At 41.7% G+C, this 144,179-nt stretch overlaps 1 protein-coding gene across 2 annotated transcripts; it reads right to left on the bottom strand.

The window, feature by feature from the left end:
• Nucleotides 1–34,355: 34,355 nt before the first annotated feature.
• ACVR1 (activin A receptor type 1) lies at nt 34,356–137,663 on the bottom strand. Of its 2 annotated transcripts, XM_067549420.1 has the most exons (11): nt 137,433–137,663; nt 133,911–134,017; nt 91,377–91,453; nt 79,303–79,566; nt 78,538–78,755; nt 71,961–72,060; nt 61,119–61,265; nt 56,385–56,660; nt 52,171–52,368; nt 36,950–37,080; nt 34,356–35,855 (listed from the first exon to the last, which is right to left on the bottom strand). In XM_067549420.1, exons 2-11 carry the CDS (start codon nt 133,940–133,942, stop codon nt 35,721–35,723), a joined length of 1,578 nt encoding a protein of 525 aa, XP_067405521.1. In that variant the 5' UTR covers nt 133,943–134,017; nt 137,433–137,663; the 3' UTR covers nt 34,356–35,720. The 2 variants fall into 2 exon arrangements, with proteins under 2 accessions (XP_067405521.1, XP_067405523.1); XM_067549422.1 differs by lacking the exon at nt 133,911–134,017.
• Between the last annotated feature and the right edge of the window lie 6,516 nt (nt 137,664–144,179).

Raw genomic sequence — 144,179 nt, 5'->3', positions numbered from 1 at the left:
AATCTTAAAGCATAGTCTGTGGACCCCAGGTTAAAAACCACTGTCCTAATCATCTGTATCCCCTTTCCACTGCAGAATTATAGCTTTATCTCCTTTTATTATGATCCTGTTTCCTTTTTAAATCTTCTTGTCTCTTAGTATTTATTTAAAAATCATTTTTGAGGCAATATAGTCTAGTAGATTAGCAAGGTGCTGGAAATCAGGAACTCATGAGTTTTACATGAAAAAGCTACTGCAAAATAAACTGTGGTGTAAATTTAAAACTCAATAGCTATTCCATGCTAGCTCCCCATTTACTCCACACCACAAGGGCCTTTTCTGCAGTTGAACTGAATCTACTTAGAAAGTAAATTCAGCTAAACAGGACAAGGACACTAAGTGCAGAAATGAATAATTGTAGTAGTCTTTCTGGGCTCTTTCCCTGCGTAGACAAGCCATAGTCCTGATTCTGCAAATGCTTTTTGCTGTGGGGCACAGGGAAAGTTACTTAACCTCTTGGTTTCTCAGTTTCTCCATTGAGAAAATAAAGGACACTTCTTTTGCAAATGCGCACGCACACACCACACACACACACGCGCACACACACACGCGCGCACACCTTCCTACTTTGTGGATTATGGAATCCATTATATAGAAGAGACAAAAATATCAGTTATCCCTATTGGCCTTCATTAATCCCACTGTTGGATTCTCTTGGGTAGGATGAGAATGAACAGAAGCAGGTACCTGTTGCTCCACTTCTGTACCTCAGAATTCCACTGGCTGGTTCTGTGGGGCTGGAAAGAAAGGAGACAACTTTTTAACATATAACAGTGAGTTATATATATAACATCTAAGCAGGGAAAAGGAAGCTGATCAACCACATTACAGGGCAATCTTTTGAGTGGCAATATATTTAAAAGCTGGTGGAAAATGTTAGAATTAAACATTTTTCCAAATTTTCCACTTAAACATCAATTTTGATGAAATGTCACTTGAAAAATCAAAAATTTCCATTCCAAAATTATCTGGACCATTTTGACATTATTGCAACACTTCGTTTTAATAATGTCAAAATGGTCTAGACATTTTCAGAATGGAAAGTTTTGATTTTTCATTTCAAAACGACTTTCAAAATTTAATTTTTAAAAATAATTTAAAAGTTTCAATTGATCCAGAACAAAAAATATTCAAAATTTTATTGTGAGAAATTAAACATTCATTTTGATTCAGAATAAAAACAATTTCAAAACAGACTTCCCTGCAAAATGGAAATTCCAGTGCACACACAACTCTACCCTCAGTCAAATTTCCTTGCCCAAGAGATATGGGATCATGATGGCATTTCAGATATATGCCTTTTAAAGAGAAAATGGTAATGGTTTTGGGGGTTTTTTTAATGGAAAATCATTCAGTCAAAACATTTTTGTCTAGCTTTCCCTTGTGAGTTATTGCCCTGTTTCAGTAGCCTAATTTGTACTCTATATCTGGGTCACTTAGGCATCCATACTTACCAACAGTCCCATTTTGGGTTGGGTGAGCCCAGACATCCCTGACCTATTCTCAAGGAGCTGGGAATGAAACAAAATGCATAATGGTAACAAACAATTATCGCAAATAATGTTTATGCTTGTATACATTTTGAAACATTTATCTTCCTACTGATCAATTTTGATTACTTATGAATGAAAATTAAAGATGGCACCAGAACAAAATTATAAGCTAACTCCTCCCCTAAATTTAGACATGTATTTTGTAGGTCTGGCTCAACTCTTACAAATCTGAGCAGGATAAAAAGAAACAATGAAGATATGAATCAACAAATCTACCCCATCCTCCTGGGCAGCCAGCAGAGAGTACAGCCCCCTTCCTCCCCCCCAACACACATATATACCACCACACCATCTAACAAATTAGATTGGATAAAAACGTCTCTCTCTCAACTTTAAGGTCTTGAATGGAAGGTAAATATAACACCACTTCAGTGTATTTTTTTATATGTGTCTCTTATGATTTTTCCTATTAGTTGTTAGTGCATATCAGTACATAATAAATGCATGATAAGATAGAGAATTCTCTGATTTGACTGTGCTGATCCTCATGAAGTAACCTTCATCAAAGTCCACCATACAGAGAGAGCTATTGAATATGCAGTTTAAAGTTAATTCAGTACTAAGAGCCACGGCTACACCAATGGGTGTTGAGGTTTTCTATCACCAAGCACATGGACTTTCAGTCGTTCTGTTGTGGGATTATACACAGTAGCTCTATTAGCAAAAGGAGTTGAGAGCACACTGCAACTTGCAGTTTAAGGCCTTAAATGCACACGCTTTCATGTGTTTTGTGTGACATTCTTTTTGCTTCTGTGATGAAAAATTTAATTATTTTCATTAAAAGCATAATATTTTTAGATGGTGAAGGTAAGTATTTAACATGTAATGATTCATTTAATCCTCAGAAAAAGAAGGGGACATATTTCAGTAGGCATGAAGAGATAAACAAGTATAATGGAAGAATCATTCTTAGATGAGTACTTTAAGGTCAGTGTGACTGTTTGTTTTTAACAATCATTGTGGATTGAAGTAATTACAGAATGTTGGATTAAACAGATCCTTATTAGAGTCAGGAATTTAAGTGGTGACCAGATTGTAAAATATTTCTTTGTTCCAGGCTGATATAGGATGAGGTTGTCATGAAGAAATCTATTTTCTTGAACAAAGTTAAATTAATTTGAGCCATGCTGGTTTAATATTTCCATATGGTTACTTTTACACAAACAAACGTTAAGAGCTAGTCAAATTAGAAAGTTAGAAACTCAGTTAATATTATAGGAGAAAAAGACTAAAATATAAACAATAAAACAACCCAAAAAGGGTTAGAATTTAGCAGTTTCTAAGTTTAAGATAGATGCCCCAACCGCTATTGTACTGTTGACTAACATGCAAATATGTGAAGCTTGCAGTCAGAGTGCTTCCATGTCAACCCCTGCATAAATTAGAAAATTAATAAGCATTACACACTTCAAAAAGTGTGTTCTTTGTTTGATAGCAAGTTCTACATGCACACAAAATATCATGCAGGCCATCTTCTAAACCCCCTCCTCCCCCTTCCCCCCCCCCCCCACAAAATTACCAAATGTGTAAAATGTAGTGTAAGTATACTGCTGCTTTGCCAATCATGGAGGGTTGAGAGGTTTGTTTTGTTTTGTTTTGGGTTTTTTTTTTTGGGGGGGGGTTGTTAAACAGGTCAAATCTTCCCCCACTCAAGGAAGTATATGTGGAAAGCTAATTAAAAACAAATGAAAACCAAATCACAGAACTGGACAGCAAGGCAACAAAATCAATTAATTATTGCAACAAGACTGCCCTGCCATTCTTAATTAACTTTGTTGTTCCCTAGAATTACTAGTCAGATGGTCCTTAATCAGGGCTTCTGAGGGCAGTTGGCCATCTTGCATGTGCTACACTACTGAGTCACAGCAAAATAAAGCTGTGGTCACTACGTTAGGCTTACCTCAGAATTCCATTTCTTTTAGTGGGGGGTTAGGTTTGACCCTTAACATTAACATAAAGCAGATTTTAAAACATTCATGTGTTGTATTTATATTGAGAAGCTAGACTGATTGATTTACTCAAGGACAGCAAAATAAAAACTGGGTCAGTGTTCAGCATTCCCCTTTACCCTTCTTGAGTACTGTGTCTCTAGCCTAGGCTAGCACAGGTCATTTAATTAATACTACAAAGGCTTAGCTGCACATGAACTATTTTTCTGTCCAAGTCTTTCCTCTGTGGATGTGTATCTGCAATAGCACAGGCTGGATGCTAGGTCAGCTGGACAATTCCACTTGGATGCTAGAGTTCCTGAAACAAAAGAAGCTCTGTAATCAGTCTCCACAAGCTGCTAACTTTCATCCCAGGGGCACAATAGGAAAATGCTTCCCGCATTCATTTCTTCAGATTCATGGTTGCCAACTATTCTCAAAGGTGTTCGTTTCATTGGAGGTCTCTGATTGTACCAACAACAGGGAACATGAAGCAACATGGCAGCCCCCCAGAAAGATCTCAGCTTTGCCAATGATGGTGAAATTGCAGACAGAAACTTTCTTCCTTGTACCTGTGTTTCCCTTGAACTATGATGATTTAGAATTAAAAATAATTCCCTTCAGTTGGTTGGTGCAAATGAGAAGATATTAGAATCTGTTTTCATACATGAAATAAAAGATATTTGAGTTTCTTCCTTTGAAACTTGAAGAACTGGTATGCAAACATTCTAATGCAAAAAGCAGGGGACCAGCCCAGATTTCAATACTTCAGCTGTCAAAGTTGGAGACTTTGAAGTTTCCATCTTTGAAGAAGTTTGAAACCTTCTTCCAGGAGTATTTTTCCACCCATCCTGATATCCATCCCTAAAATTTTGTGATGATTTTTTGGGACAGGTCATGTCAACTGGAGAATTTGTGACGAGATGCACTAATACTCGTGTTACTACTCTATAACTAGTGATTTAAAATAATAAAAATCTTGACATGAACACATAGTGGCAAATATTGACATGATATGTCTGTGTGTGTCTGGTATGGGGGCTAAATATGAGACTAAATTAATTTAAAAGGGTCTAAATCAGCATAATTTGTGGGATGAAGATGGTGTAACTTACACCAAGTTGGAGTCCTCTTTGAATTTGGCTCACAATATGTAACTATTAACAATTACTTTTGCTTTGTTGTTGTTAAGGGGGCACACAAGTATGATTTATAGATATTTTATTTATAGATTTTATTTATTTCCAGTTAAAAGAATTTTATACGATTCTTCTTATAAAATAAATACCTTATATTTATTTTATCCTGAACTCTAAATATTCATTCCTGATCTACCAATCATCTCTCAATCTTGAGAGCAGCAGCTCTTATCTCAATTTATCAATCCAGATTGGATTGATAAATCCACTTTTTTTGGTATGTTTTACCAATTAGCTTTACAGTTATACAAATGAGTGCTCAGGTGAAAAGATATAAAGTTAAGATGGCTCGGACTGGACAAGGGAGATGGACAGTACTCATAAGAATAAAAATGAGGTGGATGGGAGAATATGAGAGGCAAAGGGGATAGAGAAAAGGCAGACACAAAGAGGAAGGGACAGCATAATATGGGAGTAAGGGGTGGATAACAAAAGATGAGGTAAATATTAAAGAGAATCTATCTATCGATTTGGTCCACAGCTGCCACAATGTTGAGGAATTTCTTCTGGGTTTGGAACTAAAGAAATTATAACTTCACACGTTGTAGCCTGGAGCTCAGTAGAATTTAGAACCTTGTTAGGAAGGCTGGTTTGAAAATATTTTCAACAGAGTATTTTTCAACAAAAATTTTTCATGAATGCTTTCTGTGGAAAATTTTGATATTTTGTCCAAAAAAAATTAATGTCCAAAACCAGCAAAAGATTGGGGGGTTGGCCAAAATCCAAAACTGAAATACTTGAATTCAAAATAATATTATGGTGTCTCATGGGAGTTGTACTTTGGGTCCCTTATGTTCCCTTTCTCCTCTGTGGGCTGGGGTCTCTGGTTGCACTATATCTCTCTATGATGCACCGACGCCAGGAAAGTCCAAAATGCACTCTCTCGAAGAGGGGAGAATGTGGTGCATTATGGGAGATTCAGACCAGAGATCAGAACTACGAAGACCCACAAACGAGATAGAATCAGTTATCAGAAACAATTTGTAGAACAAGCCACTCGGATTTAACATGAGAAACCAGACAAAATTAACAGGTACAAAAATAAAAGTCCTCCTCTGTCCTCTCCACAACACCATAGATTCATTTAAAAAAAAAAATCTCCAGCACTCTAAACCAGTCTGCATTGGTTCCTCCTAACTATGCACTTGTTCTTGCTTATTCTACACTTAAACAAAAAGGTTTTGCATTTCAAAGTCAATGATAACTGCATCGTCCCCGTGCTGTACAATGGAATGACACATCCCGGTGGACTCAGGACTCAATCCATTTTTAGACTGCATTGGACATTCCAGTTGGAATTTGATTCCAGTTGGAATTTGACTGTGAAGGAGAGGGCTGAAAGGATTTTCTTGTATTAAAAAAAAGGCATATGCAAAGAGTATCCAGATACTAAGATGATGGGCACGATTTTATTTTTGAATTGTTAAATTTTCCTTGGATAATGTATGAAATTGCTGCTAAATGTAACTTCATAATTTAGGCAATTGTCCTAGAGCTGTCATTTTATTACAAAAGTGCATCTAGACTGTCAGCCTGTTCCTGTCTCAATTTTTAAAAAATGTAAACAATGAATGTTCAGTCAATTTTTTATACATCCATATTCCCCATAAGGAAGTTATTAAAATTAGTTTGCAGCATTATTTTTTCTCATGTTTTGCTTTGGAAAAATCTTTTAATTTAATATTACTCTCCCCACTTTACATCCCCAATGTTCCAATCATTACATTTCTTCTCAGATCGATATAAACATCTAAGCTGATTGAAATATTGAAATTCTCTCCCCCAAAATTCTCTCCCCTTCATCCCTGTCAGTCTTTTTCCCCAGGATCCAATCCCTTAATCACTTATGAACCATAATTTTGTTACCTCTAATTTGTAATATCAACAATAACTAACACTCTACAGACAAGAAGACAGGACCGCATAAGACTACATTTAAAGAAACAGAGCACCTTTAAAAGCTCCTTATGTGATGGAAAAATCCAGCCTTTTCAATTTATTTATACAATTATTCTTAAAACTAGAAAACTTTCAAGAAAACTTACTCAAATACTACAGTGACGAGCACCAGAGCAATATATAAAGAGAGGCCCATAAACATTCTTTAATCTGAAATATTTGCTGAGCAAATTAGATCAATCTGCTTCTTCCTTGTGTGCACATTCAATGGATAAAGATTACAGAGATGCAACTTGTTAGCTGCATTGTACTATTAAGCTTTTCTTATGCATCTTTGATGGTAATCTGGTGTCCCCAAAGGTATTTCTTTTTACACCAAAACTAACTACAAATTGTTTTGGGTGTGCAAGGATTACAAAATTGAGTCCTAAATAACATTGTTAAGAGCGTATTGCATAATTACTGTAAAGAATAAAATTGCATCATTTACCTGACATGCCATTGCTTTTTCATCAGGTCAAACAGTTGCATTCTATTGTCCAGTGTAAAATCTGAATAAAAATCTGATATTCACTGAAAACTTTGAAAATGTAGATGGGACAGACTGTACATCATCTTCACTAGCTTCCATCTGAGGAACATTCTAGGCAGAAATTCTACAGCTAATTAGTTATTAAGAATAATACTGTTTCCCTCATTCTGATAAGATTTCTTTTTCAGTGGTGGAGGAAAGACTCTGTGATTCTTTACTATTGTCAGGTGACACTCTAAGTTCAATTCAATATTATGCTGGTTTTCAACAGTCTCCCTGGTATTTTCTCTGCTAGGATCTCTGATCCAGCATCCAGAGGCCTTATTCTCCTGTCATACAATAAGATAATTCCAGTCAATTTCAATGAGGACTTATTTATATCCTTGGCATGGGAGATAAGGAGCTGCAGGTGTTTATCATAGAATTCATTATGTAAAGTTGTTTGTTTATTTTTGGCTGAAGCCTTAAAACCAAGGTTCCGTCTGTTCCACATGGACATTAGAAGTCTCACGCATGCAGTGCCTTAATTCAGACTTTCCTTCTCAGGTTGTTTTCTATATCATCTAATTTAAGCTACATCTCTCTCTCTGCTCCACCAATGACATGTGGCTCAATGGCTCTCTGTCACTTTCTTCTCTTAGGCCAGTCTCTAGGAAGAATGAGTCACTGTAAATCAGTATCTTCCTTTAGTGGTAGAAGCTAGGTCATCAGATCATCTCTTATGGCCTTTAACTCAGTGATCAGCTCCGAAATGTCTGCTTTGGTAGCAGTTTGATTTTCTTCAGCCCTGGCTTTTCTGTCTGATTTGGCTGCCATGTGTTCACTTGGAGTCTGAGAGGTCTCTCCATGCTGTGAGCAGGAAACACTCTTCTTGGTATCTTTTTACATTCAGATTTTATTTATTTATTTTTAAGAGAATTCATCCTCTGCAACTCTCTGATCCGATTTTTTTTCAGGCTTCAAACAGCCATGTTATTCTGACCTCCTACTAGTTCCCCAACATCAGAATTAAAGGACGGCCTGAAAATGCGGAAGGAGAAAAACCCAGTCTGGCATGTAAAAATTGTGGAATTGTTACATCGGAACTGTCTGGAAGAGGTAAAAGTGGGCAGAACCCATTGAATGCTGCTCCTCCTGCCAATACACCCTGAGACTTGAGTGTGAAATTTCATGATTAGCAGCAGAAAAGTTTAGCCATGAGAAAAGCTGAGAGCATTCAGCGCTCATAATCAAAGGCCACAAGCTATAGTTTTTCCATGATCTCTGCACTAATTTATAAGAGAGCAGAGGGAAATTAGAGCAGCACTCAGGAGGGCAGATATCAGCTACAGATGGTGATCCCCACTTACACTCTCATTCTGCTGTTAAAATCCATTAGTTTTTAAAATAATTATTGACCCATGAAAATATCAACTTCAGTTTAATAACTGTATTTTCAGATAAAATCCCAGTATATGTGTTAGTGTAAACATTACTAGGCTACCATAGATTAATTAAAAGAATCATGCTACCCAGAAACACATACACACATCCTTTAATAAAGGCTACTCTAGGGGCTGAGATACAATTTGAGGTAAGTTCTTTCCTTCAGCAATGACACCAATTGCAAATAATTAAGATTTTAACCTAAATAATGACCAGAGAGCTTTAACGATTAGGAGAGCCATTGAATATGGTTGGCCTACTATTCAGTAGAGAAAATTTCCTAGCTTATTTGGAGACCAAAACTATCTAATGGGTCCACTCTCCCATGGTACCAGTCCTTTCACATCAGGCATTTTACGTTTCTCAACTTTTTCTAGAAAAACTGTTTTATGCAGAAAGTTGACTTTAATAGAGGTGATGGCATCTAGTCAACTGGGAAACAAAAACAAAAGTTATATAGACTGAATAGGGACACATTTTGGAGAAATGGTGGTGTAAGAGCAAATTTTATGCATATATGGTGAACATATGCAGTCATCAAAAAGTATTGGGATGCAATCCGTAACCAAATATCACAAGATGCTGCATATTTATTACCAAATGACCCTTTCATAATCCCCCTGGGGCTTCCTAGTGGAAATGGTCACACAAATGAAAATAAAGTAATGTCTCAACTGCTGGTAGCTGTTCAGGCACTGTCTTGTTTTTTTAATATCAATATTTGATAGACATACCTGGTCTATTAAATATGTATAATCAGAAATTTCAATTTAATTAAATCACATCAGGTGGTGTTATGATGCTCATCCTGTACCATGGTAACACCTTGTTAAATAGAGAGATTGGATTACTATAATTCCTGTATAATATCGCTAAACAAAAGCTCAGTGTTGTGATTGTTTTGTTTCCAATATTTGCATGGTAAGGATTTATAAGCTTGTTACTACTATGTCAATCAATCAAGAATCCCATGCACTTTTTATAAGTGTAGAGGATCGTTAGCCTATTTTCCTTTTCTCCATTTTTGTGCAACATATTCTGCACCTGTTTCCTCTTCTTGTCTGCTCTGCATTGCTGCTCAGCAAAAGGTTTTGCTTTCTTAAGAGCCTACCAATATGTGATTTTTCACCAGAGGAGAGACCAGTGGGTGGTAATGGGTATCAAATGGCCTGTCTTTCTTGATTTTTTTGTAATAATGTGGTTTATAGGGAAAGCCTGCTGAAAGGTGATATCTTCTACCACTGAAGATAGATTAAGGTAAAATATATGTGTGTGTTCCTCTTAAGTTCAAACACTCCATCTATAATGACATTATTTACTACAAGAAAGAACATCTATCTACACAGCTGAGCAGTGGAAATTAATACTGAACTTTGAGATGTTGAATGAGAAGTGTTATGCCTCTAGCTTCCTGTTTCCTAAGACAATTCTAACAGTAGCTTTTTTCCAGCAGTTTTCTGTCATGAATTTAGTATATCACTGGTTGGGAACAGGTAATTCAAATATTACTTCTCACCTGAAGGTAGTACCTTTCATAAGGGTTTTATCTTTCTGTCTTGAGATAGAATCGAGTGGACAAATTAGTATCAGGAGCCTCCAGCATCAGGAACTGTTATGCTAAATCCTTGGAAAGTACTTGTATTCAGAAAGAAATCAGCAGAGAACACAGAGATGTAAATCCCATGAAAAGTCTTTATTGAACTACACTAAAACCAGCCAGGACTGGCTGAGCTATCCACTAATAGTCTAACTCTATTGCTATGGGAACAAACTAAACTCTGTTGCTACGGCAACCTAGGCAATAAGGCAAGACAAAATACACAACATTCCTCCCCCCTTAATGAAAACGCCCATTTAACGGAACAATCACAAAACTAGGGAATGAGGGTAGACGGCCTCATTTCCCAGCTAAACCCTGGGGATTATTCTGCCCCGTAACATGGGTTTGCCCTAGCTAAAGATCCAGCCATTGAGGAGGCCTCTCTCTAGGTCAGCGGTTCTCAACCTTTTTTTCCCCGAGTACCACTCCGGTCAGGTAGAGTCAGGTCGAGTACCGCTTCACATGACTGTACCTGGCCGGAGTACTACTGGGAAAATGAGCGCAGTAAGCACTTTCAATTAATGTTCTCCGCCGAAACCCTACAGCCATTTGCTCATTTTCGGCGGCAGCAAGGGGGCATGATTCTGCGGGGGGAGGGAAGGGCGGCGGCGGCAGCTTTTCTCAGCGGGCTGGGGGAGCAACGGTGGGAGGTTTTCTCGGCGGCGGTGAGGGGGGGAACGGCAGCGGGTGGGTTTCTCGGCCCTGGGGGGGAATCAGCAGCGGCGTTTGTCTGCGGGGGCGGGGGGGATCGGCGGCAGCGTTTCTCGGCAGCTGCGGGGAGGAAATCGGCGGCAGCGTTTGTCGGGGGCGGCGGGGATCGGCGGCAGCAGGGTTTCTCGGCGGCGGGGGGGGGGGGAATCGGCGGCGCGGTTTGCCTCGCGTACCACCGAGCCGGCTTCCGCGTACCACTAGTGGTACGCGTACCACCGGTTGAGAACCCCTGCTCTAGGTGGATTACGGCAGACATCTAGTGTTCTTGCACCAGAAGGTGTTATTGGTGTGGGTCTAACAATAGGCTCAGGACTCGTAGCTCGAACAGGTGAGGATATTATATCTGCTCAAACAGGGGAGAGGGCTGTATCTGCAGAGGTCGATTTGGAGAAAGGGAGTCAGGAACGGGTGACTCTTGACTCAAATGATATCTCATCTGTAATGGTAAGGTCAGGCAGTTCAACTGGAGATGTGTCCTTGGGACATGTATGACCTGGTGTAAGCATTCCCCAGTGTGACTGTGGGATAGTGGCCCTTCTGCACAGTCAGTCTCAGAGGGAGGCCACACCTCCCAATTGCTATGTCCTGTGGGGAGGCTTGAGCTAACAGAGGGAATTTAACAGTTTTGGTTAGGGCGGGGCAGGAGCAACCTCTAGCCCTGTGTAGGATGAACAGACAAGGCAAGGCCCTGTCCTTCAGTCAAGGCAGGGCAGGAGCAGTCTCTAGCCCTGTGTAGGGTGAGCAAATGGTTCAAGGTCCTAGCCCTCAGGCAGGGCAGAGCAGGAGCACTCTCTAGCCCTTTGTAGGGTGAACAAACAGGTCAAGGTCTGGCTCTTGTGCAGGGCAGAGCAGGCAAGGCGAATGGTCTATAGCTCCTGGCAGGGCAAACAAACAGTTTACAGCCTGGCCTCCAGGCAGGTCGGGGTTGACGAGGCAGACAGTATCTAGTACTGTGCAGGATGCTCACCACAAGGTTGGGATAGAAAGGGGGGGAAGGGGATGCAGGCCCACCCGACTCCACTGCATCCCAGCCCAGGGTCTTGGCAGTGACAGTCTCCCATCACTGAGTCAGCAGGGCTCCAGGCAAAACGCGCTGACCAGCTATAGGCTGCAACATAGCTGGACTAGTGTCTGACTTCCCTGGGTTCTTTCCTTCCCCCTTTCCCTGGCGTACCTTGTCCTCCAAGCCACCCTCAATCTCCTTGGGGTACTCTGCCAGGGGGAGGCTCCAGAACCCTTCGACCTCATCGATTGGTGGCAGGTCTGGCAGCTCCTCGTGGCTATCAGCAGATGGAAACTCCTCCAGGTCGCAAGGGGCAAGTATCTCCTCCAGCGTGCAGGAGTCCTGGATCTCTGCCAGCTCCTCCAGGTCACAGGGCTTGAGTACTTCGTCGGGTACACCGGGCTCAAGCTGCTCTGGCAGATCCTCAGAGCCCCAGGTGGAGGGCAGCTCTGGCAGCTTCTCTCTGGGGTAGCAGTCAGGCTCTGGGCCCAGCGCCCACAGAGAGACAACCTTCTCCCTTGGCCGCCTTCTCTAAACTGAGCTGGGAGGCCCGCCATTTATACTTCCCCTTCCTGTCCCACCTCTCTGCTTCTGGTCAGGTGGGGGTGGACTTCTGGGTTCCACCCCACCCCGAACGGGGGTTGGCCCTTCCTCAAAATCTGTCTTGGAGGGAAGCCACACCTCCCGGCTGCTACACCTGGAAACAACTGATCTACATGCTGCCGGGTGAGATCATCTGCAGTCTGGACAGTGTAGGAAACAGGTCCTATTTGGGTGATGACTGTAGCAGGGACCCATTTAGCTCCAGAAACATAGTTCCAACCTAGGACAGGCTGTCTAGGACTAAAGATTCGGTCTTTTACTCTGGGTGCATGTCTGATGACTTAGCTTTGCTGTTGACGTTGCACAACTTGTCGTGCTTTGGTGGGTTTCAGCAGATCAAAGCAAGTGTGCAGCTGTCATCCCATCATTAGAAAGGCTGGAGACGCTTTGGTTATAGCATAAGGTGTGTTTCTGTAGGATAGTAAAAAGATGCCCAGATGCTTTTAAATGGACGAATATCCCCTTGCAGATCTTAAAAGCTTGTTTCATGATCTGCACAAACCTTTCAGCTAATCCATTGGTGGGTGGATGGTATAGGCTGAAGTGATGTGATGTTTCCCATTTGCTTTCATAAAATTTTCAAACTCCTGAGAGATGAATTGCGGTCCATTGTTGCTCACAAGTTGTTCTGGCAGACCAAAACAACTAAAGATTTCTGGATAATACTTTCAGCAGTAGTGTATGGCATTACAGAGACTTCTGGCCATTTAGAGTGGGTGTCTACAACAACCAGGAACATGCTTCCTTCAAGTGGGCCAGCAAAATCAATGTGAATATGCTGCCATGGGTTTTTAGGCCAGTCCCATGAGTGTTGGGGCGTCAACTGAGGCACGTTACACTGTGACATGAAGTAAAAGCTCTTGCCTTCTCTTCGATGGTACTGTTCAGGTCAGGCCACCAAAAGTAGCTTCATGCAATTTCTTTCATGCACACTATTCCACAATGACCTGAATGTAGCTGTTCTAACATCTGTAATTAGTAGGTAGTGGAGTAATGATGCTATCCCACACAACAAGTAACTAAAATAAATTGATAACTCCATCCTCCTTGACATGTAGGGAAGAAGGTTGGGTGAGACCTGAGAGTCCCGTAGAGATGTTCCATGCATCACTAGGTCCATAACTTGGGACAGTACTGGGTCAACACGAGTTGCCTTCTTTACTTGAGTAGCAGCGATGGGTGTATTCTCTACCTGTTCAAAGTAGAAGATTTCTTTCTGGCCAGTATCTTGTTTAACTGGTAAAGGCAGCCTTGAGAGACCATCTGCATTGCAGTGCAGCATGGATTTCCGATATTTGATCTCATGTGTGTGCAGAAGGCAACAATGCCCATCGTTGCATACAACTAGCAGCCAATGGTGGAATGCCTGTGCATGGTCCAAAAATTGATGTTAGAGGTCAATGGCCAGTGAGAAGTGTGAACTTCCATCCAAAGAGGTACTGGTGAAGTTTCCAAATTCCAAAAACGATTCCCAGTACTTTACGTTCAATTTGGGCATAGTTAGTTTCTGCTTTGCTTAAGGTGCATGAGGAAAGAACAATGGTCTCTCCTCTCATGAAGGCATAATGTGTGACACGACCGCTCCCACTCTATAGGGAGAGGCATCGCAGGCTAACTGTAGAGGTAAGGATGGAACAAAATGCATCAGAACCTCTGAATTTAGCAATGCGTGTTTAGCCTTGCTAAATGCAACATCACAGGCTTCAGTCCACTTCCAGACCTTGTTCTGGCCAAGGAGCTCATGTAGTGGTTTTAGTGTTGCTAACTGTGGAATAAAAACTTTCCATAATAGTTCAATAGTCCTAAAAAAGAGTGAAGTTGGCTTACGTTTTGAGGAGGTGGAGCTTCCACAATAGCCTTGACTTTTGCAGGAGCCTTACGAAGGCCAGTAGCATCTAGGATATGTCCCAAATATTCAACAGAGATCTGGAAGAATTCACATTTGTCTTTGTGGACTCGTAGGCCATACTCTTCCAGTCTTTGTAGGGCAGCCTCCAAGTTCTTAAGGTGATCCTCCTCATTCTTGCCAGTGACCAGGATGTCATCAAGATAGTACTGGACTCCTGGCAAGCCACTCAAGATCTGGTCCATAGCCCTCTGGAAAAAATTGGAACAGACATTATTCCAAAGGGCAAGCGACCGTATCGGTACAGCCCTTTATGTGTCATGATAGTCAACAGCTCTTTGAACTTCTTATCGACGTGCATCTGTAAATACGCCTGTCTCAAATCAATCTTGCTGAACTTTTGGCCACCAGCCAAGCCAGAGAAGAGGTCATCGATGCAGAGAAGAGGGTATTGCTCTGCACACAACACTGGGTTAACAGTGACCTTAAAATCCCCATAAATCTGAATGGAGAGCCATCTTTCTTCGATACTGGAACAATTGGGGTTGCTCATTGGCTGTGGGTAACTAGTGCTAGGATTCCATTTTTCCAGGCGCTCCAGGTCCACTTCAACTTTTGGCCTGATGACATATGGCACAGTTCTGGCTTTCAGACATTTTGGTTGGCTGTCGGGCTTAATGTTCAGTTTTACAGTGATTTCCTTCATACTTCCCAGGTCCTCTCCAAAAACAGCAGCATGTTTCTTTAATACAACTGTCAGCCCTGCTTCTTCTTTAGCCATCCTGTGCACTTCTGCCCAGTTCAGCTGGATCTTCCTAAGCCATGACCTTCCCATTAAGGCTGGGTAATTGCCTTCCACCACAAACAGTGGCAATTTAGCAGTCTGTCCATTGAGCTCCACCTTAACATCAGTAGTGCCCAACATTGTCACAGCTTCTCCAGTGTACATCACCAGAAAAATTTTTGTTGGCTTAAGCGGGAGATGCTTTAGCTTCTGCTTATACACAGTGTCTGAGACCAGCGAAACTGCTGCACCAGTTCCAGTTCCAGTCCATACAGTCCAGTTCCACCCATACTGGTTTATCTTCCAACCGCAGGGATATCCAATATTCATGTGAGCCAACTGCCAAGGAGCGGCATTTCTTCTTCTGACTGACTGTCACTTTGATCATCCAGAGTCTGCTCTATCACGTGCAGATTTTCTTTTTTGGTCCTCCAGGCAGCAGGCTTCTTTTTCTCCAATTTGCCTGTTCTGTTTGACTCTTCTTTCGTTTTCAGGCACACTCACTAGGTCTTTACACCAGCATTCCAATGGTGACCCCGCTTTCCACAGGGGTAACATTCCCAGTTCCCCACTGTCTTGTGACACCTTATGCACTCTGGTCCATGCACTGAGCTGTTGGGCTTTCTTTCTGGCCAGCTCCATAGAGACTGCAATTTCAGTGGCCTTCTGCCAGGTGAGTTGGGCCTCTGTCAATAGGCGCTTCTGTATTGTTTCATTGTGCAGACCACACACTAACCGATCACATAGAGTGTCATTTAACACATCATTAAATTCACAGTGCTCAGCAAGCTTCTTCAGAGCTCCTACAAATTGTAGAATTGTTACACCTTCTGATTCCTTGTGTGAAACTTAAATCCCTCTGCAATTACCAGCAGTTTTGGAGAAAAAATGTGCCTCCAAGATATTCACAATGTCACTGTAAGATTTTGTCTCTGGCTTATCAGGGTGCACTATGCTGCGCAATAAAGTGTAGGTTTTAGCTCCTACAATACTTAAGAAAATGGGCACTGTCTTTGCATCTGTAATTTCATTTGCAATAAGAAAAAGCTGAAAGCGCTCAGTATATGAGTTCCAATTCTCTAGAGTCTCATCAAAAGGCCCCAGGGGCCCCGTAAATGTAGCCATTGCTGTCCTCCCATTTTCTTCCCTCTCTAGTCTTTTAGTGTCTTTTATTCATGTGTGTTGGGGTCTTTCACACACAATTGCTGGTGATTTCCATTCACTAGCACTGCTTTTCCCCGTTCCCAGTCTGTCTGCTTCACTTCGGTCAGAACAAAGCAGAGCCTGTATTAGTTTCAGTTTAAACAGCCCGGACCCAAAACAGCAAAAAGATTTTTTTCTTACATTGACTTTTACTTCTTTGCCAGTGCTGCACAGGTCAATCCCATCCTCCGTAGCCACTTTTGTTATGTTAAATCCTTGGAAAGTACTTGTATTCAGAGAGAAACCAGCATGGAACACAGAGCTACAAACCCATGAAAAGTCTTTATTGAACTACACTAAAACCAACCAGGACTGGCTGAGCTATCCCCTAATAGTCTAACTCTATTGCTATGGCAACCTAGGCAATAAGGAAAGACACAAAATACACAACAGGAACAAATGGACAACAACATCTAAAATCTGAATGGTGAAGTCATTTTGAAAAGGAATCTCATCCATGAAAGCCAACCTACAACACAGTCTGATGAAATGCAGAACTTGCTAGTGTGTAAGTATATACACTACAAGGGAGCTAAGACAACTGCTACACATGACTTAAAAAAAAGGGTACCTCTTATTATGAATTCAGCCCTTTAGATGCTGGGAATAGAGATATCCAATAAATTTATGTAGGTATTTATACCACACGTAATTGATTAAGTGTCTTACAAAAAGGGACTTAGGGATAAATGGAAGAATCCCTCCCTTTTACTCCCCTACCTCCATCATCTATCTAAGCATTAATTTGTCTGCTTGCCTTGAAATTGCCTTGCCTTGAAGAGCAGCTTTTTGATGATAGTTCCTGTGTTTCAAAATACCATTTATGATGCTAGTAGCATGAGAGCTCAGTGTAGGAGGTTACAACCCTGTTTTAAACCTCATTTAATGCAATGTTATCAGAACAGAAGTTACATGAAAAATACTGTTAAATACAGTAGAACTTCAGTTACGAATGCCTCGGGAATGTCGTTTTTTTGTAACTCTGAAATGTTCGTAACTGAACAAAATGCTTTGGTTGTTCTTTCAAAAGTTTATAACTGAACCTTGACATAACACAGCTTTGAAACTTTACTATACAAAAAAAAAATGCTGCTTTTAACCATCTTACTTTAAATGAAACAGGAACAGAGTTTCCTTACCTTGTCTATTTTTTAAAAACTTTCCCTTTATTTCTTAGTAGTGTAATTTTAACACAGTTCTGTACTATATTTGTTTTTGTTTTTTTTTTTTTTTTTTTTTTTTTTTTGGGGGGGGGGGGGGTGGAAGGGGGCTTCTCTTATGCTGCCTAATGGCATACTTGTGGTTCCAAAGGAGGTGTGTGCTTGACAGGTCAGTTTGTAACTCTGGTGTTCATAATTCTGAGGCTCTACAGTATTATATTGTCTGACTGTGCTAATCAAACGTAGACAATTTCTTTTAATTGAAGTTCAGGTAGCTGAGTGATATTGCAAGGAAGTTTCAACTAAAACACACTGGGTGAAATCCTGGCCCCACTGGGATCAAGAGCAAAACTCCTGTTGACTTCACTGAGACCAGTGAAGACTGAGGTCACTGAGACTTCACCTTTTTCTATTGTAAATGAGGTCTGTGAATGTCTACTTAATGTTTTCAACTGTTATAAATAACGAACAAAGAACATGCTATAAAATTTAGTACAGGTTAAAATTTGTAAAACTATAAAGTGTTGATGGGATTGTGTTTGTAACATATACTACAAGGAGAGAAAACAGTCATAAGCTTTCTTTCTTTACATCCTGAGGATATGCACTGTGCAATTTGTGAGTGAGGGAGTCTGTAAAGTATTTTGAGATACCACAAGATGAATTGTCCAATATAAAATGAAACATCTCAATAATATTTGAACAATTAGGAACTTCTCTGTCTGCATTCATCCACTCCATAGTGCAATGTATATATGGAGTAATAGAATGTAAATAGGTCCCTATTTTTCCCCCACTCACAATATTAATGACAGAATTTTACTTTTATATCATGCAGTTCATTACAAGTGATCTCAAAAGTGTTTTACAAGCAATGGCCAATACCTTCAAAAGTGCTTCGACTTTAATTGAGGTGCGTAAATACAAATGGTTTCCTTTTCAAATACCTTGATCAAAGACCCGGGTCCACGTGAAATCAGTGACTAGCAACTTTGAAAATACACTTTTGCACCAAACCACAGTCCCTTCTGGAATGTTAGCCCCCATGTAGAAATGGCATTAAAGACTAAAATGTGGGAGAATCTCATACATCCCCTGCAACACACTGCAGTTCAATACTGTAGTTCAATCATCTATTTGAATCCTTCCTGTTGATTTGGACAAAAGATTTGTAAGTAAGATTTTAAAGTAAATATTGACCAGTGAAAATACCAACTTTGATTTAATAACTGTATTTTCAGATAAAATCTCATGGGTATGCATGGGTGAAAAAGCACTTCCTTAGTATGTGGGCTTACAGGAGTAAATGTTCAACTTTTTTGGGGGAAGCTTTATAGAACCCCATTAAGAACAATTTACAAATCCCAAACTACTATTAGTTTGCTTATAATAAGCACTGTTTATTAGATCCCAAACCTTGTCTATTTTAATTAAGATCTGAAGATATGAGAGCAGCAACATGATGTGATTTGGACACTGACCAGCCCCCATTACATTGAATATATTGATGGGTAGCATATTTATATATATCTGACAATGCTTTTCTGAATATTTGGACCTATCCTGCCTATAAACTACATTTTATATTAACACCTTACTGTTAGGATAAATGAAGAGTGACATGTCAGCAAGTTATTTGTTAGTCAAACCTAACAGAGAAGAAGGCTTTTAACTTATCTGCTTTTAACTTATCACAGCATAATGCTGTCAAGAGTTTTATATTTTTAATTAGACTCCCATTGAATAAATTAACATTGGCGCTATCAATCACCTGTCTTTAAGGTGCACCTTTCTATATTATGTTATTCCACTTGTAGTCTATTCTAATATATGCTATTTAACAGATTCGTAACTGAACCTATCTGAATTAAGAAGAAATTGACAGGTCAGGATCCCTCCCCACACACACTTCAGTGGGTTTCATTTCAGTAAGGCAAACAGGATTTAGGCATTAGAGTATCCATGAGTAATAAAAGGTGCCTAGTTTTAAGCATATTTAAGATTTTTTTGAAGCTCGCCTACAGACATTGCTCCTACAAAATATAACTGAGTAAATCAAATCTCATCTGCATTCTCTCACTTATCCTCTCAATTCAGTTCTATTTCATTACTGGTGTGACTCCAGTCTAATCTTAGGAACTATTTGGAATGAGATCTACGTTTGTTAGAATGTGTAGTAGAATCCCTTCCCAAAGCAGTAGAATGTGTGCTTACAAGTCTTTTTACAAAGTTCGTATTATGGACATTGTACTTTGTTTTCAAAGGAGAGATTAGAACATCATTACTTGCCAAATTGCATTTTAAACTCAAGCTGCTTTTGAGCTTGAACTAACGCAGAAAATACACAGAGTTCAGAGTTTGTGATTGCATGCTATCATTATGGGAACAGCAGGGTAGTTTTTAAAATGTTTTTATTAAAGCAAAAGTAACAACTACAAATACAGACCATTCTCTTTCCCCACATGTCCCAAATCCTGCATCAGGTCCACTATCATGGACACGAACGGCCGCACAGAGTCTCAATGCAGTTAAGGGGATTCTGAATGGGAACAGAGATTCACCTTATTAGACCTTACTGTAGGAACCAGGCCATATGTTATGCATAGCAGTGCAAGAGAAAAGGATACAAAATTAAATTAAGAAAATTAGCCCACATCACCAGGAACTACTCTAGGACATGATCCTGTGGAGTAATGAGTACCCCTCAAATCCCACTATCAGCACCTTGTAGCATTAGGCTCTAGCATTAGAATGGTCCTTAATCTTGTTTCTCTGATCTTCAGCAAGCGTCTGACACACCAAGTACCAGATGTTGTGTGTTTAAAAACAAAACACAAAAAACAAAAAACCAACACTTGGAGATGATTACAACAAATTAGTTGCCAAGCTAAAAGTACGCATGGCACGATTCATATTAGGCCTAAACCAGCACATCCTGGAGATCTGAGAGACTTTGGAAACAGGAATGATGATGGAAAAGCATTTGCCCACCTTCATTTTAGAAGTTTTAGAAAATAAACATGGTTATGAATAAAAGCAAAATAGTAAAAACTATTAAATAAATCCCATCTGTTCCCAAGCAAACTCATAAAGAAGCCAGCCAAAGGCCAACCACAAACTCAGCTGAATCAAATATTCTAGTCCTGGCACACTTTGGTTTCAGGCCAAGCCACGGGCACTGACTGATGGTTTCTTTCAATGGATGGAGGACAAAAGCCTCATTTTTGTCCTCCTGGAGCTCTATGCAATATTTGATCATGTTGACCATTGGATACTGCTGTCCCACCTGAGAAAGGTAGCCACCATAGAGGGAAATGTACTAAAGTGCCCTTTCTGGAAGGAGGCTGCTTCTCAGGCATAATGGCACTTTCTACCACAAGATAAAGCTCATGTGTGTAGGAGACTGCTTTCTCGGCAGCCAGTCCCAAATGGTGGCATAAACTCAGGAATGGAAAACCATCAGAAACCTCACCACCTTCTGCTCCAAGTGTGAGATACACTTTTTGATCTTGCCTTTTCCACCCTAAACACACAGCAACATGTACATATTAAAAACCAATACACTACACTGTACATACAACACTCACCCATCCCAAGGAGGGGCAGGTAAGTAGAATGAACGAATCATGCAATGGTTGTTAGCCATGTCACTTCATGCACTATTGTAAGGTGGTCAAATACTATGATCAGGAGAGTGGCATGAAAACCTACACAGACCAGAAACAGAGTAAAATGTTAAGTAGCTGTAGAAAAAAAAAAAAGGGCAGTTCACAGGGATAAAATTTTACAGCAGATACCACGGACAGTAAAATCACCATTCAGGACTATTCATTTTTGTCAGAGCCATTTAGATGCTCTCATCCAACTTCACCTGAAAGTGCTGCTTTTAACATCTCTGTATCCTTTGCATGAATCCACTTAAAAATGGGCCCTAAGGTGACAGGGGAGGTTTCAATTTAGACTGCTAACAATGGGGACTCTATAGAAAGATTTGAACATCCTTATATCAGACACAGAAGGCATCCAAGAAGGGCAAATAATATAATTAGAAGCAAGAGAAAACTTCCATCTAAGGAGAGATTGAAAAGATAGGGACTAATAAAAGGGGACACAGAGGTATACAACACAATAGCTGGCATATGAACGTGTCTAATTGAACTTCTCTAATTCAAGAAGGGGACGTTCAATGAAACTGAAAAGCAACACAATTTAAAACAGCTAAAAGATGTAAACTCAAACAGGACCAGACATTTATTAAACAGAATTTTTAAAATTAAGTGATATAAACGCTCATTTCTGAACATAAAGCACTTAGCACACTAATTGAATGGGATTAGGAATAAATTTACCCTAGATAGTTTAATTCCATAATTGCCCACTGCAGGGTTGCCTGAGTATTCTCTTGAACCATCTAGTACTGACCACTATCAGACACAGCATATTGAACTAGATGTATCATAGAGGTGTTCTTGAAATACTGTCTCCTAATCAGGTATTGATATGCTTCTCTTTTTGTAAAGATATCTTGTGATTTGCATCTCTATCTTAGTTTGGTTTATGGGAATAACCTTGGATTTTGGAATATATTATAATAAATTAGTAGCAAAGAATATAATGAATGTAGAAAAGATAATATATTGATTGCTCTTGCTATGAGACATACTTATCAGTATATTTATTTTGGAAAGCTTCTGATGGCCATTTTACTTTTTGTGAGCACCCCTTTCCAGAAGATAGCATTTGCCAGCAACAGTAGAAGCAAAACTTCAACTGAAAAGGTAAAGGGGAGTGAGTGAAGAGGAGGGCCTGAGCAACTTGATTTTATTCCAAGAGAGACATATAAAACACAGCAGAGTAGCAGAGAACCTTCAAACAAACTTTCAGACGTCCTAGTATTTAAACAGTGTGCCATCAGAAAATGGAATGGATTCAAACAATATGATACCTTTGACCTGCTTTTTAAAGTTTTGATCCGTTATTGAATTAATTTAGACAGTAATGACTAATTTCAAGTTAATATAAAAACTTTAAACACAAGAGACATGGTGCACCATCTTCATCATAGTTTCAGAGCTTTATTTTTAAAATGATCATCTGATCTTTAGTCTAAGTATTGGTCAATATCTATATGGGTTAGGAATTATATTGTTTAAAATTTATATACAGTGACTTCAGCAGTTGGCAGGAAGTATTTAGGTTTGTGCCCCCTGCCTTCTTATATGAATGATAAACAGCTCCTAACAAGAGGACAAATATTAAACCATCTGTCTGTTTTGCAATATTAAAGATTGCAAGATCCATGTAGAGCAAATAGCATAACAAGAAAAAACAAGCAGTCTCAGTCAAAAGGCAAATTTTTTTTCTCCCCTCATTTTGCAACTTTGAACATTGTACTCTGACAGGCTTTTGGTTGTTAAATTCTCCATTTCAGAGAGGCTGCCTGTTACAGCTTTCTCTTTCTTCTTGTCTGACATTTTCTAACATAAGAAAAAAGTTACCTAATATAGGCAAAGTGAAGAAGCTCTTAGAGAGGGTTTTATTTATTCAGAGAAGGACTCCAGCTGTCCTAGTCTATTCCTTGTTCTGTACAGCATTAGAGCTATAAATGGTGTGTCTTGCATTCTGAGTAAATGTCCAACCACCAATAAAGAAGTCCCATTTAACTAAAATGAGAATGCTCTTACATTAATAATCTTCAGCCTGTTGTTCTTGAGTTCCCACCCACATGGCTTTTTGGGGACCCCTCACATACATTTGGTCAGAAGGTAGTAAGTGCCCCGGCTCACTCAGATCCAGGAAAGGAAAATAGACACATTAAGAGACCAGTTCCCATTCGGTATCTAGGAATGCGCAAGAAGCACCTAAACTCAGTGCAGGCCTCAAAGCTGTACTTTCTCCCGACATTTGAGATGGGGCAAGGCGGAGAATTAAGGCCTAATCCCAAAGACATTGAAGACCATGTGAAGTTTCCCCTGGATGTCAGTGTGCTTTGGATCCTTAAAAAGCTACGGGCATCCTGCCCTTCATTCACAACAGTGGCAAATGGTGTGGGGAGGATGAAGGGAGCCAGAGAAGATATATCTTCAGGAGAACAGAGGAAGAAGAAAACACACCCTCATTCCGAGCCACGAGCTTCTTTCCCTCCCGCTCACCAGCTCACAGTACAAAAGAACCAAAAAGTTGGTTGAATGGAGTTAATAGCGTTGCAATACGATTGTGTATTGGTGCAACATCAACACAACATCTGGGTTTAACACCATTTGGGAGTTAGGCTTTTACAAAACACAATAAATTAATCCACAGGGGAGTCAGCAGTAAGAGGTAGCCAACCTCTACTCTACTCCTCTCAAAAGACTTTAAGCTCTCTTAAATGTATTTATTTGCAGGTCATAAGTTCAACACTTCACTTTTGCAAAGTTGAGAGATTCATCAGGCTCTAGTGCCAGCGGTCTGTGACCTAGAGAAGTAAAATTCCATAATTATAAGAAGTTGCAGTTTTCAGATCTGCACAAGGGATCTGCATTTCCCTGACCCTACTTTTGGCTCAGACATACTGAATCTCTCCCCACGTGTTTATAACATGCTAAGCAGATTTCATCACTATGTCCTGTTCTTTCTATTCCTACAGCTTGGTTTTTCTGGGTATTTCTTTGGCCTGTGCGCACAATGTGTTTTTGGTTGAGGTTTTGAAAGGGTTTTTTGGCTGTGAGTGAGACAAATGCATTATTCCAAAATAAGAGTGGATATCAGGGTACAGCACATAACGATATTTTTATACCTTGTACACTTTAACCCCAACCATAATTCTAGATGTAAACTCTGCTAGTGTGCATGGATGAACATACATCGATCTAGTTTTTGTTTGGATGCGTTTTTTAAAAGATCTTTTAATCTCTTTGGTTTTCCCGGTCTCAATGAGGACTCTGAAATTTCATCTCTTTTCATATTTTGAGGGGAAAAAAAATCTACTGGTAAAATCTCTCGTCTGCATCCAAAACGGCTCTGTCCACATCCCTCAATCTTTCCAGATCAATTCACTTTTGAGCAGAGATTTAGCATAGAAAGTTGCAGCCCAAATGGACCATGAAGAAAGTTATGAGCAAGTGAAAAATGGGACTAACAGTAATGCCTTCTCAGCCCTAACTATAATGTCCATTGCCACAACACTACAATGATACTATGAACAGGGCACTGGTCTCCTTTACACAGTCATACTAAGTATTAATCTAAGACTTAAGTGAAATGTATTATGAACTAAAAATCGACTGTATTTAGAACAGAAAAAAGCATGTTATTCTCTTCCATGCTTATCCTTAATCTTTATTTTATTAACTTAAAAGGACAGATGGAACAAGAACAATTTGTTTCCATAGGTAGATAATTGAATATCTACGGTGCTACTCATGTGTACCTGGTTGTTTTTATTTATTTAAGCAGAGATGGCATTCTCCTTTCACTAAAGTTTGGTATCATGTCCTGTCTCCATGTAAATGAAGATCCCAGACGTATATCAAAGTGCAGAGCACACATTTGGCAGGGACAAAAATAATGCCACTTCAGCTATGGAGTGATTAATGCTATCTCCATAGTAATAAGAAGACAGTCTGTTGCAGTAAAGTCATAATATATTAATATTCCCAATCTGTTTAAAATGAGGTATTATGGGTGAAGTAGAAGAACACTGATTCAGTAAACACGCAGAGAACAGGATCAGCATTTATGTTTGGACCTACACCATCTAGAAACTCTAGAAGTACTTTTTATTTTTGAAAAAACCAAGAAAACCCTGAAATCTTGGAGAAAGTTATGGACTTCAGTAGACCATCTTCCATAGTCATGCAAACAGGCACCTGAAAACGTGGTTAAATAATCCAAAGAATCAAAATCCTGCACTAAGCAGGCAGATGATGTGGTGAATTAACATGGTAGGTATGTTTCTCCTTCAGTTTCTATGATTCTGTGAAACCTTGCCTCCAGCCCATGTTGCTGAATGGCATGGGCCCCCCCCCCCCACCGTTCAATTCTGATACTAGAGCAGAAAAGGAGTGATCTTCTGTTAATTACTAGAGCTGGACAAATTAATTTTGAATTTTTTTTCCCAATGAAATTTGTAAATTCAAATCAAGCAATGTCCACAAAATTGAAATAGTTTTGCGAAATGTTTAGTGAAAATCTGGACAGTGTTTCAGAATCAAAGTGTCAACTGAAAATAGCATTTTTATTCAAACATCCACACTGGGAATTTGGATATGTAGAGAGAAGCAGATGGTGATGAATACTTCCAAAAAGCCACCTGGTTAAGGGTTTACCACAGGCTGAGAGCCAGGATGCTCAGGGTTTTTTCCCTCTCTACCAATAGTTGGCTTTAATAACTGCACATACTTAGCACTTTACAATTTCATTACTATTATCCCAATTTAGAGATTGGGAAAAGTGGACTCCTAATCGCCAGCCTCAGCTAATTCCTGGCCAGATCATACCCAGTTGGGTTTTGGCCCAGTACTGTTCTTCAGCTTAAATAGCTCTTCTTGGGTAAGTCAATTAAATTTGAAGATTTCAGATCATTGAAGGAGTGAGGTTCTGGCAAAGACTTCCAATAGGAATGATTGTTAGGGGCAAACAATTTAACTAGTTTTAAAAGAGAATAAATTTATTAATGGGATTATAGGATGCAGTTGACAAACAGCAAGGAGTCTGGACTTAATAACCCTCCTGGTCTGTTGTACTGGGTTGAGGATCCTATTGTGGATAACAGAAGACTCCACATGCAACTGTTAAGTGTTTAATTATCTAAACAGACAGAGGAACTATTGTAAAATAAATTAAGCACCAACCAGAAATTAATGCCATTTTCTACGTGAATATTTTCTTGAAGATTCCATGATGAAAAGAAACACAGGATTTACTTTTGCAACCAGCACTTCCCCAGCAGGTACTAAGATACCATGATTCATCTTTGTCAATAGTTCTGAGGGAGTGGAAGTCATTGCACAAACCTGGCTACAACATGCCAGTAACAACAAAGGTGGTGTTCTTAGATATCAGGCATGGCAGCTTGTTCTCCTCCCCAATCTAACCTCTTGGTGTCTAACATTGTTTAATAAAGCCACAACAAAAGAAAATTCTATTCTACATTTATACTGAGCTCTCAGTCAATAACCTGTTCAATAGTCAGCAGTGCCAAGTCTGGCAGACCAGAAATTTGATAACATTACCTCAGAGAGAGTTGTGTCTCCAGAACTGTCCTCGCTAGGCCCACAAAATTCCATCTCTTTCTTTCAGCCTTTCACTGTCTAGAACAATAAGGAGATATGTAGCTTATTAAGTTAATAGACTAGGACCTCTCTTCCTTGAGACTGTCTCACCTGCTGAAGCCCTCCGACTGCATTCTAGTTAGTATAAACCTGTCTCTCCAACTGCATTCTACTAGGTGCTGGAGCCAGAGCATTCGTGAGATGGGGCCTTTACTGTTGAACTTTCTGCCAGAAGAAATTAGACTGAATCCAAGCCTCAGCATGTTCATAACCAAGTGTCAAAACTTCCTGATTAAGCTTTTCCCCAGGTCTGATGTAGTGAGAGGTGAGTTAGCGGAGAATGAGTGAACGTGATAGGTCCCAAAAACTCTAGAGAGTATGTCTACACTGCGGAGTGAAATTGATTTAATTTAAAATCGACCTTCACCCACTAATGCAGAATTTGGAGGAGAGTGATCATACCACACTCATTGCACCAGGGGTACTGCATCCTCACCATCCGCACTTATGTCTACAATCAAAGCAGTGCACAATGGGTAGTTATCCCACAGTGCAACTACCTGCAAGGGCGTTTGGGAAGGTTGTTGTCCTCCCATGATGCAACGTACTCCCTCCCCGCCTCCCTTCTTGTCCCAGTCCAAACAGACAGACCATCCCTTTTCATGCCATTTTTTCAAACCCTTCCCTCTCTGACACACGCATGCCATCGCCTGAGAGGAATGGAGCCCACTCAGCTCTGCACTATTATTGTGAGCATCACATAAACCTCACGACTTATTCAACAGTATTTTCAGGGGCAAGACAGGAGGCGCAGCACTGAAAATTGCAGAGGCCTCCTTGCTACAAGCCATAGAATGAAACAATTCTCGTGTGCTGCAGGCTGTCACACACCATCTGCAGTCAGTGGAGCACCACTTCTGGTCCTGGGAAACAAGCAGTGACTGGTGGGATTGCATCGTTATGAAGGTATGGGATGATGAGCAGTGGCTGCAGAACTTTCAAATGCAAAAGGCTACTTTCTTGGAACTTTGCAGAGAGCGCTCCCCAGCCCTGAAACACGAAAACTCGCTTGAGACCTACTTGTCAGTGGAGAAGGGAGTGGCCATCCCTCTGTGGAAGCTAGCAACACCAGACTGCTACAGGTCAGTTGGGAATCAATTTAGAGTCAGTAAATCCACCGTGGGAGCAGCTGTGATACAAATGTGCCAGGCCATTAACAGACTTCTACTAAGAAGGGTAGTGACTTTGGGAAACCTGGGACATAGTAGGCAGCTTTTCCCACAATAGGCTTCCCAAACTGGGGGTGGAGGGGCATAGATGGCACGCAGATCCCTATCTTAGCCCTGGACCACCTTGCCAGAGTACATACATCAAAAGGGATGGTGTTGTAGGCTCTTGTGGATCACAGGGGGATGCTTCACCGGCATCAGTGCATGACATGTGCTTCTTTAGGAACTCAGGAACTGTTCAAAAAGATGCCAGCAGGCACTTTCTTCCCTGCCCAAAAAATAAATATTGGCAATATTGAAATGCCAATAGCGATCTTGAGGGATCTTGTCTACCCCTTGTTCCCCTGGCTAATGAAACCGTACACTGGGCACCTGGACTGCGACAAGGAGCATTTTAATAATAGGCTCAGAAAGTGCAGAATGGTGGTGGAATGTGCATTTGGACATTTAAAGGCACGCTGGTGCCGTCGGCTCACTAGGTTAGATCTCAGTGGGGAAAAAAAAAAAAACCATCCCAATATTTCTCTCTGCCTGCTGTGTAGTCCATAATGTCTGAGACACAAAGGGGGAGAAGTTCCCATTGTGTTGAGTTGTGGAGGAAGATAGGCTGGCTGGAAATTTTGAGCAGCCAGATGCCATTGCAACACTGAGAGCCAATCGTGGAGTGTTGTGCCTCAGGAAAGCACTGAAAAATGTTTTTGGAACAAAACAGTAATGTGCATCGCTTATCTGTGCTGTGCTTTCAGTTTGTATCCCCTCCCCCATCACCCACTGTTCCAGTTCCCCCTCCCCACTTTCCTCCTCCCTTTATTCCCTTATCAATAAATAGTAATGAATTGTGAAGCAGTACGTTCCCCCCCCCCATCGATCCATGTCCCCCCCACAACTTCCCCCTTCCTTTATTCCCTTGTAATCAATGAACAGTAATGATTTATAAAGCAGTACTTTTATTGGTGATCCTTCACAGAGGGGGAAAGGAAGATAATTGAACGTTCCACATGCATTGTGTGGGGCCTGAGAGGGGATATGGAGCCCATTTTGGCTGTGCACATACAAAAGAATCACACAATCACACATTCCCACTCCTTAAAGGGCCCTTCAACTCTTTCTGCTTCCCTCAACTGGCAAGGAGTGCAGCACATACTGCACCCTGCTCAACTTCCTCCTAGACCACTTGGGGGTGTGGATTAGGAAAGTGCATTAGCTCCGTTTTGCACAGGTTATAGAAGGAGTCTCTCTTGCTGCTTAGCTTCCTGAAGCTCAACCAAACGCCTCAACATGTCTGACTGATCCCGCATTATACAAAGCATCTCGTGTTGAACGCTCAATACTCCTGTGCTGCCTTTCTGGTGTCCATGTTCAGCTTGTCAGATAATGAAATCCTCCATGCTGTTAGCTCTGTGTCAGCAACTGTGGAGGTGTTCATTCTCTCATTAAACACGCCATCCCAAATTTTTTTTTCCCCCTCGCCTTCTTATCTGCAACAGGCGCTCTGCAGGAATATGAGACAGCGTGTTGAAGGTCACGTTGTCCGCTAAGGAAAGCAAAGCGCAAGATACGCATTGTTAACTCGTTCCATGGCCAAAAAGCAACGTTACAATTTATAAATAACTCCCCTTTGCTTTCCCAAGGGAAGGCTAGAACTGCATACAATTGCCTAACTATTGCAGGGGTCAGAGCACCGTTCCAGCCATGGTAAGTAAGGGGCTACTGCATCTGTTAGGGAAATCCCCGGTGCCCATGCTGCACAAGTCCATACTCCCTAGAGCAGCATGGTTGGGCTCCCATTGATCAGGCTTTTAACAGGTGGTAGAAAGGTGAGGGGTGGGTACGGGTTAACTGTATCTGGAGGAAAAAATGGGAACCCATTTGCAGATGCCCAAGGCCCATAGCAACAACGTCCTACTTGGGGACTTGTGGTGTGCTGAACCAAGAAAGCATCCCCCGGCTGTGGAATAAACACACACTTAAAAAAAAAGTTCTTGGGCGGGTGCTGTAAATGAGCACCATCTTCCCTAAGTAACCATGAGTGATATCAGCCTGCTGAAGGTCACGGGCAGAAAGGGAGGATCTGCTGCGAGCTTCTGGCTACAGGCTTGACCCTTATGCTGCTATGCTGTGTTCTGTGATGCCTGCACAATTAACAACAGAGTGGTGGGGGAAGTGTCGTATTGCAGTGGAAGAAATAAGGCTGCCCTCCCAAGAAACCTTCTGCAAAAAATTGCAGAGTACCTACATGAAAGCTTCCTGGAGATATGCACGGAGGATTCTCGGAGCATCCCTGTGCACATAAATCTTTTCCAGGGTGAACCCAAGGCTTAAGCACACTAAAGTACAAGGAAACAGCCCCACCGCACCACACACCACTTTTTCCCACTGGTATAAGATTCTGGACTGGGATATAACCAAAGACATGCAATTTGCAGTACATACTCATCAGATGTGCCTTCCCCAGCATCTCGGTCAGTCATGGTTTCCTGCATCCGGCTGGGCTGGTCCTGTGTTGCAAACAGCTCCTGGCTTTCAGAGAAGGGATACCCCCCTCGCCTGCCCCCCGTTTTCCTCCTCCTCCTCTTCCTCTTCCAGACTCATTTTCATTCATCCTGGCCTCAGATTCCCCCGAGGTATCAATGCTGTGTGGTGGCATAGTGGTGAGGTCTCTGCTGAGAATCACATTCAGCTCTTCATAAAAGCAGCATGATTTTGGTGAGGAGCCAGAACGACTGCTAGCTTCCCTAGTTTTCTGATAAGCCTGCCTCAGCTCTCTGATCTTATCCGGGCACTGCTGCACATCCCTGTTGTGTCCCTTCTCCAACATGCCAGGAGATATCTTCTGAGATATCCAAATTTCTTTTGCTTGCTCAGCACTGAGTCAGAACAGACTCTTCGCCCCACAGACCGATGAGATCCAAGACCTCAGGTTGCCTCCAGGCTAGAGCGCATTTGGGACGTGCAGTCGCCATGATCAGCCGTGCTGGCAAGCTCTTCCACACTTACCAAACAGGAAATGGGAATTCAAAATTTCCCAGGGCTTGAGGGCAGGAGCTATTTCCTGTTTACATGGCCATAGTGCAACAGACTGCAAATGTGCAGAGAGGTCGCAGAGCATTACGAGATACCTCCTGGAGGCCAATGACGTCGATTTATGTTAAGCTCTGCCTACATTGACACTCATTTGACCCACAGAATTTGACTTCAGCGCTACTCCACTTGCGGAGGTGGTTTTATTAAGTTGAATTTTACTGTGATTTAGGTTGGTAGAACTGACATGCCAGTGGAGATGCATACTTTATGTGGTCAAAGGAAGCTGTGTTCCGTCGACCTATATTATTAGTGTTGATCAGGCCTAAGAGAAAAGTGCATCCAGAGTTCTCCCACTGCTGGGATCATGAGGTCCTGATACCACGGATTGTATAGTTAGGTCACCAGAAAGCAGATGGAACTGTTGCTAGCTTCTTTCGTGAGCTTTCGGAGGCTCATCACATACCAGGGAAATAGGGGAAGGAGTTGGAAGAAGGGGTGAAACCAGTTCCTTCCCTCAGTACCAGAAGCTGAAGTGAATCTGGGAAGCTCTGGAGTCAATTGACTTCAGGCAATAGTAGGGAAATTTCTCTGACCAGTTCAACACGATGGGCTAGTCTCAGTGGCAGAGCTGGATTGAACACCTGTTTGATACTTCATTTGCCTGCTGCGGACTAGAGGTGAATCCATCAGTGGGTTACTGATTGCAAGTACACTTCTCAAATGGACAACAGAAGCTGAACCTCAACAGGAGAGAACAGGAGGGGGAACAGGGAGAAGACCTGCCAGGAGACCAGATAGGAGACTGCAATCACAGTCCCACTGAAAATAGAGTGGTGCTACCACTGGAAAAGCTAGTATGTCTGGATTAGAAGGGAAGTCTTGAAGAAAGGAACTGATCAGCTCTTCGCTGGGCTGATACAAGATGGCTGGAGATCAGAGATGCTGGGACAGTTGCAGGAAAGCCCATTTCAAACCAAGCAGAGCCTCAAGGAAGGCTAGAGGCAGACAATTCTGGGTCCCTGGCTTTGGCTTCTTAATATTGGATCTCCTTGAGTTGGATATGGAGAGAATACGGTCAGAGAGCACTCCTGCTCCAAAATCAGGAGACAGAACAAACAAAAGAAGTGCGGAGGCGCTTCTATATTCACTATGTCTGACAGCTCTTGCCTTCTAGCAGGCAGAGCCATGCTGCTCTAACTACTTATTGTTTCTATTTACAGAATGGGGATGGGGAGTAGGGATATGGCAAGAAGTCTTTGGCTCACAAAAACAGATCTATTTTGATATTTCCTGAAATACTCTTTTCATGTTGACACACCAGGCCTTATGCACATGGGATGCGACCAGACAGTGGACTTGCTTGGAAATAAAGATGCAACCATACAAAACAACATTTTGTTAAGTAAGACAGAGACCAGATCAACCCATAACTGCCTTTTCTATTGAAGGGGTGCAGAGGGGGGGGGGGGGGGGGGGGGGGCGTGCAGGAGAGAAACAGATTCTTACAACTCACTGATTCTTAGTTTACTGACAATGTGGCAGCAAGGAAAAAAGCAGATTTAACTAGTTTCCTCTAGTTCAAACATGACATTTATCTCTTGTGATTACATCAGCAGGGAGGTGATGCAGGGGAAAAGCTGATCAACAGCAGTAAACTAGGGCAGTCCGTCCTCTAAGAGAGTCTTCACTAAAATACAATGTACCAGTCACACTGCAGCACCTGAATCACATACAGCAGCAAGAGTATTGTTACCAATAGTTCATTTGTATATTACTTTATCACTCATATCTCCACAGGGTTTCATTGTGGGAGATGCTAAATACAAACAAAAATATGGTCCCCTGCCCAAGTCTTAAACTTCAGTTGCTCCTGGTATTTCTGGTGCTTGCTCCAAGTAAATAGTCCGCAAAGTGAGCCTCTCTGCTCCCACATCCACAGCAAAGTAGAACAGTTAACTAGTTTAAAATATTACATTTGAGTTGATATTAATATTTCTGGGGTAATTTGTGTCAAATTATTGCATCGTGTCAAGTCATTGTAGGTCCTAAGGATCGAGAAAAGGGGAGAAATTATGATATTCTGAGCCAACAATTTTCCTATTTTTGGTGCATTAAGACTTGTGAACTTGGGCCATAATGCACAATCACCCTGCTCTGAAGACATGGAGGTGCCCAGCCACAGGAAAACCACAGCACAAGGCAAAAGTGGCTTTGCACAGGTTGCCAGCAGCCTTTATTGGGAATCAACAGCACCTATGCACCAGTGTAGTTTCTGGGGGGTTCCTAGCACTGTGGTTCTTTGAGGCAGGTCTCAAGCATGCTCTGGTCCTCTGCCACCTCCCTCCACCAAAGGTGTCACTTCTGTAAAAACAGAGCCAAACTACCTCCTCCAAATCATTTGGCCAATATGAAATGATCATGCACCAGGTATTTATAACTCCAGTCTGAGTGATACATAATATTCAACAGTTACCACTTACATTGCTACTTATCTTGTAGTACCAACAAATAATCATTGCTTCCATTTATATAGCATCTTTTGATCCTACAGGTGATTGATATGCAGAGCATATACAGGGTCCCCTTCACCAGGCACTGAAATTCAGCCATCTCTGTGGGGTGAAGTGTGACAACTAGTTAACACTGCCCAACAGTTCAGCACAGCAAGTGGATCACACCTACTCAATTTAACCAGTAGGGTGGAGTTACTGAAGGCAGCTTAGCACTAGTCTTACATGGGGAGAAAAAAAAACCTGATTCCCAGATTCTTCTCTGTTTCAGAGCAGCTTCTGGATTACTCCACTAGAGCTGCTCAGTCACCAATTCTCATTCAGTTCAAGTCTAGAAACTGGTGCTTGGCTGACTCAGTCTGCAATCTCTTAACCAAGTACAACTGCACTGCTCAAGCGTTTCTCCTTTGTCTACCCTCAGCAGTACACAATACTTCTCCTTACAGCCTTGGTTAATGTTTCTGTGGTCTACCAAAGAAAGTGCTATGCAGTTCAGGCAGAATAAGGGAGGAAATCTGAGGCTGAGGAAAGATGACTGAAGGGAAATACAAGAGGAAGGGGGTCTACAGTGTTGGATAACAGAAGGTAGAAAAGGCAATCTCAGAGAGACATAAAACAATTGTTTGACACAATGTACTTTGACATTGTGAATAGTTTCCACCCCATTCTTTAAACATTTTAGAGTTCATGAACAAAGGAGTTATTTCACATACGTCAAAAGTACTGTCACTTCTTGGTCATGTTTCCTCTGCCTCACAAATGAGAAGGGGTAAAGATATTGGGAGGTGTGGCCAGAAAAAATTCGACAAAAAAATTAGATTTTTCCAAGGATACAACGGTTAACACTCTGAACTCTTGAAAAATAAACGCCATGGAAATTTTAATGATCACACGTGGTCTTGATCAGGTTTATATCTCAGCCAAAAGATTGCACCAGTTCCCTCTAATACCATTTTCAAGCACTGGGGGAGAGTGCCAACTACAGAAATAATCAGTAACTTACATTTTAGCATCTGTATGTCCTATCCAAGTATTGACATGGACCTGTTCTACTGAGCTTGCAAGATCATTGAAGGATATCAAAAATTGGAAACTATATTATTAATAGGCATTAACTAAAAACACTCCTGTTTGACTTAAAAACATTCTATTTAATTTATACAAGTAACTACTAATAGAAAAAGTAGATTAAAAACAAAATAGTTATTTTTCTGGCAGAGTTTAAATGCACATTATGTAGAGCTTAGAAGAAAAATGCATTTTCCCACAGCATTCATCACCTAAAATTCTAACGAAGTTCTCCATTGCTTTCATGTTCTAGATCAGTAAGACACTAAGTGTGGTGTCTTATGGGTAATGGCTAAATATATGTTCCGCATTTGAACTGAAATTATGTTACAGACCACACCTATAAAAGTGAAAAGCATTTAAAATGTGACTAACAAGTTGTAATATGATAATACAGAAAGCAATTTCTGTTTCAGGTTATAGTGTGTTACAAAAACAACTGTGTAAGAAATAATGAAAGAGGCCACATAAAAATAAGCTTTAACTTTATGCACTTACTCAGTTTTTTTAAAACTGGCAAGTGCACTAGTAATAAATAATTTGCAAGTTTTGTATAAATGAGAAATTCCTAATGTTCAGCATTATTGTAAACATCAGTACACGTAAAATGCAGCTAAAAATTTGAATTACATTGTCAATTTATCAAATCAATTTCCTATTGTTCAGACACAGATCAATGGGGTACATAGCCAATCATTTTTGGCAAGTCATATCTTTAAAATTAACAGTGCAAGTAAGGAATGCAAAAAGAATTCCTAGTGCAATAAAGAGGAGAAGCACAGGCAATATTGCTGATAAAATTTACCACTTCCATGTGTTTGTCCTGGGAGTGAGACTTTTAAAAAAGCTATTCAAAAAGCCATTGTTTAATGCCCTGATTTTTTCTTAGGATTTCTGTGTCTTCCTTCAGGCCACCACCTTTTCAACAGCACATCCAGCATAAGTCTTTATAGCTTGACCGTTTGTGAAATGCTGATGCCAGCCATTGAGCAAGGTTCATATGGTTCCATTGTTTCCCAAATGCATGGCTAGGTAACAATGTCTGCCTCTAATAAGTCATTTGGGACCAGTTCTAGAACTTGTCAGGCCAGAATATTTCTGAACTGGACAAAAGCCTTCCATCTTGATAGCACCACGAACGAGAAGATCATCAACAGTCTGCTTTCAGTTTATCTAAGGAATTATCAATTTTGGTCAAAGTCTTTTTGATACGCAGGGCTGTTAGTCTTGCCGATGGATTGTGATACCAACATTCTTTCATCAGCTTGGCAAGAGAAGTTAGTGTCTGGGAAGAGAGAAAAAGATAGATGTATAAAAGCACGCAGATCACGAGCACTCTGAAGTGTCATTGGCCTTGCTGCCTTATTAAATATCCAAATCTTTACAAAATCTACAACTTGATTTACTGCTACCTAAGACAATTTCGTCCATTTTTTTTGTTTGGTTTATTGAATAAATGGGAAACAGTATTTAAAGAAAATGGGGGTGTCAAGACAATGCACTGACCAGTGCAATTAAAAAAGATAGTCAGATTAAAATTATGCTTTTTAAAAATTAAAGAACAATTTTACTATAAAACAAATCTGTAAATAGTGCTATAAAAAGTAAGTTTTCTATAAAATCAACATGGACAGCACTGAAAAAATATCTGTAATTTTAATATATCCAGGGCAGCTCTGTACATCTGGATAATACTGCTGTCTAATGTGGCAGAGCAGTTCAGGTACTACATAGCCAAAGTTTATTTTATTTGTCCAGGGTCAATGTGATTCAAATATACATAAAAAACACTAGAGATTAAATCATAATCCCACATAGTCAAACAGACACCAAAAGAGTTACTCAAATGCTGACAGTATATTTGAGGACACAAATTGATTCTGGTGAATTAAAATGAAGATTTTTACTCTTACTTTAGTCAAATATTTTAAACATATTTATTAATATGGTCCCTTATATGGGGGAGGAGGAGAATGGTCAAAATTTTGACATAAATCTGCATATTTATGATCCACATTTCCTTACATGGGTTACTTCAATCCCAACATGATTTTTCACTGAAGAGCAAGAATAAGATGCACCACAGGGGGCGTGGCCAATTTTAAAAATCAGTCTGGATTTATATCAGGGGAGAGAATTTAGGATTTGGTTGGATTTATCAGGTGAGAACTTGTCTGCTGTGGTTTCTCCTTTAAGAGCCACGTATCAGCACGTATTTGGTCATCAATCTTTGCAAGCAATGCTCTTAGCAACGAGGATCAGACCATTAACTAAAACAAGGTATTTATAGCTGAAAACCGCTTATACTAAAATATTATTGCAAAAGGAGCAGAAGGTAGGAGTTGACATCTCAAGACAAGCTCAGGTTTTCACACTTACTGGGTCGGAGAACCATCTGTTGGGAATGTTTGGCCTTTGCTGATCCACACAGACCACTTTTCTCATATCTTCAAAACTGGGATCATTTGGAACCACATCATAGAATGGAGGTTTATAGTCTTCTACAATACCTAAAGACAGGCAAAGATTGCGTTACTGTGCTGCTGGGTTTTAGTGACTTCATCAGTAAGACAACTATTCTGCATTGAGGCCGGGGCTGTATGATTTAACTACCTGCAAGGTCCGTACGAATACTAATTCTTACCACACACACAATTTTACATCTTCAATATGTTAATCAGTATGCATGACACTTCTGAGGTAGGCAAGCATTGTACCCCTTTTGCAAGTGGAGAAATTGAGGCACAGAAATTCCACAAAGGCACACAGTGATTCAGTGGCAGAGCTAGGATTAAAACTCAAGAGTTCCTTGCAACAAAGGGAACATGTTTAGGTCACTAAACCATGCTGCTTCCCAAATTAATAAAGGTACAGAGAATTAGTGAGACTCACATTTATGGCAGGTAGCTGACAGGTATAAGACATTAGTTAGCAACCAGGAAACCTCATATCTTGCATTTTAAAGGCTAGGTCACCCAAAAAGCAATAATTTATTCCAGACAAGCAACTCAAAAAGGTAAATTCAGTGCTGAACTGTACTACTAATAGAAAGTTGTGTCTATGCATGTCCTCCCACGACATATTTGCAACTGTTAATGCAAGTGTAAGGCTATATTTACTCTACCAATTTTGTTGACATAACTTATCCCTCAGGGGTGTGGAAAAAACCCACCCTCCTGAGCGACATGTTACACCAACAGAAGCACCGGTGTGGACAGTGTTATGTCAGTAGGCGAGCTACTCCTACCAACATAGCTACCACCGCTCATTGGGGATGGTTTAATTATGTTGACGGGAGAGGTCTCCAGTCCACACAGAGTGGCTATGTAAGCGTTCTTACAGCTAGTGATGCAGCTGCATCGGTACAGCTGTGCCGCTGTAAAGCTCTCTAGTGTAGACATGGCTTACATGATCAAAAAGACTTAACACACGGCAATTTATTAACTCCTTGACACAGACTCACTGACTCTCAAGAGAAATGGGATTTTGTTAGCAAAATACTAACAGAAAACTTCAAGATCTGTATGCTGGCTTTGATTGGTTGACTATAAATACCACTGATTTTCATGACTCATGGAGGAAGAGAAGTCTCTATGGGCTCTCACATAGCTTTATGGTATCATAGGACAACTGCTTTACAATATACCCTTATCAATGAAAACTAAGTGAGTGGAGAACACCAAAAGTGTAATCTCAATTTCAAAATTTTAGAAGCCTCAAGACTTGCTTGACACTGCTTAATAAAAATCTCCAAACTCAGGCACATATTGTGCATACGTACTCACATGTGGAATACACAGAGACGGTCAAAGAAGAATTACTTGTTCTACAAGAACTGACAAAAACCATGAGAGAAAAGGCAGGTGAGGTAATTTTTTTTTATTGGAGCAACTTCAGGAGGGAGAATCCTACTGACCACACAGCCTTAGTTGTCATCTACCACCCCACCCAAGGTATCAAAACAGTTACACCATATTTGATGAGAACCCACATCCTGAAATAAATCTTTCCTGAACTCCCTTTTCTAAACCCCCAACCTCATCATCAGAAGCAAGTTCCCCACAGAACAGGGCACAGCAACTCAAAGCAGCATCAGATCCTGTCACAACAGATGCAAGCCAGGTAGCCATATGTCCACGGCTCTGATGATTAATCCCCAGCACAACACACCTTCCAAGATCCGTAAGTCCTACAGGTGGCTATCACGACTTCTGGTGTACCTCATCCAGTGCATCAAATGCTCCAACAACTATGGGGGTGAAACAAGACAATCCCCCACCCTGGGGAGTTCAAAATGGTAACCAGGAAGTGTGTGTAAAGTGTATTTTTACTGGAAAGTTTTTCTAGAGCATTCCTGTTTCTTAAAAATAACCACCATACATTGCCATGTCTGTAAATAACCATGCCACGCCACTCTAACTGATCAACCGTCTATTGAGCCACTTGGAAACACCTGGGGTAGAGGGCTGGGGAAGGTGGAAATGTGTTCCATTTCCAAGTCTAGTCCATTGGAGTTAGAGGTAGTACATAGATAAAATAATTTCTCCCAAGACAGACTAGGGTTTGAAATTTTGCCCAGAAGAGTGTCAGGGAGCTAGGAGGAGCCAGGCTGTGGATTTCTGAGTGTTTGCATGCAGCCACAATGTGGTAAGCCATATTGAAACCAATGCAGCACTCTGTTGATTCTCTCATGAATTCTGAACCAATCCTGGGTTCTGATAGCTGCAAACTTTCTTGAAGCAGGAATTCTAGATAGGTAGTCACACTGTGGGGAAGAGTATATTTTCCAGGGCCACCTCAGTAGCTCATCAGCCCACTCCACTCAGATGTTCTGTTCAGTCACAAGACAATTGAATATTCTGTTGCATCATGGAATTCCAGCAGCATGGAATAACAGCTCCATTGATCAATTGGGCACCACAAGTACTGTTACTTCCTTCAGAATGTGAGGGGCCTGAAATAAGAGAGCCACTGATGGCAAGCACCGCCCCTCACCCAAGTAGTTTGGCAATTTTCTAAAATTGAAATATAGGAGCTTTGCATTCTGTTGTTACTGGTGTGTTGGTGTGGTAATGGCAGCTGGCCTGTCTGGGAATGGTTGAATGCCGTAGTTTTCTAATACATGTTTAGAAATAAAAAACTATTTCATTAAGACAGTGTTATTTTGAATACACACCATATGACATGAGATGGAGATGGTGTGTTTTTTAACTGTTTCTATCAGGGACACTTGGGAATCTGTATGCAAATACTATCTGTCAATGCAGTTATCTATAGCAATTCAGTTCAATCACTTCCTTACATCCATACACACTGTAAATAACACTCCTCCTGGCATTTCATAAATGCTCATATCATTTATAAAGTAAACTGCATGGCACTACAATGCCACAGGGCTCCTCGAGCACCTCACCTCTCCCACTATTAGTAAGCCCCCATAACATTGCCCCCCAAAATAAGACTTATAGAAAACAGTAACTCAAAAACAGCTTGGCATAGACTGGAATAGCTGGAGAACCAAAGCAGGACACACTGCATACCATCAAGGTCTTTTGTATGAAACGGTATAGAAAACAAGGAAAAGTTCAATAGGCTCTGATAAAGTGCTTTCAGGGTTTACTGTATGTATTGAATCAACTGCAAATTTCTCCTCTCCCACTTATTCACTGCAATTGACTTATTTTTGATGTACTAGTAAAACATCAGAATTTCCCTCCCCACCCACTGCCATCATCAGAAGAAATGGCAGACAATAGATTCTGCCTCAGCTGTTTTCAGCTTTTTCCTCATCCCCACCTTTCAGCCCCTCCTCCATGCAGCTGGGATTTAGCCAAGACATTCCTCACATCTAACAATATGGATGAGGCAGAGTAATTGCAACCCTGACACCTGTTGTGTTATGACCCCTGATTGATAATCCCTGCTTTGGGAGACTAAGACCTTTCTATAATAGAAACATTTTACTGTCTTTAACGATATCAGTACAGTTAATGAGGCAGTCTCCTGTCCAATGTGGGCACAGTAATACTGGTATAAAAATGTTTATACTCATATAGTTGAGGCCTGGTCTACACTTGGAATTTACAAATTGGTATAGTTGTGTGTCTCAGGGACCTGAAAAAATCCACACCCCTAACAGATGCGACTATCTTGACCTAAACCCTTGTATAGACAGCACTAGGTTGATGGACAAATTCTTCCATTGACCTAACCATTACCTCTTGGGAAGGCGGATTACTTACACTGCACAGGTAGTGTCTACACCGAAGCACCACAGCGGCACAGCTGTGGTGCTATAGCATTTTAAGTGTAGACCAGCCCTTATTCTCATTCAGGAAGAGGCTTTTACCAGAATAGTTATTTCAGTTAAAAAAGTAACTCCTCTCCATCCGAAAGTTATACCAGCAAAACTTAAAGTGTCATCCAGACCTAAAAAGGACATACAAGCAAGAAGAATTTTCATTTGGAATTGTAAAATGACAACTCAAATATACCAGGATGCAATGAAGGATACAGCTACAAGCAGCTCAATATTAAGACTGATTTACACTGGGAAAATTCTGAAAGAGTAATATCATTCAGCCAGGTACACTAAATTGTCACCCCCTAAAAGTGAAACAGATGTTTGAGGATCCTGTGAGATTAAAATAGATTCCAACTGAGTGCTCAAAATGAATTTCCTAGTTGGGAGAGAAGCTTCAACATTTAGTTTTCCATTTGGTTTACTCCATAAGCCACTTTGAGGGAGTCACAGTTTCCATGAGTAAAAGCTTGTTTATCCCTCTAAGTAAATCATATTGTAAAGTAGCTAATATAACTGTATTATTGAACAATAGATAAATGTGTAAGCTACAATAGATGGCCGAGATGGAAAAGGAAGAAACAGCCTATTTTAACCAAACTCAATTACAAGATTAACTTTGATAGGCATTCAGAAGTGCAGATTCCATTCTAGGCAATGTAAAGTAATATTAGCCTACATTTTCAGAAGTGATTAGTGATTTGGGGCACTCCAGTCACCTTGGAATGATCTGATTTTCAGAAGTGCTGAGCAACAATTTTTTTTTTTTTTTTTTAAAGCACAATATTGATATTCTCCCCCATTCCCTACATCCTCTAGGCTAAGACTTGTTCTGGAGGGACAGACTAGAGTAGTCAGTGGTGACATCCCTATGTTTCCTCTCAAGAGTCCCTATTTCTATAAGTGGCAGGTGTGAAATGTAAAACTAGAATTTTATCAGAGTTAACACAAACAAGAGGGAGACGTTTTACATCTGAATGCAGAACTACAAAGCTCAAAACTAAGGCGTGCACAAAACTAGGGCCTAGCTTTGGGAAAAGAGGGGGTGGAAATTGAATTTTTGAAGCTTGATCTAAATTTCAGCTTCATTTCCAAACCTAATACGATGTTAACAGAAACTTTCCTCCTTTAGCATCACAAACACAGCATAGATTTATTTTAAGTTACTATTTTAATTTGTTGAGTGTATAAATGGCATAATTAGTTTTAATCATAGATGACGATATTAAATCTAGAAGGAACAGGGTCTGGCCTTTAGTCTAATACTTAAGTCAAAAATATTTTAAACAACCATGCCAAACTTCATGGATCCTATGGGATTACTGTTGGCTCCACAAGAACTGCTGAACTTTGTCAGCAAGCCACCATAATCTCTAGCCCGCATTATCATAACAGAGTTGCCACTATATCCCTCTCCCTCACTTGCAAGAGAAGAAAACAAGCCTCTTAAATCAGAAAGGGCAACCCCAAACCCATGCCAGTTACCAGACAGTTCAAGGATCCCTTTCATAATTAAAAAAAAAGTGTTCCCAAATGGAAGCCAGCTTCTCAATAATTGAATCAGTGATAAACTTGCATCTAAGATGATATTTTTCATCTGATTACTCACTTGTTCTGTGTCACCTTGTCACACACGTATGTATATGATTGCATTAGACCATATTTCATACAATTACCTAGTTAACAGGCAGACTTTTGTACAAAAATTGAGTCAAAGCTGCCTGGATTGTGAAATTGGATATGTAGTCTAAGTTCTTTCTGTTACAGTATGTTATGATTAGCATCGATGGTCAGCAAGATTAGAGTATTAGAAATAAGTGAGATTGAGAAGTTATAGCAATAAGGGGTAGCGTCTCAGATACAAGATAAAGATTGCTGAGATACTGTAAACTAACTAGGTAATCTTTTCAAAAGGAAGAGAAGGATTCTGCAGTGAGCTGGTGAAGCACTGATCACCAGACTTAAAGAATCAGTTGTTAGACGAGATGTTGCAGTGTACAGATGACTCACAGGGCCACACCAGTACTCTAATTTGAGCGGGGAGGGGAGAGGAATCTGCTAATGTGTCCCTCAAACTAATCAAAACCTGAAAGGGGAATATTAACAAAATGTTGCATCACCAAAACAGTCATTAGCGGATAGAATAATCCAACCAGGCATTACAGGAGCTGATAGTCTTCGTAAATTAAGAGACTAAACCAGATCAACATTTACAGACTAGGATGCAAGATCTACCATACTGATCAGACCACTAAACCCAGCATCCTGCTAATACCCTCTATATCAGAGGAAAGCAACAAGTTCATCAAGTACACAAATGAAAATTGCTTCCTGCCACCTGACATCAGTTCATGCCCAGGCATGAGAATCAACTGCCTCTATCTTAACACTTGGCATTACATGTGCTGTCTGTCATTAAACAAGGAGCATATCTATACTTTGAGCTGAGGATGGGATTCCCAGCTCTAGGAGATGTACTCAAATAAAATGTAGCTGTGGAAGAGCAAGATGCAGCAGTGCAAACTGCAGGATGGGCTAGCCACCATGTAACGTGCTCATCTGAGACCCTAGGAACATACTCAAGGTGGCTCCCCCGTTCAGCGGTTCACACCATCACAGTTATTATTAGTGCAAGCACATCTCCTTGAACCAGGAATCTCACTCCCAGCTTGAAGCATAGATATACCCTATATAAACTTTTACAAATCCAGCTACATCATTTAACTGACCCCTTGATATAGTGATTTCCATGGTTACTATGACACATGAATAAATTTCCTTCTTGGAGTTTAACATTTAAAACAAAGGAGAGGAATTACTTATGGTGGTGTAAGTGAGAAAACTGGAAACGAACTACTGTAATACATATTCTATTTAGATTGGAAGTAACACTGTACAATAGAAAGTAATTTTTCAAATTTAAACACAAATGTTGAACATGACATTTTAAAAGATGACATTAAGGTCTATCAGCCTGCAAAATACCAGTGTGACCAATTAAACCAGGTTAGCATGAAAATGGCGAGGAAGAGTTCAAACTTCTAAGTGGTGGTTGCTTACTATAACTGGAGGTTTTTCGAGATGTGCAATCCCTATCTACATTCCACACATGGGTATGCATACGCACCACGCATCTGAGTCCAGAGATTTTAACAAGCAGGGTCCATTGGCCTGCACATCCATAGTAGATCTTCTCATGCTCCCAAGTGAAGGTATAAGCAGCACAGCAGGTTGATGCCTCTCAATTCCTTTTATTACCACAAACCTAATGACATCTGCAGCAGAGGGCGGGTAGTGAAACGGAGCTTGGGCCCTAGCTCCAGTTACAATAAGTTACCTCTGCTACTACTTCAAGTGCTGGTCCCTCTGTGTATTCCACACATGGCAGACTGATTAGCAATTGTCAGATTGGAGGTGGGGCAAGGAAGCTGGCAATGAAGATGCATGCAGCACTACAGATCCCACTGCTATATCCACAGCAGAGGCTTGGACTAGTGCATAATGTCTAGCAAACGTGTACGGAGCTCTAGGTGGCTGCTCTGCGTAGGTCTTACATAGGGACCTCTTGCAGGAATGCTACTGTGGCGGCCTGCGCTCTTGTGGAGTGGGCCATTACACTGCCAGGAGGCAGGATGCAAGCTAGTCCATAGTATTCTATAATGCAGCCAGAAACCCACTCAGAAATCCTATCTAGCCTGACCACAGGATCTCTCTGTTACCGTGACAAAGTCTTGGAGGCTTTCTGAATGGATTTTGTTCTTTGCAGGTAACAGGCCAGTGCATGCCTGATGTTGAGGGAGGGAAGTCTCTTCTCTTGAGGAGAAGCATGGGGTTTCAGAAAAAGACAGGTAAGTGAATACACTGGCTACGGCAGAATTCAGCAACGACCTTGGATAGAAATAGAGAGGGAAGACAAAGGATACGTACTTGCGTAAAGGGGCGGAGGAGTCCTGCCGTGAGGGCTCCCAGTTTGTTGATTCTCCTGGCCGAAGTGATGGCCACTAGAAATGTCACCTTCAAGGACAGGTGAGACATGGAACATGCTGCTAAAGGTTCAAACAGAGGTCTAGTAAGCTATGACAGCACAAGGTTCAGATCGCATAGCGGCGTGGGTTTAGTGACTAGTGGAAAGGCCCTGATGAAGCTTTTCACGAACAACGTCGTAGTTGGGTGGGTAAAGACAGAGCACTTAACTGCTGCTAAGTGGACTCGTAATGAGCTGTTCGAGAGATCAGACTTTAAGAGATGGGAGATAATCTAGAACCATCAAGATGCTCAAAGGAACTGGGTGAGACTTACTGTGCTGTACCCTGGTGGAGAAGCATTTCTATTTAGCCAGATAACAGATTCTGATCGATTCTTTCCTACTCTGGGTATGTATAGCCTGGACCAGGGACAAAACGCTCATCCAAATACCAGGTGGCGAGATTGAGAAAGCCCAGGTTGGGGTGTTTGACCCCAGCCCTGTCCTGCATCAGGAGTTTTGGGAAGGGGTGGATCTTGATTGGAGGGTGGACTGACATGGACAGAAGGTCTCAGAACCAAAACTGCCTGGGCCAGCAGAGTGCTAGGAGAATGACACTGGCCCTGTCATGATGTATCTTTCTCAGCACCTGTAGAAGCAGGGGGATGGGAGGAAAAGCATATCTGAAACCGTGTGTCCACAATAGCAGGAGAGCATATCCTTGGGATTGGCAATCTATGGCTCCCTTAGAACAAGAAAAGGGGAATTTCTTGTTCTTTGCATCACAAATGAGGTCCCTCACAGAGGTGTGCCCCAGCACGTGAAGATGTCCATCAGAATGGAGTTCTGGATTTTCCACTTGTGGCCTGCTGTGAAATGCCTGCTGAAGTTGTCTGCTAAGGAGTTGTGGATACACAGGAGGTATGCCGCTTGGATGGAAATGATGTGACTGATGTAACAGTTAAAAAGCCTGACTGCCTCCAGACAAAGCAGCAGAGATCTCACTCCACCCTGTTTATGTAGGCAAGGGTGATATTGTCCAACGTTATGTGGATGTGGAGGGAGCGAATGAGTGTAAGGAAGGCTTTGCATGCAAGATGAACTACCGGCAGCTCCAGAATGTTGATATGTAATCTGGCCTCCTGCATGATCCATGTGCCCTGCGCCCATTCAGGTGGGCACCGCACCACAGAAGGGATGCATCAGTTACAGTCGTGGCACTGGGGGTGGCGAAGGGAACTCCCACTCATACCTTGTTTGGGTCTGACCACCTACTGGTCAAAGGAGCTGATGATCTGGGAGTTAACGTGGTCTTTGTTGGGCAAATGGACCAAATTAAGCCAGTTAGTCAACGCAGACAAAGCCTGGCAAAGGGTGTCACAAGAACACGCTGCCATATGACCCAACAGCAACAGTTCTTGGTCTGTGGGAAATAAAAGAAATTGTGCATCAACTGAAACCTTTCTGTGAGGAGGAAGGCTCTTGAAGAAAGAGTGTCCAACGTTGCCTCAAAGTTTGTTGTCCAAATGGACGTCTCTGTTCATGCAGCCCCCAGGGCAGTGATGCTTTGAATGAGGTATTGACTAGCTGACCTGACCTCCTGTCGAGAGCAACCTACAAAGAGCTAGTCAGTCATCGAGATACAGAAAGAGATGTCAGGACCACATCTGGTCTGCCACCATGGAGATAACTTTGTAAACACTCTGGATGCTGTCACTAGTTCCATAATTGGAAGTGCTCCCAGCCCAAGATAGACCATAGGAACCTCCTGTGGGAGGGGTGAACATCTATATGAAAATATAGATCCTTCAAGTCAAGAGCGGAGAGCCGTGAACCACATCCCTTCCTGAAGAGAGGGGATTACTGATGCCAACATAACCATCCTGAATTCCAACTTCCAAATAAAGATGTTGAGCTGCTGAAGATTCAGAATGGGTCTCCGCATTTTGTCTTTTTTTTGGGGACTAGGAAATACAGACAATAGAACTCTCTTCCTTGATGCACTTTATTACCCTTGGTATAATAGGGACTCTGCTTTCTGCTGAAGAATGGTCTTGTGAGTGTGGTCCCCACCCCACAGGAAGGGGGTTTGAGGGGAAGGAAGGAAATTAACTCTATGGAGTATCCCTGATGGATGGTTGGATTTTGAAGATTTATCCATCATGATTAGCTCCTATTAGCATGATTAGTTATGGGCAAACAGTGAGAAGGCCTCCAAAAGATGACAGAAGGGGCAGGTGACATCAGAGATGGTGAGCGGGTCTGGACTTAAACATCAAAAGTGGCTCCTAGCTGCAAGCTGAGAATGGGTCACAGTAGTAGAAGGGGATGAAAAGCAGGGCTTCTGAGTCTGTCTCCTGAGGCTCAGGAGGATGTTGATAGCAGAACACACAAGGAGGTGGTGGTGGCTGTCTAGATTTATAGGTCTGCCTCTGGTGCTCTCTCCTTGAGAGAGTAAAAATCCTCAAGGAGGAAAAGGTAGACCTTGAGTTGAGTCTTAATGAGTGGAGAGTCAGTCTTCTCATTAAAGAGGAGAGACTAAAAGGGAAGATCTTGGATAGTATTCTGCACCTACCTGGGGAAGCCCAAGGATGCAACTACAAATCCCTCATCAATACCAGTGGTCAAGCTCCTGGATGCTGTAATCTGCTGCATCAACTGCAGCCTAAACAGCTGTTTTCACCATCAGCTTGCCCTCCTCTAGAAAAGGAGAAAAAATTGGGCTGTGTCCTCACAGGAAAGTTCGTCCTGAAAGGCCACCAGCCTAAAGTAGTTATTAAAATCACACCTGGCTAACAGGGCCCGGTAATTGGTAATGCACAATTGCAAGCCCGCAAAGACTACCTTTTTCCCCAGGAGGTCCAGTCTCTTGCATCCCCTGTCTGATGGGGTGGTCCTTAACTATTTGCAACCTATTACCTTTCGTAGTGACCTGTACCACCAGGGAGTTGGGAGCAGGGTGGCAGTACAGGAATTCAGCTGCCTTTGATAAAATGAAATAGTGCTTCTCAGCCCTTTCAGGTGTTGGGACCAGGATGCCAGGGAGTGTGCCAGACCAATCTCGCCAGTTTCAAGATAGCCTTGTTAACTGGGAAAGCCACCTTTCTTGGGGCTGAGGCTGCAGAATGTCCAACAGGCAGTGTATGGGTCTTGGTTCTCATATATCTCTGGAGGAAGCCCACTAGCCACTCTTCGTAGTAAGTCCTGGTATTGTTTATGGTTATCTGGTGGGGATGGGGAAGAAGAAGAGACTGCAAGGGAGAAGAGTAGAAAGACTCCTGGGTGGGTGCTAGACATCTGATATAGGAATCCCACAGTCCTCACTAGGGCCAGAAAGAGCGGCAAACTCTTTTTGAAGGGGACCCCATGGCATGGGGAACATTGATCTCTATGGAGGCAGTGTTCATAAGGCTAGCAACCACAAGTCCTGGATCGCCTGACCAGACTTGGTTCTCTCTGGAGATGAAGGATGGACCAAATCCAAAAATTACTCCTGTTGTAATGGTGGAGCAGTCAGTACCGGGGCAATCCTGCTTGGCAGTTGTAAAAAGACTATTCCGTCGACATCAAAGCAATATCACCTTCTGGTGTAGTAATGTCTCAGGAGGGCTGGGCCAGAGAAGAGGGGACACTGCAAGTATGGGAAGGAAGAAATCTTCTGGTGCATAGGTCTCTGTGCACCCTAGTGTGCAGAGAGTTGACAGCTGGCAACAATGGTACCATTACACCCCGTCATGGTGTGTTCTTTCAGCAGATGCATCAGTTCTGCAGAATCTGGAGCTGCACTTGTCGAAGGGTCTGGAGGACAACCATCCTTGTGCTTTGGAACTGGAATCACCAACAGAAGAGGAAGATCCTTCTCCCGATGCACCTTACCCTCCACCCTGGGTTGTTTTTTTTGTTTTGTTTTGCAGAGTCAGTTCGTTACGGTCTGTGTGCACGGGCTCGCCTCATATTGATGGGCTCAGGAAGAAGTGCCCAGTTCAGTGCGTCTCTAACAGACAGTCCTCCACAGGGATCTTGTGCCCATGAGAGTGTCCCTTACTCACATGGGAAGCTCTGGAGAAAAAGTCTGTGGGCTTAGATATTGAGGGCTCTGCTCCTAAGCACATGCTCGGAGGGGCACTGCTAGTTTGGTGAGGTCTATGTACAAGGGGGCCTTCCTGGCCCAGATCAGACAGGAGCTTCCTAGCCTTCTCCATTCAGTGTTTTCTACAGTGAAGCTCAGAACCCCATGATAGAAATGAGCAACAAATGCTGCACATCGCTGAAATATGTCTCACCTAGACAGTAGAGGCAGCAATGGTGTTTGTTGCTGACAGAGAAGGAACCAGGGATGGGAAGACAATTCTTGAAGACCGGGGTCTGGACATGGTCCCTAACCGTGAGGAGGGAGTCCCTGGTCTGGGGAAAACAAACCACACTAAGATTAACTGAACTAAGCTAATGAATAACTAACTATTTACAATCTTATTTACAGATTTTGCAAAAGGCTGAAGGAGAACAATGGATTCTGACTCAGACCATGCAGCAGTAAGAATGAATTGAGAGGGCATTGACCTGCATTGCTTCTTATACCTTCGCTCAGGAGAGCTACTGCGCATGTGTGGGTCAAAGGACACTGACTGTTAAAATCTGCAGACTCAGGAGCATGGAGCGCATGCATACCCACTTGTGGAATGAACTTAGGGACCCACCCACAAAGAACAAACTTCTCACAGCTAACTAAAAAGTTCCAGATCTACTTGAAAACAAGATGTCTTGAAAACTAGTATGAAAAAAAAGTTTCATTGTGCTATAAGCTGACAGCTGTGTTGAGAAAAAAATATTGTGCAATGTGAAGATAGAGGCGCCCCATTAACTACCACCAGTCCTGTAAGTCATAGCATCAGTCACTCATACTGAAGCACACATTTTGTTCTCATCTCACACGCCTATCCCTTGTGGTCTTGGGTTGTTTTACCTATTACACAACTTGTTAAATCATCACATCCAACAAAAAACTCACTAGGATGGCTGGTTATTAAGTTTCCATTCCACAGTGCTCAGAGTTAAGAAAGAAAAATATGCAATTTCAGATAAAGTTCAGAATCTAAAGCTCAGCACAAGCTCATTGTTACAGATCAAATCTCAAGGCACTCAAGTGACAAATTGCAACCCCAAGGTTTCCAAGTATTGAGAAAGCCTCTGTATCAGCGTGACTCCCTTTTTAAAAAGTTCACCAGTAAAATATTAACAGAAAACACTGATGCTAATTTTATATCCCGAGTGTTTGTTCACAACAATTTCTTTAGTAACATTTTTTCACATCTCTATTTAGCTATCACTTGTAGCAACCTCAGCTCATCTCACCTGAGAGGACTTGTAGCTTATTTCTAAAGCCACAACCACATCACTTCATGGTTCCAAAGCCAGCTGCTGAAAACACCAAAGCAATCTCTACTCTTTATATCATCTTTTTCAATCTCAATGAGAAGATGGTCCATATTCAGACAACGATAGTGTTGCTCCCAATAGAGTGAATTAAGAGATTCCAACCGACAGCCGCAGCAGCAGTTTGTACTTGGCTCCAAGATGTTATGGGGAATTGTAAGCCACAAAGCCACCCAACTAGCCCATCCTGCTTTCCGCTCTCAAAAGATAACCCATTTTAGAAATTTTTTAAATGAATTGCTCGAGTTCCAGAATGCAGGAGTTTAGCAGTGCACTTAGCTGTTACACAAGCAGTTGAACTACCTCTGCAAAAAGTAGATCTTACGGAGATACCTACCTGCCTGCAGATTGTGTTGAGCACTGGCCTGAACTGGGGAGCAATGCTTTGGGAAAGCATTATAGTCTACTTTATATCTAGGATGGCAGGAGTTCCTGTGAAAAGCAACTTTAAAAAACTTTTAACATGATCAGCTTTTCTGCTTTAAACCCTACTGCCCCTACCAATCCTACTCCTCTTGGCAAGTCTTCACTTGGACAAAAGGTGTACTCTTACCCTGTGTTAGCTAACGTATGTTAAAATCTAAGTGGAGACAAGGTATTTGGCAGTTTTCATGCCTGTTAACAGGTTGAGACAGATTATGAGGCAGTTTAGTGTTTACCTCAACCTGCTAACAGGTATGAAAACCACATGCTGCCTTGTCTTCAGAGATTTTTCCTCATGTCAGTTCCCATGTGCAACTAACATAAGGAAAGAACACAACTTTTTTTCCCAAATGAAGGCAAAGCTTCTAAGCTCAACAAAATTCTAACCAACTTCAATAGGAAAAGGATCAGGCCCAAAGCAAATCAATATGTACTTATTTCAATACACAGATTTGAGGTTATCAGAGTTAGACATATCACAAATAACTTTAATCCATAACGCCCCTGCTATTTCCCCCATGAGGATTTGGAACTCTCTTAATTTCAAGCTTCTCTCTTAATCCATACAGAAGTTTCTTCCACAGGCAAATAGTGTTAATTCAGCAGGCTACTTTGGCACATGCAAAGTTTAAGCATATATGAGTAGTCCCAATCATTCCTTAACTGGCTTGAAGGTTACTGCCAGAGTCAGTAACTTCCCCCACACCCACTCACAGGCAAAGATGATACCTCCAGAGTGCTCCCAGTTTCTTCTGACAGACGGAACAAGACCAGGTTGGGTATTTGTGCTTCAGATACATGCAGTGTAGGCCATCCCTTTAGGTCACTAGGAATCTAAGTGTTTTACATTAAAGGATCGTAGAGGTAGAGGAATCCTATCAATGCACTATTGCTCACTACAGAAAAGAATTTCACTAAGAATTCTGTTCTGCCAAAATTGTACTTGGAACCAGTATTTCTTTAAGAGTGCAACATGTTTAGCTTGTCATTTACAGCAAGCATGCCCCTGAACTTCCGTTTTCTATATATTTTCCTTTGGGTTCCCTAGAAGTTTTCATTTAAATACCTAAAGGAACTAAAACATGACTGAATGGGCTCTACAAGGCAGCAGAGTAGAGTTACCCCATAAGGAGAGGTCAAAAGACCTCTCAGCATTAAAATTTTAATAGAATAGTTTGTTTATGATTTTAACTATCTTCCATTTGGAATTCAACAAGGGCCCCTGGTTCACCTTATCCCATCCCAAGTTGGCAAAAGCATTTGGCACATCAGATATGACAACACAAGTCCTTCAAAGTGGGTGTGATGGCCAGACTAAGCATCTAGAATACAAACATTTCAGATTTTCACGTTGCCCACTTAATTCAACAGCAAAATGTGCACTAGAACGGCAGATGCTTTCCACTGAACTGTTGTTTCCTTACCTCTCTTGAAAAAGCACAGATGGGAATACCAAAAAAGAAATTCCCAAATACTCACCATTGCTAACCATGCGTCTAGCTACTTCCCAGAGGACTAGTCCAAAAGCCCAGATGTCAACCCTTTTATAAGAGTCAAAGCAGTCCACTTGGATGGTTTCATCTAAGACTTCTGGCGCCATGTAGCGCTTGGTACCCACACGGGGGTTGTTCCCCACATCCAACTGATTAGTGCTTTGGGAATGCATAACTGCAAGACCTGAAACAAAGAAAGAAGAGTTGCTGTTAGATCTTTTTTTTAAAACTATAGTAGAATGTGTAGTTATAGATTTGAACTGTATACAAAAGGTGGTACATATTCCAAGGACCACAAAGATTTCTTGAAAACAAGCAATAGACAGGGTTCAATTGTCCAAAAAGCAGCTGTGTCAGCTTCAAACTAGCTGCCAAATATCAAAAACAGCCAGTGTGGCCACAGACTTGGACCAGCTATTAAACATGTGTATTGCATGGTTATAAAATTTTATCATTCAAAGGATTAGGTGTTTAGCAGCCACTGGATGTCACCGTTACTCTCTACACGTATAACTGGAAGGCCAAGTATCTGTAATTTAAAAGAAAACAATTCTATATTGAGTTAAAAGTGTATTTATGGAACTTTTGGGTAGGTGGATACATCCGAACTGTGGGGAAAGAGCTTTCTTTGCAGAGAGAGGAAAAGACACTGCATGACCAATATGTACACTGGAGTAAAAAATAAAACTGAAAAACAGAAACACAGACGTAGGTTAGAAAGTAAACACCGATGAGATGAGTCAACCAAAACCACTCAACCTGGTTTATGCTAATCTCCAACAGTTAAGTAAAGAACATTATGTGAGAGACTGAATTATAGTAAATTTAGAAACACAAAGAACCCCTTTTAGCACAGTAAACAGGCAGTCACTCCAAAGTGACCAGTGGCAGGTACAGGACACCACTAAGCAACAAAACAGACGATACAGACTCTTCCTGACTCTTACCGAATTCTGCAAGAGCAACATCTAGTACTTGTATTTAGCAGAGGCTTAGTTAAGAGACAACTTGATAACGCTTTAACTGCAGACCCATGGAAGATTAAGCCACAGATTATGGGATTCCCAAATCATCCTTCAAAATATGATCCCTTTTCCTCAGTAAAAAGGGTTTGGAAAAAAGCCACTTTCCTGCACTTCAAATCAATTTGGAGTTGCTACAAGAACTTGCACAGAAACAAGAAATATGCAATCTACTAACCCCTTCGTTGCTAAGGAAGATAATACACTGAGTCTGCTCAGCAGCTAAAGGCACTTTCAGTCCTTAAGTATACAGCCCCCTTTCAGATTGTAAAATTTACCTTCCCTGAGCAATTTTCCTAGCAAACTTTGAACACGTCAGTACTGTGGGGGAATCTGCTGAAATGATCATAACACTCTATCCAAACTGGACAAAATCCAGGTTTCTCTTGGATAAGATTTAGTAGAATGACAGGTCAAGGCTTAACAAGACTCAAGTTAGTGTTTTTCTACACTACAAAATGAGAAAACGTTGCAAACCAGGCCCTCAACATGATGGCATCTGTACTGTTTTAAGCATACTTGCCTTTCACTTCAGGAACCCTAGGTGCAGAATCTAGGTGCAAAATCAAAATTGTGGAACCCAAGCACTACACAGGGTATCAATTACTGCAGACTACGAATTCTGACAGGAAATATTTAAAAGGAGATAGAGTTGGAACTGACACAGCTTCTTGTTTCTGAAGAAGAAAAGTCTTATTTTACTATTGGAATCATTAATGGCTTCCAGACAACTATTCCAGTGTACTAAACATTGAAATGGTTATATTAATATAATCACTCAAGCAATTTTCCTAGCATTCTTGCATCTTCCCTATGAAAGTCAGTACTTGTTACAGAAAAAAGTGACATTCACTGCACCTCTTTTGGGTCCTGTACTACGTGTAAGTCTTCTGCTCTGTTCTACAATGAATCCTATTGTAATAGCCTTGTGTATGTGGATTGCTTCTGCAGTTGTGCCAAACTGCAAATTATAATTTTCCTAAATCCAGTAACACTCAAATACAGACATTCATTCAAGTGAAGCCACCATCTATCCTTCGGTTTCTTTATAAAAAAGGGTATTACTTATACAGAAAGCATGAGGCTTTTTGCCACGATTGTAAGAAAATCTGCAAGCTAGGTGTTTCACTACCTAGTTCCAAAAACACTCAAAGCTTTAATCATAGGACTTTCCTCTCTAACCTTCTAGTTCGAATCTAGATCAGTAGCAACTGAAAGTTGTTACCCTCAGATTGTTGTTTGACAACAAAGTTATTAGTGCTCCATCCAGACCCCCAGAGGACAGGCGTACACATCAGAAAACCAGCACTCTTGCAGACACTTCTGGAGAAGACAAGGACTGAAAAACAATGAAGAAGCAATCCCTCCAGTGATGCCAACATAGGGAAAACTATGCAGGTATCGTCTGTGCTACAATTGTTCTATAGATAAATAGAGAAGCTCAGCTTTGATATGTCTGTCCAACAGTGAGTTTTTTCATTCACACTCAAAAGTGTGCGCGGACGTGCGTGAACAATTTTTCCTTTAGTTTACACAATTAAAGCATTTGTTAATTGGATGCACTGGCAGATCCAGGGCAATGACTTGGATGGTAATACAATGCATAACCACAGATGCTGAACTGCACCTCCATAGCCATCATTAAGTTCTGCACTACCGTTCTATCTATACATACTATTGCTAAAAAAAAGGTAAGCACAGCAAAACATCAGTGTTGAATGGAGAGGAATGAAAAGGGAAAAATAAAAACCCGATCAGAAGAGAATCAAATCAGGACAGCCAAGCACAGAAATATTCAATACATCCTGGAGAGGTAACAGCTGCTTTGATTAATACCCATTAGAGAAGAGTAGTCCATAAATAGATGGCCAAGATTTTCATATACGAAAAGGCCGTTTTTATTTTCACCACTGTCAAAGTTAGCAGAGCGACAAATACTTCTGTTCCTATCTGTTTAAACGCACCCCCTCCACTGTACTGTGGAGGTCTCCAGATCCACTGCAAAAAAGGTTTCATTTCACTGTTGTGCTGACTCAATAGTGAAATAAATGCTGCCCCCTTCTGGCATTAGCTTAAACATGAACTTTGCAAAACAATTCAAAAATTTTGTATTGCTTATTTCACTGAATAAAATACCCATTTCCTGTTTGAGATTCCCCCTGTGGATTCGGAGGAGCTGTCCCTCAGAGACCCAGCTAGGTTATTTATTATGGGAGCATCTGTATTTATGCTGGACACTGTTCATGTGTGATAAGGCAGGATCTAAATGTGTGTCACAGGCCTAAGACCCAATGAAGTTACTGGGAATTATGCACAAAGAATGGATCTCAAAATCAAGTACCCCAATGTTTTTAATCAAATCCAATTATTCCCTTGCATTTAATGTGCCATATTTAGTCTAATCTGTCCCCTTTTCTTCCCTTTGTACAGACAACAGAAGTATTTAGCCATACTGTTTTGTATGTTAACCAGTCTTGTTGCTTTAATCATCCCTCTGCATCCCACTGGCCTAGAAATTGCTTTTTACATTTAAAATACAGGTAACTCAATAAAGGCTTGGTTCTGTGCTCACTAAAGTCAATGGCAAAACTCCCACAGATTTCAATGAATGCCAGATGAGGCTATAGACACCAGGGAATTAAGTGTTATATTTTGTACAATAAGTTTCACAAGTAAAAATTTAGTAGGATTTTAAGATTTAAGTAAAAGCATTAGGAACAATAAGCACATTATTAGTCCATAATTTTTAGTAAGATCCCAGTTCATCCCAACTCCTATTGACTCCAATCAGAGATGGATCAAGCCCTAAATTGCCCTCTTTTAGAAACTGAATGGAAAAAAATTTCATCTAAAATTTAAAAAGAAAATGTTAATTGCATCCTAAATACCATCCATTCAGCCTCTAAAATACTGTAGACTAGCTATTAATGAAACTCTGAAGTGTCATTTACTGATGAAGCCTGGCCTAAGTGATCCAAAATGTAACACCTGAAATCAGAAGTAGTGATTCTAGATTTTTTTCAGTTGGAAAAACAAAACAGTACCTTCTAAGTGCCCTCTAATGGCGGTCCTAGCTTCCAAAAAGTTTGAAGTAACTCAAAGCACCTTACATTTATCGAACATATTTGGTTCCTTGTGGAACATGCAGTTTATGTTATTAACAAAAACAGAAACTCACCTAAATCTGCTATGCAGCACTGCCCATTCTTCTTAACAAGGATATTTTTGCTCTTCAAGTCCCGATGGGAAATGGCAGGCTTACCCTGGGTCCCAAATATCTCTATGTGCAAGTGTGCAAGGCCACTCGCTATGGACAGGACTATTCGTAGGCAGCTGATGGTGTCCAGCGTAGTGAGCTGTAAATAGTCATACAGAGATCCCATTTCATGATAGTGTGTAATTAACCATAACTGGGTGCTAGAGTTTCTGGAGGTCATATCTGATGCAATAAAACCTGAGAGGAGAAAAGCAAAAAAAGACAACAAAATTAGATTACCGAGCTCTCTCATGTCTACATCAAGAGGTAAAATGTCATCACCAAAAACTTTCTTGTAATTTAAAACTGAACTGAAACAATCGTCTTTGTGAAAGCCACCGTGAAGATAATAAATACTAAAATGAGGGAGCAGTCTTAAGATTTTTATAAAATGCAACTCAAATTTGTTCACAAAAAATGCATCAGGCGTTTCATCTGAATGACTACAACAAGATAAAATTGCAAGTTACATGTCACAACCAAACAAGCTTAACTAATACACAGTTTAAAATTTAGTTTTAAAACTATTTAATTACTTTGGATTTATTAGCAAATTAAACAAACCAGTTTTAAATAAGAATTACACTAAGTGTTTTCAGCTTTGATTCCCAATAATTAAAATAAACACAGTATGTCTTCTACTGTAATCAAAACCAAGTCATTATACAATATTTAGATTTTCAAAACTAATTCAGTGTCTATCCGTAGCATTAACCACCTTGAACTCGATTAAAATCATCTCATACAAATGATATACACACCCCTACCAATCGGCCTGACCTGAAATGCAGCCATAAATCAAACAAACCAACTGATACCGCATTCCACTTCAAAGCCCCAACCATCATTCACTCTATACCCCAAACCTTTCCCCAAATGCCTGTGAGAACTGGCAAGCGGCATTCAAGGTCAAATTATTTGAGCTATTTTGGGTCAAGGAGTGGGGAATGTAACCCAAGTTGAGTGGCCTGCCAGCAACTTCCTCCACTTAAAGCAAGGGAGCACAAGTTTGAGCATATCTGCTGACTGCAACTCTAACAGCATGGGATTGGGAGAGCAGCAGTCCCTCAAGTAGGCAGGTCTTAGGCCATATAAATCTTCATTGGTCAAAAACAACCAACGCTTCTTGAGGCCAACAAGCAGCCATTGCAGATCACAGAGAATGGGTATTCCAGATGCTCAGTATTCAATATTCTGCTCAGTAAGCAATCAGTCATATTTCACATCAGTTTAAAGGGTCAGATTTAAGGTATAGCTCCATGTAGTGTGATACAATAGCATAATCTTGAAGTGACAAAGGCATTAACAGGAGTGAAGTCTGTGTTCAAAAAGAAAAGACCACATCTTTCTGGCCAAGTGTAAATGGAAAAAAAGCAGGGAACAATAACTACTTAAAAATCTGTTAGCAATTGTTGATCTAACCAGATCCCCAGATTATGAGCCCATAGTAACCAACGAATGTGCACCCTCAGTCAAGGAAGTCAATATCTTCCAGCTATTTCTTTCAAACTACCACCACCATCTTGGCTTTGGTCTGTTCTGGGCTGAACAACAAAAACAGCTTGCTTCCCAGTTGCTGGAAAGGCCACTTGGGAATTGTTGAAGCAAAACAAATTAGAAGAAGCACCCTGAGGTTGCTTCAAAACTGCTCTAGGCAGCAAACACAAGATGCTCTAAATTGCATCTACAGGATCAGCAGGCAAAATAAGGTGGCAGATTGCCAAGTGGAATTTAGCAAGACCTAATCCAGCATCTTTACAGACAAGGTCAGCTCCCAGACTACTGCACTGGGCAGCCCAGAATGGGGAGGAAGTGGGCAGCCCTTAGTGCTGAAAGAACAGGTTCAGGACTATTTAGAAAGGCTGGACATGCACAAGTCCATGGGGCCGGAAGGATGCAATGCATCTGAGGGGGTTGGCTGATGTGATTGCAGAGCCATTGGCCATTATCTTTGAAAACTTGTGGCTATTGCTGGAGGACCCAGATGATTGGAAAAATGTAAATATAGTGCCCATCTTCAAAAAAGGAGGAGGAAGATCTGGGGAACTACAGACCGGTCAGCCTCACTTCAGCCCCTGGAAAAAAATCACGGAGCAGGTCCTCAAGGAATCTATTTTGAGGCACTTGGAAGAGAGGAAGGTGATCAGGAACAGGCAACATGGATTCACCAAGGGCAAGTCATACCTGACCAACTTGATTGCCTTCTATGATGAGATGACTGGCTCCGTGGATGTGGGGAAAGCAGTGGACGTGATATACTTTGACTTTAGCAAAGCTTTTGATACTGTCTCCCATGGTATTCTTATCAGCAAGTTAAAGTAGTATGGATTGGATGAATGGACTATAAGATGGACAGAAAGTTGGCTAGATCCTTGGGCTCAAACAGGTAGTGATCAACGGCTTGATGTCTAGTTGGTAGCCGGGAAAAAATGGAGTGCCCCCGGGGTTTGCACTGGGGCCAGTTTTGTTCAACATCTTCATTAATGATCTGGAGGATGGGGTGGATTGCACCCTCAGCAAGTTTGCAGATGACATTAAGCTAGTGGGAGTGGTATATATATGGTGGAGGGCAGGGATAGGATACAGAGTGACCTACACAAAATTGGAGGATTGGGCCAAAAGAAATCTGATGAGGTTCAACAAGGACAAGTGCAGAGCCCTGCAGTTAGGATGGAAGAATCCCATGCACAGCTACAGACTGGGGACCGACTGGCTAGGCAGCAGTTCAGCAGAAAAGGAGCTGGGGTTACAGTGGACAAGAAGCTGGATATGAGTCAACAGTGTGCCCTTATCGTCAAGAAGGCTAATGCCACATTGGGCTGCACTAGTAGGCGCATTACCAGCATATCAAGAGCAATGATTATTCCCCTCTATTTGGCACTGGTGACGCCTCATTTGGAGTAGTGTCCCATTTTGGGCCTGCCACAACAGAAAGGATGTGGATAAATTGGGAAGAGTTCCGCTGAGGGCAATGAAAAGGATTAGGGGGCTGGAGCACATGACCTAGGAGGAGAGGCTGAGGAAACTAGGCTTGTTTAGTCTGAAGTTTCCCCCACCAAACACTGGACAACTTAGCTATTATGCAAGATACCCCTCAGGTGGAACGAGGTCGAAGGCCGTTATTTACTGTAGCTGGATTTCTTGATCCTTTCTAGAAAGGAAATTGAGAACAATTTATTTTGGAAACAGATGAACCAAGACACCCAGAACTCCTTTCAAAAGAGGTGCCCTGGACTAACATCAAACCCAAGATCCAGAGGCGAAAGAGAAGGAGCTGCTCTTGTATTTACTGAGCAGTCTACACACTAATGATCTAAATAGAAATAAAATTATACTGCTCCTCGACAAAAGCTAACTGAATAGACCAAAGTGTTTCTTGTTAATAAAAGCACACAGGAATAAATCACAGGGTATATCCAAACAAACCAAACTCACTCCCCGTCCATACATACACACCATTTCTCCCTTTAGAAGTCGGATTTCTTTGTGAAGTGTGACATTTGATATTATTTCTTGGAATATTTTTAGGCACAACCAGCAAATTTCAGTCATCTAAAAAGATGAACGTGATTTTATTGAATCCGAGGAACAGTGAGTGGGAAAGGATAATATTTCAGCCAACTCAGGATACTCTGAAGAAGAGAAGTTCAAGAATTCACATTTCTGGAGACCACAATATTATTTTTGTAACAGCAGAGGAAACTGTTTCAGGAAACATTTGACAAACATCTTGGCGGCTGATCCATGGAGCCAGAGGGGCATTCTCTAACAGGAAACAAACAAGGAAGAGCCTTCATATAACAGTTTAAAGGTTATGGGTAAAGTAATGCAAGCTCTTGAAATATTGTGTTGCTGACACCAGAGTTTGTAGGTTTAGGAAATGTTATATTCTTAGTGTAAAAGACATTTGAAATCAAGGTATATTTAAGAACTGGTAAATCCCAATTACCTCATCCCTACAGATAGACATGCTTTACCAAGACACCAAGAAAATATTCCCCAATATTTGGTTCTACACCTTCATAGCAACATCCTTTTTTCCTTAAATAGGCAACTCATTTGTGTGTCCTCCATGAAGTAAAGAGGAATTCTAATATTCAAATCTAATAGCCACATGTAAGTATGCAAGAGTAAGAACGAACAGTTTTCCACCCCCACCCCTCCCTCCTACCTCCATTACACCTATGTATATTAAAATGACATCAGACCTGGATCCAATACAAACTGCCCAAGTAAGGGGGCAGAGTATCTGTCATACAAATCTCCAAATTGTTTGGCTCTCCCCTTTGGTCACACTGCAATGTAATCTGACAGACTGAAGGGGTACTATAGTCCCATCTGCATACCTCCTTTCCTCTTCCTGCCAGAAATCAGCTGATAGCCACATAAGCTAGTGAGAAGCAGCCAGTTTTTGTATTAAGGCAATGACTCAGTTGCTTTGAGGACCTCTCTGATCATGGGCCTCAAAGGATCAGCCTATAAATCCCTCCTTTGCTCCCATAAGGGTCTCTGACCCATTTTTCCAAAGATATACACCAAAGACTGGATATTATGGTGCACCTAGAAAACTGAAGAACATACAACATTAATGTTCACAGTTAACTCAGTGTCCTCATGTCCCTGCTTCTGTATAATGGATGCAATTGTTCTACTTACCTAAAATATTTTCATGCCGCAGTAACACGGTGTTGTACAATTCAGTTTCCCTGAACCAGGATTTTTCATCTCGCGAAGAAAAGATCTTCACTGCAACATTTTCTCCTTGCCACTGACCTCTCCAGACCTCTCCATATCGGCCTTTTCCTGACAAAAAAAACAAACAGGTGATTTTGACCAACCTCCTTCATTAGTGTTAATGAATTAGAGTTAGCATAATTAGATCTCAAGTCACTCCAGTCTAAATAAAATCATTTTGAAAGAGGACAAGCAGCACTTCCTGCAGCTCCTTGCCTTCTCTAAAATGCTATTTTAAACACATACACAACCCTCTTGCATCCATTGTACATACTTAGTATTCATTTTACTGATAAACATCACGTTCCACTGCTTCTCCCACCACTGTCTCTTAAGCTTTTCCCACAGTGCCCCCTTTTCATGGAACACCCTTCCTAAGCTGGGCCACAAGGACATCACCTACTTCACGCTCAGTTCTGAGTTTACACGGTATCTATACACCTGATCCATAACTAGGGACTCCTAGGCACTTCAGCAATACAAAATAATAAATCAATCCCTGCTGAAGGCCCATTTCTACTATGGAAGCTATATGAAGCCTGCTGACTGAATGGCAGGTTGAGTAGTAACTGGAGCAGATATCTAATATGCTGCACAAAAAAGAAAAAAAATTTATGGCAATACAATGTATGACTAAGATGTAGCCAATACCACCGTGACCACTTTACTTGCATGTACGCCCTTCCCTATACTCTTCATCAATCAGTCTGGTCTTTAGATTGTCAACTCCGGGGATGTGGATCGTGTCTTCTGTGTTTGTACAGAACCTAGATTATTGTGGATGCTAAACAGGAACAACTGTGAGCACCACCAGTAAAGGAAGTGTCATTACAGCCTAAGCTAGAATGTTAGCTACAGTACAGCAAAAAACACAGCTAGCTCTCGGTCTTGGGGGTCAGCAGGGTACACAATCCCGACAATCTGCAATCTCTGAAAAGAGAAGAGCATGTAGTGCACATGCTGGGGAGACGGTGTTCTCTAGATTTTATATTGCTTACAGAATTAGCCCTGCAAAACCAAAATGATATAGCTATGGATACAGATACAAAGCTGAGCACAAATCTTCAACACAAAAAACACAAATTATTCAAAAATATGAAAACCATTTTAGCATTGTGTGCTGTGAACATTAGGTTATTGCACACTTTTTTCCCTTCTGAAGACCAAGTGCATGCACACACAAGGGGCTCCTTGCATTGCCACCCTCCATCCCTCTCTATTTCAGGGACTCCCCTCCTCTTCTGCATCCTCCTCGTTCCCTCATGCCTGGGTCTCTGCATGTCTCCCATCCCACTGTCCCCATTCTTCCTCCTCCAACATGGCAGGGATCTATGTGGCCCCCATATTCCTCTCCCAGTCTCTGCGTCCTGGGTCCCCACTTTCTCCCATCTCCATCCTTTCCACCTCTGCCAAAGCCCTCACCAAATCACTATTCCCACAACGCTAGATCTCTGTTTTCATGTCTACCCACCCAGCCCCGCACTCTGGGCCCCTGCTTCCCCAATCACCACCATTCTCTGGCATTGAGTGTAGAGATTTGCCCACATTGTCAGCTTGATGCACTGTCATGAGCAATTAATGCATCAGCAGGAGATGCCATGTGGTAAAGAGTTCTGATCATCATAGTTTTCACTACTGTATAGCAAAAACAAAACGAGAGTTCTGCAGCACTTTAAAGACTAACACATTTAATTTCAGCAGGCGTAAGCTTTCGTGGGCTTCAGCCCACTTCTTCAAATGCAGTTCCATCTAAGGAAGTGGGCTGAAGCCCACAAAAGCTTATGCCTGCTGAAATTAAATGTGTTAGTCTTTAAAGTACTGCAGAACTCTCGCTGTTTTTGCTGTATACAGACTAACAAGGCTACCCCTCTGGAACACTACTGTAAAGGTGACTTATGACCTAAATAGGTTAGCCTCAAATTCAGTGCAATACAACCTGTCGCATCCCTGATCTTTATAGCTGCCAATGTTCAAGGGTGGGTTTTTTTGGCACATGACGACTCAACAGGTGTAATCAAGCGTAAAGAGATATGAAACCTGATGTGGCAGTGTTGTCACACACAAGGGATTTCCTGCCCAAGAGCTTTCACTAACAGTGCTATGTAGGCTTCCTATCTAAACACATGGTCTCTCACCACTGCCAACTTCAGCTAACTTAAGAGCGGGCCCAGTTCCAAACACACACATGGGACGAGACCATCTGCAGACCAGAGACTATGTAAGATCATCATGTGCATCCTAACACTCAAGGTTAATACAAACTGAAGAAACACTCACATGTGGCTTTGACTTAAGTAGTGACAAACATTCACACTGAGTACATTCCAGAACAAGAACAGCCAGCAGCATTAATACCATTAAGCTTGGTCCTTTCCCTTTCCTTTCAGAAAAGGAATTACTGAACTACCAGTGTGGATGGTTACTTAGAAAAACAAGCTATACTGATATAAGCACTTTTTATATTGATGCAACTGCATCCATACTAAGGGGCTTGTACTCTCTCAACTATACTGGTTTCAAACAGATACAGTTATACAAAATCCTGTGTTTAGACCAGCAGACCTATGGCAGCAGAGGAAATAACTGGTTGATGTTGCAAACCTGTAACTAGCTTATCTCCAGTTCCAGGAGGCACACACCCAGGCCATTGATGGATCTCCACTAGGCAGTTATAGAACACGAAGATCATATTGTGGCTGTAAAAAAGTGAGCTTAGTTTCTTAAGTCTGAGCCAATCAGCACAGAAAGGACCTAGCACTTATTACCAGCATAGGAAAGTAACCTTACATTCTAAACAAAAAAGGAGGAAATTTATTGAGATTAATTCATAGATACATAGGATTTAATGCCAAAAGGGACCTTCATGAAAATCTCATCTGACCTAGTGCACAGACAAGCCACAAAATTTCCTGTTTTTTTCGTCTTTGCCATAGAGAAGACAGACATGGATTTATTTCATTTTTCTGGTTTAAAAAGGAAAACTAAAAAAAATTAAACCACTTTCTGGAAGAAAACAGTTTTTTCCTTCTCAAAACTTTTTTTAAATAAATAGGTAAGTTGCTTATGTCTTGAGTTAAAACGCAAAAATATTGTAGAGGTCAACATTTTCTAACAATGCAAAACAAACCTTGCCACCCAGCACCCTTCTTACTGAAGGAAGGTAACAAGTGAGGGCTCTGAGTTACTACAGAAAATTCTTTCCCAGGTGTCTGACTGTTGCCAAAAAGCACAGGGTCCAACTGGCCACCATATTTGGGGTTGGGAAGGACTTTTCCCACAGATCAGATTGGCAGAGACCCTGGGGTTTTTTTTTGCCTTCTTCTGCAGCAGGAGACATGCAACACTTGAAGGTTTAAACTAGAGTAAATGATGAATTTTCTTGAACTTGAAGCCTCAAATCATGATTTGAGGACTTCAAGAACCCAACTAGAGGTTATAGGTCTGTTACAGGAGTGGGTGGGCGAGGTTTTGTGGCCTGTAATATGTAGGTCAGACTAGATGATCATGATGGCCCCTTCTGGCCTTAGGAGTTAAGGAAAATCTACACAATACTTGTAATAGTGCATCTGGGTACACTATAATTAGCTACATTCTCATGCAATGTGTTTTTACCCCTTAACTGTATCCAAAATTGCAAAAATGTGGAATTTAAGGTAACAAATTCTGACTGTTGTCTCACCATGGAACATCATCTACAAATTCAACTACAGAAATCTTAACACTGGATGACAAAGCAGAAAATACTGAACTAGATGTTTCAGATGCAGATTTGTGCTGGAGGCGGATTTAATGCAATTCAGCGAAGAACCCATTACAATTACAGCAGCTACAAAAGGAGCATTACATTAACTCCTCTGTTCATTTTTTTAGATTCTTTTATAGGCCTCCCTAATCCTGAGAGGAAGTGAAAACTGGGATCTAGAGAAGAACCACAGCACAATCAGCCAGTGAGAGGAGTGGTAACAGCCAGTCACAGATGATTATGGGGGGAGCCAGGGCAGCAGGGCAAAGGTGGGATGAGAGAGGGGGAGGGGGCTCTGCTAACTAGCAGGACAGGAGTTTCTGGCAGCATACACCCAGCTAACCAGTAGACACATGGCAACCCACTAGACAGAAGTATGTGGGGGAGCAGCTAAGAGCTACCTGGGCTGTCTATAACCAAAGCGCTATAGTGCTTCAGAAACCTTGCAGCCATTTTAACATAAGGGTGGTGCCAGTATGCCTCTAAAGATGGCACACAGAATTAAAGATGAGAAAATCAAATCAAAGCCAGAATGCCAGTAGGGATAAGAAGCCAAACACGCAACATACTGGCTGCATTTTAGGATAATACTGCTTGAGATTCCTATAGCACCTTCCGACCAACAATAAAGTTGTTGAGTGATAAAGTTCTCTGAGATAAATATGCATTATCCTAATTTTACCATTAGGGAAACTGAGGGATGAAGAGGTTAGGTGATTCATACAAATCTGTATCAGAACCAGAAATATAATCCCACAGCTAACTCTAGGAATGTTATCCGCACCTCCACTCTGGCCATACTATATCAAGTAACAGGGCTACAAGCTGTCTAGAAGAGCTCTATATGCTCCTTACCCAGCTGGCTGGGCATTCCCCAGCACAGAAACTGACAGATGTAAGACAGATTGTAAGGCAGACATCTAAGGATTCCTAAACCCTGGTTTACAGGGGTACGCTGAGGGGCGGCTGTGGCATGGAGCACTGCAGACATCCAGCCAGCCTGGGATGACTGCCATAACTTCGACCAACAGACCTGGGGGCTATCTCAGCTACTTCAGCAGTCCAGTATCAGGAGCGTGCAATGGTGGTTGGAAGCTATAGTGCCCCATCCCTCTGCTAGGAATTGTGCTGCACCTCTTAGAGGTGCAACACTGATTCTCATCCTAGGTCCCTTGTTCATACCCATGGATCATACTTCCTTAACTGAGGATCTCTAATACACATGTAATAATACTGCCCCAAACCCCACACATGCTACTGTATACTCAAGAGTGAGGTATGCCAGCAGTGTGACATTTATAAGCATCAAGCTCTGGGACCATTTCAGAGAGCCACATACTCCATTTCAAAAAAACACTTCCTGCTGGCAAGGACAGAACAGAACAGACCAGACTGTGCAGGGCTGGGGAGCTTTATCTGTCTTCTTGATTGAAGACTTCAGAATTAGTGCCTTGGGTTTGGTCAGAGTCAGGAGTTAGACTTTGAGATTTAACCACGATTGCAATGCTAGTGTTTCAGGAGACAGAACACTCCTGTCACCTGGGTGAACGTAAGGATGCTACATATGTTTTGCACTGGGCTACTGACACAAGGTGGGGGAGGTAATATTTTTATTGGACCAACATGAGACACAAGCTTTCAAGCCACACAAAGACCATAAGAAGAGCTCTAGTGTGACTTGAAAGCTTCTCTCTCTCTCTCTCACCAAAAGAAGTTGCTCCAATAAAAGATATTACCTCGCCCACCTTGCCTCTTTAATATCCTGGGACTGACATGGTGACAACTACACTGCTAGTGAACTGGGCTAGAAAAACAGGGTTACTTAACAGTAACTGTTCTTCGAGATGTGTTGCTCATATCCATTCCAATATAGGTGTGCACACCCACAGCGCACCGTTCCCGGAACTTTTTTCCCCTTAGCAGACCCCATAGGGCCAGCTCTGGTGCCCCCTGGAGTGCCGCGCCCATGCCGCAGCACATGGAGGCACTGCCGGCCCTACGCCCCCTCAGTCACCTTCTTTCTGCCAACTCCAACAGTGGGGACAGGGGGTGGGTGTGGAATGGACATGAGCAACACATCTCGAAGAACAACAGTTACTGGTAAGTAACCCTGTTTTCTATCTTCGAGTGCTTGCTCATGTCCATTCCAATATAGGTGATTAAATAGCCATACCTCGGAGGTGGATAGGAGTTACCGGTGAGCCCTCAGCACGGCTCTGCTGAATCCTACGTCCTCTCTCGCCTGCTGAACGATGGTGTAATGGGACGTAAAGGTGTGGACCGACAACCAGGCGGCTGCTTTGCAGATGTCCTGCAGGGACACGCTCTCCAGAAAAGCCGCAGATGAGGCCTTAGCTCTGGGTGAATGCGCTGTGAGGACACCCGGCAGTGGCACATTCGCCTGCTCCTAGCAGCACTTGATGCAGGATGTGATCCACGCGGAGATGTGCTGGGTGGAGACCAGTGATCCTTTCATCCAGTCCCCCGCCCGCGGCGAGGAGCTGCACCAATTTCTGGAACAGCCGTGTCTTCGATGTAACAGGCCAGGGCTCGTCTCGCGTCTAGCGAATGCCATCTCCAAACCCAGACCGCGCGGTTTGGGAAACACAGGGAGAGATCAATCGTGGTTACAACGAGGTTCGGAAACCAACCCAGGCTGGGAGGCCGGGCATGGCCTCCACTGCAGTTTATCCGTATAGAACAGTGTATAAGGGGGCTCCGAGGTAAAGGCCTTCATTTTGGAGACCCCCCAAGCTGAGGTAATGGCCGCCCGGAAGGCTACTGTCCACGAAGCGCGGCAGAGGGCGTGAAGCCATGGGTTCCAAAGCGGAGGCCCCTATGAGTCTCAAGAGGATCAGGCTGATATCCCCAGGAGGCACCGGATTGCGGACCTGGGGATGCTGCCTCTCCACCCCCTTGAGCACCCTGACCAACGTGGGATGGGAGAACGGGGATCTCCCCGCTAGCGGGTAATGGAAGGCCAAAATAGCTGCCAAGTGGACTGTCAACTAGGCCAGCACCAGACCTCAGAGTACTCCAGGGTCGCCTGTGGAGGCAAGAGGCTGGCGGAATGCCCCAGGACTCCGCCCAAGAGGTAAACCATGACCACTTAGCTTGATACACGACCTGTGTAGAAGGGCCCCTGCTGCCCAGCAGGAGTTGTGGGACCTGCACCGAGCAGGCCCCCTTACCTCCGTCAGCCACAGAGCCTCCAGGCCATGAGCTGCAGGGAATCCAGGACCAGAAGCAACAAGCCACTGTGGTCCTGGGAGAGATGGTCATGCCGCCTCAGGAGCCCCATGGGCGGGGCGAACGAAAGGTCCAGCAGCATGCTGAGCCAGCGCTGGCTCAGTCAGGCCTGAGCAGTGAATATGACATCCGCCCTGCCCCTGTTTATGTTCAGTAAGACCTTTGGCAGGAGTGGAGTGGGTGGGAACGCATACCTGAGGGTCCCAGTCCCATTACTGAGGAACGTATCTGAAAGCAACCCAGTCTCATGACCCCGGCGCAAGCCGAGCCTTGGCACTGCGCATTCCCAACCGACACGAACAGATCCAGTTGGGGGACACCCCACTTCTGGAGGATCGCGGTCACTATCCCTGAGTGCAGCGACCAGTCGTGGTAGAGTAGAAACAACCTGTTGAGGCGATCCGCCTCATCGCTCTTCACCCCCATGAGGTGAGATGCACTCCAGCAGAGTCGTGCCTCATGGCAAAGCCTCACGGATGGGTAGTTTCCTCGCAGAAAGGCCGGGAGGACGCCCCTCCCTGCCTCTTCATGTGAAATGGCTGCAGTGTTGTCCAGCAGTGCCTGCACCACTCTGCCTGTCAGGGATCAGAGGAACAGCCTGCACACTAGGCGAATGGCTCTCAGCTCCCCTACGGTGACCTGCAAGCACTTTTCCTCCACCGACCAGAGCCCCCGAGTGCTCAGGTTGGCACCCATGTGGGCTCCCATCCCACATACGAGCTGTCAGAACTTAAGGTGACCGACGGGATCAGTTCCGTGAAGGGAACGCCCTTCCCTACTGCCCTGGGGAATCTCCACCAATCCAGGGAGGCTAGGGCAGGTGGGGAACTGGATCACCCAGTTCAGTGGGTGTTTGCTCGGCACAGATACCAAGGCCAGCCATGCCAGAAGCGGCCTGTGCCTCAGGCGAGCTAGCCTCACTATGTATGTGCAGGCCGGCATGTGGCCTAACAGCAGTAGGCAGTGCCTGGTTGTTGTCATGGAGTATCGGTGCAGCTGGGAGATGAGAGACCAGCACCTGAAAACATGGCTGACGCAGGAAGGTTCTGGCCTGGGGAGCATCCAGGATAACCCCAAGAAACTCTGTGTTTCACTGGGATCAGTGAACATCTGTTCGTTTATGAGCAAACCCAGCCTGCTGCACGTGGAGCAGTGTAAGTCGCGCTGACCTGCACTGGGAACCTGAACCTACCCCCTATCAGCCAATCGTCCAGGAAGGGAAAGAATTTGCACACCCTTTCACCTGAGGTGGGCCGCCATTACCGCCATGCAAGTTGTGAACACCCTTGGAGCCAAAGATAGGCCAAGGGGGAGGCTGTAAAATGGTAGTAGGAGCCATCCCCTGTTGGCTCCGGAGGATGGACCCATGAAAGCATGCGTTCTTGTAGGGCGAGGGTAGCATACTAGTCTCCTGGATCCAGGCATTCTGGATAGATTGCTGCACCTCCTGGATGGTCTTGATGGTAGCAGCCATGAGGACATCCTCATGGAACTTGCGGGGGCTATGGCCCTAGCCACCGTGGCAGCAGCGTCGTTTGACATTTGGAGCGCTGCCTTAGCCAGCGTGATTCCTCCATGCAGGATGGCGGAAGCCAACCTCAAGGTAGGGGCCCCGCTATTGGGCAACTCCTGGTGCGCCCTGAAATCTTTCAGTGGCGCCATGTGGGCCCCGGAGATTGCCTTGTCCGGGAAGGGGTAATAGGACTACAGAGGCAAATCTTTCGGGTGCTCCCGTTGCCGAAGGATCCAACTCCTCAACCAAGGAGTGGTGTTCATGGGCCTCAGACTGTGCCAAGCCACGGACCATACGCCTACTAGCACTTTTGCTGCCTGCTTGGACACCTTGAGGGGGCGTCGGCTGTTCCGACGACTGCCCGCCCCCGTGGGACCCGAGCAGCCACAGGTGGTTGTCCGAGGTCCTGGGTGCCCTGCCCACACTGGGGACCGTGCTTCCGCTGAGGGGAGCGCCAAAGAGCCCCTCAGCCTTATGGAGAGCTGCAGCAAGGCGTGGAGTCCCGGTGCCATTGCAAGCTCCAGCCCCTCTTGGGGCTGCGGTGCCGGTAGAGCCCCAGTGCCAACAGGAGCTCCGGTGCGCGTGCATCCGTGTCCGTGCTCCTCGTTATCTGCACCGGGGATGCTGCTCCGTGCTGAGTGGAATCCGGCGCCAACTGTGCTCTCCGCACCGAGGGGGAGCAGGACGACGTGGAGCGCTGTGCTAGGAGCAAGGCTTTAAACCTGATCTCTCTGCTCTGCTCACTGTTTAAAGCCTTGCATAACTTACTCTTGTCTGCTGTCCCCCCAGGCACTTAAGGTACCAAGGGGGGGGACGGGGACCACGACAGAGAGGAAGGGGGTTAAACCCAGACAGCCGGGACATAGTCTGGCCACCTTAAGTCCATCAGGGACTTCTTCCTAAGCTACAACACTTAACTACTTAAACTAACTAGGTACTTTGATTAACAAAAAGTTTCTAACCCACACCATTTCAGAGTGGCATGCAGCAGTGGGAAAGGACACCAAATTTTCAAGTCTGAGTTTGAAATTTCTGGCTTTTGGACAAGCTCAATGTTAAAGAGGATTATTTATATTCCGATTTCCTGGTGGAAAATTAAGACAGACTATCTTTGAGCCAATAGGGTACTATCGTAATGCTGCAGTGCTCAGGCAAACAAATACTTACACAACAATCTGAACGTTAAGTTCTAGGATGACTACTAAAAACTAGCATTAATATAGCATTAAGTTAAAGCAATCACTCAGGAGTCAGGAACATTTAACCTTAACTCTGCCCCTTTCTGCAAATGCCTTAAAATGTGGCATCTCGTCTACCAGAGAAGTACGTATGAATCAAGAAACCAACAACTAGTTAAACTGGAAATTCATATACATCTATGTCAGACAGTAAGTTGCAACCCAGCACTCAGTCTTTAGCCTTGACTTGATTTTTAAGATATGAATGCTCAAATTTATAAAAAAAAAAAATTTCAGGTAAACAGTAAAATTTTGCTGAGAGTTCTGTAACACTGGACATAAGGTTGCATAAGAAATTCCAATTTGTATTGTATATTTGATTAAAAATGGAGACAATAAAGCAACCATATTTATGACATCGCACAAGACAAGGAGTGCCGAAGTTCACTTACAAGTTGAACTCTGCATTTTCTAATTTTTGAGTACTTGACTTCTCAACCCTCATGCCACAGAATACATTGGTTTTTTTAAAATTAAATATACAATTTTTTAAAAGCTTCCATTGACCTTCTTGGCTCGATACCTCTGACATTTGTTATCTAAGTCAAGTCTCTATAATTCAGATGACTCAAAATTTAAAGTTGAACAGATTCAGTAGTATTCTGCTTCACATCTAAACAATTTCAATCTCCATATGTTCATATTTTTTAAAATGATTTAAATGCCATTTTTCTTTAAATCTAGCTTATTTGGCTTGTTTTGCTGATCATTTTGAAAGTGAAATTTGACCTCTCTCCTTTCTAGCTTTGGCTGATTGATACCTGCAAAAGTTTGACACCCCCCACCACACCACACCACCCCCACCATTCAAAAGGTGAAAGCATTTTTCATCAAACTTTCTCCAAAAAATTCCATCCATCGGCAGAGTCATGGAAAACTCCACTTAAGAGAAGTTATTTGAAAACATTCTGAGTACTGAGAGGGGAAAAGAGGCTCTTAGAATGGAAGTTGGAGCTCAACCTCAACTAGAGCATGTATTACCAGGACTTGATATTAGATATACAAACAAGAGCTTTACTAACCTACGCATTCTAGGAGCGTAATCTGACGAGCCACTGTTCTTTGTACCAGGAAAGGAAGACCAGAGCCACTTCCAGATGTACAGGAATGGTCCAGTAAGTCCTATTTAAAGAGGAAAAAAGGAGAGGAAACATTTGAGAAATGCAGAATATGTGGACTTTTCATCCAAATACATAAATGTACATGTTCCCACTTGCTCACACCATGTTGATCAGTTTAAGGATTGTTCAGGTAGCACCCTAAAGCCTGATTAGCATTAGGACCACATTTTGCTAGTCATGGTAGAGACAGACACCTTGCCCTGAGGAGTTTACAATCTTGGACCACAAGCTATACACATAGGGCAGGAGAAAGGGAGATACAAGTTTTAGATACATAGTCATTTTCTATTGCAACCAGTTGTGGAAGTTTTCCTCAGGCAATGCAAAAGAAAAAGGCCTCATTCTGTTCCTACTTTTTAGTTAGCAACTGTACCTGCCAAACACACTATTTTCCTCCAAATATGCTTTTTTTTGCATATTTGCATTTACTGCTTATACTACTGCCCTTGGGAGTTGGTTTGCCATATGCTAGCTACTCTAACGAAATTCTACCTAAAATTATTTTAACACTCTGCCCTTCCCTTTGCTTATCTCAAATCTTGTGCCCTCTCAATCCTACATTTGTCACTATCTCAAATGACCTTATATCCACTTTACTCCCTGCATTAGAACTTTCTATGCCCCACAGAAGGATTTCCTTCCAAAGGAGAGACTTCATTTCTCTGACTTTTCCCATAATCATACATGGACTTCAAAGGTCTTAAATTTGGAAAGGAAAAATACAGTGTTTACCTTTTATAATCTTATATAAGCTTTTGTGTTACCTTTTCAATTGCAGTACTAGCATATTCTTTTCATAAAAGGTTACCAGAAATGCACACTGCTGTAAACGTGGTCTTGCTAATCACAGAGAAGGAGTTTACCAATAACTATTAGTTGGTACCTCACCATAAAAATAAAAATGTACTCTAAGATTCCTTAGAGGGAATCTTACATTTTTAAAGAGATCTTTAGAATTTTAAAATTCTTACATTAAATGGCTTCTTATTTCAAAACCAGTCAAAACTGAAGAGATGAAATTTCAACAGAAGTTAAAAACCTGATAGAGGAAAATATATATCTACAGTAGAAGTTACTTTTCTTTCACCCTTCCAAGGCCTGGTCCACATTCAAATTTGGATTGGTTTAACTTTCAGTTCAGGGTTTGATTTTTTTCCAAAAATAGTTATAAACCAGTACAACCGCCTATTAGTGTGGATGCAGTTATATCAGTACAACCCTTCCTCTATGGGAATAAGCCCTTCCAGCATATGCACCTTTCTTCTAGGTATAAAGGAACCCACACTAGGAGGACTGTAGCACTTCAACTATGAGGTATAGTTAGCACTGTACAATTTGTGAGAGTAGATAAAGCCTAGCTGTCTAGTCAAGGTCTAGCACAGAAAAGGTACCAGTTCATTAAAACCATTCCTATTCAACAAAAGTACTTAAAAACATGTTGAAGGCCTATTCATTTTACTGGAATTTAAGCATGTGCTTAATGACCTTGCTCAACTGGGGCCAAAGAAAGCACCAAAGTTGTTCTTGCACATTAAAAGGTAAGATTGGTTAGTTATTGAAAACCCAGGAGTATTCCACAGGGTGGCAGCACTTGAACATTCCAAAATGAGACTTTTTGAACATCAGTTTTCAGAGTAAACTATGCTTAAAAAATGGGGCGAAGGAGGACGTAGAAGGGGCATGTACTTTTTGTCAACATAAGATCACACCTCATGCTCAAAATGTATTACTAGCCCATGTGCCACACCACTATTTACATAAAACAATTGAATGAGTTGTGGAAAACAGTATGTGATCGTGTCATTAAGGACAATCATGATTAGGGTTGGGAGGATTAGATTTATTGGTTAGTGTTGGTAAACATTGACTTCACCAACCCAATCCTTCCTCCCCACACCACCACCACCAAAAATATTTTAATCAATAATAGTAGAAATTTACTAATAGACAATGAAAGAAAAATGCTGCTTGAGAATTTGAATCAAAATCCAGAGAGATTTAGACTTTTGAATTTGGCTTATTACAAAGTGAACTAGTGAGTAAATAGTAAAAAATAGGTATGGTTTGTTTATTTAAGGATATTTGCTTTGTATATTTTGACATGTGATATTGACAATTTGTGCTGTAATCTTTTATAAAGCTTTAACTTGCTGAATCTCAACACCTACTGTCATTAAATAACTGTCTGACGCCCTCCCCATAACTTCCTATTCCTATGACAATTTAAAGTTGATACAAATATTAAAAAATGCTTTAAAATGACCACCAACATTATCCGTTTAAATTATTAAAAATTTAATTCTGCCAAACCTAATACATATACATAAACAGGCTGAATAAAAGTTGCACAGGGCAACCTTCACTCTCGCATTTCCTAACTTTTAAGTGCTTGACATTCTTTTAATATAGGCAATTACATTCAAAAAAATCTAAATATAAAAAAATTGATCCTATGGAGCCATACTGACCCCCGTATGGGTCAAGTGCAACACTGGGATCAGTTGATCCACAGTTTTACCACTTGAGCTAACAACTGGTAGCAGTAGAAAACTATTACCTTCCATGTGGACCTGCCACTAGAGGGAGATGGAAACACATTGCCCGTGGGTTTCACACCCATTGTGAGATAACAGAACATGGAGATCTAGGGATAAAAGGTTTTATTCCAGGATCTGTAGGGGAGAGTTCACTAGTGTTTACGGAGCTTTCTAGCCCTTATCCCCTCCCCCTCTGTGCCCATTTTCCTGCCTATGTTCCTCCCTCTTCTCCACAGCTCCTACCTTCCCTCCCCCCCCATCCCCGTTCCTATTTCCACCTCCCTGCCTTCTACCCCCGCTTGCTCCTGTCTCCCACTCCAGCGCCTGATCCTGTCCCTACACCCAGCATCTCTTACCCCTCCCTACTTCCTTTGTTGCTTCCTCCTCCACTCTGCCTGGGCAGCGAAGGGAGAGTGGTGGCACTGAGAGAATAGGAGAGTCTCTCTGCTCTGAGTTCCTGATCAGTGGCACATCGGCCGCCCGCAGCCAGAGTGAACAATTGCAGGGAGAGTCCTGGCTCAGCTCTGAAATGGAGAATGCAGTCACACTGAGCATGACACATGCACAGCCTGATTAGCACATACGAGCACTAGAGGGATTGTGGATGGTCAGTACAGATGAAATCTTCAGTGAGTATAGCTGCCCAGCTCTAAACAAATCTCTACTTAAGCATGCCCAATCAGATTTTTAGCATCTTAAAATTTGGCCAATTTCATGAGGATGGCAAAAGACACATTCCTGACATCAGGCGCCCCCCCCCCTTGCCAAATTGCAAGTCCTTGCTCCAAACTAGAACTTCAACAAAAACAGTTGGGGGGGGGAGGGAGGGAGGAGCGAGGGTGGGTTGTTTTTTTTGAACATGGCAAAAAACTTTTCACAAAAATGGCCAAACCCTTTTATTTGGAGTTCCACCCAAAAATTTAGCCTAAATCAGAGAACCACCATTTAATTTTGACACAGTTAAAAAACAACTGCAGATGGGGTCAAATAATGGAAAGCTGTTGGCTGCCTTAACTATAGGAAATGCTACCTGTGCTAATTTTTAGAGAAGAAGAGAAACAAATCTTGTCAACTATTTAAGTGACACATTGTTATCTTAATGTTTAAACATTAAACAGTGGGAGGTGATAAGTTTAAACCGTAAACTCAAAAATCATGAATAAGGAAGATCCCAATAGAACGTTAAAATCCTAATACCCTGCTAAAGTGCCACCCATCTATTTTTGTACACTCTAAATCCAGCTCAAAAACACTATCAAGTGGAAAGGTTGACACTATTGAACTTCTGTTTTTCTTGAGAGCAAAGGAGGAAGATTTAAAGATTCATAATCCTTGTTCTAATATTTAATTAAAAACAAAAAATAAAAAAAAAAAAAAAAACTGTGCTTTCAGGTTTCACCCAGAAATCTCTGAAGCCTCATTTCTCCCAGCAAGGTTTTTAAAAAGTATGCTCAGAAGCGAGATAATTTCAGAATGACAGGAGTGTTTGTAAAACAAACAGGGCTCTTTATCCAAAATGTGAACTAACATTTTTCCCCTGCTCATTCTGGAATGAAGCAAAATGCTATCTGCAGCAAATGACTTTAAAAACCAAGATTTTAAGAAGCAACAGCTTTCTTCATTCAGGAAGCTTACTGCAATAAGTATTTCCTAAACCGTGGGAACTAATCCTTAATGTAAACAAATCTGATGGGTTACAAAACCCAAGATTTTTCTCTTCTTTGAGTGCTTAAACCTGGAACATGAAAAATGAAAGAATTCTAGTTGAGATGAACACTCAAGTGACAAGGAACTACCAATTCTTTACATCATCAAAACTGAACAGTCATCACATTAGATGCACTGCATACATAAAATGTTTCATTCTCAAGGCACTAAACACCATGTAACATTTCAGTTGGAAGTAGCTTTTATAAATTAGTAACTTCACATCAAAGCTGCCTTTTAAAAAGGATGCAGTGCTCTTGTTTGCGGATTTGATCTGCCTCTTAGCCCACCCTTACTTGAACATTTCCAAGGGGCACTGGATGACTCTGTTAGTAGTCAGGAGGGACTAAGAGACAGAGAGAAGACTAAACAGGTATGGAGAATGACCATGAGGTGTGGTTCTTACAGAAAACTCAAGCAGAGCATTATGGAGAAGCTTCTACTGCCACAGCTTGTGCCACACCTGTTTTAAAGGCAGGCAACTTTAGTAAATTTGTCTGGAGAATTTCAGGCTACAGGACAGAAGGCAAGTTTAGCTCCTCTTCTCAACAAGCTTTAGATGAGCTGCTTCCCATCAGCTGGAAGTCAGTCATCTTCCTCTAGCTCAACACAGCCATTCTGAGATATAAACCTGATTCTCTCCTGCACTAGGATGCCCTCCAGATTTTTCCTACCTATTCGGTTTCTGGGCTGCAGGGTAGAGACAAGGTAGAGATTCCTGACAGTAAGAAAGGCAGGTCTGGCTCTTCATGGTTCTAACCTGCTCCTCCTCACAATCTGAATATCCTCCTGGCAATGATGCCACTTCATAAACCTAGGAAAATGTTGAACCAAGTGTAACATCTTACGATAAAACAATTTGCCCCAAGGGTCAGGTTTTTGAGTCCCGATACCGAGCACCAATCCCCAAAAGGCTTTGGAAGCATCTCATTTTATGCCTCAAAATTGTTTAAAAGCAGACCACTTCACAGTTCCCCCAATTAGGGCTTGGGAACTGTCAAGTGTGAAATCATCTTTGCTTTAATAAGTCCTCACAAGTAAGCCCACATTGCATCCACCAATTTTCTGGCAAGAAATGGATAGAACTTCTTGAAGCAGTCAATGCTCCTTTAGAAAAGAAGCATACAACCACCAACTTATTTCTCTCCACCTACAAAAGCCAAGTGCCCATCTTATGCCAGTCCAGGAGAGAAGCCAAACCAACTAGGTCTCCCAAACCACAAAGGAAATAGAAGGTCAAAATACATATTCACATATTAATATCTGTGTTCTTCAGCCCATGTTACCTCTCTCAAGTTACAAACATTTCTCTAGCTCTTAACATTCAGATTGCAATGGAAACATTAAGGGAAAATTATGGGTTTTATTTCTGCTTCCTCGTGATGTATATAAAAAGGCTAAAAGTTTTTGTTTTGTTTTTTAAATCAAGAAAAGTATCTCTGGTTTTCTTTGTATATATCTTGGAAGCTTCAGGCATAACAAATCTTGTCTTCCCAGTTGTGGGTATTCTCTCAGGCTTTAAGTTGTTGGGGTTGTTAGCATATTTAAACAGAAAAAAAACCCCAAAAATCCCAAACACCACATTTGAAAAGTTCTAAAAGGAGACTGAGTAAATATTGACAAAAAGAAAGTAGAGTTACAAATGGCCTGCTTAAAAATCTTTTCCCCCTCATTTGCTCAGGTTTCCGCCTCTTCTCGGGTCAAAAATCTCACTAGTTCTCCTGTTATCCAGAGATTCTTCAGCAAAAAATAGGGGAGACAAGATGTGAAATTCCTAAACAAATATGATTATAGAGCGATCAAAAACATCCCCAACCAACTGCCTTTCAAGACCTGTATACATCACGGAGACAAATGTATATTTGCCCTTTTCATGTGAAGCTTAAAAATGTATGACACCCTTGTAAAGCAATCTAAGCTACTCAGTCACACCACATCTGCACTGGAAAGGTCTGTGGGTATTGTGACACCAGAGAACCCTCCTGGTGCTGATGCAGATTATACCAGCAAAAAAAGGGCTATTACCAGTTCACTGAGCAAAATAAGCTATACCAGCCAAAGCACTTGTATACTTGTATTCACACAAAAGGCTTTTGCTGGTACAGAAGCATCACCCCCTTTCCATCGCCCTGAACATTACTATATGGCAAGAGTTTCTAGTGTAGAACCGACCACAGAAAGAGAAATTGAGACAGAGATTAAGTAATTCCTACAATATACAAAAGATTACTTACAGCCAATGTACTGTCTCCAACATTTGATGCAATGAGTCCCTCTATTGTGCCATACTCTGCATCCCTAGCATTGAGCCTTTCCATATGGTTTTGCTGTATTTTTCGGATAATCAGCACAGCTACCGCTGAAAATACTATCAGCACCATCACAGGAGCCAGTATAACAATGACTAGCATTTCCATGCTGTAACCCACAGCTTCTCCCTGGAGGGTTTGCCCTTGGTAAGAAAACAGGAAAAAGAAATAAGGTTAACAACTCCCACAGATAGTAGTTTAAAGACAATAAAATTTATGCTGACATTTTCATTTGTATTCAATTGAACTGAAATACTAGTCACAGGCAGTCAAAGCTACTTCATATACGTTTACACTCACGGACCACCACCATCAGTACATCACCACAATTTACAAATCTTTTATGACCATCCCAGCCCTAGTAAAATCCATTCAATTTTTTAAATTCAGAATCACAGCTGCCTTCAGAGAGCTATATTAAAAACAGTAACCCAGGAGTTCTAGTTTATTGTTTTATGCATTTGAGTCCCCAATATTCCCCAGCAATCCATGACACTATGATCATGCAGCTGGCTGACACCAACTACACCCACACCCACTCTTAGTTCCCAATGGTTAAAGAGGCAAAAGCCTTATGCCCAAACATTAGTTCATACTAGACAAAAAGAACATATTAGCAGGCAAACTCCAGACTAGAGATGAAGCCTTTTTCTTATTATAAAAAAAATAATTTTTAAATTAACCTTTCACCTTTAGTAGGCAACTGTGCTGTGATATTCATGTTACACAAATATCCCTGACAGCACTCGACAGCTTGGTCAAGAGACGGGGGTGTTTTGCATGTCATTTTCCCCTGTTCGTAGACTTGGAAGCAGCCTTTCTGGTAAACTTTAGTGCCATCATTTATGCTCAGGGAGGCAAAGCACTGCTGGCCCTGGCAACGATCTCCATTCCCACAGGACATGCCTTCACATACACACTCGTAGTGGACCATATTTAGCTTCGGCTCATCATCTGCAGAGGGGGAGAATTGAGGGGGACATCATCATATGCTCTTATTTCATTTCAGTTACATGCAGAAGATATTTTAATTCAGTAGATACTAACTCACTAACTTTCTGTTTAAGAAGGAAGAAGTCATTTGAATAGAAATTAGTGCTAGTCACACGGAGTGGGACCTGAAGATGTTAACAGATCCAATTTAGTAAGATGCAGGTACAAACTAGTTGCTTGTAATCAGGTATTTCCACTTCAAAGCACCCCATTTGTGCACACAAATGCCCATTTTTAATGCCCAAATACAATGTTTTGCACAGCCTACAGGGAGTACATACATAGTTTAAAGTCACAACTTAGACAGGAGCTTTCAGATTTGGACCTTGAATGATCAGTGTACAAAGAGGAAAAAAAGTGAGGGAGGTGGCAAAGAAGATGGGAGCATTAAAGCATATTCAACCTTGCCTCCTTACATTTTTTTTTTTTTTTTTTTTTTAAATAAGTGATAGGGAAAAGTTTGTTTAAATATAGAGAAAAATCCCTTTATGTTCAAAAGTCTCATTGTTATAGGAGTTACTGTGCATGGAGGGCTGGGGAGGAGGGTATAGTTTTTATGCTACTACCCATTATTATATACGTATTTATGTTAATCCATCTCATTTACATTCTCCTTCCCACTTTCTACACACCACAAAATAAGTTTCTAAGCAAAAGCATAGTAGATGCTCCCAAAATATCCACTGACCAATGAACGTGACTTTGCTATGCCTTTCACTATAGTCTGCCCTCTGAGAACAAGGAACCCTAAGATTTTGGAGAGAGAGGAGAAGCTAACAAGCAAATTAAGATTTCCATTTCTACCACAAACAGAAAAAACTCATAGCGACTCTAAAGGCAGACCCTTCAAATCAGACAGCTGCTTGTGCACTGCTGTCAAGTATGTAGAAACACAGGCACACCTTTTTCTAAGACAATATTGCCCTCTCAAACAAATAATGCTAATTATGTTGGCACTTTGTTAAGGAGAAGATGTTAAGCTATTTTCTGGAGTCAGTATCACCTGGAATAAAATCTGATAAATATTGTGAAACTTGAGCCTTTATCCTCATCCTTGGCTTTAAGTGTCTGATGATGATTCTACTCAACCAGAACCAAACATTCATGTCACACTTGTTGCCTTCCTAGTTGTAATCTGTCTAACTGAGGAGTAGAAACTGTATACCTGTACTCCTGGGAAGAATGCCCACCATCAGCAGGCACTTTAAGCCCCAGATCAGCAATGATTCAGTCCTCATGAGCATTTCTTTAATTGCAGTTTCCTTCAGCCCAGAGCAGACACAACAACAGACTTCTGATGTCGCTGTTGGACAGTGTCCTGCCAGGACAAAGCTGAGTAGGAAGTCCACAGGTTGTAGCAAGAGTCATTTCAATTAATGAGCAATAAAAGAAATAGCCACTCTGTAGACCTCTGGGAATTCCCTCTTTATACTTCATAACACTGTCTGGTCACATTTACATAAGTGCTTCAGATCTTCTGGATATCTTGATTTATTCAGGGCTGACACACGGGCATCATGGCACAATATATGTGATTTGTACCAAGACCAGACTAGTTTGAGTTTTCTGCAGACTTTCATGCAAAATTTATTTCTAAACTATAAAATAGCTACCTTTTTACCTCATGGAAAAGCGGCCTGAAAGAAAAAAAAAAGTCTCTCTTAAGATGCTAATATGCCCTATATCCAGGTCTCACCCTTGCATACCTTGTAGGTCCCCCAACTTGCGGGTGGGCTAGTAAGATGCACCAAGTGATTGTTGGCAGGTTGCTATACACTCCTCCACCACTGTTCCTGCAGCCTCGAACTTTTAATTTTGCTCAGACAACGAACAAAAATGCACTGATACTGCAGCACCAGCAGCTACTGCAAACTGAAGAGCAGTGCGCCACACTATTCAAACAGGCCACCAGCTGAGCGGATACCATAGACACTTCAACAAGCCCACTAAGGATTGAGAAGACCTATACAAACAAAGCAGGGTCAGATTCCAGGAGCTGAGGAATGTGAACTCCCAAATTCTTATTTTTAAGTTTCCAATAAATCCAAAGTCTGGCAGTTTCTCACAATGTGGTGTGGAAGAGAGTATTGTGAGCATTACATTTCACTGGTAATATTTAATCTGGGGACACAGGAAATAAAGACAGGAAAAAAGTTTTTTAAAAATAAAACAAGTAGTCAGGGAAACATATCCCTGATTCAGACAAGATCAAATATCAATAAATCCTCCATTAGCCCAGAAAATTTTCTATAAAACTTCAGTACTTAATATCTCAACAGAATGGTAGTCTGAGTTCTGAAACCTTGCCCCATCTGCTCAATACTCTTTCTAGATAAGCCACGTATGAGGAAAAAGGTGTGAAGTTTCTTAGTACTTCAGGATCTCTCCCCTCTGGAGGCTTAAGGGTTGCAGCCTAGTGCTCAGTGGACATTCCACCCAAGCACTGCTCAGCTACAGAAAAGACCAAGGCCTGAATAGTGATGAGTGTTGTAAGACAGTCAGAATTCACAGATGCATTACCTAAAATATTCAAAAGTATAAACAGCACCTCCACACAGCCAGAAACAACTTGAGGCATGGAATGTAGTCAGAACAAACTACATGCAGCACTTAGGCAAGGTATGAGGCAAGAAGCCAAAATTAAAGTACTTTCATCACCCAACCATTTCCATCCCCATACAGTCACATGCTATGTTATGTAATACATACAAAAAAAAAACACACAGCAACACTTTCATTCCATGTACTTTATGACATGCCCCAAAATTTCTGACTTGCCACATTTAAAGATATTCCAGCAAAGACTTGTATGTAGTGAGTTCTCAGACTTGTGTGCAATTTATTATTTTTTATACACACAGTATAGAATTTACAACCCTGTTATTAGGGTGAAACAACCTATTCATCTGGAGCAAGAATTAGGATACTCAAGTCTTTATTCCAGTAGAAAGATATTCTTCTAATCGATTTGAAAAAGTTTAGTCAAAGTGGTCTCCTCATTTCTTCCATGGAACGTTTTAGTGAGCTCTTCCACAAGGCCACTATCCCTCTGAATTCAAATTCATCCCAGAGAAACTCATTTGTATAGAGATGTCTACAGGACACCAACTGGCTAGTTGCAGCTAGTTTTTGAGTATTTAGGATAAACTAAAGAAAGCCACCCCAAAATATTGTGTTAGCACATTATTTCACGTGAACTATTATTAAACTGAACACTTTACTTTGTCGGTTGTACCCAATTTCTATCTTTAAGATTGTAAGGTCTTTGTAGGTCTTTTTATGCTCATTTTTGGAAAGCACTTAACATGCATTTTCAGTAATGGGGTATGTATGTGTTATGTACGTTTCTGGATCTATGTAAGTTTTTTTTTTAAATCTCTGTAGAGAGGTTAGATTCACCTCAGTATCTAGGAAGTGCTAAGATAGTAAGAGATGCGTGTCTAGTGGGTGATAAAGGAGTATAAATTTCAAAATTTCTTGAACTCTAAATTTGCCTTGAACAAACTGGCTAAACTAGAGAGATGGGTCCCAAAGGTCCCTGGGTGACAACCAACTAGTAGAGGGTCTATGGGGAACCATCATGTCTGGACCATATTAGTTCACCAAAAAAGAGTCATGCAAGGTCTCTACTGAAAGCTGTGCCCACCTGCCCCCCGCCCCCCCCCCCCAGAAGTTGACAAACTACTTTCTTTCCAGTAGATTTTTTGGCCTGTCTACTGTAATTGAGCACTGTAAACTTCAAAATGAAAGCCTGTCTGAGCACAGTGCTAATCAAGTGATTGCAAAGTCTCCAGGAGAGACTCTAGACAGGAAAACACAAACAGGGGAGGGGTTCTCCTGTTTCCAATTGATGACTATGGATTTTGGGGACTACAATTGTAGGTAGAGAGACTCACTCTAGATCCTTCACCTAGGAAAGTAAGCTAATAATGGGTTTGATTCACCGGGGGGGGGGGGGGAAGAAGGGGGGAAGGAAGATCAGCCAGCCAGGCTGTTAAATGCTGGGAGAAGCACTTCGAGTAAAATTAGCTTAATTAGACAGCAGATTATCTTGTTAGTTAAGTCCAGGCACTAGGATGTGTGTTACAATTGGTCTATGTAGCCTTTTGTTTCCGGTTTTTCTGGTTGCTATCATTTGAATGTGTTAGATAAACTTATATTGGTCTTGCTTGGTCTATAAAAGAATCTGAGTGCTGCATGTTAAGCAAAGCTATGCTCTATAGTGTAACTAGTAAGCTGTGGTGTACTGTTCCTTTGGGAATAGAGGAGCTAAGAGTTTGAGCCACTGGATTAGCAGCAGAAACCATTACAGGAACCCAATCTAAAAGCAATTCATTGTAAGAGTAACTAGAAAGTCTTTAATTTTCTTTGGCTCCTTTATTTGCAGTGTTTCTGTTCTAAAGAGATACAACTTTGCAGCAGCAATGAACAACTTTTGAATAGTAACTTTAACAATACTAAATTTCTAAATGCATTTCCTTCCAGAGATTGCTTCCAAGCATACTGCCATTCCAAGTATGCCCAACAGTGGCATTTCACTTTGGAGATAAAAGCAAATGGGAATGTGTGACATCCCAAAGACGGGGTGTATAGGAAATAAAACTCATACATGCTGCTGGAATGAAAAATGAAAACAGAATGAGTGCAAAATGGCAGAAAAACTAATTTTCTTCATGACGAACTCAGTAAGAGCAGATTTGTAAGAAGCAATGTTTAAAACGAGTATTCTACGGTGGTCTTTCCTCGTCACAGGAGTGAGGTAAAATGAGAGAATCAAATCTACAGTACCAGAAAGGACTGAAGGCTTTTCCCGCCAAAGAGAAAAACCCCATTAGTGCAATCATTTTACTGGTCCATGTTTGTGCAGTAGGAAGCTGTAATGAATCCATGACTGCATACTGTACATACAGACACTATGATCAGCAGCTGACCTCAGATACAACAACAACAAAAAAAACCAACCTTCAAATCCAGAGAGCTTCAGTCACTTGAGCTCAAGGTGAGTCACCACCACACCATGAGGGTTGATATCTTTGTAGGCTTGCCACTAGAGATTGAGACTACCACCGTTAAGCAAGTTCATTTACTTCAACAGGATGACAGCGGAACCAAACACTAGGTTACAGAAGCACTGATGAGGCTTATTATAAGATTTGGAGCTGTAATGGAGCTGTTGAAAAGGTCTAAGGGGATGAAAAGTGTTAACCTAACATGAAGGATACAGGACTCTCAACAGGGCAGCAAAGAGAACAGCCAATCAAATTGTCTTCTAAAATGAAGAACTAGAACTGGCCAGATGTGTTAGGTCTACGTGTTACAATGAGTCAAGGGTCAAAGAAAAGAGGACATGAGAAAAAGGTAAGGCTTTCAAATTCTAATTGAGACTAAGGGTATGTCTACACTGCAACTTAAGCTCAGGCTCAGACACAAGCCCGAGCCCCGCTTCTCTCTATACACAAATCACATTAACCCAAGGCTCAGATCCAGGGTTCCAGGACCCCGCAGCCCCCTTGCTCTGCAGGGTACACACAACCCCACTTGACCAGGGTCCTAGGAGTCCATCAAAAGCATCTCAATCCTATGAGCCAACTTCCTTGGTCCCTCTCACTCACAACAATCTCCAAATCCCAGTGAAAATGGAAGCAAACACTCCGGGCATACAGCTGAGCAGTTGCTCAGCGAATCAGTGTTAACCCTTCCACTGACTTCTGACCTGCATCACACCATCAGAGAGTCTTCTATGTTTGCAATGGAGACTGAACAGAACAAGCCTTTTGCAAAGCTCACTGTCTCATGGTCACAGAAGCACAGCCAGATTTTGGTAAGTCTCTGGGGCGAGGCCAACAGAATTGTGGACTTTAGTAAGAGTACCAGGGATGACCATGCATACCAGCACATAGTGAAGAAGGTGGTAGCTTTGCAAATTTACCAGACTGGTGACCAGTGCAGGGAGTGGCTTGAGAGAACTGGAAAACCAGGACTCCAGCAACTCACTGACCTCGTGTCCATTTTATGAGACGTTTGACTGGGTGCTGGGTACTGTGCCCAGCAAGGCGTCAACAGTGGTGCATGATGACCCAGTCAGCTGGGGTGGTGCCCTGCCGGCCCCTCGTCTCCAGCATGGGGGCTAATGGGAACCAGGAGGCATGGAGAGCAGTCTTCGGAACTGGAGCAGCAACAGAAAATTTGGGGGTCCATACTCTGAACTGTCTGATGCGCATACGCCCCACCCTCCCATACACACACCCCCTCCCCCCATGAGAAAAAGGCTGCTGTGAAGCCTGCAGCAGACACAGAACAGACAGAAGCTGCCCTGGAGGCCAGGAAGTTTGATTTCATTTTACTGTTTATTAACACAGTAATGGGAGGGACTTCTGCGCTAAGTACCACTGCAAAAATATGAGAAGCCCAGGCTAGCAGAGTGCATCCACAGATTGTATGCCAGCAGCTTGTTCCCACTCCCATCAAAATGGTGATCAGGAACTGCAAACAGTAAATATCATCTTTAAAGTGTATTTTTACTGGAAAGAAAGGCATGCCCTAGCAAAACCTATTTCTTAAAAATAGCCTTACATTGCCATGCTTTTAAGGAAAAAAAGAATTGAAAACTGAACACTTTTTTAAAATCTACTTCATTTCGGCTAGAGATAGTCCATGGACAACAAAATCATTTGTCCAAAATAAAACTGGGTTTGAATTTTTGTCCAGACGTGGGCTAGGGACAGGGCAGACTGTGGAGCATGTTTGCATGCAGCATACCCGCGGTAAGCCATGGGGAAGCTAACACAGCATCCTGTTGATTAGCTCATGAAGTCTGCCCCAAGCCTAGGTGCTGATAGCTGCAAACTTTTCCTGAAGCAGGAACTCCAGATAGGTAGTCATATTGCAGGAAAGGGCATATTTTCCAGGACCACCTAGGTGGCGGACCAGCGCACTCCGATATGCTGTTCAGTCCCCAGACATTTGAATATTTCGGTTGCATAAACTGCATGTTTCCCACCAGCAGCTTGAAATGACATCTCCCTTTGCCAATCGGGCACCACAAGGATTGTTATGTCCTCCAAAATATGAGAGGCCGGACATGATTAAAATAAGCTTTTTAGCACAGCCACTGACTGCCTCCTCACCTCCCTAGCCCACGTAGTTTTGCAATTTAAAAAAAAAAAAAAAGCTTTGAATTTTTAACTTTCATGGTCTCCGCTCTTCTTTCACTGTGTCCAGGGAGCGTCTGTAGACTGAAACATCCCTCTCCCAACATACTGAATTTCAGTTTTGAAAAGTAACATTGTGTCCTTGAAATTTTAGGAGACTTTTTTCTGGGCTCCAGCACTGGGCTAGTTGAGACAACAATTCTGTCTTTTTCTGTTCCAGGCCTCTCAACCACAACAGGCTGCAGTACCCTCCACAGCTCACTCACAGTGCAGTACAAGCCTGGCTCAGCATATCTTCATACACTATATACCAAAAGGAACCACTACTGTGATGAACTTACAGTTGAAGTCCTGGAGAGGGCCAACAAGCAAGTCCAGTAGCAGAAACAGAGGAACTTAAGGCTAGAGAAAAGGCTTGCTGAGAGGCACGAGGAAATTTTTGGCTGAGGCTAACTGCCCAGAGGACAGGGTTTTGCAGTTCCTGGAACAGAAACTGTGGCTAAGGCAGGACAGAGCTCAGCAGAGAGAACTATCTCAGCAGTGGATACCAATCAAGGTTGCACAAATACTGGCTCCTTCTGCCTCTCCCACATGACAGCCCAAGTCCCCTGTGCCTACCCTGGGATGCAATCTAGAAACAGCTGGGAAAACTATTGCTGGGTGACCCGTGCAATCGGGCCCCAGAAGCAGCTGGCAAGGGAAACTTAGCCACATGCAATCCTCTGTCATGACCCCCACCCGTGGATTCCTCCAGCCCTCTCCCCCAGCAGCAACTAGGCAGGAAACAGAGGGGGGGGAGGGAGGAGGAGGGAGGGTCTATCATGTACACAGTTTCACTGTTTCCAAAACAAAAATAAGTATGAAAAAATGCAAAGGTTCTTTTGTAACTGAGTTTTGGTGTGGTAATGACAGGTGGCCTGCCTGGCAAAAGGTGAATGCTGTACTGTTTTAATACAGTTCTATAGAGAAGGCTGTTTATGTCAGTTTATTGCTACTACTGCATCTCATACAATCCATATTTAAACAATAGAGGTTAACACACGATCAGGAGCAATTAGGAATCAGTAAGCAAACACTATTAGGCTATACAATTAGGTACAGCAGTCCACACTTCAATAACTTCCTTACATGACTACTGTGAATCATCCCCCAGTCTCCCATTTCATAAGTCATCATGTCATTCATCAGGACCCTGCATGGCAATCAACCCCCGCACCCAAATTAATTAGCCCCATCCTCCCTCACCCCTCTCCCACAAGCACATTCATAGAGGTACTATTCCCCCTCTTCCATTGGGCCATGGAAGTCCGGAGCATGGGAGCACAAAGCATCTCTGATTTCTGTTGCCTGGATGCATCACCTCCAGCTGTGTAGGTGCACTTTCTGGCTGAGTGTGCCAATTCAACAGCCCCTCGCTGCCATAAGGCCATTCAGTGAGAACTGGATCACCTCTGGCTTCATAAAGCTTGTGAAGAGCACAGCAAGCCACAGTAATGCAGATAGCACTGACAACATGGACATCCCAACGGGTGTGTAAATGTCTCCAACGGGATTTCCATCTGCCAAAAGCACACATTTAACCACCATTCTACACCTGCTAAAAATGTAATTAAACTGTCTTTTGCCAGGGCCTCTGAAATCAAGGTACGGTTTCATAAGCCAAGGCAAAAAGGGGGTATGCAAGGTCCCCCAGGACAGTAACTGTCTGATAATGTCACTTGATGGGAATGGTATTCCAGCCTATCCAGGAATGTAGGCCTCTCTTCGGAAAGAAGGCTTTGGCATCATGAACTTCCCCAACGCAGTCTACGCTGACATTCATAAGTCCATCTTTGTGGTCTACACTGTGCAACAAGGAATAATACCTTTTGCAGTTTATGTACACGTGCTCGTTGGGGGCAAACTACGGGCACATGAGTTCCATCAATAGCCCTGGTGCAGTTTGGAAACCCTGTTCTCTCAAAGCCAGTAATTACTTCAAGAATATCTTTTATGACCACCACTTTGGGGGTAACCATGTGCCTGACTGCCTCAGAAACCTCCACCTCCACTTTACCCCCAGTCAACTTTCCAACAAACTAGTTTGCAACAGACCTGTAGCAGTCTGGGGTACCCAACTTCCAGAAAGCTATAGCAATCTGCTTCTGGAGTGGCAAGGGTGCCCCCATGTGTGTCTCTTGATGCTGGAGGGTCAGGGCAAGCTGCTCACAAGACATGTAGCTTTTTTAATGCTAAAGTTCTGGACCCACTGCTCGTCATCCCAGGTGTGCATGATATGATCCCACCAGTCTGTGCTTTTGGCCTTGATCCAAAAGTACTAGTCTATGAAGGGGGCATCAGCAGCTTTACCAAGTGTAATGCACAGCACCAGCCTATTATTGGGTCTGTCTTTGCCTGGGTACTGCTCACTCTCTCCCCTCCTCCAACATAAACTGTCAGGTTTCTTTGGTGAGTCAGAAAACACCACCATCAAAACCTCCACCAGCATCTCACAGAAGCTCTACCTGTTTCCTGACAGGAGTGAAAAGCACAAGCAAGAGAACTTCTTGAATAGGCACCACCTCCATGTTGCTTGGCAGGCTGTTCAAATTTCCTGAAATGTGCAGGATGGGCAGTCAAGTTTTCCCCCACAGTGCACTATAGACAGAGGGCTTGAGTGGCCACATTCCAGGTAAGGCTAGGGAGTCTGAGATATGGTTGGTTTGACTCACGTTTGCAAGCTGCAGTCCCAGGTTCAAGTCCAGGTTAGAAAATTCTTAACCTAGGGTTAACAATCAGTGTAGACACTCAAGTCCTGGGTTCTCTAACTCTGGGCTTACATTGCAGTGTAGCAATATCTTTAATTTCTTGCTCTACCCAACAGGGCTTCCATTTACAGACAGGGAAACCTTTATTTTAAAGCAGCTATGATTTTCTGAAATTGGTGGGTTCTGCCTGTCCCAACTGATCTACATTCAGCTATTCTTCCCTGGTCACCATCAAAATAAAGTCTGTCTCAAATTATTTATCTAGCTCCCATAAAATTCTAATTTAGTTCTCATAAAGATCTGAGTGATATGAGGAACTAATAACTACAGGGAGAAAAGTAAAAAACTTCATATTTTGCATCTTCACTATGTTTTGTGTGCATCTTTCTGGAAATACTAGACCTCTCATACCATTTCTTCCTCTCTGCAACATAGTTCAATATAGCAATAACGACACAGGATATAGGTAAATACCATCACCTTGACAAAACAGTCCACCACAGTAACAACAACAAACTTAACAATTTTAGTTTAACATCTTCATCCGCTGCCACTTACATAGTGTCGTATCTTTAAAATTCATGGGTAAGTGCATAGAGAAGCTCTTTAATGTGCAAGAGGTCCCTTTGGAAACTCAAAGCCTATGAATCTAAGTGGTGGCATAAAAGTCATCAAAAACACGTGGTGAATTAAGTCTCATGAGATCACTGAATGCCTGTCCTCTGCAAGATCAGATATCTATGTGAGAAAACAGATGAGAGAATGACATCTTGTTTTGTTTCTTAACATCCCTCCACATTAGCTTACTGCTGTTACTAGTGTAAATCAGGAAAAAAATAAAGCCCTATATTATCCCTGCAGTTATCCAATACCCAGAGCAAAAACCAGCCATAGAGGGGAAAAAAACAAAAACAGGTGATAGGGAGAGGAAAAATGCAGGATTCATTTTCTACACATTCTACACCACCTATTACTCCACCACAAGAGAGACAGTTACTCCAGGTACACTCCTTTTGAAAAATAATAAAAAAAAAAAAAAAAAAAAAAAAAAAATCTATGGAACAAGCTTTCCTCAGCATTTCACTTTAATACTAAACAGAAAGTTATTTGCCTGTGTAAATGCTCAGTTTATATAGCCTGGTGTGTGGGGGGGAAAAAAAACACATACAAACCAAACCAGGATGTATGACCTACTCTTCTCCCCAACACATCTCTCTAAATATACCGCAGCACCACACCAGAGCCCAGTGATGCCCCTCATGCCATGACTGCATATAGTCCCATGACTCTTCGGATTAGCACAGCAGCAATTCCCAGAAAAAAGGGAGTGCCCCATTACGGATTTAACTCTTCCCTTGCCTAACACACCTCATTATGTTTTTGTTGAAGTGATTTAGGCTCAAAATATAGGTTATTAGAAAAGGAGAGTCATGTTAAAAAAAAAAAAAAAAAAAAAAAAAAGAGACAGAAGTACTTGTATTATTTATTGTTAAAATAATTCAAATAGGCTTGTCAGAGTTTATAGCCATCTTATTACCTGCTGTGCCTCCAAAGGTTATTCTGAATAATACTGTTCCCCAATTTTACCTTGACTGCATGACAGTCCCTGTACCCCAAATCCTTAATGGAGTGAGCATGGATCAGTTATTCTAGGTGTACCTCCAGCGGAGACGCCCTCACACAATCACATACCTCCTTATCTATGAATGCCCAAGTGAAAAATTAAATAAATTCTTCTTGGGAGTGTGGTTTGTCAACTGTTAATGGGTGAGGTTAGAACATTGCACTAGACTAGGACCAGGCTCATAGTTAAATCTGGTCCTTCAGGAGCAAACAGCCATTGCACTAAACCACTGTAATTCACATTACTTACCTTCCAGACTGGGTGAGGGGAAAGCCAGCAACATCAGCAGCATGGTTAGAATCCTAACTCCATCTATCATTGTAAATCTGCAGAAAGAGCAAAAATGGAAAGTAAGTGTACTTTAATGGTTAATCAATTGGATTTTTTTCTAATAAGCTTTTAAAAAAAAAAAAAAAAAAAGCAACTTGAAACAAAAGCCCAATTTTATGCATTTACCAACTGGTCAATATACCCAACTCAGCCAGCAAGTCGGGGGTGTGTGTGTGTGTGTGTGTGTGTGTGTGTGTGTGTGTGGGGGGGGGGGGGGGGCGGCTGTTTTGTTGTTTTTAAAACGCAAACACATGTGCCCACAACACACTTTCCTCCAGCAGCTCCCACAGTAATTCTTATATGAGGAGGGGAGTCACAGAAATAGCATTTGGTATTTTACTACAGGTATACAATGACCCAAGGAGCAGGCTACTTGCTATAAAGTCCCTTCCAATACTAACAAAGCAGATTCAGACTGAGAATCTGGCACATCCCTCAATCCTTGGGCTTTCAATCCAAACTAGTAATATTTAAAAGAAAAGAGTTACTGTGAACTTAAATATGTATTTTGTGTGCTTTAAGGTAAGTCGAAGAGGTCTCAAAAGAAGGGCACTGCCTGCCAATGCAGACAGCCACAAAGAACACTGAAGGACAAGTCCTGCTATTTATTAGATTTTAATTTAGAAATACCAGAAGAGAAAAGAGCAATCCATAGCTGAAGGACCTTTTAAGTAATGCAACTTCCAGTTATATACTTAAATTTATACAAATTTCCATTCATGACCTCATCACTATTCCTCTTCTTCTAGACATTAACACAACTGTATCTAGTGAGAGAACTAAGGGATATTTCCAGCATGTGCATAGTTTTGAGATACAAATGGATTTATTAGCTTCTCTAGATTTCATTAGTCTTTCAAACCAATTAGTGGGTTCCCCCACTCACACATGAAAATAAGATCAGACTGTTACTGCAAAGACAAACGTATTCAACAGGTTTCTGAGAAAGCCACCCTATTCCATAGCAATAATTTGTGTTCTTTCAAAATGGTTTCCCTTTCTTCCAATGCTAAATCTTTGGCATTTACAAATTTTATACAACTCTACTTGAAACGGAGGCAATTTTAAGACAAGTTATTCTCTTCAAGGAAGAGAATGATTAGGGTGATTCTAATGAAAGAATTTTAGAGTCCTTAATCAGTCTCTTGGAAGTTGTTTCTTGTTGAGCGGAATAAATTTGGAAGACTTAGTACCAGCATTTCTTTTTCTTATGAAAAACTTGCTGTTGTCTTTTTGTTTTTAATCTAAGTTGCTAACGTCTTAACACAGAAATAAAGTAGGTATATTATAGGGAAGCTTTAACCGGCAGAAAACTGACTCAGAAGACAGCCAACCAATTTGAAACATCAGTATTCTGAAATAACTGGAAGGGGCTTTGTGCAGATTAATGGATGTGACTAGAACCCTCTTCCCTCATCATCCCATCACTGGTCTCATTTGAACTCATTTGATAGCTTAAGCAAGTTTTCTCTTTATGACGCCATACCCAGATGAGTTTCTGCAAGCCTGGACAAAAGTGACAATACACGATGCCTCTTTCAGGAGACCAAAGGTTCAAATGCACAGACAGGAAAAAACCCTGATTCTAGTGAGATTGCTCCACCACATGGTGTTGGTTAATCCAGCAACCCTGGCAGCTAATATTAGCACAGAGTTGGGAGTTCCCCTATATCTGAGGGGAGGGAACTCAGATTCACATTCAGCCTTGTTTAGAAGTTGGAGTAGGACTTCGCTCTGACCCACAGTCCAAGAAGGCTGCCAGACAGCAATGGGAACAGAGGAAGAAAGTAAAGCCAACACTGAAGGAGAACATTAAACGGGAGATAAAATGAGAAATAAAAGGAACATTCTTGAGGAAAGAAAAGATAAAGACATTAAAAATAATATGAATGGCATTTTGTAGACAAGCAAAAGAGATCCTGAAAAAATATTAAGATACAAAGGGAAATGGGAATGATAGGAAGACAGCTATTTTATCCCTCCAAAAACCACTCATCTATGACTAGTTTGGCAGTTTCTTGAAAAAGAGAAAGAGAAACAGAAATTTTCCAGCTTTTGTTCTTCTCCTCAGAAAGAGTTGGCCTGGATGATGTTAAGAATTTACTGGTACCCCACTGTAGATACACATTCACTGTTTATGCTTCAAAACAAAGTGTTTGGCTTTAACACAGACAGAGGGACAATAAATATTTAGGAAATATGACAGTTTTTCCTCTAATGGTGCATAGATCTACTTTGAAAAATTCATCTGATCAATTTTTCATCTCCAAACCATCATGCTGTTTTGAGATATTCCTTTTCAGACTCATCTGAAAAGGAGGCCAGAAGAACCAGTTGATCTAATAAGTAATATAGCAACTTTCAACAACATCCCCTCTTTAAAGTGCTTTGAGATATAAGTATCAATATCACAGTTTACAGATGGAGACAGACATTGAGAAAAATGAAGTGACCTGCCCAAGTTCATCCAGTAGGTCAGTGTCTGAGCCAGGAACAGAACCCAGGTCCCAATCCCTCGCCAGGGCACAATCCACTAAGCATCACTGCTGCTTTCCAATAGTGCTGGCATTCAAATATTCTAGACGCAGCTGGGTTTCTATAAAAATACCTGCTGAGTGACCAATATTCAGAGAGGTGTTTGAGGGCATCTATTTGTGCAAGCCTCTTTTGGCACACTTGTTTAGAAACAGGCCTTTTCTATTATAAATCTGAACAGAAAGATCAGTCACATAGCACTCAAGTCTGCATTTCATAATGTGGCTCTCTCACAGGGGAAGTAGATACCAAGAACCTAGGCTCTGCTTCTTTGCAACTCTTCCCATGGCATTCCTTCCTTCTCCTTAAAGCCTCAAAGCATATTTTGTCTAGATGCCCTGTGAAGTGCTCTGTACATTTAATGTACTAATAAAAAAATCCCTGTGTATATTTGACAATTAAATCCTATGCCATGTCTGTGCAGAGTAGGTACAGCCCTTGGGCTTCTGGCAAATTGCCACTGTGGCCCTCAGTGCTTCACAACTGAATTACTCCACTAGATTGGATTTGTGAAGGTGGTAAGTAAGGCAGAGGGTAGAGAGCTAGTGTGTGAGCCTCTGACCTTAACAAAATCCTGATTTTCCTTTGAAAGATGTAGAGAGGGAGGAAAAAGAAAAGACTAAGTAGTAACCCATCGACACGGCTACAAAAAAAAATTCATCAAAAGCCTTGGCAAAAAAGTTAGTTCTCTATAAAGATTTGTCTCTGCTCCAACAAGAACAAAAAACCACAACAAATTCTTCTAAATAATAAAATTAGACTCCAGTAAGCAAGAGAACCAGAAATCTATTCTCTCACTGTATGTGGTTATCCGGCTCCAGCCAACATACTGTGTTTATATAGCTGAAAATCTGCCAAAAACTTTGGAAGAGATGTCAAGATCCCTTGCTGGTTGCCATTTTGCTCAGAGAATGCAGTATCTGCTGTTAGCCTGCTAATTCAGCTAGTTAAAAATAAACTTGGAAAGAAACTCATTTATATGATATGCTCCACAATCAGATGCCAACAATTAAAACAAAGAAGGGGTTCCACAGAATTACCTCTAAACAAGGCAGAAATGGATCCATAAAAAAAAAAAAAAAAAAAAAAAAAAAAAAAAAAAGATAGTTCACAGAGATTAGGATATAAATGTTTATAAAAAAAATACAACCCTCTGCACTTCGGTATTTGCTGGCTGAGCAGTTTTCTGATGTGTCGGCTGGAAAAGTTGGGAGCAAAAGGAGGGAGAAAGAAGTGGCAGTAATCCAAGATGATGTGTAGCCTCAGAGTAGCTCAGTACTGTTTTCTGTTCAAATGATCTGTCACTTGAGACTTATCCTCCGATAAGCACCTCAGCCACACAATGCCATCTTCAACTAGTTGATTGACTTCTCAACTTTGATTTCCCAGCGACATCTCTGGCACTTGACGTTTTAGATTAAACATTTCCTGCTGCAGAGATAAAACCTGACAAACGCATTACTGTTCCTAAGTCTGAAAGTGCAGAGAACTGAAGAAAGACAGCCCTAACTGCTCACCTGCAGGAATCAGACATATTTGTAGTTCAATTAAAAAAAAGTTACAACCAATAAGCTATATTTTTAATCAATATAAATGAAAGCTGACTCCCCTGACTGTGCTCTAACAGAAAGATTACATGTAAGCCAATGTTCTATTGTCTTGGTATTTACTATGTCATCAAACTACCACAAACCCTAGCAGCCAGACCAATTCAGGCATGTCTGAGTTATATTCGACCTAATTGCTGAAGAGGATGGCCCTCTGCATTAAGTGCATACAAATTTCCAAGCCCATGTTTTTTTCATGATCTGTTGGATTTATTTTTGTCAAACTAAGTATGGGTTGGATATGAACCTTGACATTTATTCATTCAGTAATAAGTCACCAGGACCAGCTAATATTCACTCAAGAGCTCTAAAGGAAATCAAATGTGAAATTTCAGAACATGGGTCTGTAACCTATCGCTTAAATCAGCCTCTGTACCAGATGACTTGAGAATAGGCAATGAAACACTGATTTTTAGAAAAAAGGTTTCAGACTAAATCCTGGCAACTACAGGCCAGTAAGCCTAACTTCAGTACCCGGCAAATTGAATGAAACTATAGTAAAGAACAAAATTATCAGATGCAAATAAACAGGACATGTTGGGGAAGAGTCAACATGGTTTTACAAAGGGAAATCTATTAGAATTCTATGAAGGAGTCAAGCATGTGGACAAGGGTGATCCAGTCAATATAGTGTACTTGGACTTTCAGCAAGCCTTTGACAAGGTCCCTCACCAAAGGTTCCTAAGCAGTCATGGGATAAGATAGAAGGTGCCCATATGGATCAGTAGCTAGTTTCCTATCTTTTAACAAGAGTAGGAATAAATGGTCAGCTTTCACAATAGAGAGAGAGGTGAATAGCAGGATCCCCAAGGATCTGTACTTATATCAGGGCTGTTCAACATATTCAAATGATCTGGGGGGAAAAAAGGAACATTAAGGTGGCAAAGTCTGTGGACAATACAAAGTTACTCAAGACTGCAAATGTTCATTGTCAGCTTTGGACTTAACTAAGGGATCTCACAAAACTGGGTGACTTAGCAATGAAAGTAGCAGATGAAACTCAATGTTAATAAATGCAAAATAACGCACACTGGAAAAACAATCCTAACTATACATGCAAAATGATGGAGTCTAACTTAACCATTACCACTCAATAAAGATCTCTGATCATCATGGATAGTTCTCCGAAAACCATCCGCTCAATGTGCAGTGGCAGCCAAAAAAGCTAACCATTAGGAAAGGGCTAGATAATAAGACAGTAAATATCATAATGCCACTATATAATCCATGGTATGCCTTGAATACTATGGGCAGCTCTGATTGCCTCATCTAAAAAAGGTATTAGAATTGAAAAAGATGCAGAAAAGGGCAACAAAAATTAGGGGTATGGAACTGCTTCCACGTGAGGACAGATTAAAAAGGTTGGGACTATGCATCTCAGAAAAGAGATGATTAAAGGGAAATATGATAGAGGTCTATAAAATCGTGAATGGTATTAAGAAAGTGTACATGTGAAGTGTAACACTTCCTTAACACAAAAACAAGGTCACCCAAAGAAATTAATAGGCAGCAAGTTTAAAACAAACATAAGGAGGTAGTTCGGCACAAACCCCATAGTCAACCTGTGAAACTCATTGCATCAGGATGTTGTGAAGGAAGGAAGAAAGTATAAAAAAAGTTCAGAGAAGATAGTCATTGATGGACCTATTAGCCACGATGGTCAGGGACAACCTCACACTGCCAGAGGCTTGGCCTGGATGATAGTGGATGGATCACTCAGAATTGCGCTGTTCTGTTCATTTGCTCTGAAGCATCTTGACTGTCAGAGACAGGGCAGTGAACTAAATGGATAAGTGGTCAGACCCATTATGGCCATTAAAAAAAAAAAAAAAAAAAAAAAAAAAAAAAACCACTAGAGCTTTTTGGACACAATCAAAACCATATCATAAAAAAAACCCACAGGATATACAAGACTAAAATATTCTTAAAGAAACCTCTACAATACTCAGGTATAAACAACAGAATATTGCAATAGTACAATGAAATCTGATAGTGAAACTGATCATGCTAATTAAGACTACACAGTGCTTTACTGTAAACTTCAAAGTGCTATATAAATATTGGGCATGATCATAAAGTCATATTGCAAGAAGGTCAAAGGGGAATGATCTGGCCTACATAAATATTTAAGATTATTAAAACTTCACATTTTAAAACGGATATGCTTTTCACCTTTTAACGCTGTTTGGTTTCTTCCCTTTTCTCTCAGCTTAGGCAATGAAGGCACTTATTTTACACGGTACAAGAAGTGTGCTTGATATTTAGAAGCTGAATAGGAGAATAAGATCCCATCTGAAAGATGTTACAATCCAAGCCCCAAATGTGAACCATGAACCCTTCTATCCACAGAGTCTGTCATGCAGAGTTCCATTAACTTCAGTAACAGATGCAAGCGCCCACAACTGTAGGTCCATTTGCAGGACAGGGCCTACCTAAACAGACAGGAGATGGAATGAAACAAAAAGTGGCACATCTTGGTAATTCACACATTTTGGTTTGAATGTGTGTGTTGGACAGTGGGGGAGTATTCTAGTCTATAAGCAGTTTATTTGAAAGGCTGTCTGGGGTTTCTAAGCCTCATGGTGAAATGTGTTTTAGAGGATGGACAAGGACAGTAGAGAGGCTTGGTAGACAGGTTTCTAGGTAATGAAGAACTGACAGTGAAATTAACACAAAATACTTTCAAGTTTGAGATTTAAACGTAGCACAGAAATGGTTTTTAATTCTAAACAGGTTTTTAAAACAAATGAGAACAAGTTCTATTAACATCAGTTTTAAAAAAACCACGTCAAACTTGAATTAATTTAAATAGACCAAGTTTCACTTGAGTGTCTCCAAATTTATCTGTATTAGAGGATCACTCGAATACTGAATTTCAGGTCAAATTATTTTTCTGAAACACTAACAAAAGAATGGAATGATTGACTTTAAAATGCAAAGAAAGTGTTTGGATATAAAAATATTCCCTTGGAAGACTCACAATTCAGACAGAAAGCACTGCACTATTAGCATGTAGGACAATGTAACGTCTACATAAGGCACTGAAACTAAAGAGAAGCAAAAGTAAAAACCAGCTAGCAAAGTCTTTCATTACCAAGGGAAAAAACAAAAAGCAAAACAAAAGTCTGTGAAAGATGCGTTAGATTATTAAAAATAAAGACGTATTAGCAACACTGTCCAGGTGTGCTAATATAATGTGGTGTATGGTACACACCTGTGTTTGCTAGGGTTGCATAATAATTTGACAAACTTTGGTGTGCTGCTAATAATGCTGCAAGCTCTTTTCCATTTCCAGACACACATTCTCCCTTCCCAATGTTCATTAATGAATCTGGGTACTGCCTGCCATTCCACAGGCATTTTCTGTACTAAGAATGCAACTACAACTGCCACTAGAGGGTAGTAAAAACAGTGGTTTACAGCATTACTTCTGGAAATACACATCCAAGTCAAACACAAAGCAGCAGATTATTCATGGAACAAAATTAAAATTAAATTTAAAGCTGCTCTGGGCCACTGGGAAAGTCAAATTAAAAAAAGTCCTCTAAGAATTTGTGAGAGATCAAACTTAGATATTTACTGAAACTGCAAACTTTAAGCATATTAAAAAGTTAACTGGGATCCCAAGCCACTCTGTAAGAGTCACATTGCCAAAAGGAACTCAATTCCAAAGCAGGACAGTGGGTTAACAGAAAGTTAATTTTCAGTTCAAGACTGAGGGAGAACAGATTCAGAAAGGACATGTGTACAGCAAGTTCTCTCTCAGGGATAAGAAACAGAATATTAAGACTGGTGTTCATAAAGCATTGTATAAGGAGCTAGCATTCTGAAGGATCTAAATGGCTGGGTACTAATCCAGTAACAGATTTTAAGATTCTCATATTTGCACGGCACGTAAGTATACATATCCATTACCCTAATCTCTGTAGGAAACTCCACTGATGTCTCAATATATCACTTTATGACCTGACTACCACAGGCAAAAACTGGAGCCAGCATTCATCAGCGCTGCAGCTCCACCAGTGATTACAATCATGAAGTTGTAAAGAGAACCAGGTTTTTTTTAAAACCTAACGCGGGTTTGACGGCAACACAACTTGCTGAAAATAGTGTGCTTTGCGGTTTCTGTACAGGGCCATGAATGTCAATTATACACATCCCAAACCCCCATGGAAGTCAGGTCCAATTAATGAAGTTAGAAACTATGTTTCATCTTAATAGGGCACAGACATGGACACACCATTAAACAAGTTAAAAGCATTCTGAAGAGATGAGAAGTACCCAAACTCTAAAATGACAGCCCTGGTGGCAGCTGACAAAGAACCTGCAAGAGCTGCACAGAATTTTGCATGTACAAACAGATTTTTAATAAAAAAGATAGACAATATTGATTTATAATTCTACCTTCCTTGATAGCTGCACATCAGTTGAGTTCATCAACAATTACAACCTGCCATAAGCTTTGTCCTCACGCTGGTGTTATAGGGAATAAATTACCAATGGGTTGAGAGGATCATGAGATCTTACACACACAGCTCGTAGACAACACACAAAACCAAGGCTTTCATCAAAGGGCTTGTCTAGTCTACACTTGAAACACTACAGCTGAGTCACTTCAGCGTAGACATTACTTACATCAACTGGGGGGATTCTAACATCAGCGTAGACAAGCCACGTCCCAAAATGGCAGCAGCACCTCTTCTGTTGACCTAGCTCTGTTCACACTACGGGTTAGGTTCACTTAACTACGTCACTCAGGCGTGTGAAAAATCCACACCCGAGCGACAAAGCTGGGTCAACCTATTTTTTCAGCATAGGCCAGGCCAGTGTCAGAAGAACCACAGGTGGGTTCTGAACTGTGGAAAATACTCATCCCCTTACCTACATCATGAAAGCAACATCTACACTAGACAGCTTACAGGGGCACAGCTGTACCAATGTAGCTCTCTCATGTAGCTGCTCTATGCTAATGGAAGAGAGCTCTCCAATCAGCATAATAAAACTATTTCAACAAGTGGCGGTAGCTACATCAGTGGAAGCAGCTCTCCCGCCAACATAGCACCTTCCACATAGTCACTTCTGTTGGTATAACTTGCGTCACTAAGAGCAGTGTTTTTGTTTTTGTTTTTTTAAACCAACAAAAGTGGTAGTGTAGACATGGCCTAAGATATGACACAAAGTCAGTCACACAACATTTAGCATCTGTGTCATCAAGCACCCATCAGTAGAGTGGCCAACGTCTCAGCCCAGCAGAAACAAAGACAGAAAGACACTGCAATTCCTACATTCCTGGTGGCATCTCAGGCTACGTTTCAAGATGTTGGGTTCCAATCCAGCCTGTCAATACCGAAGAGACCATGGAGAAGAGCACTAATACTCTTGAAACAAGGAATCATCTCCTAAACAAACCCAATGTGTCCAGAGAATAAGTGTGATGAGAGTTAGTCTCACTTATAAAAACTTGATTTTCATAGCTGTTCTAAAATAAGCTATTAAAAAAAGTTCACACCCACCCACCCTGAATAGAGTAGTCAATTACAGGAATAAAATCTCATTTAGTCTCCCTAGTGGTGTCAAACTAGTATACATTTATTGCCTATTCTGTTACCCACAGCTCACATACAAATTATAGAAATTACTTATTTGTTCTCTCACTGTGTGTATCACACACAGAGCTCAGAAAAACCTACCTCACCCAGGAGAAATTTTGCCTAGGCAAGTGGGTTGAATTGAGGCAGAGAGCCACAGCTTTCCCCTTCCCCCTCCCCCTTTTTTTTTGGGGGGGGGGAGGTGAGGGGGCTCCAAAGGCACAAAAACTGAACAAGCACCACCAATTGCTTTCCAGATGGGGAGGGGAGAATGGGCAGGGATCACGCTAGTGCAGCTCCTTTAAGAGGAGTCTGAGGTGTGTCCAGGAGAACAAGAAGTCTAGGAGGAGTCTTGCAAAGAGGCTGAGGTCCAGTCTCCCCCCCCCCCCCCCCAGAGATGGAAAAAGCCAAGAAAACCCTCATTTATTTGGGGAGCCTACCATTTATTAACTGGTGTGTGGGGATTCAGGATTCTATACTGGGTGTGGAATAGGTTACACAGCTGGTTTATTAAATGAATAGGTACAGTTTGCGGAGAGTGAGGGAAGGGAGGAGGTGGGCCATGCAGGTACTTTTCACACAGGACAATAGGCTTAGTCCTCAGGCAAGGACCTGTCAAAGAATTTTTTTCAAGCCCTTTTGAAAACTCACCACACACATTACACCCTACTTGTGCCTTTTATGCCTTTCTGTATTTCACTACATATGGTTTAATGCCTTTCACAGAAGCCAAAACCATTCTCCATCCAAAAGAGGAGCTAAGTTCACCGCACTTTTACTGGTCAAGGCCTAATCCTTTTTTCATCATAATGCAGTAAGAGGCTGTTGCACCTTTTCACACAAAATAAAGGTTTCTTAAAAATGCTCATTCAGTAACTTACTGGGGCTGTGGTACACTGGTCACATCACACCGGAGGCACAATATTTAAGAACTGTGTGCACAATTCTATGCATGCAAATAGCCAAGCAGATAAATAACTGATCCATTCACAAGTAATTGCATGTGAAAGTTAGCACAAGAATTTGAGTATGCATTTGCTTAGTGCCTTTTATCAACTTACCCCATGCACATGAAGTATCAATTAAGCAAGACATTTAACTGTAAGTACATAAGTTATTGCTGCTTCCCAGATATTTCAGCAGCTCATTAAAGTAAATATTTTTATTTACTATTCAAAATGTATATTACAGAGTTACATGTTTTATGTCACATTGGCATGCAAATGAAGATACTTTGATGTTCAGACATGGCACCTAGGGCAGCACTGCAGCCTGCTTGCTGAAGCCAATGGTCACGCTGGAGATACATTGCTACTGCAAGATGGAGTTCCTTCTTGGAATGCTTTCCCCTTTTTAAAAATAAGCTCAACAGTATATTTTAAACTGGTTTAGGTAATCCTGAATTTTGCTGCAGCCACTCCAAACCATTGCACATAGCAACAATATACTTGTATTACCAGAGGCATTTTTAATTATAAACACCAAAAAAATCAAATTTATAATGAAGACTGTTTAGAAGCAAATGTAGGATCCAATCCTGCAAATACTGCCAAATATTGAGCTCACCTAGTAGGACACTTCTCATCCAATCACAAGTGTCTGCAGAATCCTGGCCATGCTGCTTAAGATCTCAGCACAGAGCTTCAGGGAAAGGAGGACTTGCTTGTTTTAAGAGAAAACTTAGCTTGGCCATTATTAGTTGCACAATTGTAAACAAAAGCCAATCACAAGTCAGATTTGTATGATGATCAGGAGTTATAAAACATCACATAGAAAACCAAAAGAAAATGCTTTCTTAAAAAAAAACTGGCTAAAGCACAAAGAGAAGAGGTAAATAGTGCAGATTTTAACTTTGAGTATTGAGCTGTGTGTGGGTCTAGCAAATACTTCTGAGGGTTATACTTGCGTAGTATTAGTTTAAATGCCTAAACCATTTGCTCAGCCAGATTCAGGGATAAACAGACCCTCTGACAGTTTTTTATAACCAATTTTGAAAAACTTACAGACTATTTAAATCACATTAATAGGTGTGTGTCACAAACTGCGATGAAGAGGGCAGAAACTCTAACCTTCACTCGCATCCCTATAGAAAAGAACACACGGCTTGTCAAAGTATTAGTCTTTACATGAAAGTTTGTCTGTTTTGGTGACAGCCTCAACATTCTTTAGCTTGTAAAATTTTGTTTTTAAAAACATTTTGAGCCTGCTAAGTAACATTAAGGATGAACATGGAGATGGTTGATATTCTGACCACCAAATTACTTGAATGCTTAAAAAGTAAATGGTGTCTACACTGAAGAGCCGTAAATTTAAAAAAAAAAAAAAAAAAAAAAAAAAGTAGAAACTTTTCTAGCTGATGAGGTACTTCTGCATTCCCCTCTCCAAGAAATTCTTAGTTACCCTCCCTGAAACTGATTTGCTTCAGAAAAGACTGCAAGAATTTTCCGGACAAACTAGTTCTTGTAACTTTACAAGATCTCTTAAGTATTTTGTTCTTGCAAATCAAAACATACCATTAAGAGCTTTCAGGCAGTTTTAGAGGCTGTTCAGAAGAATGGTTGCATGTGAGTCTGCCAAAGGCCTGGTCTTTGAATCATAATTTTGTCATATCGGAGGAACATGATAGAGCACCGTATGGGCCCATATTTTAACAGTACACTAGTGTTGCACTTCCAGCCATATAAAAGTCCAAGGCTACATGATGATTTTTGTACAGTGTTAAAAAAGGATTGCCCCACCTACCCTGCAAGATGGATCTGTATTTTAGGCCTCTCAGGGTCCTACACTACATATTCCACTGTGTTCAGAACCTGATTGGAAGTTACAATGTAGATGGAACCAACGTGAACAAACTACACTAGGAAAAAGATGTATTTTTAAAACATGTTACACATTTTAACTAAAATGCTGAAAACTTTAGCATGGACAGAGAAAGTTGGATTTTAACACTGGTGGTGAATCGATCACCTTTTAAAATGGGTTAGTTAAAATGTTTTGGCCTTTCACCCTAGTCTTAAAAAAAAAAAAAAAAAAAAAAAAAAAAGTGGAGTTTGCTCATTTATCACCAAAGGTGCATGAGAGTAGTTCAACATAACAGGGCATACAAGAGAAGTTTTGAAATATACATTTCTTACAATCAGTTATTCTGACAAGATCTGACTAATAATTAAATTCTATTTAGAAACCCCTATTTCAAAAATCAACCCTCCTCACTCTCTTACATACATACACACAAGCCCGGTGAAGAAGAGCAAGCTAGTTTAGATTCTGCAGATTGTTATGTGTACTAATTAAGTACTGTCTCACTAGTGGTTAGTTCTGTGTTTTCACACATGCATGGAACTTAGAAGGTGCAAGTGTTTCTTATTTTCAGCCTGTGATGTTATCAGGTTGGAGCATTTCAAACTGAATACTTAGTAAATGAATTCATGGAATGCTACTGCAAGCACTGTCATTACAGACAGAACTTTTTCAATGACCTCTTATCTATTTAAATACTCTACCACAAGTAACTAACTTCATTTGCACATCAATAAACCCAGCAGGATTTTGCCTGACAGGGTAAAGCTGGACCTCTGTAATTATTTTCCCAGGGTCTATAATGTTAACAGCAATCACATTACCCACTAAACCAAGAGTAGGGGGAGGGAGGGCAGGAGGGAGGAACTATAATAAATACTTAATACACAAAAATACTTTGCTTTGTTCCCCTCATCCCAAGCCTCCTAACTAGAATGTGATTAATGGAATTTTCCAGCAACTCAGCTTGAAACATGTTTTTGCCCATCTCACTGCTATGGCAGAATCGGATAATTGCGGTGTGACTCAACAAATGCACAGCTGTTCATTAAAATATATTCACCAAACAAATATGAGCAGGGTAGGAGAGCAAGATGTGCAGAGGGACACCACACAAGTTAGTCGGGATAGAAGCAGAAAAAAGGAAGATCACATCTTAAAGCAATCAACAATGTCCCTGTACAGCTGGCCCTCTACAAATGTGAAACAAATACATAGAAATGTGTGGCTTGTTCTAAGAAGCAACTTCAAGGGAGTTTTTAAATTGGGCTGATCACCCTTTTTAGCTTCTTTATGATAGTTAAACCTTGAAAAAGGCTGTTTGGTTTAGGGAAACGGGAGGCTGCTCTGAGGTAGGAAGAGTTAGAGGGGGTGGAACAGGTTAACTCCCTCCCCCCCCCCCACCCTCTTTTCTCCAAAGCAACAGCCAGTAATAGAAGTTTAGTAGGGGTTTAAAAATGGTTTTTAAACCATCTCATTAAAAGTCCTTTCCTTCTTGCACTCATCTACATACATCCTTCCATCCTAATGTTTGCATCATCATTTAAGGAGTTTCCGTTAAATTTCCTTAACTGTTCTCTTGAAAGGCAAATAACTGAATGAAATTAGTTATCCAGGGAAAGGAGGATCCAGCTACACAAGCAAGTTTAATGCTCAGAAAACTGTATTACAACACCAAATAGTCAAGACTCTGTCTGGGTTTTGCCTTTTTGGACAGGACCAAACCATGTTACCAAATCTGTAGGACCTAGGTACAAGAAAGATCGAACTAAGTTACAATAGGGCTAGGGACCACCATGTTGTAACACAAACCTTTTTAGATTTGCTAACCCTACAGCATACCCAAGAATAGGTCAAAGAAATTCATCTAATGTCCCCCAACCCCACCATGCCACATGCTTCCTTTCCCCGATGAGATTTTGCACATTTTGTTAACCTTAGATGCAGATACACAGCAAAAAACAAAGCCATACACAGCTTAATCTTTTATCTATTTATATGTTTAGAAACAGAGAGACTGCCTATCATTCATTTCTAGAGTATTTTGAGGTCACTCAGTTTTAAGGTGACATTCACAGATCATTTTTACAAAACCAATGGACACTGAAATAGTAACTTAGCTATTGATCTTTACAGTAAGATGAGGAATCATTTTCTAACCCACCAGAAACTTATTAAAATCCTTCAGTTAGTATGTTTCCAAACAGCCTCACCTAAAAATTCTCTCTCCTCTAGTAGAGGGGAATCCCACCAGGCACAGGTGAGACACTTGGATTCTGGTAAAGTTGAGTGAGTCACAAGCTTCCACTTAATATTTAAAGTTTCTAGCCCTGATGGTTGTGAAGAAAACCTTCCACATGTGAACCAAATGTAAACCAATGCAATGCTGTCTTCCTGAGTCTGCAGACAGTTGGAGAGGTTCTGAATTCACCTCCCCTTCAAGCAAACGCCTCAGTAAAATAACTAAAGCCTGATTATCCTTTCAGTGTCATCTCTATGCTGATCATTTTAGTGGATGAATTAAGGAATGGGGAGAAGCTGACAGTGATACATAAAGGACAAAGAAGAGAAAGATTGTGGAAGATGAGAAACAAAGGCAGAAAAAGCTGATCTTACTTTCCCAATGAGTGATACTGAATACCATTAAAAGGTACTAATAAATAAGACACACAAAATTATAAGTTATTACATAAAAGGCATACTTTATCATTGGTCTTTGTGCAAATCTAACAGATCAGTGCGAGTTTGAGTAAAGATATGTATGTAGCCCTAAATGTATACTTCACCCTGCTGACCTTAATTAAAAAAATTTAACTCCATCCTCTGGCAGAATGAGTTTGACACTTCAGTTATACTACATATCCTTATCAATGCATTTCAGCCTTCTTGCGCTTAGTGTGTGTTTAGGGGGGAGAAGGGACATGACCTAGATCTGTCAGTAATTTACCAGGCACGAGTAACCCATCTCCACAAGAGCCCAAGTCTTATTCTGCCTTCTCAGTAGTAGACTTGTTTTTCTGGGCTTCATGCTGCAAAGGCACTCTTCACTTAAAAAGGGAAAATAAATAAATAACCAAGGAACTTAAACTCCTGTTATCTGGCTAAGATGGAATCCGATTCGCTGAGTTGTGTGGCCAGGTTTTTTAGTGATAAGAGGAGTTGTAATACCACACACTGGCGCTGAGGTACAAAAGCAACTGGTCTATGGAAGCTCAAGCTAGGCAGGAAAAGCCTCAGCTGGAGGAGAGCTGAGTCAGCCTAGAGGTCCAGGAAGCCGCAATGTAGAAAATGTCTGAGGCACCTAACAATTCTCAGAAACAAACTGCAGGCCAGAATGGGCACAAGAATACCTGCGGGGGCTTGAGTCATCCAGGACACCATGGTCACACTGCCACCTCCTAGCAACAGAGGGAAAGCATGTAATGCAGCACATGATAAACAGGTGGTAAAAGGAACTCTTGGCCTAGCTCCTCCCTCTGTACCCTCCACCTTGCTCCAGCTCTAAAGAAGTTGATATAAAAACTCTTGATATTCTGTAATCCCCTCAAAGGAGTACCCTACTCCCTCAAATGGAGCTAGACCAGGATCTCCAGGGCTGGAGATTAATTCCTTCACAAAGGTCACAGGTCCCAACCACAGAAGACTGGAGACAATGGGGCAGGGAAAGCCCGTTATGAAGGGTTTCCCCTGGACTCTTAAGCATAAAAGACAGAGACATGTTAGGCCTAACAAGGCCCATCATAGCAGGGGCATGAAGTAAACCAATACTCAAATTAAATGGAACAAGAAATTGATAGAGTGCAAATCAGATTAACTGCGGGAGCAGGGTCCAGAGAAAAATGGCAAAAAGCCTTGATAAGCCAAATGGGGTGAAGGGTACACTAAAAATTCCCTACTATAGACAGGGAATAAGGCCTTGTATGCACTGGAAATTAGCCCCCATTTCAGGCTACAAGTCTAGACACACCAGGGCGAGTTATTAGCATAGACAGAGAAAGCCTTTATTTGCCCTGAGGAAATTAACCCCCATTTCAAGCAGTAGCAGTCAGTCATATAGACAAGACCTTAGATCCTGAGTGATCAGCAGGGATCCTAGAAATCCATTTGCCATGGAAAAGTGGATTGGGGGGGGGGGGGGGGGGGGGGGGGGAGAAAATTACTTTTTTTATATTTTGTGGAAAAAATAAATTTTGTGGAAAAAATAAAAACATTGACATTGGTACTGTCAGTAAAATTTATTTACTTATTCAATGCATGCAACCTTCCCCTCTTGTGGGAGGCGGAGGGGGGGGGGGGATTTTTGAATATGCTTTAAATTTACAAGGAAAGGCCATTTATCTGATGAAATTGGAACTGGGACCACATTGGATAATCAAAAATTCAGATAATCAGGAAAATTGGCAAAGTGCTTTCTATCCCTTATTTTAAGATGGGGCAGGAGAGCTTGGGCAGTCAGCCCCAACTAGCAGGAAGGTGGGGGGGCTCGGGAGGTTAACCAAACTACTGATCAGCGCCATGGCTAATGCAGAGAGCTGGATAATGGAAGCTCAGATAAATAGGGTTCATCTGTATATAAGAGATTGTGTTCAACTGATATTTATCTATGTTGTGACTAGGGAAACTAAAGTTCAGCATTTCATTTTAATCGTGGATTTTAACTTAAAAAAAAAAAAAAAAAAAAAGAATTTTGGTGTTCCCCACCCCACCCCCAAATTGCAGAAAACGAGGATCCCTGGCGATCAGTAATGGCTTAGCTCCACACTAGATGAGGGTGCCTAGTACTGTAACTATTAGTACTTTGCCATGAATCAGCATAAGTGAAGTAGCTACCTTGCAACAGCTGCACTCCAAGGAACCAGGGAAGCTGAAGAATGAGGGTTTTGTTAGAGGTCAGAAGCAGTTAAATAGCACAGTAACTTATCAGATACTAGATGGGGAAGGCATTCCACTGAATGGAAAAACTGCATTCACGGTTGGTAAAATTTACCAGGACTAAGGAGAAGGATGCAACTGAGATCAAGGAGGAGGAAATAAGTAAAATGCAGTTATTTAAAAACAAGCCCTCCTCATCGATTGCAGGAAACTTTTTTTTTAAAAAGCTAAAACACCAAATCACTTTACAGACCAATAGAAGTAGTGAAATTGTTCAAGGTGGCAAGCCACCAAGAAGTCACTTGACCCCTGAGGATACACACTTTTAAAGACAGATTTATTGACTTCTCTCCACCCTCTGTCCCTTGCTCCTTCCCACCACAACCCTCCACACATAGCTAAAGCATTTCAAGACCATGTTATCTTTCCATATAGCACTGATCATTAATGACTACTCTTTACCTGCAAGAGAAGAAAAATCCACTCCCACCCAAATCATTTTTTATTTTAATACTTGTTAGTCTGCAGCTGCGGCCTCTTGCAGTTGGCACTGCTCATTGCCAATATGGGACTTTTTTTCCAGTGAAGACAGCATTGTTTTATTGGCTTCTTAGGCAGTGCATGCACCATTAATGGAGTTTTTATCTCTCCATTTTCCTGTCAGTATAGGACCAGCCAGTCTGACTCTGTTATCATTAAGAAAGTTTATTTTTCCCATTCACTATCTTTAATCCAAAACATCTGGAACTTCAGCTTCTGTTGTATAAAAGGGAACGGATTAAAACTGTGAGGTAGGGGAAAGCCTGTACAAATCAGGCTCCAGAGTATTATAAGTTTCAGCTTTTTTCTAAAATTCTCCATACATACATTTTCAGCAGTTCTGCTATCTAGCCAATCAGCTTTAAACAAAAAACAAAAAAAAAGACCTTTCCTTCTTCACTCTATACTTCTTGGATAACTCAAACCCACAAAACCTTTTCAACTTAATTGACTGCAAAAAGATAGATCACCACAGAAACCGTAGTTAGGCCTTCAGGAACAGAAATCATACTAACATTTGTAGTACAGATGAGTGCTTTGGAACATAGTATATTTTAAGGTAAGACCTAGAGGCTTAGAGGAAATGAAAAAGCCTTTAATGAAATATTACTACTGTGTACCATACTGGAGAAAGTAATGGAAGAAAAATCTGGCGCCATTACACCATGCATACATCTCCTATTTGAACAGACAGCTGTCTCCAGCATCATTTAAGTATGCTTTTTGCTTAACTCATGTTCAATGAATCATGAAAATCGATACAGAGAAAACAAAGCCACACTGGAGACGCACAGAAATCAAGCAAGGAAAGGACATACTAGAGTAAGGCATGCCAAATGCTTGTTTTTCCACGGTCACTGGTTTTACTTAGTATTTAAATTAGTAGATAATCACAGATACTGCACATTTCTTAACCAGCAACCAGACTGAAAGAGCACCATGGTCTAGAAAACAAGTCCTCTAAGCAATACTTGCACAACTGTTTGGCCCATCCCCCACCCTGCAACACTTACAGGAAAGGGGGGAGGAAAACACAGGCAAGACTCCTAACCTAGGGAAGAAAAAAAAACAACTTTTACTTTAATGCATAGCTCCATCTAACAGAGGCCACACTTAGCACAACTTAACACCCAAAGAAAGCCAGTATTGAGCAATCACTGCAGAGTAAAGCTTTTTCTTCAATTGTTCAGTAAAACACCTACCGTCTGAGCCACAGACTCCTGCTCAGACATGAAGCCATATCTTTTAGAGCATGGTGTCATCTGTTAATGACAGACTGTGTAACCTGATCTTCTCAGTTGGTGCTCTGAGTAAGCACTTCCTTCTCTCCCCCTTCCTATTGTCCCATCCTACTGTGCCAGCTGTTTCTGACAGCCAAATTGCTGTGTGCTAAGCAATGAATGCTGTCAGAGAAAGAATTTTCATTTCTGTAATGCATAGACCTCCATGGACAAATTATACAGTTTATAGTCCTAGGCTCAGAAAGCTGCTTTGCTGTTGAAGTGCTGCCAAATGCAGGGGTTTTTTGTTTTTTTTTAAGCTGACAATCACAAAAAAATGAAGCTGAATGACCAAAGCAGTATAGAGTGTATGTTTTCAGGAACAAACATATGTCAAGGATTTCTATGTCTAGCTGTAGAGTTTTAACAGAATGACAGTGAAAACCAATTAAAATAGTTCCTGTTAAACAAGATCCAATGGAAGGAAGGGATACCAACCATTGCACTGTACAACTGTCTTATCAAAACCACTCTGCAGTGACGATGGAGCGCCGAAGAGGTGTTGTGTGCCAGCTTCAGTCTGGGAACCAATAACTGCATACACCCAAATAATAATTTGATACTGGATACACAGTTTGTTTGTGCAGCTTAGGGAATAACTACTACATGTTGTATAAGGCAAAGAAACCTATCAAATATTCCATCTGTAGCCTACTCACTATGCAACAGTTACTGAGGAAGTGCCTAGCATTTTAAGTAATTTTTTTTTTAAATATTCCTCTTAAATGAGTACACACGAAGGTGCAGGACAGAGCACTAGTTAAATCATTACAGTGTGAGGAGAGCACTGTGATAGTTTCCCCACACATGCAGCTCTGCCAGTGCAGAGTCTAGTATGTCATGCAACACCTTCTGCTATTCCAGACTTGGAATCCCACACAACTCTGCCAGCGTATCTCAGGCCTGTCATGAAAAACTCTGGTATTCTAAAGCTGGGCCTCTCTCAACCAGAAGCTGAAGCTTAGAGCTGACTAAATGAGTTATTCACTTTTAAAAAAAAAAAAAAAAAAAAAAAAAAAACACACCCCAAACATTCATTGATAATATTCTGCATCAAATAACTTTCATCCAGCCTGTGGAGCTGGCTGACTAATATGACAAGTTATCTGCTGAATAACGAGCTACCAAAAAAAGTCATCAAATCAACCAGATTCAAACCAGCTCTACTGCTGATCTTGCCAAACTATGAGGTGCTTATTTGTGTTGTCCTTAGGGAATATTTGACAACACACCACACTTGTGATTTCATTTAGTGTTTGGGTCTGGCCCTCCTGCCCCAAAAAGAGAGAAAAGGGGCACCTTTGCTTGATTTTCACCACAGTTTAAAGAAAAGGTGCAGTGGGGGTCATCGGGTAATCTGAGCATGCCCCAAAAGTTTGGGAAGGCAAAATCATGCTTCAGGTTCCCAAGAACTGTGCTAGCAAGCTTTGAAACCCAGTGATGAGTTACCAGCCACTGCCACAGGTAGTTAAGTCTGACCCAATCTGGCTCAAGTGCCATCAAACAACCTTCCACCAGAAGCTTTCACCTGTTTTCAAATTAACAGCACCATGTAGTATTTTCAGAAATGCTTCCTTTATTGTAACATACACAACTGAAATGCTGAAATACAGAAAATGCTGTGAAAAAGCTTTATTTTTTTTAAAACAATTTAATTTTTTTCCTCCTGTTCCATTCCTATTTTAATCTGTACCATTTCCTCACTATCCCCCGTTTATTTTCATTGGAGAAAGTCAGTGAAAGTGAAGTGCAATGTATCACCTCCCTTACCTTTCCTGATTGCCTCTTACCTGTAGGCCCCTCCCACACCCTTTTTGCCACTCTACCTGGTGGTGAAGAAGAATTAGAGAAAGTTACATGCCCCCCGCCTCCCCACTCAGCCGGTACTTTAGATCCAACTCACATTAAAGTCATTGGTTTTCAGTGGGAGCTGGATCAAGCTCCAAGTGCCAACATTGGGCTTTCTAGCTAGCAGGAATCTTCAATCACAGTGGTGGTCCCATTGATACTCAGGGCAGGAGAAGAGATACTATCATGGAGTCACCTCTCTCATTCCTTCCCTGCACATACCCTTCTTAAAAAAATATTTTAGACGTGCATGATTTCTTTAACTCCAAGCTGGCTCACAGCTTAATTCTAAATAACTGCTCTCTAGACCCAGCAAGGCCAAATCAGAGACATGAATTTGCTTACAAAATAGCCTCTCCAAAAAACAGTGCAGGATTACTGATTAAAGTGAATGCAAGGAAGAGACTGGGATAGGCAGAAAAAAAGAAATCCCTTATGCCAGCACAGCTTCCATTACTAATACTGGAGATAAAGTGAAAATATTAAAGCTTCACCTGATTTAACAGTTTTAGAAAGATTCAAAACAAAAATTGAACAGCCATGACAACATTAATAAGTGCTCTAGCTTGCAACCATTTCACCCTTCTTTTCAACTGTGTGTGTAAATACTACAGAACAAAGCGACACAGGAGCAGTGGTATTACCTTCCAGTTAATGCTCCATCCCACTTCCACAGGAGTCGGGGCAAAATTCCCATCAGCCTCCATGGGAGCAAGATCAGGCCTGATGGAATTAAAGTGAATCGCCACCTATTAGTTTGTAATTCTCCTTCCAAGTATTTCAGAGTCAGGTTCAAGCTACTTGCCAGCCAGTTTAGAGATACACAAAGGTAAGCTTTTTAGGGCAGGACTGTCCTTCGTGAAGTGTTTGTACAGTGCCCAGCTCAACAAGATCCAGCCTGGCTGTGGCCTTTAAGAAAGATCCCAATATCAATGCTAAGTAATGATTAACAGCACCTGTATTTTTGAGGGAAGCGTCTTAGTGTTAGTTTCCAGTGCCTATTATTCCAGGGGCTTAAAATGCACACGGCAAGAAATACTGTACTTGCTAGTATGGCTCTAAATAATAAAATCTTAGCTTGGTAACACATCTTTGCAGGCCAGGCTGTAGACTGCTATGAAGCATGTTGCTGCAAAGGGTGCCACATGTCTGGGGTTGTTTTTGTCAGCTTCCTTCCAAATCCCTTGCAAAGGGCACTAGTCCAACCAACCAGTTGCCTCACCCTCTCACTTCTCATATTGCTGGCTGAATTTTTAATTTGCACCTGGCCTCACAAAGCCTACACCCATCCCAGCTATGGATGAAAGGGTGGAGTGCAGAGTAGCTGCTGTCCTCTCCTCTCTCCATAAGATTTCCTATGTCCTTACCACAAGTGCACCAGCATTAATGGGAGTGCTAGTTCAGGCTGGTCTCCAGCATTTTAACCACATTGTGCAATCTCTCTCAGCAGTCTAGACTGTATTTACTTAAAACGCCAGCGGCTTTATCTGCATTAGAATTCCCACCAGTAGAACTACAAAGGAATTAGCAAGCTCAAGGGAGAGTCTGAGCTGAACCTCATAGGAGTATGTCTACACTGCAGTTGGAAGTGGGAATGCAGCCTGAGTAGACATACCCTAGTAACAACGGCAATGAAGCAGCAGACAGGCTGTACAAGTCCACTCAGTACCCTCGGTACGTATGTACTCAGGTGGCTTGCTCATGCTGCCACAGCTTCATGTTATTTAAACTAGGTAGATCAAAGCTAGCTTTGTACATCTGCATGAACTATAGTCACACCTCCCAGAGGCAGAGTACTAACCCTGCAGCCCAGGGGAAGGTGGGAACAAAAGGAGTCTGTCACTTTTGTACCTTTGTGCCACCTCTGTGCTCTCCCGGATTCATCTACTCCAGGAACTAAAACAACCTCTGGCTGTCAAAATTATGGCAGCAACACTACTCAGAATCCTAGCAGTGCTACACTTTACAGTCCCAACCCAGTCAGTCATGCCCCCTATACTAGGGGAAATGCTCCACTAGATGGTTCCAGAGATTTTACAGTCCCTGCCTGTTGCTGCTGCAGCAGCATCCTGGGTCTGTAGGGCTGGCCTATCTGGACCAGCCTCAATCAAATCATAGGCTGAGCCTTATGTGATATTTGGGCCAAGGTCATATCTCAGCGCTTCATGCCATTGATCATTTTCAAAAATGAAATGTGTAAAATTCAGATACAAGCATCAAAGACAACACACTGAAATGCAGGCTCTGATAGTCCACCTACTCTATCCAGATTCATATGTTCTATTTGCTTATTTATCGGAAGTATATTTATTTTGGTCAGGGTGGTGCAGGAGTGATCACAATAAAGTGAACAGCGGTGCCCATCTAGAATAGGAATGTGTGCAGTGAGACATTCTAACACCTGTACATCTATTAACGTTGTACTGGGGTGCACTTTGTATAATTAGCACTACATCAATTTGCCACAAAGGGAGCAACATTCTCGACTCCCTCTGCTGGAGCCACTTTACTTGAATAGGAAACAGCCCAGTGTTGTGCCCCTCAAGTGCTCCACTGTTTGATCTTCTCTATAGTACTGCCCAGGAACTGGGAAGAGAAAAGGAAATACATAGTAGACCTTATTTGAAGTACTAAGGCAACTAATTTAGAGAATGTCTATTAGTAATGTCAAAATTAAGTTGATTCAGTGGAAGATTAAGCAAGTTACAAAGTTCTTGCAAACACTATTCTAAACTCTACCTGGACTTCTTAAAAATAAAGTTTCTGGGATAGGTTTCACATTTATACCTGACGAACAGTTTGGTTTAACTCCTTGTAATAGTTCAACATTTCCCCATATTTGCAATCGAACCAGTGCAGCACTATGGTAGCATGTGAGAAACTGAAAGTGAACAGAATACATGAGACGTGTGTAAACTTAGTTTATTCTTCACCATTAAAATGATTTCAACATTTCAAATTTAAAAATTCAAGTAAGGAAAGATACTTTTAAAGTAACCTGACTGCCTCTTTGGGTCAGTTAATTAAAGGGTTAAAATTCCATGTCTCAAAACTGATCAGAATAATCATTTGTTTCCCCTAGAACTTTGTGGGATGAATTAAGGATTAATTTTAATCTTAAACCTACCAAACCAATTACACTCAGAGCTAAATCAACCTTTTAATGTGTCTCATTATCACTGCTTTTCCATGATTTATATGGAGAATGTTTTTACAGCTCACATTTAGTCTATTGTTTATGCTTAATCCCAAGTATAGGAGACTATACATTTTTAAGAGGATTTTTTTCAAAAACAGCAGAACCAACCCAGTCTCTCTTTCACACAAGATTTGCCACATTACACACCTTAATTTTAGAAAAACTGTGTAAAGTAGTATTTCAGAATACTATACAAGAACATTAATGACATCATTAAAGTAACCTACAATTCCTTGTTAATGAAGAAAGTCCCACTGATTTCTTTTGGTGTTGATTTCCCTATCAGTAAAGTAGTTTACTTGATCATTACTATAATTTATTGTATGGCAATATGTTTCATGTTGTTACGAAAAGGTAAAAAATTAACTGGAGAGAATTTTAGTATAATGGGTGTAACCCCAAGGACATTTCAGGTGAAATTTATAAAACCATACCAACTTGTGATCAACACTATTTTTAATATTAACTGGGAATGGTGGATTTTAATAGGTCAGTAAATTGAAAGTATTAGCTTTAAAAACCCTCTGAAAAAATAAGCATCTAACCAACACAATATTGTCAATCCTATCTGGAATCTCCACAACCCCTTTCAGAAGAGATGGCAAAATGCAAATAGCAAACAATCCCCTCCAATCCCCAAAAGAAAGAAGTCCAGTGACACATTGCTGCTTGGAGCTGTCTAGAACACAGCACATAGAATTAATGTGGCCCTTCAAAGTACAATTAAATCCAAATAGGCAAATGAAAAGAACTAAGCGGTTCTTCATTTGTAAACTTTTTCCAATGAAGCAATCAAAACCTGCTAAAAAAAATCAACAGGTCTCTTCCCAAAGAAGGTATCTTACAAATTGAGGGTAAATATTTGTGTCACATTATGTGTGCCAACACATTAAAGTTTTTATAGTTATAACTAGCTCAAGCTAGGTCAGGACTTTCATTAGAATCCACTATTTAATGTCACACAGTACATTAACCTTTGGGGCTGCAACATCCCAAGTCTGGTCTAAGTCTGGAGCCCAAACTTTTCTGGAAGACTTTTTGCAGCAGTTTATTTCAGGGTGAAATGCACTTTCAGCATTTTAAGAGTCACATGAGAACTCCAACAACTGCGAAAAGTGACCTCAAGTTTAAAGGTACCTAGTCGGCCTTTTTTGTTTAATATTTATTTTTGGGGGTGAGGAAAAAGATCAACATGGGAGGGGGAGGGAGGGGGAAGAATCATTTCTGTTCGCACTCAATTGTCATGCAAGTATTTTAGCAGATCCTAATAAAGCCCTGCACCCTCTGTGATACCAACCCATTGCAGTTCCCTAACCTGCACATGGTGGTTATTAGGACAGTCTATAGGATGGAAACTGAGGCCATTGCTACACAACTGTGAGTTAAGTTTTAAGTGTACCAGGCCTAAGTAAACATAACTACGGTGCTCAAGGGTGTGAAGAATCCACACCCTAAGCACCACAGCTATGCCAACCTAACACCCTATTGTAGATGCGGGTAGGATGATGGAATAATGCTTCCATTGACCTAACTAGTGTTGCTCCAGGAGGTGCAGTTACTACAGCAATGGAAAGACTGCAACTATAGTGTGCACCTAAGCTGATGCCGCAGCAGTGCGGCTATAGCACCCATAATGAGAAGGCACAGTTAAGAGTGGACCCTGAACCAGGTTGCAATATAGGATAAATGGCTCTATGCTTTTTAGCTGACTGTGGACTTAGTCGCTGAGCCCATTTACTTTGGCCATGTTTAATCTAAAACCTGGTCAAAACACATAGAGTCCCCTAATTCAATTATAACTGTAGCGTAAAGAAAGGCCAAGAGCCCATGCTCACCCAAAATTTAACTATGTGCAAGTAAGGTTAAAGGGACCTCCTTTTGGCCCCCCCCTGGTTTGTGTGGGCAGGACAGCCCAGGTTTCACATTAGCCTTCACCCACCTAATATATTTCTGTAATAACTTTGTGACCCTCCGCACTAGCAATAAAACCAAAAAAAAAAAAAAACCCAGTTAACACAAATGCCTCTAACTCTGCATGTGTGCAGTTATAGTTGTAGTATGGGAGTATTTAAAATGAGACATTTTATTCCAAATACCAAACTCTCAGTATTGCCAAATTCCAAATCCAAGCATTAAAGAAGGCGGAAAAAAAAAAATTAAAAAAAAAAAAAAAAAAAAAATCATGAGCTCTTTTTTTTTTTTTTTTTTTTTTAAATTCGGGTATTTTTAATTTGCTTCCTAGTTAGGATCACTTACTTCATGCTTCCCAGGTTTTCTTTACAGCCAAGACAACTAAAAAGCTATTAGCAGCAAATAAATCTCAATTCCTGCAGCGAGATTTAAGAAAAACTGAATACCACAACATTTACAATAAATGAATGAGATGGCAACAAGTTTTCCAAAATGTGCAAATTAAGTTTTTCTTTTACCTTCATCTACTTCTCACTGATGTGCTTCTGTCCTGTTACCCAGCCTTGCAGAACAGCTTGGTATTTGATTCATCCCTCCCAACCCCATCCATGCCACTGTTCAGGGCCCATCTCCACTAGGTATGGAATTTCAAAGCTAAGCCAAAACTATTGAAATGCTAACAGCTCTGGACAGTCCCCCTCAGTTTCTTTAGGAGAAACAGCAATAAATGCAAAGACACCAAAACTTTTACCTTTACACAAATAAGTTATATATTTAAGCCACACACAAAAAAAGTGTCAAGGAATGAAAAAGTGAAGGTTCAGAGTAACATTATTTGTTTCTTACAAGTTTAATAGCCTAACCAGTAATCCAAAAAATACTATGGGTGAAAGGCAAGCACGTTAGTTACTTTGAACCTCAAAATTACACTCCCCTTTCTTACGCATTAAGCTATATGTCTATTTTCTTGTATTAACTTGACATCAAGTGCACAACAAGCAATTGAAGTAGTGCAATTTAAGCCTGAATTTAAGATTGAAGGAAAGTCTAAATGGGTTATCAGTAGTACTGCAGGAGACAAAACTTGATTAAAAAGTAACAAGCATGATGTAAGAACCTAGACTAGACAAAGTTATTCTATCAAATTGAGCACTTGTTTACCCTAGTGAAACTCAACTGGCTTCAACCAATACTATAAAAAGAAGAATTTAAATCATTTAAAGTGGGCTTAGTATCATTATGGACCATCAGCCTATAAAAAGAGAAAGTATCCATAACACCACTTCTTCCAAACCCCAAAATTTATGAAAAACCAATCCACAAAACTGCACCAAATTATCTGTCACACTCATTTTTCTATAGCTTCTTCCTTCATATGTTTCATCCCAGACTCTTTTCTAGCCACTGTATAACATAATTAGGTCTCCTACTGCATTACTGGAGAAGAGGCTGGTACAATATTATTTTAAAACAATCCACTGCCAAGGGGCCTTGCATGAACCAGAAAGCTCTCTCTATTTTATTTAAAATAAAAACAGAAGGGCTGAATTGCTGAACGGCTGCACTCTGCTCTTCAGTTCTTCCTGCAGCTGCATTCAGTACTGCAGGCTTTCTCCTGCTCCTGGCACCCCCTTATAGGTTGTCAACCTCATTTGGTGGGTCTTCAGTGGCTTGGCCCTCCAGCCAGGTGTCACAGTTAAAATGAATCACTTCCAGGGTAGCAAGAGAGAATCCAACAAAACTGTCTGCCCTCATCAGGGTCCTTTGCCCTAGCTGCAGGCCCTTTAAACTCAGTCCTTTGCTCAGGCTTCTAAACAAGTCTTGTCCATATCTCAGGGCACAGATCACTTCGCCAGCGGGGAACCCAGGCCCAACCATTACTCCAGGTTCCAGCCCAAGGGCCCTATAAACAGCAGCCACATCCTGCTTTCTTCATTTAGTTGCTGCAAATTCTGAGTCTCTTCACACCTGGCCTCTTTATCTTCACCCTTTACCTTAAGGTTACAGCTCTCAACTCCTCTCTCCCCCAAATTTATGCAAGTCAGGCTCCTGTGGCCAGAGGAGAAGGAAAACCCTTTCTCACCTCACCGGTCCCAGCCAGGAACTGACCCGATAAAGACCCTACAACTCCTTTTATCTGAGCCAGCTGGACTCTGACTGGCTGCTTCCATGTAGCATCTCTAGGTAGGCATGGGCAAGGGGGCACCTTCACAGCTCCTTTCCTGGGGAAGGCTGATATAGGGAGCCGCAAAGGTCTGATAAAACCCTGGTCACACACCCTTAGAGATATTGCGGAAGTGCCTCCTGATTTCTAATGTTTGTAGAGCAGGAGTCTCATCTCGAAGTAAATGTAACTTCACTACCTTGATTTAAAAACAAACAAAAAAACCACAAACAAGTCGCCCTGGAGTAGTACAGTCACCCACTGCAGTACCCCTTGTTCTCTGAGCCAGTATAGCCCTGTGGTGTGAAAGTACTCCTCAATACATGGTCATGCTGATTAGCTGCACTCAGCCTGCGTGATCTTAGAAGTTCCTACAACCCTACAGGAGAAAAGAGGGAAGTGAATAGGAAGAATTCAGACAAGCTATTCATCACCAATGGAGAGTGAAAAGGAGTTTGCAGGAAAATGATAATTTCCACATCTGAACACTACTCTGAATCTGTAGCTCTCAAACTGCATTATAAAAACATCACTAGCCCCAATTTGCAGGTAGAAATATTGAGACACAGTAAGGGCTTGTCTGCATGGGGAAGTGACCATCACAGCCATATCAGAATAAGCTATTCTGCTACAGCTATTCTGGAATGGCTTCCTGTGTTGACACTCTTATTCAGGAATTATGGTGCAGATTAATTATTCTGGAATAAGTGATTTTTTTTTAATCCCAGAATAGTGTGTCAACATTGAGAGCCTGTCCAGAATAGCCTGTTCTAACAGCCATGCTGGACAATTTCCCCTTGTAGGACAAGCCCTTAGTGACTTGTACAAAGTCATGCAGCAGATCAATGCCTAGGCTCATTTACAGGGGAAACTTATACTGACATAAAATAAAGTGCAACTGTAAATCAAAAGAGTTCTACCCATAAAACTTCTTGTGTGGACACTTTCTCCAGTATAAAAGACTTTTGTTTAGTTCATGGCACTTCCTACACAAAGCAAGCTAAACCAAACCAGGAAAGACTGTGCTTTGCTATCTCCCTGCACATTTAACTTATCAGACAAGTGCCCTAGACTCTGGCAACTCTACAAGGACCCATCTTCACTATCAACTTCTGCAGATCAATTTAGTCCTTTGGCCAATGACTGCATGCTGTTTCCTCTCCCACCACTGGAGAAGCCAAGTCTTTTCTTAGAGCCTTAGACTCTAAATTAGAATCCAATAAATTGTTTTAGAAATAGTTATTGGAAAACAACACTTCAGGAGCTAATTCGTAATTAAAAAGATGAAGTCAGAAGTACTTTTCTCCTACAAATTACCATTTATGTCCAAAGCAGAGAAATATCATACTGCTGTCCTAAAGGTATAACATAAGGGGCCTTTATTTCTTAGTTTAGAACTGGCTGTATTGATGCAATCATTCTCCAGAAGGTTATTTTAGACACACGATATGTATGCGAGAGGAAAGAAGAGAGGTAAAATGTGTACATACTGAGTGGCCTCAAATTTTAGAATAGGTCTGGCAGAATAATATATTACTCCTGGGGGAATTCTATACCATGAGCAAGTGCAGAATTAACGTTCCCCACAGAGTCTTCCTCCCCACCCCCATGATTGATTCTGACAGGGAGAGGGAAAAATGCATCCACAACTTTTGCCCAGCAGGAGTCGATGTAGCACTGGAAAAGGCGGCAGCTGGTTCAGGGACCAGAGCAGACAGCTGCAGAGAGGGAGGAAACAGAGGCTGCCTTCCTCACAGTACCCTGCCCGCAGAGCCAGGTGAGGAGGCACAGGATATTAGATTGGGGGAGAAGGAAACAGAAAGACACATGGAGCTGCTATGAGGAGTATCACACAGACTGGAGTGGGGACACAGAAGCTAGTGGGGTGACAACACTGAGCCAGTGCTGAATGGGAGTAGTGGGGTGTAGGGCCACATGGGGATGGGGCAGCTATGCCTGGCTGAATGGGAGAGCCTAGGGGTCATCTAGGATCTGCATGGGGGAGGCTCCCCAACTCCCTATTGATCCCTCCTGCAGCCCCTCCACCCCAAAACTGATTCATATTTCTCTCACTCACATCCAACAACCCTCCAGGTTCACTCCCAGACTCCTTCCTCATAATTACTTCTTTCTCCCTCAGCTCCTCCATTACCTGACTCCCCCAAGCCTTTGCACTGCTTCTGATGGGTGGGGGAAAACACGTTTCTGTATTGGAATGATAATATTGTGTTATTTTGACAAATAAAATATGCAGAATTTTAAAATATTGTGCCCAGAAAGTTTAAATACATAAGTCCGGCAGGAATATCATATGCAACTTTGTACCAGAGGTATGGACAGGAGTCTTATACGTGTGCCTGGTGGCTACACAAAATGAAAGAAATATCCCTCAGTTAAGTGAGTTAGAACATGTTATTAATTTGCATTATTATAGGCTCAAGTAAAGAACAAACATACACGAGGAGTATCCTACCAGACTTCACAAGTGAACCAAGTATCTCAAGTTGACTGACAAAATAGTTAGCTTTTTTTTTTTATTTATTTAAATTCTTAACCTTAAGTTAGCTGGTTGTAAAATGCCTTGAAAGCAGCACCTGATGGGATAGAAAATGACACTGCAAAGCCCCTACAGGAGTTAGAGTCCTCAAATGGTGCTGCACTGTGTGTGTAGCTAGCATTTCTGGGGACACATCCCATGGTTTTGTGCTGCAGTAAGTTAAACTGCTCTATAATAATTCTTGTCCAGTGAACTGGGAGAACTTGTCTGTCCTTATGGTCCCGTTGGAAGGCACGGGAGGACCACCAGCACTCAAGTGATTTATAGTCTATGTTCTCACTGCAAAGTGGTCAAGTTACTAGCTTGGGTGAAAAAGTGGCACTTGGGCTCTAACCCAAACCCCCAGACAAGCCAGCTAGCCTGGGTTGAAAGCACCACTAAACTTGGGTGAAAGGCTTGTTTGTGCATGCATGGGAGGGGAGTTGCAGTAACACCTAGGCTTGATCTACACTTACCTGGCGATTCAGCAGCAGTCGACGGCAGCTACGCAGAGTAGCTTGCATAACTCCCATCGACTGCTGTGCTTCCTTTCTGCGCAGCGTCTTCACTGCGCTGCACCACACCGATTGGAACCGCGTTCCTGTCAACGTGGTGCTACGCCACTTGAGCAGGTGGTTTTAAAGCATTTATAATTGGGTCTTCACTGACCGCTCAACCGATCCGGAAAGGTCAATCTGACGGCAGCGACTTTGCCGCCCTCAGTGTAGACATAATCCCAGATAAGAGTCCAGGTGAACTCTACAGTGAAGACATATCCTTTGGGAAAGCTAGACAGACAATTCCCACATGTTTATTCCAAGTTACAAGCATTTGTTCTTTACCCTAGGGATCAGCCTATTTGAGCTATTCTCATTAGTTATACAAGAGTAAGCACCTCTAACTGGTGTAACTATATAGAAGAGGGCTGCACTGATATAGATTAAGCTTGTGCTTAGACCATGCCCAGTGAAAGGATAAGGGTCTGGACACATTTTAGCTGTATGGAAAAAAAGTATTTTTACATAGGAAATCTAGAATACTTTTGTTATAGTTGATTAATTTATGCCTAAATTAAAACCTGTAATGGCTGCCCATTATTTTATATCAGTTAATACAGCACCCATAAGAATCCCCTAAGTCATTTTACAACTTCACAGGAGGTATTTTCTTCAAATATATACTTGAACAGCTTTAATGTATTCTTACACTGTAGTCATTTTACTTAAGAAATCATTTCAGTTAATTTTTTATTAGACACCAGTACTACATCTGATGTATTTGTTACCCTTTAGCTTTAGCCACGGTTTAAAGTGAAATTAAAGCAAATTCTTTAATGAGCGACTCCGACCATAATTTAATTCTAAAATATGAATTGCCCATTTAGTACCCTGCCTAGTGAACTACAAGTTTAAAATTGTGTTTCATTAAGATGAGAGAATAAGGATCCACCTCCAATACAAACATTTTACAAGACTGATGGCCCCAGTAACATGCTGCCAAATCATGCTGCACCCTTGTCAAGTGCAGAGCTGTAGCATTACCAAGATAGAGTTTGGTCTTGTCCACACAACCAAAAGCCAGTCTGTGCTTTAGTGACGTTGGGGGCCTACACCAATGTAAATTAATCACCCACAGTAGTTTTTGTAGTGAAGAATCTAAGTTACTGCTCAGGTGTAACTGCTCTTATATCCAAGTGTGATGCTGTCTGAATTAGGGGTGACCATTTATATTATTTAATACCAATATAAAACAAAACTGCAATAAATATATAAGATATGCCATGCAAGGTACCGATGGAAAAGTCATGATTTGCTAAGATTGATGAGCACCTTTATATGCATCAGTTTTGTATTAGGAGTTCTAAATATGTACGATATATCTGGATTTCAAACTTGTGCAGTGTTTTTGGGTGACACCCACAGACAGGATAGCAACAGCACTAAGCTTAATAGCCCATCAAGAGAACTCAACCCTAGCATGAATCCAGTGAAAGAACCCAGGAACTACACCTTGAGTCACCAGGACATGTAGGAACATGCGTATGGACAGGGGAGTCAGTCTTTTCCATGCCATGAGCTGTGGGATAAAGAAGGTACAAGCCTCGTGGTAGAAACTCTCAAGCTTGTCTTCATTCCTGCTTCCTACCTCTGGATCAACTCATCTACAACTGAAGTTGTGAAACCAAGGACTGAGACCCATCAAGGTACTTAATGTACATCAGAGGACCTGTACAAGCCTGCAAACTCCAATACTGCAGAGAATCTGATATATATGGACTTTGAAGTCATTTGTATGTATCTGATTGCTTTGACCATTTAACATCTTGTCTGGTTTGTTTCTTTCCTTTTATAATAAACCTTCAGTTTTAGTTACTAAAGGATTGGCTGGCAGTGTGGTATTTTGGATAAGAACCAAAACTTATATTGATCTGGTCATGTGGCTGACCCTTTGGGATTAGGAGAACATTTTTGGATAAACGGAATAGAGTTTTAAATAACCTCTCTCTTTACTAGACCTAGTTGCTGATTGGGAGTCAGAGATTGAAATGCAATAATGGGTGCTGTGTAATGTCTTGTTTCAGCTACTTCATAGCTAGTGAAGGGAATTTGCAGCACTGTTGGACTGTTCAGGGAAATCTAAATTCAGTGTTAGCTACCAGGGCTGGGAGAATCTGCTCTATTGACCCTGGCATTTTCAAGTGGGTTACCCTAGGCAGACAGGTCACACCAAGGACGTATGGTAAAATCCTGACCTTAAAAATGAAGTCAGTGGCAGATTTGCCATTCAGAGGGGGCAGGATTTCATCCACATCACCATTTTGTAGAATTATCTTTACTCAAACCAATGATCATGTATTTAAGTGGGTACAGTCCAAAAACTTTTGATAGGCTGTAACACAGAAGAGAGTTCAAGTAAATCTTGCAACTTCTCAAACACAACTCAGTTATGTTATATATGTTGTATATCATTTGATCAGCCGTTCCCAAATGCTTAACATAGGAAATAATTCACCAGTTGTGTGGTGAGGAAGAGAATATATTCTGGTAAAAATTCACAATTCCAAAAAGTATCCGATCTATTCCCTTTTCATATTTGCCAGTTTTACTGACAAACTAATACTTACATTAGCTGGTTACCTTAGTGTGTAATACTGATAATTTTAAAGGTAAATAAGTGATAAAAATGTTGTGAGCTGGTGGAATTAAGATGCTAGTTTACATGTCTAATTTTTTTTTTAAATGTTCAGTTTTAAGACAATCTAGTTGTTCCAGTCCAGCCACATACACTCACGATAATTTTACTGAAGCAATTCTGCAGTGAAGAACTCTAAATAGCAGAGTCTTTTCTCAGAGTAATACACATGTGCAGTTTTTTAATTTCACAGTTGTTTCCTAGGGACCTTCATGCCTCTTTTACCTTCCATTTCTATTCAACAGAAATTGGAGAGAATTATCTAATTCCAACATAACCAAATCTGCCATAAACTGATGGCAAGGAACGGATTGGTAAACATATCAATTTTGCCTCTGACAAAAATTAAAAAAAAATTAGGAGCTTTAAAGCAATCATATCTAAGCTATAGTTTGTGGAACTTTCAAGTCCTTGAGTGTTTCATGTACAAGCTTCTACAACATGGGAAGGAGGAATCCCTCACTACAACAAAGGACAGAGCAACTGGAAACACCAACATGAAATCACACGTAGCTTCAAGAGCTGTTCCATTGATTAGATTAGACTAAAGAACAAGATCCTTAAGTAGAAAGGGAGTCAAACAATTTTTAATATGTTTTCTAGTGAGACATGACCAGGAAGATCAGTACACCCACAATCTACTCTGCTGGGAGTTACCTATATGCCTCCCTTAAGCTAAGAGGATCATCTAGCACAGGATGAAGAAGTTACTTACCTTGTGCAATAACGATGGTTTTTCAAAATGTGTCCCCCTATAGGTGCTCCACTGTAGGTGTGTCTGCACCCCCACGCAGCTGATCAGAGAATTTCAATAGTCTGCCTGCCACAAAGCTAACCAGTGTGGATGGGCATTCCCTCCTTAGTTCCTTCTCTACTGCAGAGTCAACCAGTGGAACTCTGAAGTAGAGGGGAGGAGGGTGGGTGGTGGAGCACCCACAACTCAAAGAACCATCATTATTGCACAACATGAGTAACATCTGAGTAGTATCCCTAGGGGTGCTCCTCTGTAGGTGACTCACAAGCAGTACCTATCACTAGAGGCTGGGACTTTGGAGTCAAGTCTGATGTGGATGACTCAATATTGAGATACCAAATTGGGCATCTATAGCAGAGTATCCCAGAACAGCAGTGTTCTGCAAAGGTATGCACAAATGCCCGAGGAGGTTCCCTGAAGATCTCCGATATAGGGATTCCTTGCTGATTGCCTTCTCCAAAGGTAACTGACTTCTTGGAATGCATGTGTATTGAAGATGGGGTGTTAACCTCTGCTACCAATTGCATGGGATAATCAAGCGGGTCTCTGGTTGTGAGAGCCTCTGAGCCAAGATTGCTGCACCTTTCAATCTGTCGCAACAGAGAGGAAGAGCCTTCAAGATTTTCTAAAGGCCTTTGCCCTGTCCAAATAGAATGCCAAAGTTCTTCTCACATCGAGGGTATGGAGGATGGCTTCCATGTCATCTCAATGAGGTTTGAGATAAAAGGGTGGAAGGTGAATAAGTTGATTCATATGAAATGCAGAAGTTAGAGTGGGACCTTAGCAGCTTTGACTGTGTTCTTCCCGGATATCTCCCCTATCCTTCTGGGGAAAGTGATGGCAATCACAATTTTCATTGAAAGGTGAGTTAGTGAACAAGTGGCCATGGGTTCCATTGGTGGTCTAGTTAGCCCTTTTAACACTAGATAAAAGTCCTATTGGGTAGTAAGGGGCCTGGGTTGTGGAAAGAGGTTTGCTATGCCTTTAAGAAACCTCTTCATAGTTGGATGGGAAAAGATTAAGTAGCCTTCTACCTGCTGAAGAAAGGTTGCAGTTGCTACTAGATGAACCTTCAAACAAGCGAATTGTCAGAATATACCATATACATTTGCCAACTCCATCATCCCATTCATGATCACGCAGGAATTTGCAGCTCAGATTGTTGGCCACCGGGTAGCGTACTCCTGGTAAGTAGGCCACTGATATCAAGATCTCATGGGAGATGCGCCAGTTCCATATTGTACATCATGACTTTTGTATGCATGTCTTTGCTCAGCAAGAGGAAGTGAGCGCACATCTTTCTGACTGCTTATAGCTTGAGTGGGCTGATATGGAGGCTTATCTCCACAAGAGACCATTTGCCCTGTATTGTTTGTTTTATATCTGAGATGCATGCCCCAACCTATGAGGGATGCATCGGTAGTCAGAAGTACAGTTGGGAATTATGTTTACTCAGCTCTCCCCATACAATTATTAGGTTCTTCTACCAGTTCAGGGATAGCTTGACTCTGGTGGGCATCAATATAGTTTACAAGTCAGACAACAAACTGAACCATGCTGGGAGGCATCATGTGTAGCCTAGCACAAGCAATAAACCAATGTGCCCATGACTACGTGTCCCAGAAGCTGGAGGCAGTATCTGGCCTAAGTTTGGGGGCTGGACTGCACTGTATCAATTAAGACAGATTGAGGAATCTGATGTGGGAAGAGCACTTTTGCCTGAAAGGGTTCCTATGAATTCTAGTCTCTGTACCGATATTAAGGTCCATTTTTTGTTCACTGAGCTGTAGACCCCGATTTGGAAACAGGTCCCATGCAACTTGAGTAACCCATTGGGCCTGTGTAAGACTGTGTCCCAAGAAGGCAATTGTCCAGGTAAGGATAGTTCATTATTCCTTGAGAGTATAAGTGGGCCATTACGACAAAGAGGACCTTGGAGAATACTCCAGGGGCTGATGAGAGGCCGAAGGGGAGTACTCTGTACTGATAGTGGTCCTGGCCCAGTGTGAATCTGAGGTAATGCCAGTGACTTGGTATGGTAGAAATGTGGAAGTACAGTTCTCAGCCCTTGACTTTCAAGATGCAATCTCCCTCTTCTAATGTTGGGATGATAGTTGATAGGATGACCACCTTGAATTTTTGCACTCTGGCATATCTGTTGAGCACTCTGCGGCCCAGTATAGGTCTCCAGTCTCCCTTTTTCTTTAGTATCAAAAGAAAACCAGAGTAGAAGCCTTTGAGATATACTGGCACGGGCTCTATAGCTCTTACACTGAGGAGATGGTTTACCTCTTGACATAGTAGACTTCTCATGAGAAGAATCCCTGAAGAGGGCAGGGAAGAATGTTTGGGAAGGGAAGGGAGGAAAAGTGAATGAAGTGGCAGAGGTAAAAGTGTAAAATGTCCACCACTTTGTCGCGAGGCTCAATCACTTCACGTAGCTGTATTTGCAAGACTTCTGCCACCCTCTGAGCTAAGTCCTGGAATGATATAAACCATCCGCCATGGATTGTGGAGGGGGCATCACCACCTCATGAGGTGATCAGGACAAAAGACGGGCTTGAGGGGTGTCTTCCATTGCCACCTCAGCTTCAATTTCTTCCCCCCAGTTGCTCAGGAGGTTCCAAACCCTTTGATGCCACAGATGAAGGAAGATATCTTCTTGCCTACGGGTATGCCACACTGGGGGTCTGAGAGGCTTGTTGTCTGTGGGCCTGCTGGTGTCCCAGTATAGCCATTAAGGATAGGGGGCTGCTGGCTGAAACCATGGAGATTGAGGGGCAGGCAGATGGTATTGCCTGGTGTCCCCGATAAGATTGCTCATCTTACACTCCGGACGGGTCCCAGTGAGAACCCAAGTCCTCTCACTCACTATCTGACTGAGGAGAAAGGTGGCATGCCGCCTGGAGAGTCCAATGCTCTGGGCAAACTCAGTACCCGAGCCCTGCTAACTAAATAGGAGCAAGTCCAGTGCGTCAGACACAGAGGTCTGCTGCACATGTGACATCTGCCAGCGCGAAGGGTGCAGATGGGCATTAGCGCAGAGATGCTTGTACCGACCCCAAGTCACATGATCCAACGGTACCACGCACACCGGGATTGGTATCGATGCCGCTGACTGCGTCAACATGATCTGCCCTAGGGCAGATCTTCTATGCTTCTCAGACCCCCATAGTACCGGTACCTGTGCCCATCAGGTCTTTGAGCAGACGAATTTGCTCAGTCGGCTCAATATCGAGCATGCCCTGGATACCACTTCCAGATAGCTTTGGGGCCACTGATACCAAAGCTACTGATGGGGCCAGAGATCATTTCCAGCTTGATCAGGGCTCACTACAGGGACTCAGACCTTTTCTTAGCCATCTTGAGTGACTGGCTCCTCCTTTTAGGACCATCTGCCTTCAACACAGAAGGTTGTGATGATAGTTCTGGCCAGGACTCCAGGAATTGAAGGGCCAACTTCATAAACAGGAGTTCAAGCCTTTGCTCTGTCCTTTGTGGACCTGGATTTTAGCTGCTGGTACCAATCACACTTTTGTGGCTGGTGCTTTGCTTTCCTCCCCTTCCTCTCCCCCCCCACCCCAGCAGCAAAAGCACTGCGAATGTCCATCACTGCAATGGATTCTTTGCTGCTAAGACTTGTTGAAGCATGGAGAGCCAGGCATACCCTGGGGTCTGGTGGGAGCCAAACCTTTCTTCTCCCCACCACACCCCCATTTTTGCATGGCCAACTAAAAACAAGGTATCAAAAGAAAAAAAAGCTTCAAAAGAAGCTAAAATTTGTAAGGCCATTAGGAGTTAACGATCCATGAACAGACAGCTCTTAGCTCCATCTCTAGCCAGGGGCAGTTGAGAAGGAACTGAGGAGGGAATGCCTGCACACACTGGCTAGCCTCCTGGCAGGCGGGCAGCCACGCATGCGTGGGACAGGATGGACTGCTATTGAAATTCTCCAATCAGCAGTGCGGGGGTGTGCCTACACCTACAGTGGAGCACCCACAGGTACACCACTCAAAGAAGAATTGAAGGTTTGCTGAGGTAACTGGAACCCCCAGACCTCTCCCCCTTCTGGTGATCAGCAGCTTCCAGGACTTCAAAGAGAGCCATTTGTAGTCTCCTGTACATTTGCACAACCACCAGCAGCTTCCCACCTGCTTCACTGGCTGGCTGCAAGGGATATCAAATTAGAAGAACAGGTGCCTGATCTGCCTGCCTCTTGCACCGTCCTCTGCAGTTTGCCTTTTAGCAAGCTGCTAAGATTCATCGCAAAGGCGAGAAATGTCTGGTCTCCAACAAGCATAGCAGCTGGCTCCAACTGCATTGAAATGACTAAGGGAGGGGCTTAGTGCCTCTACCCACCCCTTTCCATACCTTCAGAGCATTGAAGGAGATGCCCTTCCCCCACATTTGGTCCCTTAGATCACCAGGGTGGAGAATGCTTGTATTGTTAAGAGTCACAGCACCCACTCTCTCTCAAGCACAGCCTTTGCAAAAGAAAATCCTCCTCGTCCCCCCCAAAAAGAGGGCAAGAGATGGGGTAGAGGGGAAAAGAGCAGGGTGGAGGGAGAAAAGGTGAACGTATGAGGTTAATTTAGACAACTTTGCCAAATCCAAATAGCTTCTCAGTGCAGGAAATAAGCCTAGAATAGAAAGGGGTCTTGTTACTGAGCGCTATCAAGGAAGTGGTGATTGCATGCTCTCCACACCACCATCTCCCCAATACCTAAAGCAGACTCCCCCTCCTCCACCAAGTTTGTTTTCAATCCGGAGGGGACAAAAAAAGCAAAAACAAAAACCTACCTTAACACTAGAAGGAGCTCAAACACGCACACAAGTAAAAGCTACAGATCAAGCTTGCTACCAGACTCATGCCACATTCGGTAGCTATACTCTGTGCCAACTAGCACTTCAGAAACATGGACAGAGCTACACTTAAAAGCCACAACTGCACCACAGTTGCACTTCAGTGAAGACACTTCCTTCGCCAACGAGAGGAATTCTCCCATCAATGTAAGTACCCCTACCTCCCCCACGAGGCGGTATCTAGGTCAACAGGAGAATTGCCCGCCCCCCAATAAACTCAGCACAGTCTACACCAAGGGTTAGGTCAGTTTAACTGCATAGCTCAGGGGGATGGATTTTTCAAACCCTGAGCAACGTAGTTACAAGGACCTAATTTCCTAGTGTAGATCCAACCTGAGTCTCACCCTCTTTAGCCATCACCTCAAATCCTCTCTTATACACTAGGAAAGGAAAGAGAGTTGTAGCAGTGTCCAGAGTGACTCCAAAGGCTCTGGCTCCATTGGTTGCCTCGACTAGGAAAAATACATCCTTTAAAAACGTGCCAGCTACCACCACTTTGCACCTAGGACAGACAAGGCAAATTGTGTTTCACTGTTTGCAGTCACCCCTTGCAGGAGTACTAGACTAAGTTGTGGTCAACAATGTGGTAGCTCATTTCCCAGTCTAGACAAACCCCAGGCTCCGAGACCCTTTCCCCTCACTGGGCACCAGAGCCTAGATAGCTAATTTTAGCCCAGCAGGCCACGCCCCACAAACCCAAATAAATTGGCCTGGGTTGTGCGACTTGGTGCCACAGATTCTTCTTCATGGTATAGATATACCCTTAGTCACTTCTGAAAATGGGATTTGGGCTCCTAAGTCATCTTATGTGCTTTTGAAAATAAGAGTCTAGGGCTGTGTTGCTATGTAAGGCTTTCGAATACTGCAGGGGAATAATTTAAATTTAAATGACCACTTAAGTGTTTTTGTAATATTTTTAAACATTTCTACTAAATTTAACAACAAAACCATAGGAGGAGCTCAAAGCACTTTACAAGTGTTTGGGAATTAAGCCTTCCAACACCCCTGGGAAGTATCATCGCTATTTTACAGACGTGGAAGACTGAAGCACAGAAAAGATTAAGGTCCCTGCTGCACACTAAAGGGCTTGTCTCGAGTAGGATTTAAAATTATGGTTTTAGAAGATATTAGATAACATTCTAACTACTATGTTCTTAAACTATGTTAAAATCTACACGGCCTTTTCTACAGTAGCATTTCAGAACACCACACCTTTAACTGCCAATCAAAAACACAAAGAGCCTAGTGGAATCCACATTAGTTATCACATGCTGAAGGGTTGGCAGGACAGGATCCAAATTCAGTGTTGTCTGGGGACCCAGTCCCACCACAACTCCCCTCACCGGGTTATAACATAGCTCTTTCTTGTTGTGTAGATGGGAGTGAACTATGTTTTTACCAGATACCTATTAGGCAGAGGTAGATATACAAGCACAGGTTACAGGAATCCCACTTGTAAGGTCAAACTGCTAGGAAAGGAAATGGAACCAGGGATTTCTACAAGGATACTATCCTTAGACCCTGATCCTACATCAGCTTCACATAAATTTTAAGTGCCACTTTTCCTGCCAAAAGGGAGAAGAGGCTTTTCTATCTCCTCTGACCCCTCCAAGAGTTTCCCAGTGCTAAGAAAGAGTATGTCTCTACTTCCTCAATTTCCTAGAATCACCAGGCTACCTTACCTGAATGGACAGATGTTTTCTTTTTTTTTTTTTGAGGCTATCTTAAAATCAACTTGACATATCAGGCTAGATAGCAGTATAAACCACCATCAGAACACCAAACATTATATTTAACACAAAACACAGTTCTCCATGTAAATGGAAGTTTGTTAATAACTAGATTCAGGAAATAACAGAAAATGCACAGAGACAGACTGAACTTCTGTGATCACCACTAAAAATCTTTACAAATCCCTTTGGTAAGTAACTAATATGACTATAATATTCCTTATACTACTCAACAAACACTAGGTAACATGATTCATTTGTAAAGAAACCAGTATGTTGCTAATTCCTTACAATAAATGAATTACCATGGTTACATTCATTATTCACAAAAGCAAAATTAGAAAAATATTAATGACGACTGTTGTAATGCAGCCTACAAATAAGCTTAGAAGAATTAGACTTTTATTGGTATGTCTGTGTGTGTAATTCACACCCACACCCCCCATAATTATAACTGAAATTTACAGATAGGCAAAGAAAGAAAAATGTTGCTCGAAAACTTATACAAAGTAAATAGAGTATGATTGTAAGGCTATTTTGACACGTGATATTGACAATTTGTGTTTTAACAGTCAAATCTTTGAGTCTCAATGTCTACCACTATTAAATAATTGTCTGACCACCATCCCCATAACTTCCCGCAACTGCCAAAATGTAAGTCAATAAAAACCTTAAAAAGATTGAAGAACCAAAATTTTGGGCAACTATGAAGATTTAAATTGATAAAAACTGCAAGAGTGCTTAAAAATAATCAAGACTATCCATCATAATAATAAATAAAAATCAAGGTCTGCAATGTCTACTTATAAAGAAATGAGTAGAAATACAAGGAGACTGCCACTGGAGTTCCCTGTAGAATAGAGCAGCTGATACAACTGAAAGCAACTGGTACTGCCACCATCAATAATATCCAAACAAGATTTCCATTTCTCTGCTTCTAACTTTGAAATGTGCTATATTTACATGAATTATAATTACACACACACAAATGGTTCCCTTCTCACAGGCATTTTCTCTTTTTAATAACAGCCCCACCTTCTATATTTTTGGACAGTACAATTCATCATATAAAGGCCTATGATGTATAAATTGAAATGGCTGCAGAAATGATCTCAGTCACTGTAGTATGCCTGACGTGCGTCCTGAAATGGAGACAGAGGGGAAAAAGACCAACATGAGGTTACAAAAGGGCACATAAGTAGTGGGAAGACCTACAAGCAAGGACTACCCATAAATCTTGTGCTATCTGGATCAACGGGCAATTCCTAAAGTATATGGCATGCCAAGGGCTCTTTACTAAGTTAACTATAACACAAGGCAGAGAAGTATTTTTCATACTAACAAGGTACATTAAGGTTGGGGTCAAGTCACTCAATAGTAGTATGGAATACATCACTTTTTGTTAATCTGCAGGGGTGAGGTGCATTACTTCCCTTTTGGAGAATTTGTTCTAAAAAAATAGACTAATCCATAAAGTCCAAAGATAAGTTAGATGCAATGCATTTGCAAGCTGCTTCATCAGATGCTTGTCCTCCTTACTGCCTTCAATTTCAGACCCTCCTTGGGAAGAGCATTGCTGTCAAACAACATTAGACCTTTACAGATGAAACTTGGAGGATATTTATAAAAATGTTTGATGTGGTCACTATGGCCTTAATGGATAAGCAGTGAAGGGCACAGTTCAAGGCTAACGGACACAGAAAGGAAAACTGAAAAGAGAATGAGATGTCTATTAATAGACGTGTCACTGAACTTAAGCAAATTGCTTCATCCTTTGCAACAGAATTTTACCTAAATGAAAGGTTGGGGGCCACAGAATGTCACAAAAATGGATGATGTTTATAGATCTTGAAGTATGGCTCCACTTGGAAATCTTCATGACTCCATCTCAAGTGTGCTCATTTTAAGGGAAAAAATTTCACTTTTAACTGCCAGCCCTGCAATCTCCTACCTCATCAACAACAAAATGTTGTCTAGAAGATTGCCTTCAATGATAGCTGTACAAGCCCACAGCCTTCAGTAGGTTTAAGCAGGGTATGTCCCTGTAGGCATGAAATCAAAAGAAGTGAAGCATTCTTCTTCCAGTTTACTACAAAAAGATATTGCTGCATATAGATCATTTTTTACTTCTATAGGGCATTGCTACAAATTACATTATCGGAAAGGCTAACACCTCAGGTTTCACAATGCAATGAGCAGTAATAAAATCTTGAGGTTAATACACAAATATGAGCCCATTAATACAGATATTTCACATGGCTTGTTCCTGCAAAATAAAGGTATATTAATATAAAATAGGTGGTTTGATTTAGTCTCCCCACAATGCATTGACTAACCACCACCAAATCAGCAATGCATGAAATGGCCTCAAGTGATTCAAATGCACAAGGGATTTTTGGCCTCTGTGACTTTATCAGTTTCCTGTCAAAACTTGGGCCTTCTCTACACCAGTGCTCATTACACTGACTTTAATCAATGTTATCTTCTCTCTCATATACCAGGGTATGTCAAAAATATTAAAATTATAAACATCTCCCATCATAACTGCATTGTATACAGTACAGAAAAATTCTTCTACAGTCAGTGAATCAGACTTTTTTTTGGTATATAATATTAAACAACAAGAGCCGTAACAGAGGAATAGGGTGGAATTTGGTATCTAGTATTTGTCTCTTCAGAAGGCAGAATCCTTGAGACTGGGTTATTATATTAGCAAGAGCTTCCCTTCCTACTTCACTCCCCTCCACCCCTTCCCAATCTCCAAATTGAGAAAGACAAGTAGCAAAATAAGAGGCTATTTGCTTTTATTATGACTATCCTAAGTTTTTTTGTTTTGTTTTTTAACAAACACATGTAGTTTGTTTACTTAAGTTTTTCCTTCCCCTGAGCAGTAGGATTATTCACATTCCAACAATTTCAATATTTTCCTTCCTCACTGTTAAAGTACTGATTTCTCCACAACCATCAGAGCTGGGAGGTTTGAGGGGAAAGGGGAAAAAAATGACTGGAAGATAGTTTTCTCAAGCCTGAGGACTAGACTAGACAAGACTCCTTAGACGGTGTTAATATCACTCTTCGTCAGGCTAATGGGATTGCTGTTGAGCAACGTAAGTCATCCCTGTCTCTCAGGGCCAAGAGTAGACTAACTCAAAAGCACTAGCTAGTTTGAGACCAGGAATCGAGGCTGTAACTATTTCCCACATGCCTGTATGGAACACTCAACAAACCATGTTCTAGATTTCTGTATTTGATATTTTCATTTTGTTTGAAGTTACCAACACACATTGCAATAGCCCACAAGTGTCTTGGTAACATCTATTTATCTCACAGGGTTTTTCCCACAATGCACACACACACACACACACCCCCAAGCATTTTCAAACTGATCCTATGGCTTCAATGCATTTGGAAAGGGAGACTTGATTTACTGGCAGTGAGCACATGACAAGGACATTTTTGTAACATCTGAACTATATTTTCCAAATTATAGTTGTGTACTTGATTTTTGAAATATTTATCAAACATGCTTTATTTATAAAGCTTCTAGCAAAGTTATTTTTAAACTAGTTCTATTTTTTGGATCCTGTGATATTTTAAAATTCTGTTATCAGAGCTAGATTAATGTTGCCAACAGAAAAGAGACTTGAGAAACAAGACCCCAAAAGATAGCTACATTCTTCAAAGGACTAAATTAACAGCTTGTGTGTGTGTGTTACTCATTGTAATGTTTATCAATCAGCATGAGGCAAATGAAACCAACAGGAAAGTGTCAGTCTTGTCCACAATCATTTCTCCATTACAAAAGAAACTTTAAACTAGTGGGAACTCAAGCTTTTCTACAAAACGTTTTTGTACTTGAAGCAGTAACGGAAGAACACAGATGAACTGAAAATAGCAATTCACTCATTTATAGGCAGCATTCATCTACCCAGCCCACCACCCATTTTAATTTGGGAGGTTCCCAAGCTTCTCTTTTTACTGTTATGGTTACAGCGTAGAGGGAGGGAAGGGTTTAGACTTGGCAAAGTAACATGCAACATCTGTAACCACATTTGCCTTGTGGGCATCAGAAAATGAATCCCACATTCCTGCCTTTGAAGCTATTCAAACTGCGGCTAGCCAGGGAGGGAGCTCAGAGCAGTTTATTGCCTCTTGTCGAGCCGGGGCGAACAACTCCGAGCAGGGGCAGATATTTAGGGGAGGCACTTCCAATACGGCCTCTAAAAGCAGAGAGCAGATGTCACGATTTGGCCGCCAGTCCCTCCCCCCAGACTGGCAGGCAGGCACTGGGCGGGTAGGTACCGGCGCTGACTCCCAGCCACACATTGCAGGGGGCTGCCACTTCCCAGCGGAGCCAAGCGCGGAGCCCGCCGGCTCGTTCGTTCCGCGCCCCGCCCGCTCCCCGGAGCAGGCAGCACTCGGCCAGCACGTCCCCAGCCCAGCGGCTCAGCCGCAGCCCCCGGCCCAGGGAGCGGGGGGGAAGGACCCCGCCGGGCCGCCCGCCCCTGCGGGGCCCAGAGCGCAGCCTGCAGCTGCGGGGCCGGCCAGGCCACTCACCGTCTCATGGCAGCGGCGGAGAGGCAGGAGGAGGAGGAGGCGCGCGCCGGGGGCTGCGGCGATGCCGGGGCGCTAGAGGCGGGCGCTTCCCCGCGCCGCTGCGCTCTAATCACGGCGCTTCCCCTCGGCCAAGCCTGGCCTCAGCCCAGCCCAGCCCGCGGGGACTCGGGACGAGACGCCGGAGCCAAAGTTCCTCCGCCCCGGCGGCGGCGGCGGCGTCAGGAGGGGCCAGGATGCTGCTGCTGCTGCTGCGGCGGCGGCAGGAGGAGGAGGAGGAGGAAGTGGCGGCTGCTCCCCGGCTCTGCCAATGGGCGCCCGGCGCTGTAATTAATAACCAGGCACCAGGCGCATCATTTCCTCCCGGCACAAACCCAGCGCGCCGCTCCGCCCCCTGCCGGGCGGCCGGAGCAGCGCACCCTGTCCGGCGGCGTTCGCAGCCCGGCGCCGTGTGAGTGTGAAGCGGTGCGAGCCCCCAGGGCAGGCACGTGACGCAATGCGGTGTAAACCCGGCCGATGTGGATTGTGTTTAATTCAGTCAGTCCGCCTGCATCCACAGGCGCCGGGTTAAGAGTGTCTCGCCCCCACCATTGCCAACTCCTAGCAGTCAGAAGTGTGAAGTCAGCTTCTAGGAGTCATGCTATTGGCTTTAAAAGCAATACCTGGGGGGTTCTTTTAGCAGTCTACCAGTGTCTGAGCCATTAGGATGCACTTCTCCAGTTTTTCTCTGCAAAGAAAGGAGGGCTAGAAACAAACATGCTTTTTTTAAAAGTGGAAGTGTATTCACAGGACTCCAGGAGCAGTGACTTTAAGCAAAACTCCAACTATTCCATGACTCGGGCTGAAATGCAACATGACCATGCTGTGTTGTGCTCCAGTTTAAGTACATCTTTTAAAAACTGATTTAAAGTTACATAGCTGCAACTTTGGATACACTCAAGGCCCCAGCGAGAGCAACCAAAGAACTGCTCCACCAGCCCCTCCACCAGAGAGCAGGTCAGGGACTCTGAGTCCCGAGAGCAGGTGAGTACACACCCACACCAGGAAGCTGCTAGAGATACGCTATTGTGCTCACATGGACATTCATACCAGAGAGACAGGTAGAAAATTGCTAAGGCAATGAGCCCCAACAATACCCACACTCATATCAGACAGAAAGCTGCTACCAAACCCGTGTCTTTCACTGATCTTGTCTCCCTCTACACCTTCAGCTTTTGATTCCTTTCCACTTCTCTTGCCCCTGTTAAAGATCTTTCTCCTCTCTGGCTCCTGCAAAATGTACTGCAAACTGAATGGAAGAAATAATAACTGGTACATGCAACTATCCTGAATCACAGGAGGCATTGCAATTGTGCATTTCCTGTTATGCAGGGGGCAGTGAGTGAGGAGGGACAAGAGGGAAGGTGAGGGTACAAATTGACCATTCGTCCATGTTTCTGTTAATTAACTTAAGATCATTTGGCTAATTTCTGCCCTCAGCTACGCCTGCATCCCTATTAAAGGCAGTGCACAATGGGCTTGCAGAGCTGAGCTGAGGACAAGAATTTGGCTCTTTTCGCATTTAGAAGTGGGGAAGAACCACTAGACCCATGAGCCTGTTCTGCTGATAAGGGTAGGTTACAGCCCCCCATAAAAGACACATCAGATAACAATTTGATGCAGTTTGTACTAAGGCTTATAGGGCCATGAGTGATGTCTGGTGAACACAGGATGACTGTCTCAAAGAACAGGATATATTTATGGGGGTACAGGATGTCAGTTTTGAGTAGGACATTTGGTTGGTTGTCAGTACTTGGGAGCCAGGAGCTTCATCATATGACAGGGAATGCTAGAATGTTTTGTCATTAGGAAATAGAAAGGGATGGTCCCTCCTCAGATTCATTTCTCAGGATGGTGGGGGAGGACACAGGAGCACGTTAGGAGGTAATACCAACAAAGTATGTTGGGGAAGAGAGGGCAGGAATATCCAGCTGGATACCTGGCACATGCCATGGACCGGTTCTCGAAGCCCTACCCTCTACACTACCCTTTTTAGCCCCGCAACCTGAGCCTCCCAAGCCTGAGTCAGGTGACCCAGGCTCTGAGAGCTGGTGCCGTGGATTGTTCTTTGGAGTGTAGATATACCTTAAGAGCGCTTTGCTACTCTACCTATACCTGTATCCTAATACTGGCGAAGGGCTTCAAATGCGGACACAGCTTAGACCAGCAAAAGCACAGTTTTGGCAGTCTAACTTATCCCAGTCCCTCTGAGCAAACCAAGCTATACCGGCAAGAGTGTTTACATCCACAGTGGCAGCTTCTGCTTGCACTGCTATGTTAGTCCAGGATCCCAGCCTGTCACATCCCTGACCAATATAGCTATGCTGCCAAAAGCTTGTAGTATAGCTCTCTCACCTTAGATTCTTTTAGGTATGAGTTTATAACTGGAAGAACCTAATAGACAATTCCATATGTTGCTCTGTTACCCAGATTCATCATTGAAGCCACTGGGAGATACAACCACATAAATTAAAAGCAGAATCTGGCCCCTAATATTGTTACTCAGTCCCATTCTACACTTAAAATTTTGCTAGTCTAGCTATGTCAGGTGTGTGAAAAAAACCACATCCCTGTTCAACATAGTTACTCTGGCCTGGTCTATTCTTACTGGGAAATTCGGCGGCAGTCGATGGGAGTTGACTCGTTGACTTCGTAACTTCCCTTTAGCACGCCATCTCCATTGCGCTGCGCCGATGGGAAATGTGTTCCCATCGATGCAGCACTATGCCTTTTGAGGAGGTGGTTTAATTGAATCCATTTCCAGATTGATTGAGCAGGTCTTCACTTCTGCTCAATCGATCCAGATAGATTGATCTGACGGTGGTGAATTTGCCACCGTCAGTCTAGACATACCCTCTGGCAAAAGATCTAGGGCAAACACAATTGTACTGGCAAAAAAGTCCTTTTGCTTGTTATAACTTATTTTGTGTGCAGAACTGATATAAACTATACCAGCATAAGAACTCTTTGGTCAGCATAAGATGAAGCCCCACTGGAGGGTTTTACCAACATAGCTATATTGCTATACCATCAAATCCTTTCTAGTATAGACAAAGCCTCAGTGATCTTTCCTCAGTAGAAATTTTATTTTAATAAACTTAGATTTGATATATGGGAAAGTAATCAAATAAAGATGGAAACTGTTGAGCAAAAGGGAAATGTTGGCTGGGGTTCAGGAGACAGTTTGGGAAGTAAGAAAATGCAACATCTGGGGCTCATCACAAGAGGCAGTTTACAAATTCAGGAAGGGGGAGAGATTTTGGTGCTAATGAAAAAATTGTTCATCTGGACTCTTTCTGAAATCTTACAACTAATTGCTTTAACAGGCAATAATCAACTGAAAAGAGTGCCATTATAAATGTACCATATAATGTTTCTGATTAGTGGTGAGTAGACACAATCATAAGGAAAAGAGGAGCTACTTTGTTGATTTGTTTTCTGTTTTCATAATCTCTATTCTAAAGAATGAAATATGTAAACGTTGAATTAATCTTTTGACTCTCATCTATTGCTGACAAATTATTTCTTAGTTTCTTCCATCTTGTCACTCTAAACATTAAAATAAATTAATAAAATATATAAAATAACTTCACCACAGAATTAAACTAATTTACAACAATAAAATATTCTACCAACAGTTATGTTGGAGATGCTGGCAGTTATGTTGTTTTTTAGTAAGATTATGGAAGATTTTAGTTTAATTCATCCGAACAGTTGATCCGTATGTCTGCCTCATGGTAATGAACTGAAGTGATTGAATAGGAAATAAATTGATTCATGGATATTTTTGAAAATTAAAAAGACAAGTTCGGTTTCTGGGTTTATGTCACCTCTGGGTATTCTTACAAGCACTGAATAGTCACATGAATCCGGAAAGTTAACTGAATTTGAGCATTAATATTATTCCTCAGAGAATTTGTAGTAGAAGTGCATTATCTGTTATTTGTAAATTATTCGCCTATTTAAAATGTTTGTCATCCACAGAGTGGAAACACTAACATCTGATTTAGGTGACAAACCACATAACACAAATATTGGACAGTCAAAGTGAAAAGTTTGCAAACAACCCCATAGTCTGAAAAATAATTGTCCAAACTATCCAGCAAATATACATATGAATAACTCATACAAAAAGAACTGAGCTCAGTTCTTTCAATAATTCACTAAATCATGAGGCTTACTTCATAACAAATACAAGTCATACTGAATAATTTGACCCGTTCTGTAATAAATGACAAAGATATTTTTACTATAGTTACAGAACAGTAACTAGTTTTAGTTTCTGAAATGAGTTCTTAATATTTCTCTCTGTAAATAATAATATACCTTGATCTGCCTCTGTAAACATGAGATAACTTATTTTAATTCACTTTAAATTGCAGCAGACTCTGGAGAGAGGTGCTGCTATGCTAACTAGTGAGGCCAACAAAGCCTGAATTATCTGGAAGAGTGGAAGATGGTCTAGAGAATCCTCTGACATGCAAACAAATGTCAAACAAAACATTATTGCTGATTTCCCTGAATGTTTCAGAAGGGATTAACCCCCAGCCAGGCAGGATGAACTCACCACCACTAGATATGTTTGCACAATTTGGAAGATTAAACTTTGAGGAAACCATGATGTATCTAATCATCAGGTATGTTCTTATTATTCATAATCCTCTGAGAACATTTAAAGTAAGCGTGTTCATCCAAAGGAGGAGAAAAGCAAATAATATACTGATGTCAAGGATTACTTGCTCATATGGTCTGTTCTATGCTCAGGATTTTACACCCATTTAGGTCAGGCTCAAACTACACCAATATAAATACCTTTATATTGATACAATTGTGTCCACACTAGTGGATGGCACCAATTTAACTAAATCTGTTTTGATACTGATTTAGTTAAATTGGTGCAAAATCTGAGCCTAGACCAGGCCTACGTGTTAAGCACAGATCAGTATCTTCATTAGGAGATTTCTGAGAAATCAAGGGCTTGTCTACACTGATAGCAACACTGCCCTCCATTTTGCACTCCATATATCTTCCTAGCCCTGGTTCAGTCATCGCTAAAATTATTCTGTTGCTAAGGTAAATGTATAGGATTTTAAAACAACTACACATATTCAAATGCTAAAATGCAGGCAATGAGTGTGTCTACACTTCTGAGACTATACTGGCATAACCCCCGGTGTAAATGCAGCCTACACCAACAGAAATATTTTTTCTGTCAGGGCTAGTCTACACTTGAAACTTACAGCGGCACCATTCTTCATGGGTGATAGGATGGGTGATGGGTAAATTGTAGGGTAGACAGGATTCAGGGGGTTTTACCACTTATCATAGTGATTTTTAAAAGTCTGAGCCCTGTCTATACTATACCCAACACCAGTAGGGCTGCATTGGTGGAAAAATATACATTCCAGTTTTCCAAGTTTAGACAAGGGCAGAAAGGCTGCAGAGATGCTCCATGCCTTGGCCCATAGCTGGAGAAAGGATTCAGCCTTCATTTCCCTATGTAGTTCCTTTGTGCACAGCCTATTTAACTGTACTCTGAATTGAACCAATTATGTTTTAATAGAGAAAGTACTAATAATACCTTTAAAATCAATACAGATAAGTCTAGTTTTCCAGTAAGGCCAGTAATTTTCCATAATATATTGCCAAATATTGTAGTGTGTGATATTCAAGTAGTTTATGTGTGCATATTGCTGATGGGAAAATACAACTGCAGCGCAGACAATTTTCAAAAATAGCCTAAAGTTAAGCTCCTAAATCCATATTTAGGCACCTAAGTAAATAGCCAGATTTTCAAAAGCACCCATTACCTCCAAGAGTTCAGTATCTTCGAGTGAGGTTCCATGGGCGTGGTTGACTACTCAGCACTTTTGAAAATCTGGCTACTTAGGGCATGTCTACACTACAACCTTAAGTTGACTTAATTTAAATCGACATCCAACCACCGCAGTAATTAAATTGGACATGCTCATGGTGTCGGTAGAGTGCACCTCTTGCATCAATGCACAGAGCGGTGCATGATGGTTAGCTATCCCACAGTACAACTAGCTGCAGGGGGGTTTGGGAAGGGCTTGCAAAGCCTCATAGGGCCAAAACATCATTGCAGTGGGGAATAGGAACATGGCTTTGGCCTCCCATCATGCAGTTTCCTCCCTCCGTCCCCTGATATCGACGACAAACAACCCATACTTTTTTATGCCTTTTTCGAAAGCCTGGCTTAGCAACATGTATGCCACAGCCCAAGAAGCATGGACCACGCTCAGCTGTGTACTCTTGTGAGCATCACAAACACCTTGCACTTTATCCCACAGTATTTTCAGAGCCGAGACAGGAGATGCTGTGTGGAGTATTGCAATGTTCCTCAAGCAGCCCTACTGCAAGCCATAAACTGAAACAATTTCTGGGTGCTGCTGGCAGTCGTACAGCAGCTGAACACAGTGGAACACCATTTCTGGTCCCAGAAAACAAGCACTGACTGGTGGGAATCGCATCATTATGCAGCTATGGGATAATGAGCAGTATCTGCAGGATTTTCAAATGCGGGAGGCCACTTTCCAGAAACTTTGTGCAGAGCTTTACCCAGCCCTGAAGTGCAGCAACACTAAAATGAGACCTTCTCTGACAGTGAGTGGTGATTGCTCTGTGGAAGCTTGGAATGCCAGACTGCTACTGGTCAGTGGGGAATCAATCCATCACAGGCGCTGTTGTGAT

The sequence above is a fragment of the Emydura macquarii genome, unplaced genomic scaffold, assembly GCF_026122565.2.
Source record: "Emydura macquarii macquarii isolate MOO-44397 ecotype Brisbane River unplaced genomic scaffold, CSIRO-AGI_Emac_v2 contig_1253, whole genome shotgun sequence".
In the NCBI taxonomy this organism is placed as follows: domain Eukaryota; kingdom Metazoa; phylum Chordata; order Testudines; family Chelidae; genus Emydura; species Emydura macquarii.
Note: the sequence above shows the minus strand (reverse complement) of the source record. Positions and strands in the feature narration are given on the sequence as shown.

What these genes read in the sequence shown, in the direction of transcription:
- ACVR1 (XM_067549420.1), bottom strand. Translation starts at nt 133,942, where the DNA reads ATGATGAATTGTACTGTCCAAAAATATAGAAG. An exon ending in ACTGTCCAAAAATATAGAAG is followed by an intron (nt 91,454 to 133,910) that starts GTGGGGCTGTTA and finishes CTCTTTCTGCAG; the next exon opens with ATTTACAATGATAGATGGAG. An exon ending in ACAGATGGTTCTCCGACCCA is followed by an intron (nt 35,856 to 36,949) that starts GTAAGTGTGAAA and finishes CTCTCTTCCCAG; the next exon opens with ACACTAACTTCTCTTGCCAA.